At 51.5% G+C, this 140,338-nt stretch overlaps 3 protein-coding genes and 2 long non-coding RNA genes across 14 annotated transcripts; 3 read left to right on the top strand and 2 right to left on the bottom strand.

Annotated features, from left to right (window-relative positions):
- The first annotated feature begins 11,811 nt into the window (after positions 1-11,811).
- On the top strand, positions 11,812-65,298 carry MAP3K14 (mitogen-activated protein kinase kinase kinase 14). 2 transcript variants are annotated; one of them, XM_008012324.3, is made up of 16 exons: positions 11,812-11,930; positions 38,375-38,650; positions 39,832-39,901; positions 41,750-41,960; positions 42,069-42,683; positions 44,164-44,301; positions 53,912-54,041; positions 54,260-54,391; positions 54,909-55,013; positions 57,293-57,456; positions 57,951-58,101; positions 60,731-61,084; positions 61,286-61,392; positions 61,801-61,945; positions 63,206-63,306; positions 63,652-65,298. In XM_008012324.3, exons 2-16 carry the CDS (start codon positions 38,395-38,397, stop codon positions 63,814-63,816), a joined length of 2,844 nt encoding a protein of 947 aa, XP_008010515.1. In that variant the 5' UTR covers positions 11,812-11,930; positions 38,375-38,394; the 3' UTR covers positions 63,817-65,298. The 2 variants fall into 2 exon arrangements, with proteins under 2 accessions (XP_008010515.1, XP_072861310.1); XM_073005209.1 differs by having other exon boundaries at positions 60,731-61,392.
- LOC119622139 (uncharacterized) lies at positions 64,555-66,128 on the bottom strand. The gene is made up of 3 exons (XR_012088890.1): positions 66,006-66,128; positions 64,781-64,882; positions 64,555-64,660 (listed from the first exon to the last, which is right to left on the bottom strand). It is a non-coding gene; the product is annotated as an uncharacterized lncRNA (long non-coding RNA).
- Positions 66,129-70,522: 4,394 nt separating this feature from the next.
- SPATA32 (spermatogenesis associated 32) lies at positions 70,523-78,694 on the top strand. The gene is made up of 2 exons (XM_073005216.1): positions 70,523-74,035; positions 74,636-78,694. Exons 1-2 carry the CDS (start codon positions 73,101-73,103, stop codon positions 74,721-74,723), a joined length of 1,023 nt encoding a protein of 340 aa, XP_072861317.1. The 5' UTR covers positions 70,523-73,100; the 3' UTR covers positions 74,724-78,694.
- Positions 78,695-81,757: 3,063 nt separating this feature from the next.
- Positions 81,758-107,562, bottom strand: FMNL1 (formin like 1). 8 transcript variants are annotated; one of them, XM_008012325.3, is made up of 27 exons: positions 106,978-107,562; positions 98,504-98,587; positions 96,865-96,978; positions 96,077-96,150; positions 95,643-95,726; positions 95,175-95,303; positions 94,522-94,539; positions 92,894-93,002; positions 91,748-91,824; positions 91,467-91,560; positions 90,378-90,452; positions 89,951-90,061; positions 88,376-88,525; positions 87,786-87,887; positions 87,380-87,632; positions 86,884-87,168; positions 86,571-86,695; positions 85,708-85,910; positions 85,028-85,262; positions 84,809-84,877; positions 84,164-84,244; positions 83,955-84,084; positions 83,647-83,810; positions 83,330-83,431; positions 83,090-83,185; positions 82,733-82,853; positions 81,758-82,190 (listed from the first exon to the last, which is right to left on the bottom strand). In XM_008012325.3, exons 1-27 carry the CDS (start codon positions 107,104-107,106, stop codon positions 82,087-82,089), a joined length of 3,318 nt encoding a protein of 1,105 aa, XP_008010516.1. In that variant the 5' UTR covers positions 107,107-107,562; the 3' UTR covers positions 81,758-82,086. The 8 variants fall into 8 exon arrangements, 7 of the variants coding, with proteins under 7 accessions (XP_008010516.1, XP_072861316.1, XP_072861313.1 ...); XM_073005215.1 differs by lacking the exon at positions 94,522-94,539; XM_073005212.1 differs by having other exon boundaries at positions 82,078-82,853; positions 96,895-96,978.
- A 20-nt stretch (positions 107,563-107,582) lies between these two features.
- On the top strand, positions 107,583-111,066 carry LOC103243292 (uncharacterized). Of its 2 annotated transcripts, none has more exons than XR_012088891.1 (2): positions 107,583-110,632; positions 110,725-111,066. It is a non-coding gene; the product is annotated as an uncharacterized lncRNA (long non-coding RNA). The 2 variants fall into 2 exon arrangements; XR_012088892.1 differs by having other exon boundaries at positions 107,697-110,632; positions 110,690-111,066.
- Positions 111,067-140,338: the final 29,272 nt, after the last annotated feature.

The raw sequence follows: 140,338 nt of genomic DNA on the forward strand, positions 1-140,338 counted from the left end.
TGTTTCAAAAGAGCCTGGCGGCCAGGCACAGTGGCTCACACCTGTAATCCCAGCACTCTGGGAGGCCGAGATGGGCGGATCACCAGAAGTCAGGAGTTTGAGACCAGCCTGGCCAACATGGTGAAACCCCCGTCTCTACTAAAAATAAAAAAATTAGCTGGGCGTGGTGGTGGGTGCCTGTAATCTCAGCTACCTGGGAGGCTGAGGCAGGAGAATCACTTGAACCCGGGAGGCAGAGGTTGCAGTAAGCCGAGATTGTACCACTGCACTCCAGCCTGGGCAGCAGAGCAAGACTCCATCTCAAAAGAAAAAAGAAAAAAAGAGCCTGGGGCCAGAGGTGGGAGAAGCATGCTCTTCTGGAATTTGCACAAACCGCATGTATCAATTATTCAAGAAATAGACAAATCTAAAAAAGAATTAGAGAATAACTAGCTCAGCATGAGATCCAATGCTTCTTAGAGCTGTGGGTCACCACACATCATCTAGTGCACCCCTGGGGAACCACATGCCTCCCTTTGGGGAACTGTGATTTATAGTAAAGCCCTGTCCAGATGGCATGGATTGCGTGAAAGCATTCTTGTCTCTACAGACAGACATCTGCTCTAATCTCTGCATCTTAACACCTGGGTTTTCCCTCTACCTAAATTGAGCATCCTTTGTCTGAATCGGGTGAAATATATCTTGGTCCTGATCAAGACTTCTTGTGATTAGCACAAGGAGTCACGCAGTCCTTGACTGACATTTCCGGCATCCTGTCTAGCCCATGAAGTCACTCATCTCCTTCCACAGCTTTCCCAGGTGAGATTCCCTTTCTCAGAAAACAAGAGAAGCTCTCTCTACTCATGTAGGCTACAGACCTATCTTTACTGTTTCCATGTGTTACACAATCCCTAATGAGCATAAGCTTATTACATTTTTTTTTTTTTTTTTTTTTTTGAAATGGAGTCTCACTCTGTCACCCAGGCTGGAGTGCAGTAGCATGTGATCTCGGCTCACTGCAACCTCCGTCACCCGGGTTCAAGCGATTCTCCTGCCTCAGCCTCCCGAGTAGCTGGGATTACAGGCATGCGCCACCATGTCCAGCTAATTTTTGTATTTTTAGTAGAGACAGTGTTTCAACATGTTGACCAGGATGGTCTCCATCTCTTGACCTTGTGATCCGCCCGCCTCGGCCTCCCAAAATGCTGGGATTACAGGCATGAGCTGCCGCACCTGGCCAGCTTATTACACTTAAGGCTTTTGCTGCAGTGTAATTTTATCCTGGGACTACCTTTCATTGTTGGGAATTCTCAAGCTGGCTAAATTTTACAACTTTTACTGTCCCAGTCAGTATTGCATGTCACAGAAACCCAACTGCAGTGGCTTCATCACATGCCAGAAGCTGAAGGTCGGCAGTCCCCAGGAGGTGGGCAGTCCCCAGCTGCATGACGGTTCCATGAGGCTACTGGGGACCCAAAGCCTAGCTTTCTGCTCTGCCATCATAGAATGAGGCTTGTATTCTTCTGCTCAAATCCTGGCTGCTAAACCTCCAAGCACTGGGTGTGCATTCCAGACTAAAGAAAGGGGATAAGGCCAAGGACAACAGACAAAAGGGTTTGTGCTAGCTGGGTCAGCCCCCCAGCTTTCCCAGAAGCTCCATCTAGAGACTTCCATGTACATCTTACTGGCCAGAATTACAACAAATAACCACCCTAGCTGTAAGAGAGCCGGGGAAGCATTTCACACTGGGCAGGTCACCACTATGAATGAAATCTGGATTCCAATCATAAAAAAGGAGATTGGATATCCCCCTCTGAGCAAAAGATATAATTTTATTTTATCATTTTATTTTAGTTTTTGAGACAGAATCTTGCTCTGTCGCCCAGGCTGGAGTGCAATGGCACAATCTTGGCTCACTGCAACCTCCGCCTCCTGGGTTCAAGCGATTCTCCTGCCTCAGCCTCCCAAGCAGCTGGGATTACAGGTGCATGCCACCATGCCTGGCTAATTTTGTATTTTTAGTAGAGATGGGGTTTCACCATGTTGGCCAGGCTGGTCTCCAACTCCGGACCTCAAGTGATCCACCTGCCTTGACTGCCCAAAGTGCTGGGATTACAGGCATGAGCCACTGCACCCGGCTAAGATATGATTTTAAACCAATTCTATTAGTCGTTAGTATGCATGGCTTATCAACCCTAGGAGAAGGCATACTTCTGGAGGGCAGTAATGCCTTTTTTCATGTTTATGTCTTGCACACTTCTACTGTAGGGTTGAAACTGAACATGAGACATATTTGGAGGCAACAGTCGGGGAGTAAGATTAGATACTAAGATGGAACAGGTTTCTGAAGTGGTCAACAAGGAGCCACAGCAGGTTCTTTTTTTATTTTTTATTTTTTGAGACAGAGTCTCGCTCTGTCACCCAGGCTGGAGTGCAGTGGCATGATCTTGGCTCACTGCAACCTCCGCCTCCCAGGTTCAAGCAATTCTCCCGCCTCAGCCTCCCAGGTAGCTAGGACTACAGGCGCCCGCCACTACACTCGACTAATTTTTGTATTTTTAGTAGAGATGAGGTTTCACCATGTTGGTCAGACTGGTCTCTAACTCCTGACCTCAAGTGATCTGCCTGCCTTGGCCTCCCAAAGTGCTGGGATTGCAGGGGTGAACCACTGTGCCCAGCCCACAGGAGGTTCTTGATCTGAAGAACGATTTTGGAGCCACTTCAGGTCAACATACACTTACTAAATACCAACTCACCATTTGGTGATTACAAGCTGCCATCAAGGTGCATGCTGTCTGTTAAGAGAGATAAGGTAGGCCGGGCGCGGTGGCTCAAGCCTGTAATCCCAGCGCTTTGGGAGGCCGAGACGGGCGGATCACGAGGTCAGGAGATCAAGACCATCCTGGCTAACCCGGTGAAACCCCGTCTCTACTAAAAAATACAAAAAAAATAGCCAGGCGAGGTGGCGAGCATCTGTAGTCCCAGCTACTCGGGAGGCTGAGGCAGGAGAATGGCGTAAACCCGGGAGGCGGAGCTTGCAGTGAGCCGAGATCCGGCCACTGCACTCCAGCCTGGGCGACAGAGCGAGACTCCGTCTCAAAAAAAAAAAAAAAAAAAAAAAGAGAGATAAGGTAGGCAGATACATAGCTGGGCTATGTGGTGTTTGGAGAGGAGGCGTTTCATCAGGAACTTGATGGATGGGTATGATTTGACAGGCAGAGGCAGAGGGATGCATTTCAGTCCACAGGGCAGCCTTGGGTCAGGATGTACAGACAGGTGGTTTGGGTCAATGGTGAGTAGTACAGAGGGTGCCCACAAAGAAGTTGTGAAAAGTAAGACCAAAAGAGGTGGGTTGGGGCTAGACTGTGAGGCCCTTGTGAGCCAGATAACAAGCTTGTACTTCATCAGTAGGCAACGGGGAGCCATTGAAAATTTTGGGCAAGGGGGTGAAAGACAGTTTAGGAGGGATTGGAATATAAATGGCAGGAAGCAAGAGGAAAGGCTGACATACCACAAGGACATCACCATCAAACAGGGGAGACACAGGGAAGCCACAGATACAGAGGTACCATGGAGAGAGAATCAGTATGGCTTGGCATGAGACAGCAAGAAGAGGCAGGTAATGGACACTCCCGTGGTTGGCAGTGAGGTCATTAACAGAGAGGGATGGCCAAGGAACAAGTTTGGGGAACAGTGCAAAGCTGGAGATGCCAGGCGGCTAGAAGGTGGAAATACTCTATGGGCCCCTGGAAACTCTGGTTTGGAGCCCAGGATCTTGGTCAGAACTGACGGTGTTAATGTGGCAGTCAACAGCAAAGAGAGGACAATTGAGAGAGCCAGGGCAGTCCAGATATGCTATGTCCAAAGCCGGCGCTCCTCTTCTTCTTCCAGAATCCTCTCTCCTCCTGTGGCTCCCATCCTCTGCAGCCTCATCCCATGCTCGCCCCCCCCCCACCCATGTCCACATCCTGTCATCATACTTGTTTTCTCAATACTGATTCTGTCCATATTTTGCTCATCTCTCCTGCTTCCCATCCTCCTGCCCCTGAGAGTCCAGCTCCCATCATTTCTCACCTGGTTCACTGCAAAGCCCCCCAGCTGGCCTCTGGGTCTGCAGCCTGCACTCTTCACCATTGCAATCAGAGAAAGATTTCTAAATTCCATTCTAGCAATGTTATTTGTCTTTTCTCCAACCCAGTCTACTAAGAGTTGCCTACGAGGCCCTCCTCCACAATCCAGGCTGCAGACTGTAGGGCCAGCTGCATCTCCCTCCCAGTTCCTTGCATCCCAGACCCAGTTCTTCAAACATGTCTTGACTGTCCCCTGTCTCCATGCCCTTGTACATGTTATTCCTTCTGCCTGAATGCTCTTCCCACCTCATTTACCTGGCTTACTGCTGGTGTAGCTGGCAGCAACCAATTCAAGCATCACTTCCTCCAGGAAGCCTTGTTTGATCTATTCTGTGAGTTCTTACCTCACCCAGGGATTCCTTCTACCCTGCACATCTATCGTTACCATGTTCATCTTCCCTGTTGAGGCCAGGCCTCATGACTCATTCATCTCTCTCTGGCACCAGGGCCTAGTCAAGTGCCTGGCACCGAATAGGTGCTCAACTACTGTTTGTTGAATGATTCAATATAGCCAGGAGTGGATGAGGACTCCAAGGGAAAGAGTGTAGAGAAATGAGGGGCTTAGGCCTGAAACTTGGAGTGTCTCAATTTTTAAGAACAGGAGAGGGAGGCCGGGCACCGTGGCTCATGCCTGTAATCCCAACACTTTGGGAGGCCAAGGCGGGCAGATCACTTGAGGTCAGGAGTTCAGGATCAGCCTGGCCAACATGGAGAAACCCTGTCTCTACTAAAAATACAAAAATTAGCCGGGCACGGTGGCAGGCGCATGTAGTCCCAGCTACTTGGGATGCTGAGGCAAGAGAATCGCTTGACCTGGGAGGCAGAGGTTGCAGTGAGCTGAGACCATGCCACTGCACTCCAGCCTATGTGACACAGTGAGACCCTGTCTAAAAAAAAAAAAAGAATGGGAGAGGGAAACAGACAAAAAAACACAGTATCTCACAAGCCCCGGAAAGAGGATTGGCCAAAAAAAAAAAATGCTGGTGATTGCTGCAAATATTTTCTCCTTTTTAACTGCCTTCATCTTTTAGGTCGCAGCTGAGTCCCTTCAGGAAGCCTTCTCTGAGCCTCTTCCACTAAGTTAGTCCCCCTTTATCCTCTCCCATCCCATACCTGCGCTGGTCCTGGGCTGTGTGCTCCCCCATCCAGCCCTCACATGCTCTGCTCGGCATTGCAAGTGACTGACACCTCTAGGCTCCCAGGCCAGTGAGAGGCTCTGGCAGGAAACTCAAAGGTAGAAGGAAAGGAGAATCCAGGGACTTCTCCCCATCCCTCTCAGTCTTAGTGGTATCTGTGGAAATGGTTGTGTCTTCTCTATGGTTTCAACTTCTTCCAAGTGACCCCAGTCCCAGCCTTTGATTACACTGCCCCAGTTCAGTCCTTCCAACCCAGGGGTCACAGTTGGATTCCTGGTTACTTTCCCCACTGTCTGAAGAACTTCTCCATCCTTTCATCCCCTATGTAACCAATTTCCTGCATTCAATTCTATGTTTATTCTATGTTTAAAAACTCAGAGGCCAGGCGAGGTGGCTCACACCTGTAATCCCAGCACTTTGGGAGGCCGAGGCAGGTGGATCACCTGAGGTCAAGAGTTCGAGACCAGCCTGGCCAACATGGTGAAACCCCATCACTACTAAAAACAAAACAAAAAAAATAGCCGAGTGTGGTGGCAGGCACCTGTAATCCCAGCTACTCAGGAGGCTGAGAGAGGAGAATTGCTTGAACCTGGGAGGCAGAGGTTGCAGTGAGTTGAGATCGTGCCACTGCACTCCAGCCTGGGTGACAAAGTGAGACTTCATCTCAAAAGTAAATAAATAAATAAATAAAATAAAAATAAAAACTCAGAATGGGGCTGGGCATAGAGGCTCATGACTGTAATCCCAGTGCTTTGGGAGGCCAAGGCAGGAGAATCGTTTGAGGCCAGGAGATCGAGATCAGCCTGGGCAACATAGGAAGACCCCTACCTCTATCAAAATTAATTTAAAAAAAAATCTCAAAATGGGTTCTGTTTTCCTGGCTGGATCCTACCTGACACAATATACTCTCCCCTCTTCTTGCCATGCTTGCAGTGGCTTAAGTCCTCATCTGTTGCTACCTGTTCAAGGAAGCTCCCTAAGGGCAGGGACAGACTGGTCTGGAGGTTCCATGCTTCCTCCCCAAAGCCTGACGGGATCTCAGTGCATCACATTTGTGGCTGGCTGCAGATAAGAAACTGAGACAAGGTCATCCGCTAGGAGGCAGTCCATGGAGAAGACGGCTGGTGAGCAGAAACCAGGCTGCAAGGGGCACACTCGAGCGGCAGGTGAAGCAGACTTTCAAGAAGTTTGGGAGTGAAGGGGGAAAGAAGGCTGGGCTAACAGTGTAGGGGAAAGCCAGGACTAGCAAGGTTTTATTTGTTTGTTGTTTTTAGGCTGTCCTCGGCTTGATCTCATTTGTAGGTTGAAAGGAAGAAGCAAAAGGAGGGAGATATTGAAGGGCAGGAGATGCCGGCACATTGGGAGTGGAATGACAGGACCTGTGCGACCTATTAGCAGGATTCAATCCACCAGAATGCTTGAGGATAATGTGGAGAGGAGACTGGAGGTAAGCAGGTGAGTTTGGAGGGGAAAATCTCCAAATCAGGAAGTGAGAAGAATTTGTGTCAAGCCAGGGCACCCTAAGAAGTCTCCAAAGTTGGGAGAGGAGGCTAGCTCTCTGGAAGGTAAGCCCAGGACCTGTTCTTGTAAGGTCATCTTTGCCCAGTACCCTCCAGAGACCCCCACCAGCCCTCACCTCCATTCTTTGCTGAAACTGGCACTCCTCTCCCCCTCACCCACATCGCCACAGCCCCTCCTCTTCTCCAGCAGCTCTGTGGTTCGTGGTGCCCCTTGCCATCTCCCCATGTGGGGTGGGTTTGGTGGGCAGCAGGCAGAGGCCAGAACCAGCATGCAGTGGTGTGCCGGCAGGTGTTCAACAACCAACTCAAGGGATAGGTAGTTCTGATTTATACTGTTTGCCAACTTCCAAGGTGTAAATACTCCCAACATGTCCAATTTCAAGCTACCAATATGGGATCACTGATCACAAAATAGGAAGAGAGAATGGATCACACTTCTGCCTGCATCCATTTATCCATTTCCTCTCCTGCCTCCCTGGCCCCTCCATAGATCTCAGCTGACAGCAGCAGTGGGGCAGTTTCAAGCTGGGGAGGGCAGCAACAGCACTGTGGCTGCAACTTTAGGCGGTCCTGATAGGGAAATGAAAACCGTTCTCCTCCAGGAACATCCACCCCACAGTCCCCAGTCATCTCTCATCTCAGCCTCACATCTGAATTCTCAAGCGTGACTTCAGAATCTCACAGTAATTTGGGGCCTGAAATCCACAGACATTCAGATGACTCATCAGCCACTTTCTCATTGGACATGGCTCAACACCATAAACCGTGCTGACTAAGGCAATAAAAACCAGAATATAATTTCCTTTCTTCCAAGGCAAACAGAAAAGGAAAAATGATCCAAGGATAGCATTCCTTCACTGATTTACTCACTCTTCATCATTCTCCTACAGAACTGATGGGCAACTGGCTCCCTGAAGCCTGAAGTCTCTCTGCAGAGTCCGGCATGCAGGAGGGCAGGGGCTCTGGAGTCAGACATGGTTTGAATCCTGGGTCTCCTGTCACAGCAAAGTGACACTGGGCAAGTTACTTCTGTCTGAGCTTCAGTTTGCTCATCAGTGAAATGGGGACAGTAATACTACCTATTCTATGGGGTTAGACTGTAGGCGTTCTCAACTGGGGGCCATTTTGCTTCCTTGGTGACATCTAGCAATGTCCAGAGACATTTATTGTTGTCACATTGAGTGGATGAGTGAGTGCTATGGGTATGTAGTAGACAGAGGCCAGGAAAGCTTTTAAACATCCTCCAATGCACAAGACAGCCCTGATGTGGTTTGGCTGTGGCCCCACCCAAATCTCATATTGAAACCAGGCACAGTGGCTCATGCCTGTAATTCCAGCACTTTGGGAGGTTGAGGCAGGTGGATCACTGAGTTCAAGACCTGCCTGGCTGACATGGCGAAACCCCATCTCTACTAAAAATATAAAAATTAGCCGGGTATGGTGGTGCACATCTATGGTCCCAGCTACTCAGGAGGCTGAGGCACGAGAATCACTTGAACCTAGGAGGAGGAGGATGCAGTGACCTGAGGTCACGCCACTGCACTCCAGCCTGGGTGACACAGGGAGACTCCATCTCAAAAAAGAAAAAAAAATCTCATCTTGTAGCTCTCACAATTCCATGTTGTGCGAGGGACCCAGTGGGAGATACCTGAATCACTGGGGCAGTTTCTCCCATACTGTTGTCATTGTAGTGCGTAAGTCTCATGAAATCTGATGGTTTTGTAAGGGGTTTCCCCTTTCGCTTGGCTCTCATCATTCTCTCTTGTCTGCTGTCATGTAAGACATGCCTTTTGCCTTCTGTCATGATTGTGAGGCCTCCCCAGCCACGTGTAACTGTCACTCCATTACACCTCTTTCCTTTATAAATTACCCCGTCTCAGCTATGTCTTTATCAGCAGCGTGAAAACGGACTAATACAAGCCCCCTCCCCCAACAGTGAATTATCCAACCCCAAATGTCTATGGTGCCAGGCTGAGAAACCCTGGCCTAGAGGGAACATTCAGTGAGGTTATGCACATGAAGTACTCTAAGTCTGTCGGGCTTACTTTTTGTAAAGTATCAGAAAACAAGCTGCGATTCTTTTGGAATAGCACAGTCTTATGCTATTTCCAGAACTGAAATGGATGGGATGTGAAAACCGTTGAGTACTGAGAACCTAGTTCACTACTCCAGGTGTGAGTCATCCTGTAAATGTCAATTTCTTGTATTTAAAGCAGAGCTGAGGGTGCACAAGTGACTCAAGACCAGAAGCTTTCCCAGGTTGTCTCGACTTAGGCTGGGAGGAAGTAATCTTGTCCCAAAGCTCTCCTTCCAGAGGGTGCAAGCACTTCAAGACTCAGAGACACCACACTGCTCACTCTGGGTGGGTGTATTGTTTCTCACCTCACCCACACACAGTGGGGCTTGGAAAGACCTCAGAAAAGTAGCTGAAACTGAGACGCCTTGCCTATCCCGAATATCTTCCTTACCAGTGTTTAGTGGTTTGTTCCTCTCCTGCAACCTGATGTGAAATTTCCTCTCCAGAGTTACAGTTTTTTGTTTGTTTGTTTGTTTGTTTTTTCGAGACGGAGTCTTGCTCTGTCACCCAGGCTGGAGTGCAGTGGTGGAATCTCCGCTCACTGCAAGCTCCGCCTCCCGGCTTCACGCCATTCTCCTGCCTCAACCTCCCAAGTAGCTGGGACTACAGGCGCCCGCCACCACGCCCGGCTAATTTTTTTGTATTTTCAGTAGAGACAGGGTTTCACCGTGTTAGCCAGGATGGTCTCAATCTCCTGATCTCATGATCTGCCTGCCTCGGCCTCCCAAAGCGCTGGGATTACAGGAGTGAGCCACCACCCCTGGCCAAACAGTTTTGAATCAACACAGTTCACTCTCTCTGATTAATACACATTAGTGTTCAGGGATGAATTTAAAGACAGATCATCTTGATGGAGTAGGTGGGAGTGTACAGGGGACCCAGGACCAGAGGTGTCAAGAGAATCTGGGCAAAGTACAGAGGCACTGGGTGTTTTAAAGAAGGAATAGTGACAGAGAGAGAAGGCAAAGGCAAGCCAGGGAGCATCTCAGACTCTGGAGGTGTGCCCACATCTTTCCTGAGAAGTGCTGAGCCCAGAGGCAAACAGGTGGTGGGAAAGATAATAAGGGCATCCAAGTTTGCCGATACCAACCTGTACATCTGGCCAAGCTCTGCTTGAGTCACTGAAATGCAAAACCCTGGGGGTGGAGATTTGGGGGCCACCAGTTCAGCTTCTTTTTTGCCTGCCATCTCCCAGCCAGTCAGTGGCAGAGCCAGGGTGGGCACCAGAGACTGTCTGGCTCTAAAGCACAGACTCTGTGGGAGCCACAACCTCAAATGCTCCAGGGCCCAGACAGGTGACACAAGGTTAGATGGTTGAGTAAAAAACAGAGTGGCGGGAGCTGTAAGGAATCGTAGGCTCTGCTCTAAGGCATTCAAATTCAAATTTAAAAATATATTGGGCCAGCCAAACAAAGCATATTTCTGGCCTGGGTGAGTGGATGAGGCCCTCAGGTTGTGAGTTTTTGACCACTGCCTAAATAAATGGTCTTCCCTATACCCCAGCGGAGATGACTGTTTGGCACAGATATATCCAGAAAGAAGATTTCAGCTTTGGACTGTCTGCAAAGTAGTCTCAAGCAGATGGTGGTCTTTGCTCAAACACTTTCAGAGATGGGGTGTTCCCTACTTTTCAAGACAGCCTTGGGTGGGGCCTGCCTATCGCCGGACTAGAGCCACTCACCACACCTATCATGGACCCTTCGTGGAAGTGGGATGCCTAGGGTAGGAGTACGTCTTTTATTTTGCAAATAAAACAAATCAAGTTTGGATTTTTTTTTTTTTTTAAGACTGCCTCACTCTGTCACCCAGGCTGAAGTGCAGTGGCACGATCATGGCTCACTGTAACCTCAAACTTTCAGCCTCCCCTGTAGCTGGGACTGCAGGTGCGAACTACCAAGCCCGGTTATTCTTTTTTTTTTTGCAGAGACGAGGTCCCCGCTATATTGTCCAAGCCGTTCTCCAACTCCTGGCCTCAGGCGATCCTCCTGCCTTAGCCTCCCAAAGCGCTGGGAGTACAGGAGTGAGCCACCGTGCCTGGCCTGGAATTTATTACAAATAAAATACAAGTTCAGTGTGGAAACACTAGATAATACAGAGGAGCAAAAGTTAGAAAAAATGTCCATACCTTCCCTACTCCCCACCCCCGACCCCCATTCTGAAAGAAGCACTGTTGACACTTCAACGCATATTCTGAACTCCAGGTCCTTTCTTTGCATACATCAAGCTCTCATCCTCTTGCAGGCTCTGTGGTCTGCAAACTCGGCAAGCAGATGCTTTACTCAGCGCTCATACCACGCCACGCACCCACATGCTCTCTTTGTACCTGGGTTTCAACCCACAGGTCGGGCCCCTGTAAGCCCTTTGCTCCTGAAGCTTCTCGAGGGCAGGCACTGTAACCTTTATTCATTCCAGGGATTCTACAGCACCAGACACACGGTAAGAGCTCAATAAAAACGTCTCTACCCCCACCACCTCCCGCCTCAGCCGCCACCGCCTGGCAGCAGAGAGGAAGCTGGACGCCCGCGACCCACCAGGGAGAGCGCCTCGCTGTCGCCAAGGTAACCGAAGTCCGAGGCAGGGAGTGCCCACGCATGCGCACACTCGCCCTTCCTTCCAGTAACCTCGAGAAGAACGCAGCTGGTAAGACTGCCAGAAGCCGAGGGCGCATGTGTGGTTCCACCAACACCCTAGTCGCCTCCGCCTTCTGTCAGCCCGCCCAGCGATCTCCCCTCTACAAACATCGCCCGGAAATAGTGCCCATTTCTGGAAACCAGGCCTCGTTAACCAATCGTTGCTAGGGAGCGGGAAGACGGGCTTGCCGGGACGGCCGTCTCATTGGCTGGCTTGGGGAAATGGGCGGGGCCACAGGTCGCCGTGCGGCCAAAGAAAGGAGGTGCGAAGCGAAGCAAAGTTACAGCCGCCAGGGGAGGCGTGGCCCCGGGGGCGGCGGAGAAGGGGAGGGGCGGAGCCCGGGACCGGGGCGGGGCGACCGCGGGCCGGGAGCTCAGCGGTCGGGCGGCCGGCGGCGGGAGATCGCGGGCGAGCGGAGCGCAACACTCGCTTGGTTGGGGAGATCGGCGCTTGGCCGGTAGGTGACGGGGCGGGACCCTGGGGCCCGGAACGAGGCGCCCAGGGAGCGGCTGGGATGGATCGCCCCTCAGCCCCGGGCTGGCCTGCGGCCTGGCCCCTCGCCCCGGAACAGTGGGGTTGGCGGCCGGGCCAGCGCAGTCCGCCGTACCTCGTCCAACCCACTCGCGGCGGTCCGCGGGCGCGCCCTCGCACACGCTGCCGGCGCCGCGCTCGCCCCGGGCCTCCAGGCCGCGCACTCCTGCTGGCCACACGCTGGCTCCGAGCGCGCGCAGGGGCGCCCTGCTTCCCCTTCACCAGGGGCCCGCGCCGCCGCCAGGCCCGCCCGCCTGCTCTGCGCCCCAGTGCCCCCAGGATGAAGCTCGCCTGGCGTGGGGCGGACGTGTCTCCTGCAGGAGTGCGCCCTCGCATCTGCCCTGGCGTGAAACCCTCCTGGCCTTTCCTGGGGAGTTCTCAGGTCACACCTCAAGGCGGGGAGCACGAGCTAAGCCCGTCCTCAGCATGCAGCGGGGCAGTGCTGGCCGCCCGCAGCATCCTCCCTTCGCCCTCTGAACCCAGTCCTCCTCTGTAATTCTTCTAGGCTGTCCAACTCGGGACTTTATCTGTTGGTTCAGATGTAATATTCCCATCTTGGAAACCCATCGTGGCCCTGGCATCTTGCAACCACCGGGCACCAGGCAGACAGGGGCCACTTGTACAGTTTCCTACCTGCCCGGGAGCCTCCTTAGTGCTGGCTAACTTCAGAAAAAGTGTTTCCTTCCTAGTCGAGGTTAAAAAGTTGCTCTCGGCCCTAAAGGGTAGACTGGAGGTATGAATGAGGCAGAGGATAAGTGGTACATACATCAGCAAAGTAAATGGTAAAACTACTTTTGATCACTGGGGACAATGAACACCAATGACTTAACTAAGGACCCTAAAAGCACGTGAAATTAAATTATTAGGGTAAGGTCATGGTATAAAATAGCAGTCTGGAGTTTATTCCAGGAAAAATGTTGAAAACCCCTTGACTAGAAACATGGTCTTTCTGAAAGATTAGAAGGAGACAGTATCTTAACATTAGTGATGTGTTTTTTACTTAGTGTCTTCATACCTGTGAGCTCTGTTTTCCTTCAGATGGCTGTGTGGTAAGACAGATTGTAGTGTCCTGTTTTATAAGTGAGGCACCTGAGGCAGGTGTGTATGAGGGGAGTGGGAGTGGTATGTATCTTGCCTGATGCCTCATAGCCGGGACTAAGGATGGGTCTTCCCCAGAATCCTAGATCAGGACCACATTATAGAACTGAGATGCAGACAGGAGGGAGAAGTTTTTGGTGTGGTTTTTATGCTGTCAGTGTGAGAGGACAGTTAAAAAGTGCTTGCCTTACTTTGCTTGTGTTTGGATTTACTCTTGGTGTTTTTTAAGTGATCTCAATCAGTTCCTTTGGAGCGATGCCAGACCTCTGAATTTTTCAGGCACCTTTCGGACATCCTCATTTATTTTGAAGGGTGTAGAGAACTTCTCAGAAGATCTCAAAATAAAAGTAATCATCTCTGACTCTAATTTTAGAGATAAGTACCCAGGTGTATGTACCAGCTCTTTGTGAAATCAGACAGCAAGACGCTGCCAAGCTTCAGGCCATCTTCTGAGTGTTTTCTGATTATAAGGAGCAGTTCTGAAGGGGGTTTTTTGTCACTGGTATTGTCTGTTAAGGGTTTGTGGGAGCGGCACCACAGAGACCCTGCCAAATCAGTCTCCCTCTATTAAACAAAAATGTCTGGTTGGGCCTTTTCGCCTCAACAGATGAAGGTTTGGTTCCTCATTTTGCTTCTCCTGTTGAACACTGACTCCTTTGTGATCTGCCTGGAATATGTGTATATCATTTACTGCTGAGAAGATGACTTATGCTGGTTGGTTGTCCAGCCCTATGCCACTGTTGTGATTTTTGTTTTGTTTTGTTTTGTTTTGGTGATTGATAACAGCTCATCCCTGGCCAGGGTCTGGTGAGAGATCTGCGGAGATGTGAAAGAGATGAAAGCTTTATCCAAGGTTGTTTTCTTCATTGTTGGCACCCTCTGAACAGTGTTGTATCACTTTGGCCTGTGAAGGCACTTTTAACTTCCTATTTTTTTTCCTGTCTCAATGGACAGCACATGGGCTTTCCTAACAAGCCTGCCTGCCCCTATGAAGAGCTGACAGATTCATATTGGTTGGTTTGACAGATGTTCTTTCTGGGGGGAAAGTTCAGAAATCTTAAAAGCAAAGTCAGTCCTAAGTAAAAAGTCTAAGTCAGCCCAATACGCATACAGGCAGCATATTTCTACTGATGGCTTCCATCATCTCAAGGTTGTTTTTTTTTTTTTTTCCTGGCAAAAGGTTAAAATGCAACTAAAATTCTGCTTTCGTGATTAATAAGTCACTACCGCAGTTGTGTCTGATGCTTCCTGTTTGCCCCATTTTAGTATTTCAGTTAAACTGGAAACATCTGAGCATTATGGGCACTGTTGATGGCACCAGTGTGAAATTGGTGGGCCGGGGACAATTCCATGTCAGTGAATTTAGGGAGCTCTAAGGATGTCAGCCCCTCTAGTCTCCACACACCACAATTCCCTAGTAAGGGAACAAAATGGGGCTGAGCGTCTGTAAGAGCTAGGTGGGCATTCAAAGTGATGCATGTGTGAAGGTTTTGCATTTACTCTGTGGTGCTGGCTAAAATGCTGAAAGCAGTAGCCCAGAAAGGGAAGGCGAGACCCAGGGCAAATTGTAGGGGAACATTTCTGTTGAACTGAGCAGGACATCGAAGTATGAGATTTTTCGTTCTAGGCTTATGACTGCCTGAATGACAATGCAGAAAAAGTCATTTTTCTTCAGTGGCCAGTGTGCTCTTTGTGTTCTAAAGGAGCCTCTTCCCTTCTTGCTTTTCTACATCTCTTAATCCCTCAGCTCCCTGATAGAAATCCCTTGAAATTATGTGGCATCAAGAATAATTTTATAGCCAGTCTTTCTATTTTCACACAATGCTCATGTGAAGAAGGGCAGGGACAAAGATCAGAAAAGTGAAGCCTCATAAGGAGAAATAGACAGGATTGCTCAGAATCTAAACCCCGTTTTCCTGACATCTAGGTCACTGCTTTTTCTACTAACTTGCTCATGAAACGGTAAGGATTTTCCTCCCCCAAAACATGTCAGTTTTGAATATAATGAAACCAGGCTAGCAGCTTTATTTATTGTACCAGTCAATTGTTAATTGATATTGATTGTTAATTAATAAAAGGCTAAAAGAGGAATAGCCTGCTGTCTGGACAGGTGTGCTTGTGCCCATTTTCCAGATGTAGAAACAAAGGCAGAGAGCCCGTGATTTGTCCAGAGCAACAGAACAAGTCTTTGGTGTCTCCGTGTCACATGTGGTGGCTGAGGCTGTCAGGTCAGAGAGACCTGGGTCAGGTCGAGGTCTGCCACTGCCTGCCTGTGTGCCCACAGGCAAATCACTTCACTTCTCTAATCATCAGGTGCCTCATCTGTGAATGGAATCAGAAATACTTCACGGGAGTGTTTTGAGTAGAAAATGAGAGGACATATATAAAGTGCTGAGCCCAGTGCCCGGCACAGAACATAGCGACTGTAACTGTTGCTGTTGTTGTTATTGTTGTTGGTGGTGGTGGCAGTAGTAGTAGTAGTAATAGTAGCAGTGATAGTAGCAGTAGTAGTTGCCAATTAATGCATTGTGACTAAACCTGTTTTCTGTAAGATGATGTCAAGAAGAGTCAGACTGCCTGACAGGCCAGAGTCATTTTCTCAGTAGGACTTTTAGGGGGACAGTTCTTCAGTCTAAAAGCGTCAGCTGTCTTGTTCTCCCTGCCTTACACTATATACTGTCCTCACCATACTCCAAATAAGTCTACAAAGGTCCAGGCTCTGCCCGGTTGACAATCCTGACTCTAAGCTGGAGACACAGCTGGGCCTGTCTAGGGGCTTCCTGCGTCCGACATGTGATCAAGTAGGTTCCTGCATTAACCCTGGAGGTGAGGAAAGGGAAAATACTGTATGGCATGTAGGTCAGCAAGGACTTGCTCTTTGTCTGGGGGACTAGGAGGGAACATTTGGTTCGGAGGAGTGAGGTTCCCACTACCACATGGCATCCCCAGCTCACCGTCCTTTCCCTCTCATAAAGATGTCTTTGTCAGCTTCTCTCCAGGACTGTGTCTGGGAGCCCAGGATCTGCAGTCAGGGACTTGCAGATTTCCCTTTAAATCTCACGGGAAGCCTGGAATGGTGGTGTGTGTTTCTGTAGTCCCAGCTACTTGAGAGGCTGAGGCGGGAGGATCACTTGAGCCCAGGAGGTCAAGTAGCTATGGGCAACATAGCGAGACCCCATCTCTTAAAAGAAAAACATTTGTTTTAATCTCACAAGGGAAAAAAAAAAAACAGTTTCATATTATATTTTAAAGTCTTTTTTCCCCTTAATACAAAACAAAAATATAGGCTCTCACCAGGCTGCCATTCCCTTTAAATAACATTTTGTTTTCTCTTGGGGAAGCTGACTTGATGGCCGAAGAGTCATTTCTAAAGTGAAGCTAGTTTTTAGAAAAAATAGATCACCGGATGTCAAGCCTCATGTGGAGCTGGGTTCAGATGAAAATGAAACCAGCAGGCCTGGCGTGGCAGCTCTGCACTTGACTTCAAGCTGGAGGTGAGAGGCAGAGTGTGCCTGGACCTTGCTCCATAACTGGTTGACCCCACAGAGTGCATTTGATAGGTGCCTTAGTCATTTTCCAAGCAGCTTTGCTTAGGTGAGCAGAGCACTTTCTCTGGAAGGTGAGTCACCCGTGCAGGGGTGTAGGTGACAGGCGATTTATTCCCCAGCACAGTTGCAGAGAAAGTCCTGAGCAGACCTTCGTGGGGAGCCCTCTGCCACAAATCACCCTCATCCCAGCCCCAGGTTAGGAGGCCGGGGACAGGAGGCAAACAGGAGGCTTCTGGGGCCTGCGGGCTGACAGCGGAGGGGGGATCGTAGACAGGGCACAGAGCCCAGATCAGCAGTGTCACTGACTCCTGAGTCCAGCCACCTTGAGGGTGGAAAATGGCCTGCTTCCAGTGACAGTCAGCAAAGAAGCAGGAGGGGAGCTTTGGCCCCAGGGAACTGGGAAATCCCTTGGCAGAGAGCAGAGCGACAAACCCTATTTTGGTGTGAAAAACCTTTTAGGAACGGTTTTCCACCTGCCTCCTTTTCAACCACCTGAGTTGGAGGCTCTGCAGAGCTCCAGTGATTGGAAAGGTGAGATTAAACCCTGGATTTCAAGAAGCTTCGGGAATCCCAAGCCTGCCACCACCTCAGTTGTCTACACTTCTGGACCAGGGTTTGGACCCAGAAAGAAGCCGCAGGGGGAACTCCTGAGCCATCCCTCCCTCCCAGTTTCTGGCTACTACAGCTTCTCTTGACCCTCTTTCCGCTAAAACCACTATCAGGTGACCATTAAGGCAGAGATTTTCTTCAGACACTGTTCTGGACTAGTGCAGTTAGTGTTGAACTTGACCGCTTACGGCCAGGGACATCTATAAGCAATGTCCAGGACCACGTACAAGGAGCGCTTGACTTTAATGAAGCTACAGCCGAGGAACGGTTATTCTCTTGCAAGTAATATTGTTCCCTATCTCTGGCAGACCACCAACCCAGCCCCTGTACCCATACTCCATCAATCTGGACCAACCAGCAGTCACTTCCTGCTGGCATGGCTAAATAACCTTAACCTCACTGTCCACAAAGAGCTGTTAGGATTACAGCCTGGACATGATCATTCACATTTTTTGCAGTGAGAAAATGCAGGAGAGAAAATGGTGGCCCAAGAAAGCCAGGTGGGTTGCCCAAGGCCACACAGCTAGTTAATGGCAGAGCCTGAACTATAAAACCCAGACTCTTCACTGTGCTCTGCTGCCAGGGAATGAAGGAACTAATCCTGAAGCAGGATTTTTTTTTTTTTTTTAAACTAGCTCCTCCTTTTATTCTCCTACCCCAACCCTATCACTCTCAGCCTTTCTGCAAGCTCTGCCAGGCCTGGGAAGGGTGGAGTCACAGCAGCTGCTGCCCTGGGTCTAAGAAAAAGTAAACAGAAAGCTATTTGTTGGACGCTCTCTTATACCATGAGGTTCATGTAATCAAAAGGAGGTCAAGGTTGATAAGAAAATACAATTACCAGGAAGTCTCAAAGGTTGCCCACACCTTTAGAGCACTTTCCTACCTAGCCAAGCAGTATCTCACCTAGAGTGGGTATTTAGTAACTTTCAATGATTGATTACAGGGGTCCGAACTCACAGTGCATGAAGCTCTTCTGCATCTTTCTTCTGTGCAGGAGGTGCATGCATTCTCTGCGTGTTATCCTAGCTGATCTGTCTGGCTCCTCTCAGTGAGAGGCTCTTCCTTATGGGTGAAGCATGATTTCATGATGTCATATCTGGATGGTGGCCCCTGTAAATGCAAAGAATTATTGTAGCCAAAATCCACCTTCTACTGACATTAATGTTTCCTTTTACTGGGCCAGAATTAAAAGGTAGATATTTCTGGTCGATACTAGGGATAGCCAGGAGGGTTGGGAGGAAAGGAGGCTTAGCCAGCCTCCAATGAGGATGTGGTTGCCAATTCAGATAAATGGAGGCTGGGCGCGGTGGCTCACACCTGTCATCCCAGCGCTTTGGGAGGCTGAGGCGAGCGGATCATGAGGTCAAGAGGTTGAGACCATCCTGGCCAACATGGTGAAACCCCGTCTCTACTAAAAATAGAAAAAAATTAGCTGGATATGGTGGCACGTGCCTGTAATCCCAGCTACTCAGGAGGCTGAGGTAGGAGAATCACTTGGACCTGGGAAGTGGAGGTTGCAGTGAGCCAAGATCCACCATTGCACTCCAGCCTGGGCGACAAGAGTGAAACTCTGTCTCAAAAAAAAAAGGTTACAAATTGAGTCCTTTGACCAAGGGAGTTGATTGAACCCACCAGGCTCCTTGAGTCCTGCCCGACAGTCTCCACTGGCAGATGCTGTGCCTGAAGAGGCAGGAATAGCTTTGTACAGATCAATGTGAAGGACGGAGTCCTGCACCGCCTCCCTCTAGCATGTATTAGATACACACAAATATATGCAAATCCCAGCCCAGATGGGTGTTGTCCAGTTCAGAAGGGTTATCTTCTCAAGCAGTAGAAGTAATTGGGTCTCTAAGTCAGCATTTAGCACAGGGGATGGCAGGAGTGGCTCCACAGCCAGCTTTCAGGACACCTGCTTGCTGGGATGCAGTTAGAATACAGCCACCAAGCTGTGACCCCCTCCCTTCCAGCCTGCCAGGTGATTGGACAGTGTGGACACGTGTCCCTGTCTAGCCAGACTCCCAGAGCCTATGGCACTCATTTATTCCTCAGAAGTGTGTCTGTCCTTTCACTCAGGAACACTTGCCAAGTGTGTCAAATGGGCCACATCTACTAGGTGCTAGAAAACCAAACACAATTGAGGCACCGCCCTGGAGGACCTCACCATGACAGGGGGAAGCTGGGCACGAAGGCAGACACCTCACAGGTCAGCCCCGGTGTTGGTCGGAAGCCATGACAATAGGAGCTGGAGGGGGCGAGGAGGCCACCATGCGCAGCCCAGTGGCCCTCCTTTTCCAGCTTGAGCCAGCGCTGTCAGGCGTAGAGCGTCTTGGATTCTGCAGGTGCCTGGGTGGGAACCCCTTGGTATTTCTCTCATCCTGGGGTCTTGTACCACTCATCAGCTTGGAGTGGGAGCTTGGTAACAATTGGGAAACTTCGGCACTTTGGGGGAAAGAAGTGCCTTTTCAGAAGTGTAGGGACACTCAGGAGAAATGTGCTCAAATGTTGTTTGGACACAGTGGCTCATGCCTGTAATCCCAGTGACTTGGGAGGCTAAGGCAGGAGGATTACCTTTTAGGCCAAGAGTCGGAGACCAGCCTGGACAACATGGTGAGACCCACCTCCAAAATTTTTTTTTAAAAAACTAGCTGGGCATGGCCAGGGACCGTGGCTCACACCTGTAATCCCAGCACTTTGGGAGGCCAAGGCAGGCAGACCACTTGAGGCCAGGAGGTCAAGACCAGCCTGGCCAACATGGTGAAACCCTGTTTCTACTAAAAATACAAAAATTAGCCAGGCGTGTTGGCGGGCACTTGTAATCCCAGCTACTCAAGAGGCTGAGGCACAAGAATCACTTGAACCTGGGAGGCGGAGGTTGCAATGAGCCGTGATCGCACCACTGCACTCCAGCCTGGGCGACAGAGCAAGACTCTGTCAAAAAAAAAAAAAAAAAAAATTAGCTGGGCATGGTGGTGCATACCTGTAGTCCTAGCTACTTCAGAGGCTGAGGTGAGAGGATCACTGGAGCTCAGGAGTTTGAGGCTGTAGTGAGTGGTGGTTGCACCACTGCATTCGAGCCTGGGTGACAGAGCAAGACCTTTTCTCAAAAAAGAAAATATAGTTCAAAGTAGAATCAGACAGTGAGTAGCCAGCTAATAAAGACTGACCACCTCCCACCCTTCCAGGAGGGAATTGGGAGGGCAGTGACCACCCTGGCACATCCCATAGGCTTGTTGCCACTAGAGAGTTGCAGGCAGGTGGATCAAGGGAGTGCTTCTAGGTAACTAGGTTCAGCATTCCAAGAAGGCCTTTTGAGGGTTTCAGCAGAGAAGCCTCTTCATCATCCTCATATTCCCGCTGGCCAGCATGGTGCCTGAAACATAGTAGCCACTGGTTAAGTATTTGCTGTTGACTGAAAGTACAAGACTTGAATCCAAACTCCTGCTAGGCCCTGCTGGCCTCGGGGAGGACGAGAGAACCACGGGCTGTTTCATGATTTACCCTCTTTTACCAAAGAATCGTGTGAGATCCCCTGAGAATATTCCTCGTCATGCCCCATGTCCCGAGCCCTTTTTTCCCTTCCCAGTGGAGGACAAGACTATGACCCCTCATTATAAATGGACCCCTCAGCCAATCATGTCCTCAAGCTGGTTGCTTGGGCCAGCTTGTCAAAGAGTGTGTGGGGCAGCGTTTGAAACGAGGCCAGGGTCAAGGTTGCCCCGCCGCAGGGCGGAGCTGGACCTGTGCCTCCTTCCATGCGTTGGAAGCCTTCCGTGGAAAGCCGAGTTCTTTGGGTTTCTTGTTTATTCTGAAGTTCCTCAAACTAGTTCCTCAATTTCAGAACCAGTCACCAGTGACTGCAATGAACTTGAATTCTCCTATGCAGGGAACCTGAGCCTGCCTTTCTTCATCTTCTCCGAACACAGGTAGACGCTGCTTGAAGCCCACTCCCACCTCTGAAAACCAGATTTCCAAACCCAGAAAGGAGCGGCGGGTGGTTGTATTTCAGCGAGATTGACCGTAGCCTAGGGAACTTCTTGCTCAGAATCCACCCCGAAAGGTTAAATAAGGAGAGCTGTTTTTCACAACCAAAATGCTGCTTGTAACAATGATCTCAAAGCTTGGCAAAATCACAAAGTACGTTTTGAGTCATCAAAGAAACTGGCTGTGTTTCACATGATTTTAGTGTCAAGGGCAGTGATGGCCTTCTAATCTTTGGAAATCGGTCGTTGTTAAGTGGCATACAGGGCAGCCCCACTTCATCAGAATATTCAGTTACACAAAATACCCTGAGTTGCAGATTTCAATGACACTTGAAAATTTTTTAATTTTTAAATTATTTCTTATTTTTTTAAATTTTTTGAGACAGAATCTCACTCTGTTGCCCAGGTTGGAGTGCAGTGGCGCAATCTCAGCTCACTGCGACCTCCAACTCCCGGGTTCAAGCGATTGTCGTGCTTCAGACTCCCGAGTAGCTGGGATTACAGGCACCCACCACCACACCCAGGTGACTTTTGTATTTTTAGTGGGGGCAGCGTTTTGCCATGTTGGCCAGGCCGATCTTGATCTCACAACCTCAGGCAGTCTGCCCGCCTGGGCCTCCCAAAGTGCTAGAATTACAGGCATGAGCCACCACTCCCAGCCTGAAAAAATTTTTATACAACATACATTAAACATTCCTTGTGGCTTATTGTATAAAATTAAGTGCACGTGTGGCAGGTTTTTATCTCAATACTACTTTGCCCCACATGTTCTCCTGCATATTGGGTCTGTGTGGATCCGTGATGCCCCCTGCGGCATCTTTTCTATTTGCTGCTGGCTCTCCTTGTGCAAAGGATTTGAAGGTTGAATTGAAAATACCATTGTAATACCTCTCTTTTAAAGCTTATAAAATGCCCTATATCAGGGCCTGGGGGCAAAAGTACTGTTGAAATTTATGAAGATAGCAAATGCTGCTCAAGTCTTTGTTATAAAAAGAATGGTAAATATTAGCTCAAGAAGCCTGGAGCCAGGCTTTATAAAGTGAAGGGCACATTTGCATTTGTCATAGAATTTCTCGTTGGGATAGGCCCGGCTATGCCAGGCCTGGGTGGGCTGAGGAACACAGACCCACCACAAGTCCAGCTTGGAGTCTTTCTTCCCTGTTGTCATTTTAAAGTTGTTTTTTCCAGAACATAGGCTGGCTGTAGTTCATGCTTCATAATTAAGGTGCTTCCTCCCAGGCCAGTCCCTAGATTTCTCACTAACCTTTGACTTGTGACAGCTTTTGCATCTTGGTCCCAATTTTTAAAGCTTAGATCATTTGGAAGTAGATAGAGTGTCATGGTTAAGAGTATGGTCTTTAACATAAAAGTCCCTTGTGCAAATCCTGCCACTGCCACTTTGCTTCTGCATGGCCTTGGGCAGTTTACCTGGCCTACTGAGGCCCAGTTTCTTCCTCCTTGTAGAGGAATAACATTAGTGCCTTGCTCACAAAGTTGTGAAGCTTCAAGAAAAAAATGCATGCATTACCTAATACATGGCGAATAATAATAGCTGCCATTATTATTCATTTGTATGATTACCAACAGCCAGCATGTGGTTATATGTATACAAATAGCAGATTGTTGCAACACCCAAAGATGACCACAGAACAACTAATTTCAGCTTTAGCTGCCAAGGAATTGTGAGTCCCAGTTTATCACGCAGAGCTGAGGCACTGCCAGTGGACACAGAAGCCAGATGGAGTGTGCAGAATGCTCTTCAAAGAACATCTTCATGGGTTCTTGCCGACAACTCTGTCCCTCTGCTCTCAGGATTCTCCTCCTCCTGCTTTGACCACATCTGTTCCAGACTTTCCGTCTGATGCTAGGGCTGCTGGCTAGAAGCTGTGGGAGGTAGCCTTCAGTGCCTCATAGCAGCAAATTTCAAGCAACTTAACACTTATGGACCATCACATCTGTAATCCCAGGACTTTGGGAGGCTGAGGTGGACAGATCACTTGAGGCCAGGAGTTTGAGACCAGCCTGGCCAAGATGGCAAAACCCCATCTCTACAAAAAAATAAATAAATAAAATTAGCTGGGCATGGTGGTGCATGCCTATAATCCCAGCTGCTTGGGTGGCTGAGGCACAAGAATCACTTGAACCCGGGAGGTGGAGGTTGCAGTGAGCCAAGATCATGCCACTACACTCTAGCCTAGGTGACAGTGAAACTGTCTCACAAAAAAAAAAAAAAAAAAAAAACAACTTACAGTTCTGGTCATGCAAAGGTCTGACTGCTCATCTTGTAGCAGCTTCCATCTCACTGGAGGTCCACTGATGTTTCCAGAGTGCCCACTACATGCCAGGCACTGTACTATGTAATTTAAACTTTGTTCCTTGCGTTGAGTCACCCTGTAAAATTCTGTCATGTGGGTTTAAGGATCCGTGTATTACCGATAAGACTCCTGAGTCTCAGATTATGTGACCTGCCCATGGTCACACACCAAGAGTATTGAGAAACTAAGATTCAAACTCAAATCTTCTGACTCCAAGGCCATCCTGTCGTGTGGCTGAATGGCCATTCCTCAGGATTAGTAAGTAATATATTGGAATAAATTACCTCTGAAGGTCTTTCTGATGCTAAGATCATTTTGATTCCTTTATGATTTATTTATCCATCTACCCATTTTCTCCCCATCTAGACTGTAAGCATGTTGAAAGCAAGGATAGCATCTTCACAGGAAGTAAATAGTGTGTTTGGAAACCACCTATCCAATGCTGCCTACTTCTCTGACACATAGAAACAGGAGAAAAGAGATGATAACCCATTGAAAGAGTCACCCAGAAATTCCAATCCCAGGAGCTTACCACCTAGAATTCCTTCTACAAGTACACATAAACGTGAATAAGGATAGGGTTTTTTCCATTATTACTTATAAATGAAAAATTGGAGCCGGGTGCGGTGGCTCACGCCTGTAATCCCAGCACTTTGGGAGGTCAAGGCAGGCGGATCACGAGGTCAGGAGATCGAGACCATCCTGGCTAACATGGTGAAACCCCGTCTCTACTAAAAATATAAAAAACTAGCCGGGCGTGGTGGTGCGCGCCTATAGTCCCAGCTACTTGGAGGCTGAGGCAGGAGAATGGCGTGAACCCGGGAGGTGGAGCTTGCAGTGAGCCAAGATCACGCCACTGCACTCCAGCCTGGGCGACAAAGCGAGACTCCATCTCGGAAAAAAAAAAAAAAAAAAGAAAAGAAAAATTGGAAACAAAGTTTCCAGGTGGGCAAATGATGGTACATCTGTACCTTGCAATCTTATGCAATCTGATGAAGCCTTAAAAGGAATGAATTAGAGGTCAGTCGTGGTGGCTCACACCTGTAATCCCAGCACTTTAGGAGGCCGAGGTAGGTGGATTGCTTGAAGTCAGGAGTTCAAGACCAGCCTGACCAACATGGTGAAACCTCGTCTCTACTAAAAATACAAAAATTACCCAGACGTGGTGGCTGGTAACTGTAATCCCAGCTATTCGGAAGGCTGGGGCAGGAGGATCACTTGAACTCAGGAGACGGAGGTTGCAGTGAGCCGAGAATGGGCTGCTGCACTCCAGCCTGGGCAACAGAGCGAGACTCCGTCTCAAAACAAAACAAAAAAAAGAAATAAATCTACATGTGCTGAGATGGAATAGTATTCATAGTATCTTGTTAAGTGAAAGATGCAATTTGAATGATACTACATGTGTATAATCCCATGTTTCTTTTAAAAATAGTCCCAAACTATATGTTTGTATATGTATAATAATTAGAACTAGAAGGATTTACATGAAACTTAAGTGTTTTTTATGTTGCAGAGAGGAGGGGATGGTGCCGGGATTTTTTTTCTATATACAATTTTGTTTTGTTTACATTTTTATAATGAACAATTATTTTGGTATTTGAAAAAAATTTTTGAGATGGAGTCTCACTCCGTTGCCCAAGCTGGGGTGCAGTGGCGCAGTCTTGGCTCACTACAGCCTCTACCTCCTGGTCTCAAGTGATTCTCCTGCCTCAGCCTCTAAAGTAGCTGGGATTACAGGTGCCCACCACCACACCCAGCTAATTTTTGTATTTTTAGTAAAGATGAGATTTCCCCATGTTGGCCAGGCTGGTCTTGAACTCCTGACTTCAAGTGATCCACCCACCTTGGCCTCCCAAAGTGATGGGATTACAGGTGTGAGCCACTGCACCTGGCCTGAAAAAAAAATTTTTAAGCAAGGTGGAAGATCATATATAAGGAAGGTAGGAGAGGCTAGCTAGGAAAACTGGCCTCCCTTGGGTTTCCCATACTAGGACTAACCCTGCAATTCCCACCCCTTTGCACAAGCAGTGGAGGAAGGGCTGATTTTTCTCTCCCTGGTCCATTTCTGCTGTTTTTCACTCTATGGGGCCACTCGTGCCCGGGGCATCTGGTCCATCCAGCACTAGCACAGGCCTGTAACCACGCATGCATTTGCCACTGGATAAATCAAAGCAGGAAACAGTCCCCATCTTCTGAGCACCTTCCTACTTCTTGAGTCACAACTGATAAAAAAACTCTCAGTCCCCATCAGAGAACAGGGGAGGGAATGAAATGAAAACCAAAACCAGGAAGGACAAGCTTGCCGTCTCCAGCCTTCTGTGTTAGCGGCCCAGCTGCCAAAACTCAGTGAGCAGAACAGAAGAGCCACAGACATTCTGGTGAAGTTTCCTGTCTGCACATGGGTGTGTGTGTGCATGTGCATGCACAGGGTTGGAGAAACCTGCTCATCATGTATTTATAAAGCCCCAATCTCAAGTGTGGATCTAATGCCTCCTAAATTCTCATCCCATGCCAAGAGATTCTTTTTTATTGTTTTCATGATAAAAAGTAATATTTGGCCAGGCATGGTGGCTCATGCCTGTAATTGCAGTACTTTGGGAGGCCAAGGTAGGCAGATCACTTGAGGTCAGGAGTTCGAGACCAGCCTGGCCAACATGGTAAAACCCCGTCTCTACCACAAATACAAAAATTAGCCGGGTATGGTGGCGGGTGCCTGTAATCCCAGCTGCTCAGGAGGCTGAGGCAGGAGAATCTCTTGAACCTAAGAGGCAGAAGTTGCAGTAAGCCAGGATCGTACCATTGCACTCCAGCCTGGGCGACAGAGTGAGACTCCATCTCATAAAAATAATAACAATAATAAAAATAAAGAAAAGTAATACCTACAGAAAAAATCAGTAGAGGGAGATACAAGAAACTGTTATTGGGGATCCCCTTAGAGGAATGGAGGAAGGGATGGAAGGACTTATGCTTTTCATTGGCACCCCGTCTGTTTTATGTTTTTGTTTTTGTTTTTTTTTTACTGTTTAGAAACATTATCTGTTAAAAATGAGAACCAAGGTCGGGCACAGTGGCTCATGTCTGTAATCCCAGCACTTTGGGAGGCTGAAGCAGGTGAATCTCATGAACTCAAGAGTTCAAGACCAGCCTGGGCACCATGGCGAAACGCTGTCTCTACCAAAAATACAAAAAATTAGCCAAGCGTGGTGGCACGCACGCACCTGTCCCAGCTACGCGGGAGACTGAAATGGGAGGATCACTTAAGCCTGGGAGGCAGAGGTTACAGTGAGCTGAGATCTTGTCACTGCACTCCAACCAGGGTGACAGAGTGAGACTGCATCTCAAAAAAAAAAAAAAGAGAACTGAGAAAACTAATACATGCTCACTGAAAAAGTAGAAAAATTAGAAAAGTATAAAAAGAAATATTAAATCATCCATAAGCCCACTACCAAAAGAGAACCATTGCTATATGTTCTAGGTACCTACATTTTTATAAATATCATTATAATATACAAACACATGTATATAGGGTCATATTTTAGATATACTTCTTTATCCTCTTTTTACTAATATAATATCCCATTTTTCCATATTGTTAAATGATTTATAAACATTTTTAATGGATGTTCCATGATTTATTTAATAATTATCCTTCCCCTGTAATTAGACTTTTTTGTTCTAGTTTTTACTGTTACAGAAATACTGTGACCTTTTTTTTTTTTTTTTTGAGATGGAGTTTCGCTCTTGTTTCCCAGGCTGGAATGCAATGGCGCAATCTCAGCTCACCGCAACCTCTGCGTCCCGTGTTCAAGCGATTCTCCTGCCTCAGTCTCCTTAGTAGCCGGGATTACAGGCATGTGCCACCATGCCCGACTAATTTTGTATTTTTAGTAGAGACAGGGTTTCTCCATGTTGGTCAGGCTGGTCTCAAACTCCTGACCTCAGGTGATCCATCTGCCTCAGCCTCCCAAAGTGCTGGGATTACAGGCATAAGCCACAGCACCTGGCTTGTTTTTATTTTTATTTTTATTTTTATTTTTGAGACAGGCTCTCACTCTGTTGTCCAGATTGGAGTGCAGTGGAGTGATCCTGGCTCACTGCAACCTTGAACTCCTAGACTAAAGCAATCCTGCCACCTCAGCCTCCTGAGTAGCTAGGACTACAGGCACGTGCGACTATGCTCAGCTAAGTTTTGTATGTTTTTGTAAAGATGGGGTCTCACTATATTGCCCAGGCTGGTCTCAAACTCCTGGACTCACACAATCCTCCTGCCTTGGCCTCCCAAAGTGCTGGTATTATGGGCATGAGCCACCATAGTCAGCCCCAAACATCTTTGATTATGCTTTTTTCTGGGTTTTTTTTTTTTTTTTTTTTTTTTAATTTGTTCCCTACCTAGATTGCAATTCTGTGAGTTGTGCACACAAAGAGTGGGTATCTTCACTTGGTATGATGCTTGATTGTTCCCAGAGTTCCTTCATCTACATTATTTCATTGAATGAGTAAAAGGGAGTGGGGGTGTGAGGACCAGGAGGAGGGTGAGGAGAGAGGAGACAAGGTGCTGTGGGCAGGCAGAAAAGGAGGCTGTTGTGCAGTGGAGCTGATGGGAGGGGCTTCCTGGGTGGAGGCTGAGCCTTGCCTTTGAAGGACAAGCAGGATGTATGGGGTGGCCCACACAACAGCATGGCACACGTGGGACCTGGAGAGTTGAGTAGCCAAGGGGTTGTGGAGAGATCAGACTGGCCAAAGCCAAACCCTATGTTTGGGGAAACAGTGGCCAGAAAGATTATGCGCCACAGAGTTGAGACTGAGCCCATAAGCAGTGCAGAGCCAGCAGATGTCTTTGAGCTTGAGGTTGTCTTAAGTACATGATGTTTCAGGATTAGCTCAGCACCAGGGTGGGAGGTCAGAGAGAAGCTGGAAGTGGGTAAGACCAATGCCAATAGAATAGATGTGAGGGAATTGCCCTAAACATCTGAAGGGGCCTTATAGACAGTAGTTTCTACATGGCTAGGGCTGGCTAGCCATCATCAGGCATGTGGTGGGAATTGGAGGACAGTCAGAAACTTTACCCCATAAATTGTATTTACCCTGCAGTTTGACCTGTGGAATTGGCAGCAAGACTGAGTTTTTGTTTTTGTTTTTTTGAGACAGAGTCTCGCTCTGTTGCCCAGGCTGCAGTGCAGTGACGTGATCTTGCCTCACTGCAACCTCTTCCTCCAGGTTTAAGCAATTCTCTCATCTCAGCCTCCTGAGTAGCTGGGATTACAGGCATGTGCCACCACACCCGGCTAATTTTTGTATTTTTAATAGAGACGGGGTTTCACTATGTTGGCCAGGCTGGTCTTGAACTCCCAACCCCAAGTGATCCACCTGCCTCGGCCTCCGAAAGTGCTGGGATTACAGGCATGAGCCACCATGCCTGGCTGAGACTGAGTTTTTGAGGGCATGTCTGATTTGTTTCTTTTTAATAATTGATCTGTAAGATTTTAATGATTAATGTACCTTCACATTTCATATCCTTCTTAATGGGAAATGCTTATGCAGAAATTGCCCTCCTGGGAATAAGGCTTCAGGCTGGCCAATGAGTCCAGTTTTGAGGTTCCTCTGGCTGTGTTTCACTCACAGTGCCTGAGTGCAGGCCCCAGTAAGGCCCCTTCCTCCTTCTTCAGACATCTGTTTCTATGTCCCAGGGATCACATGGCCACTCTCCCTCTCCGCCTGAGGGAGAGAGTGAAGCAAGCCTTTCAGAAGCCTGTCACTTGTCAGATTGTTGGCCCAGGCCAGGGTGGGGGTTCTGTACCAATGGCAGGATATTTTCTTTTCTTTTCTTTTCTTTTTTTCATAAAGACACAGTCTTGTTATGTTGTACAAGCTGATCTCAAACTCCCATGCTCAAGTGATCCTCTTGCCTCAGCCTCCCAAAATGCTGGGATTACAGGAATGAGCCACTGTGCCTGGCCAGTGGCTCATTCATTTAATGCCCAGCATCCACCATCTGCCCCTACTCTGCGGCTTCTGCCATCTGGAACTTGACCCCCAAGAGTCTTGGAGGAATGTGGAATTATACCCACCTCACTCATCTGAGAATTTAAACCCTGGGGGTATGTGAGGATCAAGCGTGTGTCCATGGTCTGATGCCTGAACTTCATCTGCAGCCTCCTCTCCTGGGACTGCCTGACTTACACTTTACTCACCGACAACTTCAAGCTGCTGGTGATTGCTGCATTGACTTACCTCTGTGCCTTACCTTTTGCCATCCCCTCTACCCAGAATACCCTCTCCTTTTTCTTGGGCAGGTCTTGCTCACTGCTTTAGACTCAGCCCAGGCATCACCTCCTGGGCTGGACTAGGTATCCCCCTGTGTTCCCGTCGCATCTGCTGTGTGTCTGTCTCTGTCCTTGCATCCCTGTATTGTACTGAACTCTTCTGACTTCTTGTCTATTTCCCCCAGTAGGCTGTAAGACCCTCAAAGGACAGTGTCTTCTTCCTCACTGTACTGCCAGCACTCGGCACAGGGCCCCACACCCAGCAGACCCAGTACATGCCCAGGAACTGCCACGCATAAGATCCTTGCTCTGCAGCTAGACAGGACTCTCTGGGGCCAAGACCTTACTCAACATAAAGCCTCAGGCTGCCTCCAGTCATTGGATTTGGAGCCTCTTTGTTGGGTGCCTATAAGTGATTATATCTTTTTGTCTTAAGTATTTTGTCTGATACGAATATTGCTTCTTTTGGTTAATATTGGCCCGGCACATCTCTTTCTATGTCTTTACTTCCAACTTTTCTGGATAATTTTGTTGCGTTTCTTTTCATCAGCATCTAGCTGGATCTTTTAAAATCCTATCTGGTTTGCTGTTTTGTAATCTACTCACATGTACTGTGGTTTAATGACATGCTAATATTTTGCCTTAATTCTGCCATCTTGTGTTTTTTTATATTTATTGTCCTTTTTGCTTCTTTTTTCCTCCTTTCCTTGCCTTGTATCAAATTGACAGCATTTTCTATTTTTCCTTCTTTACTCTTCTGGTCTGAATTGTATTTCTATTATTTTAGTCATTACTCACATCAACATACATATTAACTGTAATTTTTTCTAGTAACATTTAAACGTTTTTGTACATAAAGTCCCCAAAAAGGCAAAGATCATATTACTTTTTACCCATCGAACAACCCATTTCACACATCTTCCTTATTATTAGTGTCTAGATTTTCATGTTTTATAATGATTTAAACTGGCCAGGCATGGTGGCTCATGCCCATAATCCCAGCACTTTGGGAGACTGAGGCAGGCAGATCACCTGAGGTCAGGAGTTCGAAAGCAGCCTGGCCAACATGGGGAAATCCCATCTCTACTAAAAATACAAAAATTAGCCAAGGGTGGTGACACACGCCTGTAATCCCAGCTACTCAGGAGGCTGAGGCAGGAGAATCACTTGAATCAGAAGGCTGAGGTTACAGTGAGCCAAGATTGTGCCACTGCACTCTAGCCTGGGCGACAGAGCGAGACTCTGTCTCAAAAAAAAAAAAAGGCTGGGTGCGGTGGCTCATGCCTGTAATCCCAGCACTTTGGGAGGCCGAGGCGGGTGGATCACGAGGTCAGGGGATCGAGACCATCCTGGCTAACGCAGGGAAACCCCATCTCTACTAAAAATACAAAAAATTAGCCAGGCATGGTGGTGGGCACCTGTAGTCCCAGCTACTTGGGAGGCTGAGGCAGGAGAATGGTGTGAACCCGGGAGGTGGAGCTTGCAGTGAGCCGAGATTCCGCCACTGCACTCCAGCCTGGGCGACAGAGCCAGACTCCGTCTCAAAAAAAAAAAAAGGATTTAAACCAATTTTTCATATTCAACTCTTAATTAAATTGACCAACATATTGTTTGAGTTCCTGTGCCTACCATTGTTCCTTTTTTCTGGTTTACTTTTTTTCTTTGCAAAGCTCATCCTTCAGTGGTTCTTTCAGTGAAGGCAACGCCACCTTACCTAGAACTCCTGTTTGTGTATGTGTGTATTAGATGTGGACTTATTTGATTGTTTCAAGAAAATGAAATGACCTGTTAAAACCACCAAGTTAAGTCATAACACCCCAGGAGGATTTAGTGGTGTAACTGAACTAAAAGTCTGACAAATTGATGGCTGATTCAGCCCTGACTGAAGAGACCCCTCATCAGTAAGGGATCTTCTTCTGCTTCCTGTCTAAATGGGCTAAGAAATTATTACCAACAGTAGATGGGCAGATGCTAGGGGTAGTAATATCCACATGGGTGGTAATACTGCTCAGTTCCTGGATATTCTACATGCCTCTGCCAACCAGATCTTATTCTAGGAAGGAACTGGAGATCCTTGGGTCCCAAGAGAATGGGCCAAGAGTGTCCTGGCTTGAGCGCTAATTCCATGTTGGATGCTCTAACCGTATAAATTGAGCCTCATTTATTCCTGTAGGTAATGTACTTCTCTAAGCCTTAATTTCTTCATCTGTAAAATTAGAGATAATATTGCCAACCTTGCAGGGTTAGTGTGGAATGCATCAACAAGGCGGATGGAGTTCCTGGCACCATGCCCCATACACAGAAAACATTTATGGACAGTGGTGGCTATTCCATTCCCTGGCACTTGGGAGACACTCATTGAATATTTATGGAGTGGATGCAGAAGCTTACCATAAAAGGCTTCATTGAGTAGATAGGCCTTAAAGGATAGGTGAGATCTGGGCAGACATTGATAAGGGAGGAAGACAAGCAGCCACTCCTTATGGGAGGAACAGGGTGGGCAGAAGAAGGGAATCAGCCTTGCTCAGTGCTGCCCTGCTCAGGCAAGTGAAGGGATCAGTCTGGAACAAACTGGGGGAAGGGCTGCAGGAAGGGCAGAAAGGGGAGTCAGGGTGAGCGTATATGGGGACTTCTGGGTCTGCCTCACCAGATGGCTGTTTTGCCAGGCCAGCTTGCTCTGCCTGATACTTGCCCTTGGTTCCCTCTTTTTTTGTTTTTTTTTTTTTCCTTTTCTCTCTTTTTTTTTTTTTTTTTTTCTTTTGAGACAGGGTCTTGCTCCGTTGCCCAGACTGGAGTGCAGTGGTGCAATCATAGCTCACTGCAGCCTCAACCTCCCGGGCTCAAGCAGTCCTCCTGCTTCAGGCTCCCAAGTAGCTAGGACTACAGGCGTGTGCTACCATGCCTGGCTAATTTTTAAATTTTCTGTAGAGATGAAGTCTCACTATGTTGCCCAGGCTAGTGTCAAACTCCTGGCCTCAAGTGATCCTCCTGCCTTGGCCTCCCAAAGTACTGAGATTACAGGCGTGAGCCACTGCACCCAGCCCAGCCCCTCACTTTGATAGGCAGAGGTTTGCCTATTGTGGCCTGGTGGCCAGGCAAGCTGGAGGCTTAAAAGAGGAAGTCGGGAGAAGATTGGTTTTCAACCAATATCTTATTAAGGAAGTTGAGTCATTCTACTTCTGCTATTTATCCCCTCTGGGCATTCAGAGAAGGACAAGTTTTACTTCCAGATGAAATAGTCATGAGAGGGATTTACCTTGGCCCCTTGTAGACATTTTCAAGATGGCTCTGTAAGACAGATTTTTATTTCCCTTTCGTGTGTGGAGAATCAAGGCTCCAAGTGTTGCATGAACTAGGTAAGGCTCAAGATACCTTGGCTATATGGTGCTGAAACAGAGAAGTCCCATCGTCTCAGTGATGGCTTTTAGTAGCCTGGTGACAGACAAGGGAATGAACATTCATTTAGCCCCTTCTGTTGGCCAGGCAACCCGATCGGCGTTTCATGTACTCTTCTTCATTCGGTCCTCAAAACAGCTCTGAAGAAGCTAAGAGAAGAAACTCAGAGAAGTTAAGTGGCTAGCTCAAGGTTTAGATGTCGGCTTAGGAGGCAGCAGTCTGGGTTCAACCCCACCTCTGCAACCTGCAACTGCGTAATTTTTGGTGTGCTACTAAACTTCCCCAAGCCATATCTTCATGTCTGAAAATGAGATGACGGTAGGTGATTTGTGAATAGCGACAGTTAGTGTTCTGAATTGGAGTTGTCTGGCCCTCAGAGAATCCTGACAGATTGGCTACATTCTCAGAACTAGAAGGAACCTCAAAAGATGTCCTAGGCCGCTGGTTTCCAAACTCTTTTCTTGGAGAACTAGGATTTTGTAGAGGTCCTCGGTGGATGAAGGGACACTGAGCATGCGGAGCTCCTTCAGCCAGGGCAGCAGTTGCAAATGTGAGTGACATGCCAGTTCCATCTGGTTCTTTTAGTTATTGGGAGTTGAGGTATGATTTCATTTGACAAAAATGGTCCCACTGCTCTTCTTAAAAAAAAAAAAAAAAAAATCGTTAAGGCTAGAACCCATAACTTCTGGTTCCCAGTCTGGCATTTTTACTATGCTGTACTTGCTAAAACAGGGAACTGAAATATGACATATTCTTTAAAAGGTTATCATCTTTGAAGATTAACATTTGAAACATTGCTTTTGTACCTTCCAGTGAATCAAAAATTTGTTTACTGTAAACCCCATTCCTGCCCTAGAATCCTAGGAACAGAAATTTTGCTGCCAGAGAAAACACCGCTGTCATCACTTCAGAACAGCACCGTCCAGTAGAACTTTCTGCAATGATGGACGTGTTCTCTGTCTGCACTGTTGAGTATGGTAGCTGGTGTAACAGAGGAACTGATTTTAAAATTTTACCTCATTTCAATTAAATGTAAATAGCCACATGGTGCTAGTGGCTACCACTTTGGACAGGGTCGCCTTGAGTACAGAGCAGGGGTCAGGTGGCAGTCCCTGGTCCTTTGGCATCAGAATCATCCAAAGAACTTGTCCAAAGTACAGATTCTGGGCCTAATGCCCAGTGACTCTGGTTCAGCAGGCCTAGGAGGAATGCATTTAAATAACTTATCTGGTTATTCTAATCTGTGGTCAGATTGGAAACTGCTGCATTGGAGAGCTGTTCCTTGGAGTGGAAGAATAGAGCCAGAATCAGGCGTTTAGCCTGGCCCTGATCTTCTAGGGAGACTAGAGCAACCTTCTGGGGAATGGCAGATCCTTGGAGAATCTGTTGAAAGCTGTGGACCAAGTCTTCCCTGGGAAAATGCAAATTATATTTTCCTCCCTGAATCCATCCTTGAACCCAGATTAAGAACTCCTCATACAGCTATGCCCAGGGGTTGATCTGGTACCATCCAGATCATTCCTATCCCCCAGGCTTCGCCGGGAGGTCACTGAGGCATCACAGAAGAAAGAACCAACAGTGTCTATGCATCAGGCCTCAAAGAATATGGAGTGAATTCTGCTCCTTTCCTTTCCTCTTCTGATTTCATGAGCTTATGGGTGAGCCATGTGGGATTGACTGTTGCCACTACTCGTGTCCTCAACTCTTATGCAGAGAGCAGAGGACCCAATACATTTGGGGCCTGAGTGAAGCTGGGGAGAGTGTCTAGGCTGAGGAATGGATCAGGAGTTGGACTTGCCTTCAAAGGCAGAGACATAACTGGCTCCCACTTCGTCCTCCCCACACACTGCAGGAGGGAGAAGGGGCATAGCAGCAGGGCCATGAGCTGGGGTGACAGCCAGAGGCCAAAGTCCAGGGCTGGGAAGGCCCCCTAGCCAGTAGTCCTGGGCTTAATACAGAACCGTGATTTTTGTAGACGAGAGCCCAGATAGAATTAGGGAAGCAGGGAGGGAGCAAGTGCATATGTATGTGTAGGTGTCTGTATGTGCATGTGTCTGTATGTGCATGTGTATGTGTGCATGTGTGTCTGTGTAGGTGTTTGGGGAGAGCCACTGTCAGGCCAGAGTGTCCCAAGAATAGCCTCTTGAACTTGGAGGCTGTCAGTGAGGGTCTGAGTCATGGTGATGTGGCACAGAAAAGCCAGCCACAGGAGGAGCTTTACAGCTCCCAGGCCGTGATTTGTGCCCCTGGGAGGTGAGGGTCAGCCTGTTTTCCCCATGCCCTTCACAAGTTCAGCTGCCATCTGCTGGGTCAGCTTCTCAACAGCCTCCTTGTTACTGTCTGCCTGCCAGGCTGTTGGATGAGTCATCGGGGAACTGCAGAGGAGGCTCTGAGCATGGCTGCTTCAGCCTCAGCTTCCACTTCTCTGGGAAGAGGGGAGCCTGGTGTGCCCACAGAGGGGCGACTGGGGCCCTGGACAGCTGCCTCCCCAACACCAATATGAAAGGACAACTCTGGGACTCGGGATGCCCTGCACCCTCTCTGGAGGAGTTCTAGCTCAGGATGACCTATCCAGAAGCCTCCATTGGGCCATGCCAGGCAGGCACGGGCTATCAGAGCCCCCACACAGCCAGATCTCTAATAGCCACGCACCCTCAGAGCAGCAGCTATACCACCTGGCCTCATTTTTCTCATTCATCAGGCAGGACTCTCTCTTCCTCCTCAACATTCAGGATCATCCTGTCTCCAAAGGTTATGGAAAAGCAATCTTTGTCCTTTGAGTCCCTCATTCAGCCAGCGTCAGTTGCCTGGTCTGTGGCCCCTGTGCTATACACTGGGGAGGCACTGTGTGCAGGGCCTCACCTCTGCCCTCAGGAGCCTCTTCACTCCAGCAAGAAGCCCCAGGGCTTCTTGACCAGGGAGGACCTTCGTGTCCCCTTCTGCATTCGCCTGTAACCCAGGAGCTTGGGGAGTGGGCATCATAGCCTAAAGAACCTAGGGTCTGGGTCCTGGCCATGCCCTGTCACACGTGGGTTGGGTGACCTTGGACAAGTCTCCACTGAATTAGGCCTCAGCTTCTTCAGATAGAAAGGAGGAGGTCAAGGTCACATCGAGCTCCCTGTGAGCACTCCCTACTGCTGTTAGGTTTGGAGACTTTTTGGTCTGTTCTTAAGATCTCGTTTCCCTTGGTAAAGAGGCTGAGAAAGGTGGGATCGGCTCTGGGCTTAGGTCAGTTTCTTTTCGGGGGGTCGAGTGGGGTGGGGAGATGTGAGGTGGGATGAAAGTACTGTTACAAGAGGTATAGCCAGCCTTGAAGGGCTTTTGCCTAATTGGATTCAGAACACCTTTTAGACTTTTTTTTTTTTTTCTTTTAGAGACAGGGTCTTGTTCTGTCACTCAGGCTGGAGAATGCAATGGTGCAATCTCAACTCACTGTAGCCTCAGCCTCCTGGGTTCAAGCATTCCTCCTACTGCAGCCTGTAGAGTTGCTGGGACTATGGCACATGCCACCACCCCAGCTGATTTTTTGTATTTTTTGTAGAGACGGGGTTCCACCATGTTGCCCAGGCTGATCTTGAACTCCTGGGCTCCAGTAATCCTCCTGCCTCATTCTCCCAAAGTGCTGGGATTTTAGGCATGGGCCACCGTGCCCAGCCCCCTCAGACTTCTTAAGATCCTCAGGTAATAGTGAGGCCACCCATTCGGCCTCCTCAGCATCTGGCGTTTGGAACCAAATCCAGGCATCCTTGCAGGAAGCTGGAACTACTCCGAGTTCAGAGCTAGGAGACCCTTGAAGACAGAAATGCAAGGGACTAATCAATGGCGAACAACAAACCCCACCACACACCCCAGCCAAGCTGGCAGAGCCTTTCAGAGCCATCAAGGTGGGAAGACCAGTGAGGCAGATTCAGAAGGAGAAAGGCTTCAACTTAGTACCTCAGTTTCCCACCATCTCATTCAGTCCTCAGGCCTCACAGGGCAAAAGGCCAGAGGCCTTAGAGTTCAGCTTCAGGTGGTGTGCCTGTCTGCCCCAGAAGCAGAGTCGTGATCCAGGGTTCACAGAGTTACCGCAAGGAAGATGATTTCTGTTAGTAGCAGCTTTAAGACAAACCTACCATCAGAGAGCAGTTATTAAAAATCTCTCTGCATTTGGGACCTTCTCAGGCTGTTTCTAAGGCAAGTCATGCCTGAGAGGGGCCCTGCCCTTTAAAAACTCCCAGTCTTTAAAAACGTTTCCAAATGGTAACAGTCTCAAATCAGTGCTCTTCTCTTTTTTGCCAATTCCAGTCTGCAGGCTGTTTGCACAGATTGTTGGCAACTCTGATTTGCTCTTCTTTGCAGCTTCCTAGGGCTGGGCAAGACAGAACCCAGAGAGAGGTGAATTCTTGTGCTTTATTCTTTATTTCTAGAGGTATAGGTTGGTGTTAGGGCCTTTAGTATAAATTCTACTCCTGATGTTGCCTGAACAAAAAATGATACCTAGAAGTTTTCAGCCAATGAGTCTGGACGTTAGAGGAGGAAGCATGTTAGTTCCTTCCGGAGAGCCACAAACAGACGCACTGGGCAAGGAACCACGTGCTGAGCACCATTTGCATGCTGAGTTTTAGACTTTGTAGGACACACACACACATATCTACCTCCTACTAGGGAACAGAATAGAACCTTGCTTCTCTCCCTTGGAGAAAAGTCGCTGTGGATGGTGTGTGTCAACAGGCCCTCTCCAAAGGCTTATGTGGGGTCGGTGAGGCCATGGTTTTGGAGTTTGGGATTCACCACCCTGTCCTGGGGAAGCAAAGTTTGCCATAAAACACACAACAGAAAAAGATTCAGCCACTATAAAGGCAAGAAAGAGCTGACCCAGACATTTGTGCCACAGCTGTCCTAGAGGGAGTTGACTGGCATCCTTGCTGGACACAGTGGAAGAAGCTGTTTATGTTGTGGTGCTGGGAGGACTGGGGGCCTGTGCCATGTGGAACATGTGTAGATGTTGAGAGGTTGACTCTTACCACTGAGAATGTTTGGAGGATGAGTATGGGTGGCAGAGGCATACATAAAGAGGCAGAGAGCCTTTGCCCCTGCCTTTCTCCCCCACCCAAGGCTGGCCTGTGTTCTCCCAGGTCTGGGATTCTAAGTGACCTGCTCTGTGTTTGGTCTCTCTCAGGGTGAGCACAAGCCTGGGAGATGGCAGTGATGGAAATGGCCTGCCCAGGCGCCCCTGGCTCAGCAGTGGGGCAGCAGAAGGAACTCCCCAAAGCCAAGGAGAAGACGCCGCCACTGGGGAAGAAACAGAGCTCCGTCTACAAGCTTGAGGCCGTGGAGAAGAGCCCTGTGTTCTGCGGAAAGTGGGAGATCCTGAACGACGTGATTACCAAGGGCACAGCCAAGGAAGGCTCCGAGGCAGGGCCAGCTGCCATCTCTATCATCGCCCAGGCTGAGTGTAGGGGCCTGGGGTTGTTGTGGGCACGGGGCAGGTGGGTAGGCCTGCAGGTGGGTAGCTGGGCCCGGGGTGAGGTCCGTGCCACTGCTAGATAAGATTCTCACAAGACACAACCAGAGGTCTATGCCGAGAATGATGGAATGTGGGGTTGTAAAAGTGCACAGATGGTGAATGTGGCAAGGGGAGGCTGTGTCCATCATGACTGGAGCAGGGGAAGAGAGGTAACAGACAGCGCTCGGGACTCTCTGCAGAATCATCAAGCAGGCCATCAACCTTCTGCTGTGACCTTGAGCAGCCCGAGTATCTGGAGAGGCTCCAGACAGGAAAGGCCAGGTCTCCTGGAAAGCCCCACTGGGGCCTGTAGGGCCTTCACCATCTTCCACCTAGAGATGGCCCCACCCCCAGGAATGAGCACCGTGCTCTTGAGCCTGCTGGGCCAGTCCTGGGGTGGCAGGCCATGGCAGGGTGAGGCCTGGTCTGGTCCTTTCTGCTTCTACTTATGATACCTTATGATGACTAGTAATGGTGGCTTCCCTTGGAGACAGAAACTCCCATGAGGCCTGGGTAGGGCCGGGAGTCCTCTCTCTCCAATACCTTCCCTCAACTCGGTAGGCTTCTTGGGGTGGAACCTGGAGAGCTAGACAGCCGTGCTGGCGTTTCTCCACACGCACATATCCTGCCCTCGTCTCCCACTTCCTCCTGGTTGGTTTTTGAGGAGACATGAGAGAATAAAAACTAAAATGCAGTGAGTGACGTAATTTTTTAAAAAAATACACACACATATATCCACACTTACATGTACATACGTATATAAATACCTAATAGCTGGTATTTACTGAACTGTTTTTCCTATGAGCCAGGCACTGTGTTGAGCGTTTTCTGTAGATCATCTCACTTCAGCTTCACAGGACGTGAGGCAGGCACCCTATGATCCCCATATTATAGGCATGGCTATTTCAGAGCAGGTGGCTGAGGCCATGGTCTCCTCTTGACCATAAGCTGAGAAGCTGGGGAGACAGTGCGGGAAGGAGGCACTGCTGGGGAGGTGACTGCCAGACAGGGGTGGTCTGGAACGGAGGGGAAGGAGAGGCGCCAGAGGGGATCTCTGTAAAATGTCTCTCCCCTAAGCGCTGAATTCCTATTTTTTCTCCTCTCTGCTAATCTAACTCCTTTTGCTTTAGGTGAAAATAGCCAGGAGTTCAGCCCCACCTTTTCAGAACGCATTTTCATCGCTGGGTCCAAACAGTACAGGTAAGCAGGGGAGACAAACCTGAGTGGGAAGGCGGGGACTGGACCCAGCGTCCTCGTCCCCAGCGCTTGCCTGGGCCGCTCCTGCTGACCCTGGGCTCCCTCCCTCAGCACCTGTGGTTCAGCTCCTGGAACTCGCCCAGGCTTTCCTGGCTGAGCTGCTCTCTCAGCCAAATAAGCTTTTCAAAGGCTTTTCACAGCTTGTGGCTGACTGCCTCTGGGCCACATCAACTTGACGTTTTATTTTTATTCTCCTCAGAGTCCTTAATGCACCTCCTCGTTTCCCATCAACAGGGAGGGTACTGGGAACAGAAGCTGCTTCCCACTCTTGCGTGACTGTGAGCGCAGTTCGGGTTGGTCGGGGGCTTCTACTGTCCTCTGTGTGAGAAACCTGCTGGTGCCTTTTCTCCTGGGAGATGCACCAAGTAGGGATGCAGGCGGTAGAAAAGGAGGGGACAGATAGACTTGGTGGCCCGGTAGAAAGGAAGCCAGGGTGGGGCTCAGTCTGTTCCCAGGTTCTGCATTCCCCCACAGATGATTTTTTGAAACAAGAGTTCAAGCGCCGGGCGTGATGGCTCTCGCCTGTAATCCCAGCACTTTGGGAGGCTGAGGCGGGTGGATCACGAGGTCAGGAGATCGAGACCATCCTGACCAACATGGTGAAACTCCATCTCTACTAAAAATACAAAAATTAGCTGGGCATGATAGTGCATGCCTGTAATCTGAGCTACTCGGGAGGCTGAGGGAGGAGAATTGCTTGAATCCGAGAATTGGAGGTTGCAGTGAGCCGAGATCACACCACTGCACTCCAGCCTGGTGACAGAGTGAGATTCTGTCTGGGGAAAAAAAAAAAAAAAGAAGAGTTCAAGCTCCCTCCCCTATCACCAGGCAGGTTTTTCTATCACTGGAGTTTGGAACCTGCTAGTGATAAGATTGTGGGGAGGGCAGCTGCCTTGGAACCAAGAAAGGCTTAGAATTTAATGGAATTCCTTCTGCTGTCCTGGGTGCCTTTTGGCCCAGAGTAGGTGCCTTTGATAGACATACTTCTTTCAGCTGTCCAAGAGAAGCCTGTAGGCTTCCAGTGGTCCCCAGGACTGCCATGAGTCTGCCTTTTCTGTGGGGACAGAAGATGAGGCCAAGGGAGGGTGGCTGAGGCCATGATCTCCTCCACAGCTGTTGCAGCAACCCATCTGTTGCCAGGTCCTTTCATACTTGGCAGGGACCCCAGTCCAGTTAGAGCCATGGCAGTGATGAGCCCTGAGGCCAGCAGAGAAGGGCAGGCTCCCCAGTACCAGGCAGCAGCCCAGGGTGTCACCTTCAGCAGCAGCCAGGGACCCCCAGGAACTGTGAGAGTGGAGGTGACCAGCCTTACCTGTTCCTCCATCCGGAGGCAACAGAAACAAGCTCTGCTCAATCAGAGCTGAGAGGCCTGCCATGAGCCTGGCCCCCTCCTGGGAACTCTCCAGGGGCAGCTGACCTTGGAGAGCAGTGAGCAAACCGTGTCTCCTCCCCCAACTCTCCCCAAGAAGTCCTGAGTCTGTACCCTATCACCATAGTAACAAGCATAGCTTCTTGGCAACTTGCCTTGGGGCCAGACACTGAGCTGGGCTTTCTAAATGAACTAAATTATTGAAACCTCATTTCCACCCTGCATGGCAGAAAATACCAAACCCATTTTATAAGTGAGAAAACTGAGGTTCCTTGGGATTTAGAAACTTGGCCGCATTCACACAAGTAATGGCAAGCTGGGATTTGACCTTGGATCTGCAGGAGTCCAGATACAAGTGTCTGGGCCATTGCCTCTTCCTGCCTCCTTGTGCTCAATATGCAAATCTGTCCCTTTTTTGACAGCCAGTCTGAGAGTCTTGATCAGATCCCCAACAATGTGGCCCATGCTACCGAGGGCAAAATGGCCCGTGTGTGTTGGAAGGGAAAGCGTCGTAGCAAAGCCCGGAAGAAACGGAAGAAGAAGAGCTCAAAGTCCCTGGCTCATGCAGGAGTGGCCTTGGCCAAACCCCTCCCCAGGACCCCTGAGCAGGAGAGCTGCACCATCCCAGTGCAGGTGAGACCCTCCACCCACTGCCCAGACCGCAGGTTCATGGGGCCTTGGAATTGGAGCCTGTGCCTTGGCCCTGGCCCTCTGTGCTGACAGCTGTGTTTCTCCCCACAGGAGGATGAGTCTCCACTCGGCGCCCCATATGTGAGAAACACCCCGCAGTTCACCAAGCCTCTGAAGGAACCAGGCCTTGGTCAACTCTGTTTTAAGCAGCTTGGCGAGGGCCTGCGACCAGCTCTGCCTCGATCGGAACTCCACAAACTGATCAGCCCCTTGCAATGTCTGAACCATGTGTGGAAACTGCACCACCCCCAGGACGGAGGCCCCCTGCCCCTGCCCACGCACCCCTTCCCCTATAGCAGACTGCCTCATCCCTTCCCATTCCACCCTCTCCAGCCCTGGAAACCTCACCCTCTAGAGTCCTTCCTGGGCAAACTGGCCTGTGTAGACAGCCAGCAACCCTTGCCTCACCCACACCTGAGCAAACTGGCCTGTGTAGACAGTCCAAAGCCCCTGCCTGGCCCACACCTGGAGCCCAGCTGCCCGTCTCGTGGTGCCCATGAGAAGTTTTCTGTGGAGGAATACCTGGTGCATGCTCTGCAAGGCAGCGTGAGCTCAGGCCAGGCCCACAGCCTGACCAGCCTGGCCAAGACCTGGGCAGCAGGGGGCTCCAGACCCCGGGAGCCCAGCCCCAAAACTGAGGACAATGAGGGCGTCCTGCTCACTGAGGTAACTAATCCCCCAGCACCTGTATACGTCCCTCCACCAGCAACCTGGGGGATGCTTTTCTCTCTTTATCAGAGTCACTCTTATCTGTGGTGACACATCAAACAGTAGGATAGTGCTCACTGTGGATGAAAAGTGTCATCTCTTACGCTGCCAACCTCACTTTTCACAGCCTTTTTAGCGTCTTCTGTTCTGAGTTCTTCTGGTTGGTCACCTCCTGCTTGCTGAATGCGGGCACTGCATGAATAATACACATGCTGAGGACAAGGGGAATCAGCCGGGAGCCACTGGAGATGTTATCATGGCCCCCAGAGATGGAAGATGAGGATGGGACCTGTTTTCACCACCCACCTCCTTCCCTTTTTCCTCTTGTTCACTTCCCAAATAAGTGTAGAACTTTAAATGATTTTATCACACTTTGATTTTTGGGTTTTATTCCATCCATCCACTTTTTTTTTTTTTTCTTTAATAAATGTGTTTTTTGAGACAGAGTCTCACTCTGTCACCTAGGCTAGAGTACAGTGGTACAATAATAGCTCACTACAGCCTCCATCTCCTGGGTTCAAGCAATCCTCCTGCCTCAGCCCCCCGAGTAGCTGGGACTACAAGCGTGTACCACCACGCCCAGCTATTTTCTTTTTTTAGTAGAGATGAGGTCTTGCTGTGTTGCCCAGGCTGGTCTCAAACTCCTGGGCCAAAGCAGTCCTCACACATTGGCCTCCAAAAGTGCTGGGATTATAGGTGTGAGCCACTGCACCGTCTTATTCCATCCACTTTTTAATTTTTTAATTTTTTGTTTTGTTTTGTTTTGAGACAGAGTCTTACTCTGTCGCCCAGGCTGGAGTGTAGTGGCACTATATCAGCTTACTGCATCCTCCCCCTTCCGGGTTCAAGTGATTCTCCCACCTCAGCCTCCCGAGTAGCTGGCACTACAGGTATGCACCACCATGCTGGGCTAATTTTGTATTTTTTGGTAGAGACAGGGTTTCACCATGTTGGCCAGGCTGGTCTCAAACTCCTGACCTTCAGTGATCCGCCCACCTTGGCCTCCCAAAGTGCTGGGATTACAGGTGTGAGCCACCATGCCCGGCCCCTCCATCCGCTTTTAACATCATCCTTGACCCCGGCCCCTCTTCACTGTTCCTCCCTTCCCTCCACCTAGCTCCTGAGTTTTGTTTTTTCATTGTCAAGGTGATTGGCAGTTCTGTTTCTGTTTCACCATCACAAGTCTGGGATGTTTTTCGTCACAAGGATCAGTGGCTGCAGCCCATGAACCCCTCCCTCGCCTTCACCTCTTTCCTCTACCCCCTCTCTGGTGCTGCCCAGCCCAGATCCCTGTCTTCGCCCCAGGGCTGCCTGGTTGTAAGGGCTCAGCTCAGCAGCCCTGGCAAGGTCACTAGCTGGAGGGCCTTCCTCATTGTAGCCCTGTAGCCCTCTGCTGCCCTGGCCACTAAAACTGGCCTCTCTCTCCTGCCAACCCCAGAAACTCAAGCCAGTGGATTATGAGTACCGAGAAGAAGTCCACTGGGCCACACACCAGCCCCGCCTGGGCAGAGGCTCCTTCGGAGAGGTGCACAGGATGGAGGACAAGCAGACTGGCTTCCAGTGCGCTGTCAAAAAGGTATGCCAGGGCTCAGGAGCTGAGTGAAGAGGGAAGCCAGGAAGGGGGCCTGCTGTGTTCCCTGTGCTTTCTGTCAAGGACAGTCGCAGGGTGACTGTGGGTCTGACTTGTGAACAGAACTTGGCTGTCACTGGCCACCTGAGGTCGGCTGGAACTGGAAGGGAGCAGCCTGTCACGTGTCCTGGCCTGGCCGCTGCCCTTGGCATGTGTGTATGTGAGAGGCAGTGTGAGAGGACGCACGCGGCCTTGGTGTCTCAATATAGCCAGGGCCCTGAGGGGCAAGTCCCAACATGGAAGATGGTTGGAGCGTCATGAAATTCACACTGAGGTAAAACCCCTGAACCACATAGGGGGCCGCCCCCGACCTGGGCCAGATGATGGGGAAAGCAGTAGTCTCCACCTGTCAGGCGCTTCCAGCAGGAGGCCAGTCTCAGTGGGAGTCGGAGCTCTGCCCTGTTAGCCAGGTGTGCCGCAGTCCTACAAGACAGACTTGGTGGGGAAATCAAGCTTGGCAAGACAGGAAGTGAATGGCCTGGTGGCAGAGCCCTGATTCAGACCAGGTCTGTCTGACCTGAGAGTTCGGCTTTCAGCCACTCTTCAGGAAGAAGAGGAAAGAAGATAGACTTGTTGTCCTAGAGTTTTGAGTAGAGACAGAAGACAGGAATCACCTCTCCCACCCCTTCATCTCACTGGTGTTAGAAGTGGAGAGCAGAGAGGACGGTGTGGCATGCTGGGCCTGGAGCTGAGGCCTCCTCCTGTCAGATTACACTCTCTGGGCCCAGAGGGAGCATCAGTGGCAGCTGCAGACCCACAGGCCTCACGGGTGTCGGTCCTTCTCCCCGTCACCAACCTTTCCCCCACCCCTGACTCTTGGATCACCTTGATTGGAAGCCACCTTGTCACCAGTCAAAGCTCTCAGCCTCAAAGCCAGCACCAGGACCTAAGGCGCGTTTCTGTGGACCATCCCCTTGGCCCTTTGGGCAGGGTGAAGTAAGCTCAGAGAGATACTTTGTTTCAAGTGGCTTATGTCAGAGACGCTCCAATCTCCAAAAGGAAAGCAACAAATACAGGTAGAGCATCCGCAATCTGAAAACCCAAAATCTGAAGTGCTCCAAAGTCCAAAAGCCCGGCACACACTGGCCCCATTCAGAGCAGACACCGCCACCACCGTCCAGGGTGCCTGTGGCCTTAAGGGGAGAGGAGACAACTGGGATGTGAATGAACCCAGCTTCCCTGGTGTGTCCTTGGGCTGGATGGTGAGACGGGTGAGGGGACTATCTGCAGGTACCACCCCAAACTTCAGACACACTGTGTCAAATACGAAAACTCTGCTCTCACCACCCACGACTGGCAGCACGTGCTGAGTGCGTGCTGAGTTCTTGCCGAGTTCTTGCCAATGTGGATCATCGTCTTCCACTTGGAGGCCAAGGCCACATGCCTGACCTGCTCAGCTGCAGTTCCCCTCTCCAGGCTACCGGAGAAGGCTCAGCTGTCCCTCCTGAGAGGTGGTGGGAGGAGAGTGTGAGAGTGTGAAGAGACGCGCACCCAGCGCTGGGAGCTTAGTCACTGGGCTTCTCAGCTGTTCCCCTGCTGAGGGCCTCAGAGTCTTCCCAGGCAACAAGGTAAACAGCCTTAATATAGTGGAAGAGGATAAATACTCCATGTTTCGCCCCTCCCATCCACTGCAAGGCAGTTGGAAAAGCTCCAAGCACAAGACGTGGCCTTCTCAGCACCAGAGCTGCAGCTCAAGCCCACGAGAGCTGGCCACTCACAGAACCACTTCCTTCCCACCCCGGAGAATACAGTGGGGATGACTCTTTGGCAGCCCGCACAGCTGCCATTGGTTGGGCAGACAGCCCCTCCTTTCCGTCAAGGCAGTGGTGTCCTTTAGGGTTTTCAGCTGGAAGAGCAGGAGAAACAGTTCCCTGATGAGGGGATGGGGACCGGGAGGTGGGCCCAGCATCAGAGGTCAGGCCGCACACCGGGTCAGAGTAAGTCTGTGCCCCCCCAATGCTTCTTGGGGAGAATCCAGTATGTGAGGTGTCACGTGGTGGTGCCAGCACTCCCTTCGTCCTCCTTCTAGAACATCCTGATCTAGATGCTGATTGGCCATGGGTCCAGAGTTTGATGCAGTTTTTTTTTTAAGGTTTTTGTTTGATCTTTTTTTTTTTTTTTTTTTTGAGACAAGATCTTGCTCTGTTGTCCAGGCTGGTTTGCAGTGGCATGATCACAGTTCACTGCAGCCTCAGCCCTGCAGACCCAAACAACCCTGCTGCCTCAGCTTCCCAAGTAGCTGGGACTTCAGGCACGCACCACCACACCCAGCTAATTTTTTATTTTTTGTAGAAACAGGATCTCACTGTGTTGCCCAGGCTGGACTCATACTCCTGGGCAGCCTCCCAAAGTGCTGGGATTATAGGTGTGAGCCACTTTGCCCCACCGGGATCCCATTTTAATAGAAGAAACAACTACTTGTTTATACACACATAAAAAGTCCATGCTGGGTACAGTGGCTCATGCTTGTAATCCCAGTACTTTAGGAGGCTGAGGTGGGAGGACTGCTTGAGGCCAGGAGTTGGAGACCAGCCTGGGCAACATAGCAAGATCACATGTCTACCACAAAGTTAAAAATAGAAATAAAAAAGAAATTTTAAAAGTCTGAAAAGATTTCTGTCAAAGGGCATTTACCTCTGAGAATAGGACTGGGAAATGAGGACTTTTGCTTTTTTTGGTATCATTTGAATTCTTTTATAATGAGCCTATATTTGTTTGCAATTAAAAGTAAGATCAGGGCCAAGCACGGTGGCTCACGCCTGTAATCCCAGCACTTTGGGAGGCTGAGGCAGGTGGATCACGAGGTCAGGAGTTCAAGACCAGCCTCTGGCCAAGATGGTGAAACCCCGTCTCTACTAAAAATACAAATACTAGCTGGGCATGGTGGCAGGCACCTGTAATCCCAGCTATTCGGGAGGCTGAGGCAGAGAATTGCTTGAACCAGGAAGGCGGAGGTTGCAGTGAGCCAAGATCATACCACAACACTCCAGCCTGGGTGACAGAGCGAGACTCCGTCTCAAAAAAAAGTAAGATCAGGCCGGGCCTATGGCTCATGCCTGTAATCCCAGCCAGCATTTTGGGAGGCCAAGGGGGGCAGATCACGAGGTCAGGAGATCGAGACCATCCTGGCCAACATAGTGAAACCCCCATCTCTACTACAAATACAAAAATTAGCCAGGCGTGGTGGCGGGTGCCTGTAGTCCCAGCTACTCCGGAGGCTGAGGCAGGAGAATGGCGTGAACTCAGGAGGCGGAGCTTGCAGTGAGCCGAGATTGTGCCACTGTACTCCAGCCTGGCGACAGAGTGAGACTCCACCTCAAAAAAAAAAAAAAAAAATAGATCAGCCAGTGTGGGGCTCATGCCTACAATTCTAGCATTTCTTTGTAGAGACCCTGTCTCTACAAAAAAAAAAAATTAGCCAGGCATGGTGGCATACACCTGTGGTCCCACCTACTCGGGCAACTGAGGTGAGAGGATCACTTGAGCCCAGGAAGTAGAGGCTGCAGTGAGCCAAGATCATGCTACTGCACTCCAGCCTGGACAACAGAGTGAGACCCTGTCCCCCGACCCCTCAAAAAATGGGATCCTACTCTAGTGATTATTCTGTACCATGTTTTTGTCATGCAATAATATATCACAACAGATTTCCTTGTTGGCACATATACAACCCTCTTATGCTTTTTAACGGCCATGTAGAAGTTCTTATCCTAGTCAGTGGTGGATTGATAGGATCCATGAACTCTAGGAACTTCATTCAAAAGAATGTTTGTCGGTCAGGTGCAGTAGCTCATGCCTGTCATCCCAGCACTTTGGAAGGCCAAGGTGGGCAGATCACTTGAGGTCAGGAGTTCAAGACCAGCCTGGCCAACATGGTGAAACCCCATCTCTACCAAAAATATAAAAAATTAGCTGCGTGTGGTGGTACATGCCTGTAATCCTAACTACTCGGGAGGCTGAGGCAGGAGAATTGCTTGAACCCGGGAGGCAGAGGTTGCAGTGATCCAAGATCATGCCACTGTACTCCAGTGTGGGCGACAGAGCAAGACTCTGTCTCAAAAAAAAAGTGTTTGTGTGTTGCATGTGTGGCAATCACACATTTTTGAAGAATAATTCATATCATTTACCAGATCCTCAAAGGGGTCTGTAGCCCAAAAAGGGTTAAGAATCACTCCTTTTAGGACATTTGGCTCAAGTGTGAAGTTCTGGGAGCTTCGCTTTGGCTCTGCCGCTGATCTGGGATAATGTGACCCTGGCCAAGTCAACCCAGCCATCACCAAGCACCTGCTCTGTGCCAGACACTGTGCAGGGGCTGGGGGCAGATGTGAAATCCACAGGCCTGACCTGAAGGAACCTGAGTTGTAATGGGGGATAGACATTTATATTAGGGTAAAGGTGAGCAGCCTTCAGTCCTGGACACGTGTTTAGAAGGAAAATAGCACAAGGATCAGAGGAGAATATCTTGATGGTGCTGAGAAAATAAGGCGGGACCCTCTAATATTCATTGGACATCTGTGCACAGTACTGTGGTAGTCCCTTTCACACAGTTTACGTTCCTGGAATCTGCAAAAGAATTTATAGAATTGCTCTTATGCCTTTTTTTAATTGATGTTATAAAACAGATAAGAATACCAAAGAAGAGCCTGGGCACGGTGGCTCATGTCTGTAATCCCAGCACTTTGGGAGACCGAGGCGGGCAGATCATGAGGTCAGGAGATCGAGACCATCCTGGCCAACACAGTGAAACCCTGTCTCGACTAAAAATACTAAAAAAGTAGCCGAGCGTGGTGGCGGGCATCTATAGTCCCAGCTACTCGGGAGGCCGAGGCAGGAGAATTGCTTGAACCTGGGAGGCAGAGGTTGCAGTGAGCTGAGATACTGCACTCCAGCCTGGGCGACAGAGCCAGACTCCATCTCAAAAAAAAAAAAAAAAAAAAAAAAGAATACCAAAGAGGGCCCGGTATGGTGGCTCACGCCTGTAATCCCAGCACTTGGAGAGGCCAAGGCAGGTGGATCACCTGAGGTCAGGAGTTTGAGGCCAGCCATCAACATGGAGAAACCCCATCTCTACTGAAAATAAAAAAATTAGCCAGGCGTGGTGGCAGGTGCCTGTAATCCCAGCTACTCAGGAGGCTGAGGCAGGAGGATCACTTGAACACAGGAGGCAGAGGTTGCGGTGAGCCGAGATCGCGCCATTGCACTCCAACCTGGGCCACAAGAGCGAAACTCCATCTTAAAAAAAAAAAAAAAAAAAAAAAGATTACCAAAGAAAACAAGAGGAAAGTTCAAGGAGGAAAAAGTGATTCCCAGCGTCCAGCGTGCAGGCAGTTGAGTGGAGGGAAGTGGCTTCTGGATTGGGCAGTGGGCTCATTGCTGACAGTGCTTCCCCCTGGGGATGCTCGCTCCTGAATGTATTTTAAAACATTAGCATGGATGCCAGGCACAGTGGCTCACGCCTGTAATCTCAACATGTTCGAGGCCAAGGTGGGAGAATCACTTGAGCCTAGGAGTTCAAGACTAGCCTGGGCAAGATGGCAAAACGCCATCTCTACAAAAAATACAAAAATTAGCTGGGCATGGCGCCTATAGTGTCAGCTGCTTGGGAGGCTGAGATGGGAGGATCACTTGAGCCCGAGAAGGTCGAGGCTGCAGTGAGCTGTGATTGTGCCACTGCACTCCAGCCTGGCCAACCGAGGGAGGAGACCTTGTCTCAAAAAAAAAAAAAAAAAAAAAAAGTTCAGCATGGAAAGGCCTTCAGGAGGCAGAGTAGCTGGCAGCTCTGGAGTCAGGCTTACCCGAGCAAAAGCCCGGCTGTGATCTCTTATACACAGTGACCTTGGGCAGATTATTTGCCCAGGCTTCAGCTTCTTCATCTATAAAATGGGGATAATGATCCCACCAGCTTACAGGCTATTGTAAGATCTGAATAACTAATGCTTAGAAAGGGCTTTACCAGTGCTTGGGAAATGGTAAGTGGGCATTAGATCGTAATTCTCATGAATACCCTCATCACAGTCCAGCCCCCTCATTTTACGGATGAGGAACACGGAAGTTCAGAGAGGAGGGGTGGCCACACGGGCAGCCAGCTTGGCCTGGAAGGCTGGGCTGCTTTCTCCGCTGGCACAGACTTCTAAAGCACCTTGTGTTTTGAAGTATCTCCTCCCACCCTCTTTGGTCTGGGTGACTGGAAATATTTTTAGCATGGATGGGACACTCTAGGAGGACTTACAGACTTCTGCAAAGTTAAAGCCAAGTTTCCCCAACTCTTTTGGATCACAGCCCTGTTAATATCTCAGTCATTGTTTCAGGGCAACCCAGGCCAAAACAAATACCCAACAGATCTGTGTATGAAGCAGTGAGGTCAAATAATAAGTCTTTATCGTAACAACTTAGTAGCCATTTGAAAAGCGACACATAAGTTGAAAGAAAAAGGGTCCTTCCATTTCCAAACAGCCAGATTATTAATGGGATGTATGCCTTGTTGCACATCTCAACCCTTGAAATCAGATAGGACACCACCACCTTCATTTCCCACATTTTCTCCTTGAAGTACTTTTAATCACAGTGACCTCCAAAAACCTAGCTTCATAGAGATACATTATCAAAGGGAATGTCGTGTGATTGAACTTTGAAGCTGGACTGTCTCGAGCAAGTCGTTCATGCAGTGTCCAGCAGATGTTGTGGTGGCTGTTTCCCTCAAATGTCAGATATCCATTTGGCACCCTTCTGAGTTCTCTGCAGTGCCCCAGGGTGCCTCAAGTTCAGTTTGGGGTTGGTTAGGCTGAAGACATTTGCTAACAAGTCCTATTGTTGAATTAGTTCCAACTCAGGTTCAGAGGCTTTTTAGAGCTGGAAACACTGGCAGAGTCAAAGTTCATGGGAGGTGATTAATCAAACCAGATATTAGGGAACCAGAAGGGTGATATTTTCCACTGATAGGCAAAAGTCCAAAAACCCCAGTGTCAGAGCTGTTTGCCAAGTCAGCAAGTCTGTGGAGATCGCTTCCAAGCTGGTTCTGTTACTGCCAGCGCCCCCTGGTGATGCCACTCAAGGCTTACTTGAGAACCATCAGCAGCTGGGAAGGAGGGCAAGTCTATTAAGAAGTCTAAGAGGCCGGGCGCAGTGGCTCACACCTGTAATCCCAGCACTTTTGGAGGCCGAGGCGGGTGAATCATGAGGCCAGGAGTTCAAGACCAGCCTGGCCAACATGGTGAAACCCCGTCTCTACTAAAAATACAAAAATTAGCTGGGTATGGTGACACGTGCCTGTAGTCCCAGCTACTCGGGAGGCTGAGGCATGAGAATCCCTTGAACCCAGGAGGCGGAGGTTGCAGTGAGCCGAGATATCACTCCACTACACTCCAGCCTGGTGACATAGTGAGACTTCATCTCAAAAAAAAAAAAAAAAAAAAAAAAAAAGGTCTAAGAGACCGGGCACAGTGGCTCACGCCTGTAATCCCAGCCCTTTGGGAGGCCGAGGCGGGCGGATCACCTGAAGTCAGGAGTTTAAGACCAGCCTGACCAACATGGTGAAACCCTGTCTCTACTAAAAATATGAAAAATTAGCTGGGCATAGTGGTAGGTGCCTGTACTCCCAGCAACTCGAGAGGCTGAGGCAGGAGAATTGCTTGAACCCGGGAGGCGGAGGTTGTAATTAGCTGAGGTTGCACCGCTGCACTCCAGCCTGGGCGACACAGCGAGACTCTGTCTCAAAAAAAAAGGTCTAAGTATCAGCTTCTCTGATGTGAGCTGGAGGAATTGGGGAGCTAGCACTTCCTGAGTGCCCACTGGTTGCCAGGCCTGGTGTCGGTTACCATCCTTCCAAATCCTTGCTCTACCCAGGAGCAGATACCACTGTCCCTGCTGTTTGCATATGGAAACACGTGGATGGGAAGTCTGCTGCCTTGTTTTAAAAGGCTGAGCCAGGATCCAAGCCCACGATGTTTATATCCAAGGCCTATTTCCTCCCACCAAGTTGCTGGTCCCTTTAGAAAGGAGTGGATGATCCCAGACCTGCCAGTCGGCAGTTGGCCAAACCCCTCCGCAGAAGCCTCCTTATGTTCCCAGATGCTGGGAGACAGCTGCAAACAGAATAAACACTGCTCTGTCTATGTGGATGTTTTAGTCCTCTGGGAAAGAAACAAGTAATTACAAGAGTTAAGAAAAGTGTTGAGGCCGGGCGCGGTGGCTCACGCCTGTAATCCTAACACTTTGGGAGGCCGACGCAGGTGAATCACAAGGTCAGGAGTTTGAGACCAGCCTGGCCAGCATGGTGAAACTCTGTCTCTACTAAAAATACAAAAAGTATCCGGGCATGGTGGCACACACCTGTAGTCCCAGCTACTCGGGAGGCTGAGGCAGGAGAATCGCTTGAACCCAGGAGGCGGAGGTTGCAGTGAACCAAGATCACGTCACTGTATGCCAGCCTGGGCGACACAGCGAGACTCTGTCTCAAAAAAAAAAGAAAAGAAAAACAAAATGCACCCGATGGAGTCCAAATATTGGTTCCTGACCATCAGGTAAGTCAGAAGCCTAGCTTCTGACAGTAGACATGGATGGTGATTAGCAAAAGGACCCACATCCTAGAAATCGCCCATTTAGCTGGAGGAAAAAATGTTCTGCGCTTGGCAGATTTGAGGGCGGACAGCGTGCCAGCAGCCTGGATGAGGAATGTAGGGTTTTGGTTTTTTTGGGGGGGGCGGGGGTGGTTTTTGTTTTTTTTTTTTTTTTTGAGATGGAGTCTCACTCTGTCGCCAGACTGGAGTGCAGTGGCGCGATCTCGGCTCATTGCAACCTCTGACTCCCGAGTTCAAGCGATTCTCCTGCCTCAGCCTCCCGAGTAGCTGGGATTACAGCCTCATGCCACCATGCCCAGCTAATTTTTATATTTTTAGTAGAGACAGGGTTTTGGCTAGGATGGTCTTGATCTCCTGACCTTGATCTCCTTGATCCACCCGCCTCAGCCTCCCAAAGTGCTGAGATTACAAGCATGAGCCACCGTGCCTGGCCGGAATGTAGTTTTTTTGTTTTTGTTTTTGTTTTTTTTGAGATGGAGTCTCGCTCTGTCGCCCAGGCTGCAGTGCAGTAGCGTGATCTCAGCTCACTGCAAGCTCCGCCTCCTGGGTTCACACCATTCTCCTGCCTCAGCCTCCCGAGTAGCTGGGACTACAGGCGCCCGCCACCACGCCTGGCTCATTTTTTTTTTTTTGTATTTTTTAGTAGAGACGCGGTTTCACCGTGTTAGCCAGGATGGTGTTGATCTCCTGACCTCATGATCTGCCCGCCTCGGCCTCCCAAAGTGCTGGGATTACAGGCGTGAGCCACCACACCCGGCCCGGAATGTAGTTTTTATGCGGCTGTTTTTGCACATGGGCAGCACTCCAGAACTTTAATTAAGTTCAGGAAGTTGCTCCTGATACCAAGGGCACAGGATATTTAGGCTCTGAGGCCTGCTGGCAGGCCCCCCGGGCCCCTGCATAGCCACTGGAAACAGCAGCCTCTGTGTGTGGAGCACCTGGTCCCCTTGTCCTGTCTCACAGCTGCCTCTGGGCCCTTGCAGGTGCGGCTGGAAGTATTTCGGGCGGAGGAACTGATGGCATGTGCAGGATTGACCTCACCCAGAATTGTCCCTTTGTATGGAGCTGTGAGGGAAGGGCCTTGGGTCAACATCTTCATGGAGCTGCTGGAAGGTAAGGAGCCAGGTCCCACTCTTTCTCCAAATTCCAAATCTCCAGTGCCAAGGGTTCCCTCCTGAGTCTTGCCCAAGTTGGCCTTGGTCACTGATCCATCCATTGTTAACCTCTTGACCCTATGACCCTGCTTTCCACCACCTGCCCTGTGCTCTTGCCCTTGGCTGGCATGGAGGCTCGAGCAAGTCCCAGGTATAGCCTGGCCTTTGTTCTCCTAGGTGGCTCCCTGGGCCAGCTGGTCAAGGAGCAGGGCTGTCTCCCAGAGGACCGGGCCCTCTACTACCTGGGCCAGGCCCTGGAGGGGCTGGAATACCTCCACTCACGAAGGATTCTGCATGGGGACGTCAAAGGTAAGGCCCAGGCCCCACGGCCCTGGTCCCCAGCAGGCTCTTCTCTCACACCATCCTGCCTGATCTCCTCTCAGTTCTGGGCTAGCCTGGTCATCTCCAGTAGCAGGCCCTGAGTCAGGCTGACAGGACTCTGCCTGTAGGAAGGGGAATGATGTTCTCCAACCCCTTAGCCAAGCACTATAGTTTCTGGTAGATGGTGGCCACAGAGAACTGAAGGTCAAGCTCCCATCCAGTGGTGACCCCTGGTACGGGGTTGGGGCAGGCGAGCAGAGTGGCAGCGTTCCCCAGAGTAAACCCTGCTCCTGTCCCCTTGCCCTCAGAGATCCTGTCTGCCTCTAGCCTGAACTGATACCCTCCTCCCTTCCTCCACAAATGATGAAACTAATCAGAAGCAGCAGCTGCCACGTAGGGTCAGCCAGAAAATTACGTCACTGGAGGGCAGGCCAAACCGAGCCAGGGTGGGCTGGGACCCGGCATGACTCACCTGTTCCTCTTCCTCCCCGGGGCGGCCTGGCAGCTGACAACGTGCTCCTGTCCAGTGATGGGAGCCATGCAGCCCTCTGCGACTTTGGCCATGCTGTGTGTCTTCAACCTGATGGCCTGGGGAAGTCCTTGCTCACAGGTAAGGCCCCCCACCAACTGCTGTGCCCCCCAGTGCATTCATTCGCCGAATGCCTTCCATGCTTTCCAGAATGGGAATTGAGATGTGAACACTTAGGTCCACCTGTGTGTTTAAGCCCCGCACCCAGTCTGGATGATTATCAGGGTTTCTTTGTTATGCGGAAATGCGATCATGGATGTCAGGTGCTCATCGCTGATGCTCCTGTACACAGGGAAGAGAGGGAAAGGCTGTTGACTCTCGCTAGGTCCCAGGCCTTCTGCCTTGGAGGCCCCATGGCTCCCCCCGCCTCTTGTCTGGCCTTTTTAGGGGAGTGCACTGCTAGCCTGTGACCCCAGCTCTCCTGCGCCTCTGAGCACAGTTGGCTGGAAGCACAGTGGGCAGGCTGCCCAAGGGCCCTGGTCTCTAAAGCCAGTGAAATATCTTTCTTTAACTCCTCTGATTATTGAAATAATCCATGCCCACTGTGAAGTATAGAGTTAAGCATATAAAAGAGGTGGAGAACAGAATTCTCACCATTCCTCTTACCCAGAGAGAGAATCACAAATTTTTTTGTTGTTTTCGTTAAGACGGAGTTTCACTCTGTCACCCAGGCTGGAGTGCAGTGGCACAATCTCGGCTCACTGCAACCTCCGCCTCCTGGGTTCAAGCAATTCTCCTTCCTCAGCCTCCTCAGTAGCTAGGATTATAGGCACCTGCCATCATGCCCAGCTAATTTTTGTGTTTTTAGTAGAGATGGGGTTTTGCCATGTTGGCCAGGCCAGTCTCAAACTCCAGACCTCAGGTGATCTGCCCCACTCAGCCTCCCAAAGTGCTGGGATTACAGGTGTGAGCCTCTGCGCCCGACTGAATCATGAATATTTTAGATAACTCCTTCCAGGCTGTTGTTTTCCCTGTGTCTAGTTAGCGCCATTATAACACAATTTTGTGCCCTGCTTTTTTCATTTATAGCATTAAGGATAAAATGATTTCATTCTGACCAACAGAAAAAGAATCTTTGGGAAGTATATGATTGTGTGTTGTTGAAGGACTGTGTTGACAATTCTGAAGATGTAAATTGAATGTGGACACTTGACCTCTACCCGTGTTGTTTTAAGCTCTTTTAAAATAACTTCAGTGGGCTTTTTCTTGTTACAAAAAAAAAAAAAAATGTATCTTTTCTAATTTTTTTTAACTTTTATTTTTTAGAGACAGAGTCTTGCTCTGTCACCCAGGCTGGAGTGCAGTAGCTCACTCATAGCTCACTGCAGCCTCAAGCTCCTTGGCTCAAGTGATCCTGCCGCCTCAGCTTCCTGAGTATGAGTAGCTGGGACCACAGGCATGCACCACCATGTCCGGCTCATTTTTTTTATTTTTTGTAGATATACATGGGGTCTCAGTATGTTGCCCGGGCTGGTCTCAAATTCCTGGATTTAAGTGGTCCTCCCACCTCAGTCTCCCAAAGTGCTGGGATTACAGGCATGAGCCACTGCCTGACCCTTTTTTCTAATATCTTTTGAAGAAAGTAGAGCTAAGCAAAAATTACAAATACAGATCACCAGGAAAAAAACCACTGTTCACATCTGCCATCTATTCTTTCAGTCTTTTATGCAAATAAGTTTTCTATTATGATTTTTAAATTTCACTTACTAGTATTTCAGGAACATCATACCAGTAATTAACCTTCTACAACCTAATTTGTAATGTCCAGCCCCTGCCCTATTTTCAAAAAACACTTTAAGGGTTTGGTCCAAAGGGCAGAGTCCATATCATGGATGCTCTGTTGCTTGGTACAAGTTCCCAGCAGAGTCCCCGCCTAGCTCCTCCCTACAAGTTTGACTTGGAGATGTTATTTCTGTATTTAAAGTACTTTAACATGGCCAGATACAGTGGCTCATGCCTGTAATCTCAGCACTTTGGAAGGCCGAAGTGGGTGGCTCACCTGAGATCAGGAGTTTGAAACCAGCCTAGCCAGCATGGTGAAACCCCATCTCTACTAAAAATATAAAAATTAGCTGGGCGTGGTGGCTCATGCCTGTAATTCCAGCTACTCAGGAGGCTGAGGCAGGAGAATCGCTTGAACCCAGGAAACGGAGGTGGCAGTGAGCCAAGATCGCACCACCGTACTCCAGCCTGGGTTGACAGAGCGAGACTCTGTCTCAAAGAACGAAAAAGATAATAAAATAAAAAGTACTTTAACAGTGACAAATTTAAGATACCCCGAGGATTAACTGGGGTGACCATTGCCTAGGCTCCTGCCCATCAGCATTCCAGGTGACTTTATGTCTTATCCGCCTTCTCAGGGGACTACATCCCTGGCACAGAGACCCACATGGCTCCGGAGGTGGTGTTGGGCAGGCGCTGCGACGCCAAGGTGGACGTCTGGAGCAGCTGCTGCATGATGCTGCACATGCTCAACGGCTGCCACCCCTGGACTCAGTTCTTCCGAGGGCCGCTCTGCCTCAAGGTCGGTGACGGCACCCGGCATGGCCAACATGGGGAGCTGCAGGGCCCTGGGGCCCGGGCCGCAGGCTTGAGGGGCTGCTCTGCGGTGGCATTTGGAGCAAGGGGAGGCCTGGTCATCCATGTGGGATCCTAATTCAAATACTTGCCACCCAAATCTGGGGGTACAAAGGGAGATCCAGCTGCGGAGGCTCACCAAGTTCATGGCAGGTGAGAACCCTCTTCTGTCCATACCCTGGGCCCCATCCACCTGCCTCCTAATGGGCCGGGCCTGGAAGCTATGGGCATCTTGCTGCCTGGCTCTGGCCTGTATTACGGGCTCCATGTGTCCCTGTCCTGGGAAAAGTGCCCTCACTGTAGCCCAGACCCCTCCATTCCTTGTGATAGACCCCAGCACAGTGGCAGCAGGGGCCGGCGGGAGTTGCACAGAGAGCAGTAACAGCCGGGTATCAGGAAATGAGGGAAGGCAGGCCTCACCTGTTGTCTTTTGTGCCCCAGATTGCCAGCGAGCCTCCGCCTGTGAGGGAGATCCCAGCCTCCTGCGCCCCTCTCACAGCCCAGGCCATCCAAGAGGGGCTGAAGAAAGAGCCCGTCCACCGCGCGTCTGCAGCGGAGCTGGCAGGGAAGGTGAACCGGGCACTACAGCAAGGTAAAAGGAGCCGCGCGCTGGCTGACCCGGGGGGCAGAGGACAGAGGTGGACAGAGGAGACAGGTGGCCGCAGGTCCAGAGCAAGGTACCCCTCAGAGCCTTAGTTTCCCCTCTGGAGTAGGGGGTGCAGCAGCCTCGGGGTTGTTGGGAGATTGTGGCAGTACCACGCCTTGACGCAGAGGCAGCGCTCAGGAGATGGGAAAGAGAAAATTCACACACAAACTCGAAGTGCTTTTTCCATTCTCCCACTCAACTACAATCAACCCGAAGACTCCTGTGACCACATGTGTGGGGATTTCCACCCCACCAAGCCAGCAATCAGTTCGCAGCAGACACGAGCTGGGTGTCCTCTAATTCAGTTCTGTTCTAACACTATCTACCTGGAGGCAGCGTCAGAGCCCGCAACAGGAGGGCTTGATCCCCAAGACTGTGCCCCCTACCCATGCCAGTCTCAGGCCCACGTGTTTACCTGTGCTTCTGACCAACTGGCTATAAATCAGGGACCCCACGACCCCCTCCTTGGGATCGATTAATTTGCTGGAGTGGCTCACAGAACTCAGAGAAACCTTACATTTACCAGTTTATTAGAAAGGATATTACAAAGGATACAAATGAGATGCATAGGGCAAGGCATGTGGGAGGGAGCGCGGAGCTTCCAGGGCTTGGCACCCTCCAGGAACCTCCACGTGCCCAGCTACCAGAAGCTCTCTGAACCCTGTCTTCTTGGGTTTTTGTGGAGGCTTCATTACAAAGTCATGACTGATGAAACCATTGGCCATTGGCGAACAGCTTAACCTTTAGCCCCCTTCCCTCCCAGCATGTGGGATGGTAGGATGAAAGTCCCAGCCCTCTAATCCTGCCTATGTCTCTCGGATGACCAGCCTCCATCCTGAAGCTATCTAGGGGCTGCCAGCCTTCAGTCAATCCATTAGTACACAGAAAGAGATCACTTTGGAGAGTAAGGCTTTTAGGAGTTATGTGCCAGAAATGGGGTTAAAGATGAAATATATGTTTACTAATATCACAAGGGTTATGATGTGTAAAGGGGGCTGAAACTCGCTAGGAATCCAAGAATACAAAATAAAGAGAGGCCGGGAGCAGTGGCACACACCTGTAATCCCAGCACTTTGGGAGGCTGGGGCAGGAGGATCACTTGAGGCCAGGAGTTCAAGATCAGCCTGAACAACATAGCAAGACCCTTTCTCTGCAAAAAAAATTTAAAAATTAACCAGACATGGTGGCATGTGCCTGTAGTCCCAGCTACTCAGGAGGTGGGAGGATTGTTTGAGCCTGGGAGGTCGAGGCTGCAGTGAGCCACGATTGTACCACTGTACTCCAGCCTGGGCAGCAGAGACCCTGACTCAAAAAATAAATAAATGAAGCCAGGTAACACTCGAGAGCCATTTGACTGGAAAAAAGCAGAAAGTTGGTGGGATGTGGGGCTGTTGGGACCCCTCGGGTGCTGCTGATGGGCAAGTGGACAAGGCTGCCCACTCTGGAATGCACCTGGCTGCACTCAGGCAGATGTCTGCAGACTGAGACCCAGGACCGCTACCCCTGGGTGCACTGACAAAGGAATGCCAACAGATCCCTATCGGAACACGCCTGAGGATGCGCACTACAGCTTCCTTTGTGGGAGGGGAGTGGGGTACGGTGGGGTCCCTCATTGGGAGGACAGAGACACAAAAGAGGATGCCGCATGGAGCACCAAGCAGTTAAAGCAACTCGGTGTTCACAGAGCAGCATGGACGGATCCTAAAGCCATGGTGCCGAGTGCAAAGAGAACCCGACACAGAATGGAACCCAGATGGTAATGTTTGGTAAACTAAAAACTGATCAATAGCCAGGTATGGTGGCGCACGTCTGTAGTCCCAGCCACTCAGGAAGCTGAGGTGGAAGGATCGCTTGAGCCCAGGAGTTGGAGTCCAGCCTGGGCAACATGGTGAGACCTCGTCTCTTTAAAAAACAAAAAATACAAAAATAAAAATCGATAAATAAAACAACACACATTTTGCAAGAACACAACCCAATCAAAAATGATACATCAAACACAATAGAACGTCACCTGAGGGATGGGCACAAAAAGGCCGTGATTATAGGAATGAAAATGAAATAAAACCAGAGAGATCTTGCACCTCACCAAAGACAGCTGCTAGTTAGAAGGATGAGGGTGGTCCCAGGGTTGAACTCGCCCCGCACCAGAACCAACGGTGCCTGGGGAAGTACTGACTGAGGACGGGGTAGGAGAGATGGTGGGTCCAGGATGCCACTTTGCCTAGGAGCTCTTGAGTTGGTGCAGCCCCAGGGCTTTTTTCAATCTTCTCTTTCTTGTTAACAAAGTCCTCTGGAACTGATTCTGTAGTTTTTCAATTTGCTACTGACACCTAGAAGGAAAACAGAACTAAAGACAGAAATCCAGTCCTATCCCTGTTATATTGGGACCATCTGACTGAGGAAGTCTCCTGTGGAGACCACCACGCTGCCCTCTGAAGTCACCTCCCATGGTGGCCTGGGGCAGGTCCTCCCCTCTGTTCGCCTCTAGCCCTTCTGCACTCAGGAGAGGCCTCTCCTGCCTGGATAGCCTGTGCACAGCACGCTTCCCCTCACCATTGTCCTCTCTGTTTTCTAGTGGGAGGTCTGAAGAGCCCTTGGAGGGGAGAATATAAAGAACCAAGACATCCACCACCAAATCAAGCCAATTATCACCAGACCGTCCATGCCCAGCCGAGGGAGTTTTCGCCAAGGGCCCCAGAGCCTCGGCCAGTTGAGGAGACAACAGGCAGAGCCCCTAAGCTCCAGCCTCCTCTCCCACCAGAGCCCCCAGAGCCAAACAAGTCTCCTCCCTTGACTTTGAGCAAGGAGGAGTCTGGGATGTGGGAACCCTTACCTCTGTCTTCCCTGGAGCCAGCCCCTGCCAGAAACCCCAGCTCACCAGAGCGGAAAGCAACCTTCCCGGAGCAGGAACTGCAGCAGCTGGAAATAGGTACGGGCAACCATGGCTGCAGCTGGGCCCCCGAGCACTGGCCACGGAGGGAGGCCGGCGCTTCTTATCTGCGGTGTGGGCTTGCTTCCAGCCCCTTCCCCAGCAGCTCAGCTTCTACAGACTGTGCAGGAAGAACCCCTGAAAACACAGCCAGCCTCCTCCCAGTCTTCCACAGCCATTTTCTTCCACTTTTCCCTGCAGAATTATTCCTGAACAGCCTGTCCCAGCCATTTTCTCTGGAGGAGCAAGAGCAAATTCTCTCGTGCCTCAGCATCGACAGCCTCTCCCTGTCGGATGACAGCGAGAAGGTGAGTCAGTTGTGGCCCTGCAGCCATGGCTCCAGGGGTGTGGTTCTCCCGGTCCTGGCACAGAGCAAATAGCTTTGCGTCCAGCTAGTGAATGGACTCTGCAAGTAGTGGGTAAAGGGAGGGTGATGGGGGTCACCCCTTCCTTCTGGTAGGGGTCCTTACTAGGTCGGGGGAGGTGGTCATGGTTCAGAGTGAGAGAAACAATGGGAATCTACCCTTCTGGGATTAGGGAATGTGTTTTGCCACCAGAGATAATGGGGAGGCAGGCCTTGGTCCCCCGTGGAGGCAACCCTTACCCTCCTCCAGCTGAGGGCATGAGCAGTGCCCCTTTGCCTCAAATGAGACCCAAGCCAGAGATGGATCCTGGAGCCCAGGGCCCTGAGTCCGTACCCAATCCTGTTGTTTCAGAACCCATCAAAGGCCTCTCAAAGCTCGCGGGACACCCTGAGCTCAGGCGTACACTCCTGGAGCAGCCAGGCCGAGGCTCGAAGCTCCAGCTGGAACATGGTGCTGGCCCGGGGACGGCCCACCGACACCCCAAGCTATTTCAATGGTACAGTCCAATTCCCACCTGCTCAGCAGCCCCCATGGCAGCTGATCTGCCTGGAGCTAGACAGCCATTGAGGGATTGTGTCTCCCCTCCCCTGGCACAGTGGGAGGGAGGAAGGCGCCTGGTCCCAGAACTTGAGGTTCCTGGCCAGTAAGTTGGGTTTCGAGCAAAGGTCCCCATCACCCACGAGCCTCTCCTGATTGGGCAGTGAGGGACCATTATCCCCTCATTGGCGGCTGATGGAGTCCCAGAAGGTTCCCCTAGCTTGTGGAGGAGAGCAGTCTCTCTTGACCTGGAGTCAGGAAACTGAGCAATTAATCTCTTCTAAAGGGAAAGGAACAGGACCCATGAGCATTTTAATCAGAAACAGCAAAAGGAGCCCCCTCTGAGATCTGAGGTCAAATGAGAAAGACAACATAAAATTCCTTCGTTTTCAAGCTTGATTGCATAGGTTATGATGTGGCTTTGCTAGTACAAGGGCATCATCAGATCAGAGTGCCCTGCTCTCCAGGGCAAGTGTGACTCATGGCAGCAGGCCAGAGGCCACTTCAACTCGGGGAACAATCTAAATTGCTCATAATCTAATTTAAGGATCTTTGTGTTCAGTTCCTTTCTGCTTTGCATCCAAGTTGAAATACTACTTCCCCATAGGAGCCAACCCCAGCTCTTAGCAACGCACAGGCCAGATCCCAGGTGCTGGCAGCCAGGAAGAACTAGCAGGTGTATATAACACGAGGGCTGTTCCAGCCTGAATTTTTTATTTTTCTTATAAAATGCAACTTTGTGACTGGGTGTGGTGGCTCACACCTGTAATCCCAGCACTTAGGGAGGCCAAGGCGGGTGGATTACATGAGGTCAGGAATTTGAGAGCAGCCTGACCAACATGGTGTAACCCCATCTTTACTAAAAATATAAAAATTAGCTAGGTGTAGTGGCACATGCCTGTAATCCCAGCTACTCGAGAGGCTGAGGCAGGAGAATCACTTGAACCCGGGAGATAGAGGTTGCAGTGAGCTGAGATTGCTCCATTGCACTACAGCCAGGGCGACACCGTGAGACTCTGTCTCAAAAACAAACAGAAATGCAGCTGCGCTTAGACCAGCCCAAATTTTATCTCTGCTGCTCCATCACACCAGGCCTGCTCCCCTCTACATTAAGGGCAGAGTGACTTTTAACAAAAACATTCCCTCAGCCCCTGCCAGGACCCTGGTCCTTGGAGAGCCAGCAGCCGCTCTCCTGACTGTCACCTTGCCCGCCTTCTAGGTGTGAAAGTCCAAATACAGTCTCTCAATGGTGAACACCTGCACATCCGGGAGTTCCACCGGGTCAAAGTGGGAGACATCGCCACTGGCATCAGCAGCCAGGTAAGGGGGGCAGGTACACTCTTGACCGGCAGAGTCCCAGAAGCCAGTGCACCTGGCCCCACCCTCCAGGAGGAAGGCTTTCAAAGTAGTAGAATGGCACTCTAGGGAACACGTGGAATTGGCCTTCGACGTCCCCCAGGGCCTCAAAGTAAGACTGGCAGTGGTGACGGAGAGGTCCTCCAGACCCACACTTGGGCTGGGTGGGATTCTCTGAGTCCTGTGGAATGACAAACAGACAGTGCCCTTAGGGCTGCCAGTCTGGCTGGAGGGAGATGTCTTTACCTTTCTACGTGGCTTCTGAGCCCCATGCCATGATCTCAGCCCACTGGTTTGCTCCACCCTTAGATCCCAGCCGCAGCCTTCAGCTTGGTGACCAAAGATGGGCAGCCTGTTCGCTATGACATGGAGGTGCCAGACTCGGGCATCGACCTGCAGTGCACGCTGGCCCCTGATGGCAGCTTCGCCTGGAGCTGGAGGGTCAAGCATGGCCAGCTGGAGAACAGGCCCTAACCCCACCCTCCACTGCCGGCTCCACGCTGCCGGAAGCAGCCTTCCTGCTCGGTGCACAGTGCTGCCCTGAAACACAGGCTCAGCCGCTCCCAGGGATCTGCCAGCCCCCGGCTCAGCAGTGGGACCAGGGCCTGGCAGCAGCAAGGTGGGGGCAAGCAGAACGCCTCCCAGGATTTCCCACCTGAGTCCTGCCCCACCCCGCTGAGAAAACACTCTGCCACGTGAGGAGACAGAGGAGGACGGCAGGAGTTCCCTCGGGAAACAAACAGGATCTTCTCTGCCCTGCTGCAGTCGAGTTGGCCTGGCCCGCTTGGATCAGTGACCATTTGCTGGCAGACAGGGGAGAGCAGCTTCCAGGCTGGGTCAGAAGGGATGGACGAGCCCCTCGGCCCCTCACCCTCCAGGCTGGTGTGAGGGTGTCGAGTGTGTAAGGGCCCACACTCAGGTTCAGTGCAGAACCAGGTCAGCAGGTATGCCCGCCCGTAGGTTAATGGGAGGCCTCTGACCCCCTTGCCCGGCCTCACCTGGCCAGCTCATCCCTTTCGGGTGTAGGGGAAAGGAATGCCTGATCCCAGAAGGCTCCCTGGTAGAATACACCACACTTTTCAGCTTGTTGTAACACAGGTCCTGAGTTGACTTCTGGTTCAGCCAACGACCAAAGAAGGTGTGTAAGTGAAGTGGTTCTCAGTCCCCAGACACGTGCCCCTTTGCTGCTGGCTATCACTCTTCCCCAGCGCAGCAGACCCTGAGCCCCTTCAGGCCCAGCACTGCCCCAGACTCACTGGCGCTCTTCCCTCATCTGTAAAGGTGAAGGGTGATGCAGGATGTGCCTGACAGGAACGGTCTGTAGATGGACATGATCAATACTAAGGAAAGCAGCAAACAGAGACGCTCCGGCACCCCAGCCCCACTGTCAGTGTCCAGCGTGCGGGCCCCCCAGAGCACAGCTCACACGAACACTCACCCTGCCCTGCCCCGGGCCGGAGGGTACTGCTGACGGCACTTTGCACTCTGATGACCTCAAAGCACTTTCATGGCTGCCCTCTGGCAGGGCAGGTCAGTGACTCTGTAGGAGCATAGCAGGCCAGGAGATGGGGTGAAGGGACAGTCTTGAGCTCTCTACATGCATGTGACTCAAACCTCTTCCAGATTTCTCTAATAGCACCCACTTCCCCATTGCCCCAGCTTAGCCTCTTCTCCCAGGGGAGCTACTCAGGACTCATGTAGCATTAAGTCAGCTGTGAATTGTCAGGGGGGTGTCAGCTAGCCTCAACCTCCTGGGGCGGGGGACGCCGAGACTCCTTGGGAGAAGCTCATCCCCGCGTCTTGCCAAGACAGCCTTTGTCCAGCTGTCCACAGCGAGCCAGACTGCTCCCGGGGAGACAGCCCCGGCCCCCAGCACATAAAGAACTGCAGCGTTGGTACTGCAGTGTGGGTTGTAGAGAACTCTTTGTAAGCAATAAAGTTTGGGGTGATGACAAATGTTTGCGGGCCCTTGGTGCCCTCTCTCTTGCCTGCCGGCTTGCTGAACCTCACGACACTAACAACTGCCTCTCTGCCTTCTTGGTGAGATCTTTTCAAGTCCCCTTTGTTTTGGACAAGGACTGTTTCAGCCCTTGAGTGGGGCTGCTTTCCCACCACTCCTCCCAGTGGCTGCTTCTAGTCCCACCTCTGGGCTATTCATTCAGACCAGTTAGGCAAGATGCCTTGCCCAGTGGCATCAGGGAAGTCCCTCGCCAAACACTGCCAGGCTGAAGGGTGGAGGAGGCGGACGACAAAGCCTGCATGCTTTGTGCCACTGCCCAAGTCAGGCAGCCCTCTACCACCAGAAGGGAAATAAGGATGGGTTCTGGGCCCTGACCAGCTAGGGATGCTGGATGCACACCACAGGCCCTCCACCTTCCCCTCCTGTCCTTGAGGCCTGGACTGAACCCTTTCTGCTGCCTCCTGAGCCCTGCATGGGGCCAGGGATGCCCTTGTGGCTGAGTTCCTTGGTCATGGAGCTGGGGCACACGTGATGCCTTATCGAATCTGGCTTCACACTCCCTGTGTGCACAAGTGTGTGTGCGCGCAGCTTGGGTTGGTTTAGCCGGTTCTTGGAAGGGCCCTGGGACCACGAAAGGGGCGGCAGCCCTGAGCCCCTGGCGTGCAGAGCGGGTGCAAGTCCGGTCCAGTAGAGTCAAACTTACCTGCCGCCTGCCTCTTGCTCTGGGCCCGCAGCGGAAGCGCGAGCCCTACTCCCGAGGTCTTTGGAGAGGGATTCTGGCTTCGGGCCCGCAGCCTTCGGAGGACACCTCACTCGGGCCGTCCCCCGCCCGCCCGCCCGCCCGGAACCTAAATGCGGCTCCCTGCCTGCGGGGTCGCGGCAGGGACGTCACAGAGGTGGCGACATCACAGGCACCAGCGCCTCCAATATTTCCAGCGCCCCCCAGTCTCCCAGCCAAAGAGCACACTGGAGGCTGAGAGGCAGCATCTACCAGCCCGCTCCCCGCCTCCAGGACAGAGCCTCGGTCTGCATGGGGGTGACAGGTGGGAGCGGGCGGGCGCCCGGGGGCGGGAGTTCGGGCGGGCGGGCGGGGGAAAGCGACAGTAAGTGGGGGCGGGGCGCGGAGGGGGCGGTCAGGATCGGCCCGGGGCCCGTTCCCCTGCTCCCAAACCCCCGGCACCTGAAAGGCAGGTCGATCCCCCGCCAAAGCCCACCCGGTGCCCCTGACTATGGCTCCCAGCCTCAGCCCCTCCGTGGTGCACATCCGCGTGCGCGCACGGACACGCATGCGCGCCTTGTGGTAGGACTGCAGCGTCAGTGGTTCTTGAAGGGGTTCTGAGACCACAGAAGGAGCAATGGCCTTGTGCACAGGAAACGACTCATGAATTATCCTGAACTGCAGATCCAAAAAATCACATCCAGTTGTCCCTGCTTGATGCTTGAGGCTTTGCAGGGAGGAGCGGCAGTCTTGAGCAGATTTTCACTGAGCGCCTCCTTGGTGTCTTGTACTCTTCTCTGAACCAATGAGCAAAGATGTTTGCCCCTAGTGCCCCGGGTCTCCCCTTCCCATAGGAGCGTCAGATCCCCCACTGAAATGGTGGCTTTCTTTTGGGGATCCTCTCTCCCAGAAGGGCATGGGCCAGCATTAAAAATGATCAAAAATTAGGTGGGCATGATGGCTCAACGCCTGCAATCCCAACACTTTGGGAGGCAGAGGTGAGAGGATCACATAAGGCCAGGAGTTCAAGACCAGCCTAGGCAACATAGCGAGACTTTGTCCTCTACAGGAAATGTTTAAAATTAGACAGGTGTGGTGGCATGAGCCTGTAGTCCCAGCTACTTGGGAGGCTCACTGGAGCCCAGGAGTTGCAGTGAGCTATGATGGCGCCACTCCAGCCTGGGCCACAGAGCAAGACCCTGTCAAAAAAAAAAATTAACCAGAGGTTGGGGCAGTGGCTCACGCCTGTAAGGAAAAACGTAGATTGGACAGCCAGGTCTGTCATGGAGAGGATTACACTGATTATTTGAATTGGGCTTTCAGGCATGAGTAGGACTTTACCAGAAGAAGGCTTTCCAGGTATGAGAAATAGCATTTGCAAAGGCATTGGGTGCAGAAGAGCCTGCCGTACTCTGGGGGTAGCTTTGGCTTAGGGTGAGGAACAGGAAGATGGATGCCAAGAGATGAAAAATGAAGGTAGAGATCAGATCAAGAGGCCACATGGAGTTTGGGGGTGACCAGAGGCAAGTGAAATGTAGCAGGCTCACTCTGGGGTCATTGAAAATCCAGGTTGGAGGGGGACATGGTTGCAGTGGTCCCACTGGAGGACTAAAGAGATTTAAGACAGTGCAGTGAGTAGCATCCCAGAGTCTGGAGTCAGCCAGACCTGCCTTTGGGTCGTGTGCTGCTCTTAATAGCTGCGTGACCTCATACACGTTTCCTCATCTGTGAGAGGAGAGCTGTGGCCAACTGGGCATAGGGTAGGTATGAAGATTGAATGTGCAAAGCACTTAGCACCAAGTGCCGAAGGGTAGGAAGACGTGGGTTTGTGTTGGCTCTGGTACTGGGAGATGAGGAGAGCATCAGGGGTAGGAGGGCAGGAGCTTCGGAGTGAGGAGGAGTCACAAATGACCCAGGTTTCTCATTTGGGTGAAAGGATGAAGGATGAATGGGGCGAGGAGTGTGGGATATGGAGAGATGACAGACTAGAAAGGGAGACAGGAGTCAGACAGGCAGAGCTGTGGTGGCCACACTTAAGAGTCTGGACATACAGGGTGTGAATTTGAGGTAAGAAATTAGGCCAGGCACGGTGGCTCATGCCTGTAATCCCAACACTTTGGGAGGCCAAGGTGGGAAGATTGCTTGAGCTCAGGAGTTTGAGACCAGCCTGGGCAACATAGTGAGTCCTCATCTCTTTTTTTTGGTTTGTTGTTGTGTTGTTGTTGTTGTTGTTGTTGTTGTTGAGACAGAGTCTTGCTCTGTCGCCCAGGCTGGACTGCAATGGCACCATCTCGGCTCACTGCAACCTCCGCCTCCCGGGCTCAAGCCATCCTCCCTATCAAAACCTAACAAAGACATTATAAAGAAAAGAAAATTATACACCAATATCCCTCATGGATATGCATGTGAAAATGCTGAAAAAAAGCCAATCAGATTCAACAACATATTAAAAGGGTAATACGTCATGACCAAATGAGGTTTATCCCAGTAATGCAAGGCTGATTTAACATTTTAAAAAATCAATTTATAGCTGGGCACGGTGCCTCACACCAATAATCTAGCACTTTGGGAAGCCAACGCAGGTGGATAGCTTGAGCCCAGGAGTTCAAGACCAGCCTGGGCAATATAATAAGACCTATCTCTACAAAAAATACAAAAATTAGCTGGATATGTTGGTGAACACCTGTAGTCCCAGCTACTCCAGAGGTGAGGTGGGAGGATCACTTGAGACAGGGAGGTTGAGATTGCCATAACTGTGCCACTGAACTCCAGCCTGGGTAACAGAGTGAGACCCTGTCTCAAAAAAAATCGATGTGGCCCGGTGCGGTGGCTCAAGCCTGTAATCCCAGCACTTTGGGAGGCCGAGACAGGTGGATCACGAGGTCAGAAGATCGAGACCATCCTGGCTAACCTGGTGAAACCCTGTGTCTACTAAAAAAATACAAAAACTAGCCGGGTGAGGTGGCAGGCGCCTGTAGTCCCAGCTACTCGGGAGGCTAAGGCAGGAGAATGGCATAAACCTGGGAGGCGGAGCTTGCAGTGAGCCGAGATCCAGCCACTGCACTCCAGCCTGGGGGACAGAGCGAGACTCCGTCTCAAAAAAAAAAAAATGTATTTTGCCATAAGCAGAATATAAAAATATAAAAGAATTATCACCCAAATAATATAACATTACTCATATTTAATGTATTATAATGTATGTTATGTATACATATATAATATTAAAGAAAAACCATATGATCATCTCAATAAATGCAGAAAAAGCATTAGGCAAAATTCTCAATAAATGCAGAAAAAGCATTAGGCAAAATCCAGCATCCATTCCTAATTAAAACTAAGCAAACTAGGAGAGAAAACTTCATGAAGATGCCCAAGCTAATAAAAGGCATCATGAATAAACCTACAGCTAGCATCATCCTTAATGGTGAAAGGCTAAACACTTTCCCCTAAGCTCAGAACGAAGGGAGGACGTACACACACACTCCTACTCAACATTGTATGGAGATTGTCCCCAGTGCAATTAGGCAAAAAAAGGAAATAAGAGGAACAAGATTGGAAAGGAAGAAGTAAAAGTGTCCTGACTCACACGCATTATTGTCTATGTAGAAAATCCGATAGAATCTAAAAGGAAAAAAAAAGCTATGAGAACACATGAGATTTTAGTATGGTTGCAGGATACAAAAGATGGATCTATTTCTGTGTGCTAGCAACAAACCACTGGAAATAGAAATTCTTTCGGCCAGGCACAGTGGCTCATGCCTGTAATCCCAGCACTTTAGGAGGCCGAGGCAGGCAGATCATTTGAGGCCAGGAGTTTGAGACCACCTGGCCAAAATGGTGAAACCCCATCTCTACTAAAAATACAAAGAGTGAGCCGGGGCCAGGCGCGGTGGCTCAAGCCTGTAATCCCAGCACTTTGGGAGGCCGAGACAGGCAGATCACGAGGTCAGGAGATCGAGACCATCTTGGCTAACACGGTGAAACCCCGTCTCCACTAAAAAATACAAGAAAACTAGCCGGGTGAGGTGGCGGGCGCCTGTAGTCCGAGCTACTCGGGAGGCTGAGGCAGGAGAATGGCGTAAACCCAGGAGGCGGAGCTTGCAGTGAGCTGAGATCCGGCCACTGCACTCCAGCCTGGGCAACAGAGCCAGACTCCATCTCAAAAAAAAAAAAAAAAGGGCCGGGCGCCGTGGCTCACACCTGTAATCCTAGCACTTTGGGAGGCTGAGGCAGGCGGATCACAAGGTCAGGAGATCGAGACCATCCTGGCTAACACGATGAAACCCCATCTCTACTAAAAATACAAAAAAAATTAGCCGGGCGTGGTGGCGGGTGCCTGCAGCCCCAGCTACTCTGGAGGCTGAGGCGGGAGAATGGCGTGAACCCAGGAGGCGGAGCTTGCAGTGAACCAAGATCGCGCCACTGCACTTCGGCCTGGGGGTCAGAGCGAGACTCCCGTCTCAAAAAAAAAAAAAAAAAAAAAAAAAAAAATTTCAATTATTTCATATACTGCAGAATATTATTTGAATCCCTAATAGAACATTCTCAAGTCAGGCACAGAGATCTCAAGCTGAGTCAACATCTGACTTTTTCTTCCAGCCCCAGTGCTATTAAGAGGCTCACACAACAGTAATTTCTTCTCCTGTCCATACCCAGCTGCCATTTATGGAGGGGTTGAGGCTGTGGGTGTTGATTAAACTGCCCAGGGAAATTTTGTAAAGGGAGCAAAGGCCCTGAGGTCAGAAGCCTGGGGAACAGCAGGACCTGGGGCAGGGGGAGTTGGAGAGGGAGAAGAGAGACACGTGAGGAAGCCAGGGAAGCGTAGTGATCAAGGAGGTGGAGGATTGGGGGATACCTCCCCCAAGACCAGGCTAAAGCAGATGGTCCCAATCCCAGGACCAGCCATGCAAGGACCCCTCCCTCCAGCCGCTACATCTCTAGGAAGAGACTGCAGTACATTCTCATCCTTCCAGTCGCTTCCTGGGAGCGATTCTTCCCAGTCAGAGCCAGGGCTGTCACTTCCTGCCACACCCCAGGCTGATGGGGACCCACCTTGCATGATGGCAGGGTCGTCATGATGGCCCCACCATCAACCCCTACGCATGGTCCTGGGTAGCAGAGAACAGGGCAGCCTAGTGCTTCCCACCCCCACAGGGTGAAGAAACAGATTCTGCAGTAAAAGATACAAGCTTCCAGGGAAGGGTGTGGGGTTGGGGACGTTCCCAAGGAGTCAGTCTCCCCTGCAGAGGGGGATCTGAGCTCCTAAATCGTCAGCTAGGTGCTAGCACCACCTCAGATCACACACCCCGGGTGGAGGACTTGGCCTGGAGTCAGTGATGGATGATCCAGAGAGAGTAAAGGAAGCCAGCAGAAGAGCAGGAATGGGGAGATGGGGAAGGTTCGCGTGGGGCGTGATGGGGACTCCATGCAGTTACAGGCTCCTGGGAGTAGCCGGGGGCCAGGGAGTTAAGAGTTTCCTGAGTCAAAACTGCATTCAAGTCACCACTTCAGCTATGATCAGCTGGGGGGCCTTGGGCAAATGGACCTGTCCTAATTTTTTGTGTTGAATCAATGAGATAAAGCAGGTAAAGTGCCCAGGCTATGGAAGCGCCCCGTCATGGTCGGGGTACTGTTAGCAGTCACGGTTTTGGGGGAAGGAGATGGAACAGGGAGCCTCCGAGGAGGCAAGGCAGACAGTAGAGGGAGCAGGACTGGAGGATAGGAATGGCTATCGGCTAGGGAACAAGGAGGGCGGGGCAGGTGGGTGAGGGAATGCAGCTGGGAACAGAGAAAAAGAAGGGCAGGAGGAGGTGGCTGGCTCTGGAATCCCTCCGGGACTGTCTTCTACCCTGCAGCTCCCTGCCCTCACCTCCTTTCCCCTGCCAGGTACCCATGGATTTCCATGCTGCAGCAAAGGGTCAGTGGAGGTTGCAGAGATGCGGTGAGAACCATCCCCGAACATCACAGGCCTCCCCCGAGCCCTCCGGGACCTCCAGCCTCGCCCCTGACACCACCAATCCCCCAACCTAGGATCTCCCTCCCTTCTGCCATTTTCAAAACCTCCTCGGCGCCAGTGTCCAGGCCAAAAGACTGGGGAGGGTGTGGGGTATCTACCCTCCCACTTCTGTTTATGCCCTCAGCCCCTGGCAGAGGAAGACTGAGGGGTAGTGAGGCACACCCAGGGACAGAATAGGACCTGACCCCTCAGAGCTGCCTGGCTTGCTGAGGACAGAGCTGCTCAAGGCGGGGGTGGGCAGGCACTTGAAGAAAGAGTGGGCAGGTGGGTGGGAGGACATTGCTCTGGGGCTCCCCTGCTGGGGACTAGTGTTCTGGGCACTAATTCGCGAAGTGAGTTGTCCCAGCTCACCTGCAATGCTTGATAAAAATGAGATTCCTGGGCCTCACCTCCAACTAACTGGATTCCTCTTTTGTGGGGTGGGGGGGGCATGAGTTGGCAAGGAGTTTCCTAAACTCACTAAAGTTTCAGAATACAACTCCAGACTTCCTGGTGGCAGTAGAGTGGGACAGCCAGGGGAGTGGGACAGCCAGGGGAGTGGGACAGCCAGGGGAGTGGATGAGCTGGTGGCAGGGTGGTCGGGGGGAGGTGCATCTTGCCAGCCTCTGTTACAAGGCAGAGGGCTTTGAGGGCCCCAGAAACCCCCTTCCCGCTGAAGCCACCACCCACCCCACAGATCCCCATCACCCACTCTGTCTCTTTCTGTCTTAGAGATGACTTAAGTCAACACCAGATACAAGAGGAACAGGAGGTAAAAAGGGGATGTCCTCTTATGGGGAGGTGGTAGGCAAGTGGCAGGGCTCTTCCCTAAGTCTCCATCAGCCCCTACCCTTGACAATCCTGGGACCTTAGTACCAGGCCAGTGTGGGTACACTCACACACACACCCCCTCACCAGGCAGGTCTCTGAGAGGAGGCAGGCATGGGGTTGGGGGGCGGGGGGAAGAGAGCAGGACCTGGGGCAGGGGTGGGGCAGGGACTCGGTGCCAGGGAGGGCCTCAGGGGCAGGACCTCCCGCTCCTGCCTCCTCAGCTTTGAGTTGAAACATTTCAGCTGGAGGCAGACATGCTAGAGCAGAAGCCCCAGCTCAAAGTGGACCTGGCCCCAGACCCAGACCCAGAACTGGAGATCGGACAGGTGCCGGCTTTACTGGAGTCAGAGCTGTACCCAGCCCTCAAGCTTGAAACTGAGCTGGACACAAAAGCCAGCTGGAACGAGGAGTCTGACCTCGAAGAGCCCCTGCAGCTGGTGTGCCAGATAGAGTCCGTCCACTCCAACATGGCGCCGCCCACACCGCAGACCTTCAGACCATGGAGTCTGAATTCAAACTACAGGAGTTTCACGGAGGAGAACCATGTGTCCACCTGCCGTCACTCCATCAGTGCACAGACCTCCAAGCACCTCTTCTGGGCAAACAAGCTCATCCAGGCCTCAGAGCACAGCCTGCAGCGAGCCATCAACATGCAGCTCAACAATGGCAGTGCAGGCCAGCCCATCAGTTCCCGGCTCCGGGAGGCCATCCCCACTGACGCCCTGTGCTCCAAGGAGCAGCTCCAGAGCCCCGATGCCCGCCCAGCTCCTCCGGCCACAAGCTTCCAGGAGCCAAGCCCCCTCCTGTCCTCAGATCTCCCGCCACCCATTGGCCTGGCAGAGCTAATCACCTTTGCATCTTCCCTGGCCATGGCCTCCTCCAGCAGGATGGACATGCCCAGTTTGGAACACATGATGAAAGCTCCACCTCAGGAGGCTCTGGAGCCTTCCACAGAGCCCCTCCTGATCACTGCGGAGGAGCAAAAGCCAGAAAAGCACGCAGAGGCCCTACCAGAGAAACCACATGAAGCCAGGGCACCACTGAAATCTTGGAGTCAGGAAGACAAGAACTTCACTCAATCTTACTTTGACTTCAGCAAGCCAGGGATCAAGAGGGCCACCATCGAAGGGCAAATGCAGCTTCTCCAGCCACCAGCCACGTCCCCTGTGCTGCAGGGAGGCAAGGAAGAGTGAGTGAGGCCAGCCCCACAGCTCCCATAGAGGGGCTGTGCTAGAACACAGGGGGGTCCTCACACAGCCGGCTAGGGGTGGGGAACACTGGAATGAGGACCTGGGAGCAGGATGCGGTGGGCTGTGACGCCTCCACCTCAGTGACCTCATAAAGGCTGTTGGAACAAAGTTCCAGTGGACTGAGGTGCAGAGCCAAGGCAAGGGCTGGAGGAAGCCTGGGGACCAAGGAGGGTGGGCACAGGGGCCTGGGTTCAAACTGGGAAGGACCACGCTGGCATTAGGTGGCTTCCCACCCTGGGGGTTGGGCCTCACCAAGGTCGGAAATGCTCAGGCTGGGATCTGCCCTGTTGAGAACAGGTTGGCCCCAACCCTGAAGTCCAGGACACTTTTCTTGAGGGGAGAATGAGGATGCAGAGCACTGCAGTACACCTTGCTTTCTGGTGGTGAATGGATACACAATGTAACCTTAGCTGCCCAGACACAGGCAGCAGCAGAAGACCCCTTACCCCCAGTGACCTCTTCAGAGGGGCCTCTGGGCTCAACCCTCTCCTTCGACCACCCTCTGGGGCCCAAGTGACACTCTCTCTTTTGTGTTGCAGCTCAGTGCCGCCAGGAAAAGAGAAACAGAATCCATTATTGGTGAAAATCCATTTTAAGCTGTCAGCCCCCACAACCCCAGAGAAATGACTAGACAGAACCAATAAAGCCTCCAGTGCTGGCCGTCGGCTCAGAATTTTGTGCAAATGCCCCTGGGCCAGGGAGCTCACCTGGCTGCTGTGTCCTGGTCTGCCACCCCATTTTTTAGCTGCCCCAGCTCCACCTGCCCCCAGAGGGCAACGCCACCCTTGTCCTGGCCACCCATCTCTTACCTGTCCACTCCCCAGGGTCAGTTCCCTTCACTCCCTCCTGGCCAGCCCTCTAGGCCAGCAGAAAGACTTGTGGCTGGTCTTGGGGAGGCCTCGGTGTCCTTTGAGGCTTCCATTTCTTAGACTGTGAAATGAGGCTTCCTCTTGGCCTGAGGCCAGGGAAGTGTTGGGATCATCTGAGGAGATGGCCTCCTGGGCATGGACTGGGCAGGTGAGAAAGTGGGTCTGAGGGGGATCTTCCTGCACTCTTCATGGGAAGGCCTGGCATGGGGAAGGGATGGTGTCCAGGAGTTTGAAGGGGAGGAAAATGAGGCCGAAGGACTGGTCCTTCACAGGTAACAGGCCGGAGCTAGAAGTACCTTCAAAGGCAGGAGAGAGCCATACATCACCCAGACATGTGCACACAGACATAACCAGCTGCCCAGCACATCACACATACAGCACCCACACACAGAGGAAGCAGCATACGACACCCATGCCCATGTACACATGTGCCTGACAGTCACATGTACCAAATATGCACACAAGGCCGGGCGTGGTGTCTCATGCCTGTAATTCCAGCACTTTGGGAGGCAGAAGCCAGCAGATCACTTGAGGTCAGGAGTGCGAGACCAGTCTGGCTAACACGGTGAAACTCCATCTCTGCTAAAAATACAAAAATTATTTTTTTGGGGCGTGGTGACATGTGCCTGTAGTCCCAGCTACTGGGGAGGCTGAGGCAGGAGGATCTCTTGAGTCCGGGAGGCAGAGGTTGCAGTGAGCTGAGATTGCACCAGTGCACTCCAGCCTGCGCAACAGAGCGAGACTCCATCTCAAAGAAGAAGAAAAAAAAAATGCACACAAATGCACACACCTCCCATCCAGGGTTTGGCCTTGGAGGCCGAGAGGGCAGGCAGTATAGACTGACTCCTGGCAGAGGAGAGATGGCAGCAAAGGAAGGAAGGGGATTCGGAGTGCATGGATGGGCAGGGATGTGGACAGGGAAACCTGGGGGAAGGAGAAGGGGAGGCTGCACCATGGCCCGGCCTCAGGTTCCCTGCTAAGTGAAAGCCCAGCCTTGTGGATCTTCAAGAGCCTGCCCAGCTTTCGGAGGGTCCAAGGAGAGAGATGCCTAGGGCCTGGAGGGTGTGATTAGGAAGGGGTGAGCAGTTCAGAATGGGTCAGGGCCAGGAGGAGAAGCGGGCGGGAGACTGGAAGGAGGGACAAGGAGTAGCTGCAGAGGTGGGTGTCTTGGGGGCGGTGGGGGACTGAGCCAGAATCACTGGGCTCTCAGGACTAATCTTTCCATAGGTTTTTTTAAATTAAAAGACTTTATTTTTTAGAGCAGTTTTAGGTTTGCAGCAAAACTGAGTGGAAAGTACAGAGAGTTCCCATGTACCCCTGTCCCCACCCACATACAACCTCCCTGGTTCTGGACATCCTGCAGTGGTACATTTGTTACAACTGATAAACCTACACTGACTCATCATCATCACCAAAAGTCCACAGTTCACATTGGGGTTCACTATTGGTGTTCTACATTCTATGGGGGTTTGTTGTTTTTGAGACAGAGTCGTGCCCTGTCACCCAGGCTGGAGTGCAACGGTGTGATCTCAGCTCACTGCAACCTCTGTTCACCTCCTGGGTTTAAGCGATTCTCCTGCCTCAGCCTCCCAAGTAGCTGGGACTACAGGCACCCGCCACCATGCCCATCTAATTTTTGTATTTTTGTAGAGACAGGGTTTCACCATGTTGGCCAGGCTGGTCTTGAACTCCTGACTCTAGGTGATCCACCCACCTCAGCCTCCCAAAGTGCTGGGATTACAGATGTGAGCCACCGCGCCTGGCCCTTTCTATGGGTTTTGATTGTAGTGTGATACAGGGTCATTTCATTGCCCTAAAAGTTCTGTGCTCTACCTGGCCCCTTCAACTCCTGTCAACAACTGGTCCTTTTACTATTGCCACAGTTTTGCCTTTTCCAGAATGATTTGGAATCAAACGGTATGCAGTTTGTTTGGGTTGGCTTCTTTCACCTGGTAATACACGTTTAAGGTTCCTCCATGTCTTTTCCTGGCTTGATAGCTCATTTATTTTTAGTGGTGAATACTATTCCATTGTCTGGGTGTATGACTGTTTATCCATTCACCTACTGAAGGACATCTGGGTTGTTGCCAGGTTTCGGCAATTATGAATACAGCTGCCATAAACATCTATGTGCAGGTTTTTGTGTGGATATGAGTTTTCAAAACATTTGGATAAATACCAAGGAGCACAATTGCTGGATCATGTGATAAGGGTGTGTTTCATTTTGTAAGAAACTGCCAAACTTGTCTTCCAGATTGGCTGCACCATTTTGCATTCCCACCAGCAATTAATCAGTTCCTATTGTTCCACATCCTCACCAGCATTTGGTGGTGGTAGTGTTTTGGATTTTGGTATCTGAATAGGTGCATAATAGTATCTCATTGTTTTAATTTGCAATTTGCTAATAACATATGATGTTGAACATTTTTTCATATGCTTACTTTCATTTGTATGTATTCTTTGGCAAGGTGCCTGTTTAGATTTTTTTTTTTTTTTTGGACAAGGCCTCATTCTGTCACCCAGGCAGAGTGCAGTGGCTCGATCATGGCTAATTGCAGCCTTGAACTCCTGGGCTCAAGTGATCCTCCCATCTCAGGTTCCCAAAAAGCTGGGATTAAAGGTGTGCACCACCATGCCTGGCTAAGCTTTTTATTTTTTGTAGAGATGGGATCTTGCTGTGTTGCCCAGGCTGATCTCAAACTCCTGGCCTCAAGTGATCCTCCCACCTCAGCTTCCCAAAGTGCTGGGATTCAAGATGTAAGCCACCACACTTGGCTTTTGCCCTTTTTTTTTTTTTTTTTTAATCAGGCTGTTCATTTTCTTACTGTTGAGGGGTTTTGTTTTTTTGGTTTTTGAGACAAGTTCTCTCTCCATCACCCAGGCTGGAGTACAATGGTGCCATCACAGCTCACTGCAGCCTTGAACTTCTAGGCTCAAGCAATCCTCCCTCCTCGGCCATTCAAAGTGCCGGGATTCCAGTCCTGAGCACCATGCCTGGCCTCACTGTTGAGTTTTAGGAGTAATTTGCAGAGGGCAGAAGACCAAGAGATCGAGTCATCACTGAGAACAAACAGGTGACCAGGTCTGGAGGAGGGTCCTTTTCCCTCACCCGGGGTGGGGGGAATCACTGCCCTAGCCCTTTCCCCAGAATCCCCTGCATAGAGGGCTGTGGTACAGTTTCATGTGGAGGATCCTGGGAGGAGGTGGAACCGTATACCCACAGGCCTGGTCCCAGGTCTGAGTACCTACTCAGGAGTCTGAGTACCTGAGTGGGCTGGACCCCTCTGCCTCTCTCCTTCCTGCCTCTAAGGCCTCCACAGCAGCCTCAAAGGCTGCTCATATGAGATCCAGCAGAGGAGCAGGCAGGCAGGATGCAGAAAGGGAGGCTGCAGCTGCACACTGCCCAGCTGACTCAGACGGAGCTAGCAGTAGCCATGGCCACAAAGGCTGAACACACCATGAGGAGGGCAACAGAAATCCAGGGCCTTGTGGCTGCCCATCCAGCAGAGTCAGGTCCAGATGCTGGGTCTGAGAGGTGAAGGCAGGGACCAGGGGCCAGGCCTTGGGGGCTGGGTTTGGGGTAAGGCCTGGCTGGCCCTGGCATTTCTATGCAACAGGTGCAAAGACCTTTCCAACCTCTTCCTTTCTCCTGGGGCAGCTTGACAGGCGAGACACCCCAGCAGTTGGCAGGTGAGGGCCCCAGGACTGGGAGTAAGGAAGAAAATTAGGGGGTGCTCAGGGAAGAACTACAAGGGATTGCCTGCCCTGAAGCTGGGGTCACTGCAAGAAGTCAGTGTTTGCAACCATTCCTCCATGCTTGTCTGATTTGTTCATTTCTACAACCCTAGAGCTCAGAGTGTGTGTGTCTGTGTGTGTGTGTGTGCATGTGTGTGTGAAGGAGGGAGGAAAGGAAAAGAAAACTCAATGGATTGGTATATAGGTGAATGCAGGTATTTAGATGGATGGATAGATAGATGATGAACAGGATGGAAAAGAAGGGAGAAGGTAAAGGAGGAGAAAAAATGAGGGGAAAAATCTGAGTTCCCCTGCCTCATGGGGTCTAAGACCATAAGGGTAAAGGCAAAAGAAACCACAGCCCCATGCTCCCCCAAACAACATGTCCTGATATTGGCAAGGGCCCCTCAAAGCAGAATCACTTTATTCATCATCAACAATGTTCAGTGCCCATGACATTCCAGGCACCAGCAGGGCTCCAAGGCACTGTAGCTTCAGAGCCAGACTGCCAGATGTGACCTTGGACATGAATTTTGAATGTTTTTCAAATACGAGTTTTGGACATAAGGACTGGATGGGCACATAACATGTACCAATACACAACAGCCACTGCTACTCTTTATATTAAAAGTTACAGGCCAGGTGTGGAGGTTGATGTCTGTAATCCCAACAGTTTGGGAGGCCAAGGCGGGAGGGTTACTTGAGCCCAGGACTTCGAGACCAGCCTGAGCAACACGGTGAAACCCCATCTCTACAACAAATTAAACAATTAGCCAGGTGTGGTGGCACGTACCTGTGATGCCACCTACTCAGGAGGCTGAGGTGAGAGGATCGTTTCAGCCTTGGGAGGTTGAGGTTGCAGTGAGCCAAGATCTCACCACTGCACTCCAGCCTGGGCAAAGAGTGAGACTCTGTCTCAAAAATAAATAAATAAATAAAAATTTAAAACACCCAGGAGGGAGTTAGAATGAGCCAAGTCGTCAGTTCCACCTGAGTTAGAGTGGGCAGCTCTCAGGGTTCCTGTGTGAGTGGTTCATCTTGCCACCCGTCCCCCTCTACCCTCAGCCTTCCAGGATATCTTCAAACTCTTCAGCTCCAGCCCAATGGGTACCGTGGACATGCACAGCATGAAAGGCGCCCTAGGCAATGTGGGTATCCAGCTGAGTCCACAGGAGACGTTCGAGGCTCTGCGGCAGGCGGACTTGGATGGTGGGTGCTCCATCCCTGTCCTCTTGTCCCCTCCCACCTCCAGGCATTCTTCTAAAGAATACCTCCCCTTCCCACAAAATCCTAGCCTGGTCCTATTTTAAAGTTCCCTCTTACAGGAAGCCTGCCCTGACCAACACACCTATCTCATGGCCTGTAAACGTTGCTACTGTGTTAATCCTAATCCTGATTTGGGAACCCCCAAGGCATGGGTCATTTCTCCCCCATTCAAACTAGGGTCTGCCCTTGGCTAGAGGCAGGACTAGATTCTCTAACACCTGGAACTGCCAGCAGGCATCTGTAAGGCAGGCCTTCTGCAGGGGCAGGCACCCACAGCGCCCCCTCTCCTCTCTCCCCAGGTGTTGGAACCGTAAGCTTCAGTGACTTCCTGGGTGTCTTCAATGACAACCACCGCTCGGCTCAGTGCATGGGTGAGGGGCAAGGCTGGTGAAGGAGGGGTGGGCCTGGCCTAGGGGGAGCCCCCTCCTCACGCTCCTTCACCTTTTTTGTCCCCAAGCCGGGGGACAAACAGCCAGGTCTGTGACCCCCAGGGACTGCAGACCCTGTTCTTGGAAATGCTGTTCAAGCTGCTGGGCCGGGGCTTTGTGCCCTCCAAGTTGGCACAGGAGGTGATGAGGTGGGCACAACCATACCAGCTCCACGGGACCCCTGATGTTCCTGCCCTAGAGACGGGAGCCTTGAATTCTGGGTCTGTTTCCTGGGCCCCAAGTCGCCCCAGGACAAAGCAGTGGCTCCCGGCCCTGCTTTGGCTTCCGCACCTGTGAGACAGAGAGGTCTGGGGCTGGGGGTGTCTGAGGCGGCCTCCCCGCCTCTCTTCTCCAAGCTACTACTTCAAGAAGCAGTGGGCTCTGGGGCTCAGCCCAGGCTGCGGGGGTTGGGGGGCGCTCCACGCGGGCCTCACCTTCTGCCACGCGGCGCGCATCAGCGGCCTCTCCAACTAGGAGCTGGCGCGCTCGCTGCACAGACTGCACGAAGTAGGTGAGTCCCCGACGGGGCGGGGTGCGCGGGTACCCGCACTCCCAGCCACTCACAACCCCCGCCCTCGCCTCCTACCCCCAGGACCCGCTCTGAGAATCGTCTCCTCCTCTACCTCCTCCCGGGCACCCACCCTAGGTGCGCGCAACCCCTAGTCTCAGATTCCTAACCTGGAGGGGTCGGCGCTCCCAGAACGCAGGACACGAAGCCCAGCCGCGGGCCCCGGCTTCCGCCTGAGCCAGCCCTACTAGCCCGGCGGCCCCAAGTTCCCGCCCAACCCGGGGCGTGGCTCGGCCTAGGTGAGAGCCGGCGGGCGGGGGAGGGATACGCAGTGAGGGGCGGGACAGGTGCGCGGAGGCGGGACAGACAGATGGGGCAATACCGGCTGGCGGAGGGGAGAGGCAGGCGAGGAGCGTGGGCAGGCCCGGAAGAAATGGGGCCCCAGCAGGGGGAGACGGAGGCGGCACACGCGGAGATGTAAGGCGAGGTCACTCATGGCGTCACTACGCACTGGGGAAGGCGAAAGGAAAAGGGACCAGATGCCCAGGTAGGCGGCAGGACTGGCGCAAATGGGGCGGGGCAGCCGGAAGGAGAACTGCTGCGGGGCTGGCCGGGCGGGTCTGACCCCAGCTGCCCGCTCGCCCTTGCGCTGGCCCCCTCCGGCCTTCCGCAGGGATCCCGGGCCAGCAACGAGAGCCTCCGTCCCCTCAAACCGGGCTCCTTCGCCGCCAACTCTAGTAAAGAAGCAGCCTTTCTCCCAGGCGCCCTTTAGTTTGCAGAGGCCTGCTATGAAAAGCTTGTACAAGTAAGCATTTGCTGAGCGAAACAGGCTGCGGCGAGCACTGAGCCAACGCGTATCTTTTGCAAACATCTTTATTAATCTCGTATAAAAATAAGGTCCATGGACGGTCCTCGGGGCTGGGGCTTGCGGGGGCGAGGTGCACTTTATAAGTTACAGGCCAGGCTCCTGCTGAGGCTAAGTATGGCTATTTGGAGGGGGCTTTGGGGTGGGTGCTGCAAGCAGCATTTGCCCTCTGTGGCAAGAAGAGGATGCACCAGCCCGTTTGAGGCGGGCCACAGCGGAGGAGGGGCTGCCCGGCCAGCCGAGCTGAGGACCACCTTCCTTGAGCCTCAGCCTGTCCACGGCCCCACACCCTTGCAGAATCCACCTGCAGAAATAGCGGCTACAGCGAGAGGTCGGACGTGACCTGCAGTGGGGGGCCTGGGGGACGCCGGCGGGCACTGCGGCGGCCTGTGTCTGCGCGGATGTAGGGCTGGTTCCGCAGATCTGGCAGCCGAAAGAGACACATTTACCCTTCAGGAGTCTGCCCACAGCTGGGAGCATGGCTCCAGGGCACAACCATAGCCTCCTAAGGACTCAGATTGTGTGCACACGGCAGGGGTACTGTTTATGTATGCCAGACCCGCCCCCGCCCCCAACGCCAAATCACATCCCAGCCATCCACTGGCCCAGGAGAAGGCAGCATGCCTCAGTTCCCCCAAGGGTCCCGGGGGTTGTGGGCAGTGTGGGATCGGAGGCCAGGTCATCTGGGTACCTGAGGGGCTAGAGGGGCATCTCTTCTCCCAGGCTGGCCTCACAGAGGAGCCGGGATGTCCGCTTGCCGGTACGGGCCGTGAAGGGCACCGTCTTGATCACTGAGTGGGGGTGGGGCGGGTGAAGGAGAGTAGAGAAAGGAAAAAGGAAAGAAAAACAGAAAAGGTAGCAAGAAGCAGTGCGGCAGCCAGTCCCCCAGAGGGTAGGGGACTGGGTCAGAAGACAGCGTAGAAGGATAGACTGAGAATAAGACCAAGGCCTGGCCAAGCCCTTACCTGTGATGATGTCTTCAATGGCCCCGTCACGGTCGCTCTCATAAATGAGTGGCTCCTTCTGCTGCTTCCGTTTCAGCTCAGAGATTAGGTCCATCTGTGCCCGCCGGGCCTTTGGCGGTGACTAGGGGGAATTTATAGCTCCAGCTCCAGGAGGCCTCCCCACCACCAAAACCCTGGAATATCTGCCTGGTCCCCCACAGCAAGGACAGCTGGCTTGAGCAGAAAGAACACTTTCGCATCCCAGGCTCCTGGGGCAGGGTCCGTCCGTAACAGTGAGGGTGTGGGGGTGACACCAGAGGGTGATGAGATGCCATGCATCCCTGCAGCCCAGTACCAAGCCCAGGAGCAGCGGCCTACCTTGTGTGCTGGGGGCTCCCCTTTGCCCAGGGTATCAACGCCTGCCTCCTGGGCAGCGGCTTCTTTTTTCCACTGTTCCACCTCCTGCTCAGCTTTCTGCGGGCCAAGGCAGTCTCCATGAGGGTGGCCCTCCCTACTGCCCTACCCACCCCCTAAACAGAAGCAGTCCCACCCTTCCGCTGCCCAGTGGAAAGGCTTCAGTGCCCTACAGGGTTCCCAGCCTGCCCCAGTCCCGAATACCTTGTAGGCCTTAACGAAGCGGCTAAAGAGGGAGAAGAACAGGCCTGGGGATGTAGTCTTGGGGTTCTCTCCGAAGTATTCCACCACGGACTCAAAGGCCTCCTGCGGGCACAGCCTGTCAGCCCCCCAGCTTAGACCTCTCACAGCCTGTGCCCCCCAGGACACTGGCCACCTGATCTCAGCTTCTCCCAGGCAGGGTGGCCCCTCGTTCCTGCTGCATCCCCCCAAGGGGTCCCAGCTACAGCCACACCCCTCCAGGCTGGGCTACCTAGTGCTCCTACATCCCCCACCTCCAGGTGAGGCCAGCCCTGGCACACCTGAGCCGTCTTGCTGTCTGCCAGCAGCTTGTCCATGGTGGGCGAGTTGGCCCTCAGGAACTCCTTGAGCACCACGCAGTCATCCTGCCGCACAAACTCCCTCTGTGTCAACTCTAGGCCTCGCTGCAGGGAGCGCACGTCTGCCAGGACACTGTCCAGGGACACTGGGCCAGGGATGGGGCAGTATCAGGTCAGTGAATCGGAGAGGCAGTCCTCCCACCAATTATATCCTGTGGCCACCTAGCTTTCTCCCAACCTACCCCAGCCCACGGCCCCTCCCCGCACCCAAGGACTTATATACCCCCTACCTGAGCCTGCCTTGTCCAGGAAGTGCAGGTCGCTGTGGAAGCCTGTGAGTTGCGGGTACTTCTCTGCAATGACCTTCACCAGATAGTGCAGCAGCGTCTGCTTACGGTCAGTCGACTTCATCTCCAACAGCTGCACAAGGACCTGTTGTAAGCCACAGGCCACCAGCCAGTCCCCAGCCCCAGCCCCCAAGCCAGGGTCCCCTCCTCACCGCATCCAGGCTCTGGAGCCTGAAGCCATAAGCTGCCCCACGCTTGCTACTGTTCATGTAGTTGCCGAAGGCCAGGACAATCTGGGAGAGGCAGGGGAAAGGCTCAGCAGAATGCCAGGGCTGAGGACACTGCTTAAATATATTGCACAAGGAGGAGAAGAGGTGGCAAGGAGCAGGCCCCACGCACTCAGCCCCTACTGTACAGGGCCCTCAGATTCACAGCACATGTACGTGTGTACACACAGGTCTCACACATGTGCAGAGTTAACACCATGGGCACACCCAATTTTGTCCTCTGCTAGTCCAACCCAAAACTTGTTGCCAGCATCCCCTCCTAGGCTGTGTGGTCACTGCCTTTCCACCAGCCATTTCTACTGGTTCCTGGGCCCTCCACTGAGCAGGTGACATTGCTCACAGAGCAACGCTAAAGGGGACTGAGCCCTCCGGCAGGGTCCCAGGTGAGCTGCTACAGACACGGCTGCTGTACCCCTTCCCATTCACCACCCCCCTTAGATCTGTCCTTCTCAGCATGTACATGAGAAGTGGGAATGTTATCTTTGTTGCATTGCAGGTGGGCAGGGCCTGGGTCTCCCTCTCACACTATCCAGAACAGGCAAGGGTGGGCCCCACCTCCTGGCCCCTCACCTCCAGGATCTGGCGGAGTTTGTCAGAGGACTTGATGGACATTGAGGCTGCAATGATGGCATTCAGTTGCTAGGGGTAGGATAGGGGAGGTAAGGTAAGTTGGGGCCTCCTCCATCTGGAGGCTCAAGTACTCCCAGATTCCCTGCTGCAGCCCAGGCTGGGAGGTGCCTTCTGCCCATCCCCACCCAAGCCACACCGCCCTGCCCGCTCCGCCCACACCGGCATGAGCAGCTGGGCTGTGTCTGGGAAGTTGCCCAGGAAGGTGAGTGTGGTCATGCGCTCCGGCAGGCGCGGGATGCGGCTGAAGTGTAGCATGAAGCGGTCCTCTTCTGACAGCTCCTCCATCGGCCGCTGCTCCCGCTCAAAGCGGGCGATGAGGCTGCGCTCATACTCTGTAGGCAGGAAGCGCATCAGCAGCTCCAGGAAGTCCAGGCCCAGAGCCTGCAGGTCGTACCTGTGGGAGGGAGGAGAGGGGAGAGTGGGCATCATCCATACCCACCAGTCCCTGGGAGCAGGGCTACCCCTGCCTTGATTGAATAAATGAATTTCAGTATTTTCTATTTGCCAACAGCTTCAGAGAGCAAGAAGTAGGAATCCAGAGAAACTGGGAACCTCAGAGCCGGGGTCCCCATCATACATCAGTGGAAGATGCCCAGCTGTAAATCCCATAGCCTGGGTGCTCACAGCTAGGCAAAGAGGCAGGGAGGAAGTGGGACATCCTAATTTAGGCATGGACTCAGTTTTCTCCACCTTAAAATGGGGACAAGGTTCCTGGACCAGGTTGGTATGAAGCTTGATGAAAGAGTTCACCATTGAGGCTCTTTTACTAGGATCTGCCTGACAACCCCAGCCTAGCAGAGGGGCCAGACTGCCCACAAGTCCGGGGCAGGGACACTCACGCCTCAATGGCTTGGCAGATGCGCTCAGCCCCCAGGTTGCCCTTCCGCAGGGTGATGGCCAAGTTCTTGGCCCGGTTGGCCTCAATGAGTGTTGCCTTGCTGGGGGCCTTCTGGGCTGCCTTACTCTTGAGAGTGCTGAGGTCCAGGCTGGGGCCTTGGGACTTGGTCTTGAACTGTTCCTCAAAGTCACTCATGTCCAGCTCCTGAGGGTACAGGGTGAGGAGGTGGGGCTGGGTGGGGCGGGGTCTGGCACTCTCCTGGCTGAGCACAGTGCTAGAGCTACCCATCTGGCCCTGACCAGGCCACCAGCAAAGAACCAGTAACCCAGCCTGACCACAGGCCCTGATGGGAGGCACAGGGGAAGCACAGGGAGCCTGGAGGAGGAGGGCCGCCTAACGGGGGGCACCCAGACTTGGGGCCAGGACAGCTAAAGGAAGAGCTGAACTGGCCAGTGGTAAAAAGGAGAAAGGAAAGGACATTCCAGCAGAGGGAACAGAATGGAACAATGGCAACAATGGCCTACAGGCAAGAGAACACATCCTTTTGGAAAACTGGAAGTGGAATCAGGAGGGCTGAAGCCTTGGCTGCCTGTGGGAAAGTGGGAGGAAAGAGGCCTGGAGGCAGAAGGAGTGGGATGGGGGGGATGCACCCCTCTGCAGGGATGGAGGGGAAGGCATTTGGGAAGGCAGGATTCTGCCTGTTAGAGGTATGGGTCCAGTCTGGCTTAATGCCCATCCCTGGGCCTCCCCCAGCTCATCTGTGAAATGACTTGGAGAAAACGACTACCCCCAGTGCCCAGCCTGATCCAGGCAACTCCCCTCTTACTCCAGTGCCCCTATTCGGAGCCAGGCAGGGCCACTCACCTGCAGCACCTTCTCATCATTGAGCTCTGTGAAGACGGTGCCGGTGATCTGGCTGGGTTTCAGTGCCACCCAGTTCAAGAGGGGCATTCGGAACTTGGTCTGGATGGGCTTCTTGGCCTTCACTCCTGGGACGGGGGTTTGGGAGGAGTGGTGAGCACTGGGGATACTGGAGGGAACCTGGGCCCAGGGAGGGCTGATGGGCCAGCCAGGAGGCAGCAGGAGCCCCTAGGCAGAAGACTGGAGGACACTGAGGCCCAGGTCCCTCCCTCCATCTTCCCCAAGCCCCGGGCCCAAGGTGGTCCACTCCACTTACCTGGGCCCAATTCTGAGTCGCGTCTTCCTAAGGCATCAGGAGGACCTCCCGGAGGCGGCGGCGGAGGCACCGGCCCGTCAGTGCCCGGAGGTGGTGGCGGTGGCGGGGGTGGGGGCGGAAGGTCTCCGGGCAGCGGCGGTGCCGGCGGGGGCTCCGGGCTGCCAGGGAGAGGCGGGGCCTGTGGGGGCGCCGAAGGCGGGGCTTCCTGCGGGGAGGGGAGGCCAGGCAGTGGGGGCGGCGGCGGCGGCGCTGCTCCGGGAGCCGGCTCCGCTGCAGGTGCGAGATCTGAGCCAGCGAGGGCGGGGCGGGGGGAGGTGCGAGTCAGCTCCTTGGCTTGGGTGGGCTCCTCTCCGCCTCCCGGCTCTACGCATGCGCTCCTACCTGAGCCGAGCCTACAATCCAAACCTCCCTCGCCCAACTCTGCCCGCCACAGATGCCCCTGGGCTCCCCTCCAGACCATGCCCCGCATCCCCGCCAGCCTGAAGCTCCTGCGCACCTGGGCTGGGGGAGCCGGTCGGCACCCCCGGAGTCGGAGCATCACCGCCGCTTGGAGTTGCCACAGCGACGGGGAGGATCTCGATGGAGACAGCATCCCCCGGCCCCCGCAGGATACGGATTAACCCCTTCTCCTCCAGCTCCTCCACCTTCAGCTCCAGGGCCGAGGGCCGCGTCGGGGCAGCGGGAGGTGCTTTCTCAGGCTCGGGGGGACGCCTGGAGGCGCCCATGGCGGTCGATTCGCTGAAGCGCTCCTGCGAACCCCACGGGAGGGGTCAGTGCCCACCAGCAGGCTCCTTGGCACCAAATCCCCATCCTCTTCCCGGGGTGGAGGGAGATGTCAAGCCTAGAAGCCGCAGCTGGCCTGTTCTTGGGTGCCCGGCCCACCACCCGCCCCAGGCTCTCACCCGCAGGGTCTCCAACTCCTTGCGCGCCTGGCTTAGCTGTTTTTCCAGTTCTGCAATCTTGGCCATGGATTCGTTCTCCGCGTCCCGAAGCCGCTCTGTCAGCTGTAGCACCGGCACATGGTGAGCCCCGACCCGCAGCCCGGCACTGGCACCGCCGGTGAGGGGGCGGCATCAGGCATGCCTGCCTAGAAGACTGGGGGAGGCTCCCAGATCCGCTCAGCCCAGGTGCCAAGGGTGGGCCGAGCCTGGCACTCGAACCCAAGCAAATAAGGAGAGGAAACCAAGGTACCAGTGATGCGGGAGGTGGAGGGAGAGGAGGAGACTGAGCTGGGAGGGGCCCCAGGCACCCAGTTCAGTTCATCTGGGGACTGAGCCTGGGTAGAGGAGGGGCCTGTCAGTGAGGGCACTCACCCACACTCATTGAGAAAGACACCCAACAGATTCAGGCTTTGGATTCAGGCCAGGCTTTGGGGCCAGGCAGGAAGCACGTCCAATGCACAACTAGAACACTGTCTGCTGCCCAGTGCCCATGCCTGCGTGTGCCCTGTGGGCCTGTGATGTGCCAGGCTGGGGTCAGGACCCACTCTCACCAGCGCCACCTGCTCCTGCAGTTCCTCCATGTGCTCCAGCACAGCGTTCTTGGTCTCTGTGTCCTCCAGTAGTGCCCCCACATCAAAAACATTGTCCAGGTATGCCTGGATCTGCACCTGCAGCTTGTCACTCTCGGTAAGCCGAAGCCTCTGTCCCCCAGATGGAAGGAGCAGGGTGAGGCCTGGTGTGCGTGTGGAGGGAGTCTTTCCAAATCCCCCACCACCACTGCCACCCAGAGGAAGGGGCCTGAGCCCTAGCCTACTTTTTCTTTATTTTTTAAGATATAATTCACATATCATAAAATCCATTTTAAAGTATACAATTCAGTCATTCTTAGTATAGCCACAAGGTTGTGCAACCATCACCATTATCTAATTCCAGAACATTGTCATCAGCCCAAAAAGAAACCCCATAGGCGTCAGCAGTAACTTGCCATTCTCTCCTCCCCCAGTCCCTGGCAACCACTAATCTACTTCCCATCTTTATGGATTTACCCATTCTGGACATTTCATATGAAGCAATCATAGAAAGCCGGGTGAGGTGGCTCACACCTGTAATCCCAGCACTGTGGGAGGCTGAGGCAGGCGGATCACCTAAGGTCAGGAGTTCAAGACCAACCTGGCCAACATGGTGAAACCCCTGTCTCTACCAAAAATACAAAAATTAACCAGGTATGGTGGCAGGTGCCTGTAATCCCAGCTACTCGGGAGACTGGAAAATCACTTGAACCTGGGAGGTGGAGATTGCAGTGAGCCAAGATCGTGTCACTGCACTCTAGCCTGGGCGACAGAGCAAGACTCCGTCTCAAAAAAAAAAAAAAAAAAAAAAAAGAAGCAGCAATCATAGAGTGTGTGACCTTTTGTGTCTGGCTTCTTACACCTAGCATGTTTGCAAGGCTCACCCATGTTGTAGCATGTGTCAATACTTCATTCCTTCTTGTAGCTGAATAATATTCCATTGTATGGATAGACCCCCTGCCAGTCTGCTCTCTACTTTTTCTTAATCCTGGCTTTCAAAAATCCAACCCCGAAAGCCCCGCTCCTCCAGGAAACCTCCTAAAAGAAGCAGAGAAGGAGCTGCAGCTTCTCTGCTCAGGCTGGGCCAGGAAGCACCAAGCTGCTCTGCCCACCTTCCCCAGGGCAAGGAACTCCTCCATGTCCTGGGCCCATCCAGCATGAGCCAACTCCTGCTTCCACCCTGTATCTCTGGATTCCCCGTTACGTCCTGGAGTCAGAGCACCTGACTGAGGCTGGTGTTCCCACAGCCAGACCCTGGGCCACCTTGACCTATTCTGGTGCCTGCAAAAATAATTCCACAGACTGGGGGCCTGGTATGTGCCAGGCACTGGTCTATGCATTTAGAGTCAAGATTATCTTCTATGATTCTCCGATTTGACAGATGGCAAAACTGATACTCAGAGAGATGAAGAGACCTATCCAAGGTCACATGGCAGGAAATGGCAGGGCCAGGATTTAAACCCAGGTCTGCCTGACCCCAGCACCCGTGCCGCTAACCACTCAGCCATACTCTGCAGTGGGCAGGCAGTTAAGTCTGGGGGGCAGTACAGGGCTTACCTCCAAGTACAGGTCCAGGCCCAAGTGGGTGAACTCATATTGCAGGAAGACACGGAAGTTCATGTTCTCCACCGAGTGTACCACAATGTTGATGAACTGCATGCAGGCCACCTGGGAGCCAGGGACATGGGCAGATCTATGATCCTCTAGGTGGCGTTGCTCAGTGCCTTCCACCTCCACTTACCCCAAGCCTCCCTCCTTCTCCACAGTTCTCACTCCACTAACTCCCAGCCTTGGCCTGCCCAACATTTCACCTCCATGTTCCCTCAATCCAGCCCCCTGCCAACATCCACCCTTCCCCTACTGACCGCTCAGTCTTTATGCTTTGCTGGGGCAGAGCCCATTGCCCAGCACCCAGGACCCTAGCTACTGCGTGCACCCAAGAGGGCCTGGCCCAGGCCTCAGGCTGCTGGGCTCCTCAGCTCACCATGAAGTCGATGTTGCTGTCCTCATTCCGGAAATATTCCATCAGCTTTTCAAAGCGGTGCTGCTCCCCACACACCTGGGTAAAGGGAATGGCTCTCACTGAGGCCCAGTGACACACGTCCTAAGCTACCTTCTGGCTGCCACACCTGTGCTTCAACAGGCTCCTTTCCAGTTAATTCGAAGTTGAGCCACGTCACTCTTCTGCTCAAAACCTCCACTCTCTCTCAATCTCCCACTCCTCCTCACTTTTTTCCACTCCAGCCACACTGGCATCCTGGCACATTTCCACCCCAGGGCCTTTGCACTTACTGTTCCAACTCCCTGGAGAGCCCTCACTTCCACACCAAGTACCTTGCTTCCTTCACAGCTTTGCTCAAATCTCACTTCTCAGTGAGGCCTTCCCTGACCACCCTGCAACCAGGGTGCTGGGATTACAGACATGAGCCACCACACCTGGCCTCTCTTTATTTATTTTTTATTTTTTTATTTTCATAGAGATGGGGTTTCGGTATGTTGTCCCCCTCCCTCTGCAACATTGCTGGCTTTTTTCTCACAGCATTTATCATTTCCTAACATACTATGTAATTTGCTCATTTATTACATCGCTTCTGTCCTTTCCTGTCTGGTTTCCTTTGTTCACTGATGTGCCCCAGGTGCCCTGTTCCTGACACATACTAGGCACTCAATAAATATTCATTAAACGAATGAATGAATGAAGATATCTTCTGCATCTTATGCATCCCCACACATCTACTTCTTGCAAGCCTGTTAGCCAGAGTCCACAACTCCTGAAGGTATGAACCAAGGCTAGTTTGAATCTGGCAAGGCTGAGTCAGAGGTTCAGCAGGTCCCTGTAGTCGTCCCTGCCCCCACCCAGGTGGTGCCTTTACCTGACCCTGCACCTTCCATTCAGAACTTCCCCATCCCAGATTGTCAAGCCAGTGATGTGGCTCAACTTCAACTTTTGGGTGTTCCCCAAATGCCCACCCAGTGTCCCCAGCTGCCTCCACCAAAGGCCAGAGCTGCCAACAACAAGACTCCAAGCAACACCATAGGGGGAAGTGTATGTTTGGGTGAGGGACTCTGGTACCTCCTTGAAGTTGTCAAAGGCTGCAAGGATGATGTCATGTCCTCCCCGCACCAAGCACACGGCCGCCAGCAGCTCCAGCACCAGAGCCTTGGTTCTAGAGAGAGAAGGGGCAGGTTGTCCCTTAAGAACAGGCAGGACCCGCAGCAAGGGTGGGCACAGGCCTGGCTAGGAGGAGCATAGCGGGTGTGGAATGAGCCTCTGAGACCTGGAGGACAGAGTAAGCAAGGGGCTAAGTAGGAGAAGATTCTAGATATGGGAAAGGTTTGGGGCCTGGACCTCACCTGGGGTTCTTGTTGTTGAGGCTCAGAGCAATCTCATTGACACAGGCTGGGTGGTTCATGACAAGGCTGAAGCCAGACTGGGGAGAGAGGAGAAGTCAGTGTCTCCAGGAAGGGACCCCAGGACTTCAGGCACCCCAGCAGAGTCAGTGCCACGCCACACTGATCTTTAACTGCCCTCGAGTTTAGGAAGTTCTTCATATCCAACTGCAACTTCTTCTGTGGCCACCAAAACCTGGCCTTGTTTCTCTCTCTCTCTCTTTTTTTTTTTTTTTTTTTCAAGATGGAGTTTCCCTCTGTCACCCAGGCTGGAGTGCAGTGGTGCCATCTCAGCTCACCACAACCTCTGCCTCCCAGGTTCAAGTGATTCTCCTGCCTCAGCTTCCCATGTAGGTGGGATTACAGGCACCTGCCACACCCCCAGCTAATTTTTTTTGTATTTTTTTCAGTAGAGACAGGGTTTCGCCATATTGGCCAGGCTGTTCTCAAACTCCTGACCTCAGGTGATCTGCCCGCCTCGACCTCCCGAAGTGCTGGGATTGCAGACATGAGCCACCACATCTGGCCTCTTTTTATTTATTTTTTATTTTTTTATTTTCATAGAGATGGGGTTTCGGTATGTTGCCCAGGCTAATCTCGAATTCCTGGGTTCAAGCAATCCTCCCGCTTTGGCCTCCCAAAGTGCTGGGATTACAGACATGAGCCACTGCTCCTGGCCTCTTTTTAAAATACCTTTGTGTTTCCAAAAGCCAGCATCACGCACCTTGGACACCGTGAAGCTGTCTTAAAGGCTGGCTGGAGGGCCCGGCTTCACCCATCAGACCTCCAAATGAATTGACCTGAGACTGTTCTCCCCTGGCCCTCTGTCCAGCCCTTCTTGATAGGTGTGCCCTGTCCCTATGTGAGGCTCCTTCATGTCCCAGCCATGGGCAGGGGTACTCAGAGAACCTGACAGAGGCAGCAAAAACATGGGCTTCCCCTCAAGATGCATCAGCCTTAAAAGTCCGAGCCAACAGCCCAGATGCACAAGTTCCCCAGCACAGCACCGGGTAAAGGGACAGTGGATCCCAGAGCCTTGGCAGCTTGTGTAGCCCCCTGTGAGGACAGGCTGGGCTCTCTAGTCCCCCAGTCCCACACCCCCCGGCTGACCTGGTAGTTCATGATGGCACGCAGGCACATAATGCAGACGTGGACGTCGTCCTTCTGGCTAACGATGCGGGAATTCCGCAGGGCCTTCCTGCTGTGGGCGGGGGTCAGCCTGGGTGGGGTGTGGAGGAGGCAGCAGGGGTCAGAGTGAGCCCCAGCTTCCTGTTCCCCCACCACTCAGATGGCCTCTGGGGTAAGAGGAGGTACATATGGAACCTGACGGCACTACATCCCGTCTACCCAACCAAAGAGGCTGGCTGAGGGGAGGCAGGCTTCCTCAGTCCTTAGACCTGGGGTCTGGCATGCTTGGAGGAGCAGGGACACGGAAGCTAGACCTGGAGTCTGGCATGCTTGGAGGATGGGGGACACGGAAGCTAGACCTGGGGTCTGGCATGCTTGGAGGATGGGGGACACGGAAGCTAGACCTGGGGTCTGGCATGCTTGGAGGATGGGGGTCACGGAAGCTACACCTGGGGTCTGGCATGCTTGGAGGAGCAGGGACACGGAAGCTAGACCTGGGGTCTGGCATGCTTGGAGGATGGGGGTCACGGGAAGCAAAGACACTTCCCAGGGGCTTGGTAGGGCGAGAGCCTACAGAAGGAAGAAACATGGGAAGGATCACCACAAGGTGGCGCTCATGGTCACTTGGGCTCATCTTCCAATGTGAGAGGCGGATCTGAATTCACGCCGCCAGGGTTCAGGAGCATCCCAGCTCATCATTTACTAGACGAGTCACTTAATCTCCCTGTCCCTCACTTTCCTCGCTTCTAGAATAGGAATGCTAATAATAGTAGCTTCCTGTCAGAGTTGTTGGGACTATGAAATGGGCTTAGAACAGTGCCTGGCACATAGTAAGTGCTATATGACTGTACTCCCTTATTCTTCGCCAACAAATGTGTGATGTTTTCATTGTTGCAGAACTGCCGACCCGGACTTCCACATGTCAGTCTCCCTGACGATTCTATCACATTCCCAGTAACAGCGGGAGGCCCCACCTTCACCCCCTCCTGCCACATCACCCTTTCCCGTCATTGTGCTAATATGTCAGAGTTTTTGTTCATGCTGTTCCTTCTGCCTGGAATGCCCTTCCCTGTTCCCATGGCTGCCTATAAAGCCTGTATCTGTCTGTGAGACATAGTGCCAGTGTCACCTTTTCTGGGAAGCCTTCCTGATGCCCCAAGTGGTGGCCACCTCCCTTCTCAGAGCTCCCAGGCACATTTCCATGACAGCCTGTCACACTAAATTGTCCCCCACTTAGACTGTGGGTCCCTGAGGGCAGAGTGACCTGTCTCCTGGGTACCTGCCACACATCTCATACATACTAAGTACTAAAAAATAAATGTTTGTTGAATGCATAATTGCATGAATGGACAAATAACATATTGTGAAAGTTTGAGGCTTAATATGCAATCAATCCCCTAGACCCAAAGTAGGAAGCTGGGGATCCACAAGATGCTCTAGGGTCAATCTACTGCCTGCTTCCTGCCTCCCAGCAAGATGCCTGTGTTAGGATGGAGGCACCCAGCCACAGTACTGAACCCAGGGACATCAGTTGAATACCTCACCCTACCCCGCCACCACCCTGGGAAGGAGTCAGCCAGGCATGCACCTGCCCCTAGGTGGCTACGTACCGGGGAGAAGGGGGACACCTGGAGGCCGCATGGGAGAAAACAGGGGATTAGATGCATACAAGAGGGGTCCCACCAACCCAGAAGCTCCCTTCTTATCCCAGACCCATCCAGACTCCAACTTCTAGGTGCCCAACCCTGATGGCTTCTTTTTTCTTTTTCTTTACTTTTTTTTTTTTTTTTTTTTTTTTTTTTTAGACAGGGTCTCACTCCATCACCCAGGCTGGAGTGCAGTGATGCAATCTCGGCTCACTGCATCCTTCATCCCCTGGGCTTCAGCGATTCTCCCACCTCAGCCTCCTGGGTAGCTGGGATTACAGGTGTGCGCCACCACACCCAGATAATTTTTGTATTTTAGTAGAGATGGGGTTTCATCATGTTAGCCAGGCTGGTCTCAAACTCCTGTCCTCAAATGATCTGCCCACCTCAGCCTCCCAAAGTGCTGGGATTATAGGCATGAGCCACGGCACCCAGCCCCACCCCTGATGGCTTCTTAACATACTGGTGTCCCAAACTCTGTATGAGTCCCTTACTCTGACCCCTAATGCTTGGCTACCCCTCTCACCAACCCCAAGGGCCCTGGGTAGGCTGGCTAGATGCAGCAGTGTGGGGGCTGAATTCTGTTCTCCCACGACCCCACCTTGTGGCCCACATACTTGATGGTCAGGTGGCGGCTTTTGGGCACAGAGGAGGGCGGACCCTTGCTGAGGTCTTCCACCGACTGCTCCAGGGGCTTGTTTTTCTCTGAGTTGGAAGCCCCGTTGTCTGTGCTCTCCATGTCATACCTGGGGACAGGATGCAATGGGGCTGGAGGCCAACACTGCAAGGACCACTTAAGAGGGGGCAGAAGAAACGCAAGGAGAGACAGACCTGCAGGTGAGACTAAGGAGCAGGAGGAGGAGGCTGTGTTCTTGGCACTGTGCTGAACATTGTGGTGGAAGAGAGGCCACCCCTCCCTGTCAGGGAAAGGCTTCTGGAAGGGGCATCGCTCAAGGCCAAATGCAGGGTTCCAGGGTAGACTCGGGCTGCCCGGCTTGGAACTGGCCAGGGGAGTGGGTGAGACGCAGGGAGACGGGGGTCAAAGCTCTGAGGAGTGGCATGAGGCCTAGGGGCAGGAGGCTTACGTGACAGAGCACTGGGCAAAGGCCAGGTACTCGAGGAGCACATCCAGGCCGCGGTTCTCTTCGTTGAGGAACTCCTGCACCCACCTGTGGGCACAGGGCTGCCTGAGCTCCAGCGAGGAAGGAGGTCCTGCCCCAGATGGGCACAGAACAGGGACAGCAAGGGCCCCTGGCGTGCCCTTTCAACCCCCAAAGACCCAATGATACCAGGGGATTCTGGGAGACTTCGGTGGGTCCCATAGCCCAGCCATGCCTCAAGGTGCCAGTCAGAGCATGGGCAGGAGAGGGAGGGGAAGCTGTCCTGGACACCCCCAGGAGGTGGTCCACAAGCACAGCCCTGTGTGGGGGGCCGGGGGAGTAGGAAGGGGAAGCTCCAGGGGTTGCCTGGAAGCAGAGCCTTCCTAGTCCCAGAGAGGAAGATCTGAGCCCTCACTCACCCAATGTGGTTTGTCCTCAGGGAGGTCTCCAGCTCCCGTAGCACCTGCGTGGACTCCTGAACTCGCCTCTTAAACTGGGGACCGAGAACAGGGAAGGCTGGTGGGTGGAGCCCAGCCTCCCACAGGCCCACCAAGTCCTGAGGCAGCAGGCAGCAGCGCCCACCCTCCTCCGACTGGCACAAGTGGCCTTTCATGCTCAGCCTCCCCCACCACCTCCACACACCTGCCTAGCAGAATAAGAACTCACAGGCTGCGTGTGCTCCCCCATACACAGACACACAGGGTGCACACACCCCTGATACATGCACACACTCAAAGAGGCAGGGTGTGCGTGCACACACACAGCACATGAACATCCATATACATGCACTCTAAATATAAACATAGGATATCCACACATCCCTACATGGACACACACACATTCTCTCTCCTGTATACGGACTCAAGGGTGCACACACACACACATCCATAAGTGGACAAAATACACACATAGTATACATACACACCTACGTATGGACATATGGGCTGCACATATGTATACACACAGTATAAGTACACAAAATGTGTCCATGTAAGCACACACAGGATGCACAGGGGAATGTCTAAAGGGCACGCCCAGGGCACTCTTAGTCCCCTATAAATACACAGACACACACGAACACACACACACATACTCATACATGCACTCACACATGCACATAGAAAAGTCTGTACACACAGTTACTCCAGCTGTCCAGAGCTTGGAAAAGGTCGGGGAAAGGGACAGAGTAAAGAGGGGAGACATGTACCCCCAGGTTGGACATCCAATCAGCTGCTACCTTTCGGCTGACCCCACCAGTATCCACATAACTCTTCAGCTTCTGGATGTAGGCTGCAGGGGGGTTCTTGACTTGAAACCGCTCCTGGGGAGATGGAATGGGGTGTACAGAAAACCAACCAGAGCTACCCCAGGGCAAATGACCAGTTCTCGTCCCAATGTTCCATTCTCAGCTCTGATCTGAGGTCCCAGGCTTTCTTAAGACGCCTCTGAAATACCAAAGGTATAAACCCAAACAGTCCACCAAGCCACTTTCTTTGCTTTTATGTTATCTTTCTCTTTTCTTGCCCTGTGATCCAGGCTGGAGTGCTGTGGCACCATCATAGTTCACTGCAGCCTCCTACTCCCCAGCTCAAGCAATCCTCCTACCTCAGCCTCCCAGGTAGCTGAGACTACAGGTGTGCACCACCACGCCCAGCTAGCATCGGGCCACTTTAAAGACCCCCAGCCTAGGCCTAGTCTGCCCTTCCCAGATGGCCTCCCAGGCCACAGCCCTGACACAACTTTGGGGTGGACTATGCAGGGTTAGTCCTGCGTTGGCAGGATCCTGTGTGCTCCTCTCCTGTGCTCAGCGATGCAATTCCTAACTCCCCCACCCCACTGCAGGCTCCAGCGGCCACTGACACAAAGAGGCAGGGACCACGGCAAAGACCCCCTCCCCAGAGGGGCCCCCACCCTTCCAACCCAAACCCCTCAGATTCACCAAGCCACCCCTCAGACTTTCACTTCTTCCAGCCCTTTGAGCCCCCAACCTCTGAGATGCCAGGCTGAGCTGCTCCGAGGGGTCCCCTACCACAGCCCCAGAGCCTCCAGGGGCAGCTCCCCACCCTCTTCCCACTGCCCAGCCCTTACCCCTGGACTGCTGCCCAGCCAGCCCAGGCCATCTGCTTCATTAGCAGGAGGCGAAGGCCCAGCCTTGGCTCCCAGGGGAGGCTCTCAGCTCCCTCCCCACCCCCAGCCTCTGCAGCTCCCTCCTTCACAGAGTCCCTGCAGTAGCCGAGCCCCACCCAGCCTGGCGCTGGGAGAGGGTCTGCCCATGGCTGACCACAGCCCTTGAAGCTGGAGAGGCGGGGGCAGCTGAGTGACCCGTGAGCCCAGGCGCCTGGATGGAGCACCAAAGCAGGGGTCCAAAGTGGCTGGCCTTGGGGAGTTGCTGGTGGACTGCAGCTCCTCTGGACCCAAGGTAAAAGGGCAGGAATTCCCGCCCCTTCCCCCCTCCCTCCCATGGGGTCAGATGAAGATGTCCAACCCCAGGGTTGCCCTCTCCCTTCCCCAGTCCAGAGAGGTTTCTCAGGAAGCTCAGAAGGAGGACAGTGACAGTGACAAGGCCCCATCTGCCCCAGCCAGTGCCCCTGAACCAGCCCTGCCAGCTCCTCTGAAGCTGACCCGGCCCTGCTCATGACTCACAAGTTCTTTTGGGGAGTTCAAGAGAAGGGGATTCGGGAGTCCTGCAGACCCCAGTACCCTCCCCAGGTGCTACATTGGCCACTGAGCAGAGTCTTGGTCCTATGGGCAGTATGGCTGTGCCCCTCTCCCCATAGCCCCAGCCTGGTCAGGGCTGGGTGCTGACAGTGGGAGGGAAGGGGTACCTGGGCAGTGCTGGCACCTACCTGATCACAGATGAGCTCCCACTTCTTCTCGTTGTCATACTGGCTCAGCAGCTGGACTTTGTCCGGGGGCAAGTTCATGCAGTTCTGGGTAGAGGGAGGACAAAGTAAGACCCCTGAGCCTGGGGCCCCAACAAGTGGGGAGAGGAGAATGGGCATTTGGGGGAACCCACTTGGCTCCCAGGAGGTACATCACCCCCCGAATCCTCTGACCCTAGGAGACAAGTAGTGTTATCCAAAGAGAAAGCCAAGAGAGACAGAGCACCTTTCCCGGGGCACACCAGCTAGAAGGGACAGCAGGATTTGAATTTGAGTCTGCCTGCGCTGTGTCACCCCCCACACCGCCTCCCTGGCCTGCCTGGTGTGGAGACAGGTGCGTGGGTTGTCAGCCTACCTCTCTGGGGACCTGAGACACTTCTGGGCTCCAGTTTCCCTGTTGGGGCATCATCTTTTCCCCTATTCTGGTGGGAAACTAACAGGGGAGCCATCACCAGTCAGGCCGAAGTGTGGCCTATTGCCAGTGTCCCACTTCCACGTGCCACCAGATCCCACGTGTGTACAGACCAGGCCTAGGGCACCAGTGCCTCACGAATGCCAGAAAACCTCCTGCAAGGAGGGTGGACAGTAGCCTTCTCCTCATCCCTCTCCAGCCCCCTCCCATCTCGGGGAGAAAGCTGAGAAAGGAGGGAGAGGTCTGGGGGAGCTGACGGCAGCCATGTCAGCAGGCAGGGAGTTCCAGATCACAGCTTCAGGGGTGGGGAGATTTGGGGGGAAGGTCACTCCACCACAGCACTGGGGAGAAGAGTCAATGCCCTGGGTCTGTGGTGTGGGCCGCCCAGCTGGGACTCCCCCAGGAGCTGAGAAAGGTCAACAGAGCTCCGCGTAGGTCCTCCTCCTCCCCTGGCCACAGACAACAAGGGTGTGGTGCCTCTGCCACCACAGAGCAGGTTACAGCCAGCCCAGGGCTGCAGAATCAACCAGGTGTCAATAGCACCAGGGGCTTTCTGGACCCCCGGACTTGGCTTGTCTCCCTCACAGACCCAAAAGATGAGGCCACTTCCCTGCAATTTCGTAAACCCCAGGTTATTGAGAGCCTTCTATATGTCTAGCCCAAACAGACAATTCCTGCCCTCAAGGAGCTCTGAGTTGAATAAGGGTCTCCATCTGGGATGTGGGAGCCCCTGAGGGCTCCTGTTGCCAGCCATGGTGGTTCACGCTCCACACCCTCAGTCATGTGGCGCTGAGGAGAGGCCACAGCTGGAGCACTCAGGGAGCCACACCCACCTGAGGCTCCCCAGCCAGCTTCCTCTCCAGGGTGCCGGGCCTCGTTCTGGGGATCCAGCCAGACCTTACCCCCAAAATCACTGTCTCGGGTCAGGCCCAGACAACAGGAAGCTGGGTGCGCTCAGCCTCCATTGCTTAAGCTTTCCGGCCAGGCCCCACTGGAGAGGTGAAACTGCCCCTCCACCAGGCCCCCCGCCCCCAGCAGCTGGGGGGGGTGGGAGTACGTCATCCTCTCCCCCATTGCGAAAGTGAGCCTGGATTGAGGAAACCACTGCTGTCTCATCGGCCGCCCTCCCCCCTGCCCTCCAAGGGCCAGGACAGCTCCAGCTACCACAGGGGCAGGGCGGTGGGGGGGGGGGGGGTGGGCAGGGGGAGATCGCCCAGGAGTACCAAGGAGGCAGGGTCATTCTCTGTCTCTCTGTCTCTGTCCATCTGTCTGTCTCTCTCTCTGATCCATCTTGCTGATGATCTCTCTCTGTCACCCCCACCCCACAGGGATAAAGGGTGGGGCAGGGCCAAGGTGGGAGCAAGGTGGAAGAAAGGGACAAAGAGGGGAGACAGGGCCAGCAGTGCCAGGGAAACTGGAGCCATGGCGGGCACAAAAGACGGAGATGGCGGCCAGGGAGTGAGGGGACGGCTGAGCCCAGCATGGAGTCACAGAGGGGACAGCCGCTTCCCCACATGAATCCTCCCAGGCCCTCACCCACCCAGGGACTTTTTTGGTTCTGGAATGGCCCCAGCAGCACTTCTAGAGGCAGTAACTAGTCATAATGACATCCCCAACAGTCAGGTAGCCAGCTCCGCCAGAATGCCTACTGTGCAAGGCACTGCTCCGAGCCCTGCGTGCCGATGACCGCCTTCCACCCTCACTGCCATCACTGGCACCGTTAACATTCCCATCTCACAGGTGCAGGCACAGATTAGTTTAGTGACCTGCCCAAGGTTATGAAGCCAGTAAGAGTAGAGCTGGGCTGGCTTTGAGCCTGGAGCTGACTCTGAGCCACCACCCGGGTCCACTCCCCCAGGAGAGCCCCCTGGTTGTTACTGTGGAGGGGAAGCCTCTGCTGGGGCCTGCAGCACCTGTCTGAACAGTGGTGGAGGGCAGGGCGCCCATGCCCCTTCCCCACCTGGGCCTTCTCAGGCCCCCAGGCCCACATGCCAGCCTGCCAGACGGGCTAAATTTAGCCTCAGAAATCAAAAATAGCTCTGACAGCGCCGAACACTAATTAGCAGCTGCTCCTCAGCTGTGGCTGTGCCCACCGAGGAGCTGGGCACTCCAGGGAGTAGGAGAGGGGCCATCAGATGCCACTCACTCGGGGTGGGGTGAGGCCATCCTGAAAACAGGAACAGACCCCCAGACCAGGGCCTTCAGCAAGCAGCTGGGATGGGGGCTGGGGGACACACGGAGAGTTGGCTAACAGTGCTCAAGTAGGAGGGGAGGGGCTGGCAGTCCAGGTGGGCAGGATACCTGCCTCCTGAGGGGCGTGGGGAGGGACAGCTATGAGCTGCCACATGGAGGACCCAGAGCTGGCTTCCAAAGACCCAGCCTCTGGGCCCAGCTAGCCCTACAGCTTCTTTGCCCCTTTGGACCTCAGCTTCCTCCTCCATAAAATGGGCGCACTCCCTCCCCGGAGCCTCACACTCACGGAGCTCCTGGAACACTCAGTGAGAAGCTGAGTTTGGATTTAACAAAGCTCTTCAGTGGTCTAACAATATGAAGAAGCAAGCACTTCACAGAGGCAGGAGTGGTGGAGGGGCAGGGGTCCATGGAAGACTCCAGGGTGGGGGATGGTAGAGTGAGCAGAAGTTTGTGAAAACATCCAGAAACACGGGCTTGTCTCCAAGGCTTTGGCCAAACCTTAACTAGCCTTCAGCCTACTTTCCCTGCTGCCTTTAGTGCTTTGGGTCAGATGAGGAAAGAGACAGGATTCATCTTTTAGGGTTGGCCGAGAAAAGGAACTGATTCCCCATATCTTTCTATTAGAATGTGTGGGGACCATTCTCCTCCCTCCCTGCCCTGGGTGTGAGAGGGGACCCCCAGCATCTGCTCACCTAAGGCCAGCCCCCAAAAGACCCTGCTAAGAGCCCTTCCCCCACCTCCCCCACACCAGTGCTGACTTCTGAGACAGTGTCCCAGGAGGCTGAAGGGGCCGCGTCCACATCTGGATGCAGCCACACCCTAGGGTTTCACTTTCAGTTTGAGTGGAGCCTATGTCCCAATCCACCTGCCCATCTCTCCCTATGGCCTAGCCCTTCAAGCCCTAGGGTACCCCTGAACTTGGACATCAATCCCATCTCAGGCCAGCCCCACAGGCGTTCCTCAGCCCGATGGGCCCAGAAGCTGAGCCTGTCCCCCAGCCCCCACTCCCCCGTCCATCTCCCTGCCACCTGCCCACCTCTATATGGTCTCAGCCTTAGTTGTAGTGCTCTCAGCGCATCTCCAAACACAACTGATTTTACCCACTTGTTTGAACTTTGGCATATAGATTTTCTGGAGCTCTTATAAGCAATTCCAGGCTTACAGGAGAGCTATGAGGAGACCCAGCCCTAGGATCAGGTGATGAGGACCCAAAGAGCTAACAGTTTCTCCCATCAGAGTTCAAGGGTCCCCACAGCTGGGAAAAGGGCAAGCAGGGTGGAAGCCACTACCTATGTCATCCGGGCTGGTAGGAGAAAAACAACACTGACAATAGTAACAGTAACAAATGTTCCCCAGACACTTTTCTTCAACTCAGAATTAATCTCTCAATCCCCAAACATTCCGTGCTAAGTGCCGTTCTAAGCGCTTTACATCAAAACTCATTTAAACCTCAACAAGCCTACAAAATAGATACTGTTATAATCCCTATCTCACAAATGGGAAACTGAGGCTCGAGGAGGTTAAGGTGCTTGCCCAGGGTGGCCTTGGTGGCAAGCTAGCAAGGAAGACCCAGCTTCCTCCAAAGAAGGAGCACCCGGGGAATGGGAAATGTTGGTCCTGGCCCCCAGGGGTCTTCTGCAGACAGCCTGGCCCACGTACCCCATCTGAGGAACCAGGAACAGCCAGCCCCACTTCCTGCCACCCAGCGCCCCACGCTTCCTGTTGTTGCCCACACCGAGCTCTTACTCACTGGGGAACCCCCCCCAGCACACCCTCTCTCAGGGGGAAGTGGAGGCCTCCCCTCCCCCTCCCATGTACACACTGCTACCGTTAGCACCACCGCTGCCCCACCCTCCAGGAGAGGTGGGCCCTCCCTCTGGCGGTTTCCGGCCACCAGGCAGTTTTCAGTCTGGGCCCCACTGCTGGTGACCTGCATAACGGTGGGGAGGTTGCCTGGCCCTCACTAGCTAAGGATCTGGGGCTCCTGGGGAGTGCACAGCAACCTTGGGTGCTCTTGGTAGTGGAGGTGGAGGGAGGGGAGAGGCAGGGTCTGGGCTCCCTCTGCTGAATGGGCCCTGAGATGAAGAAGACCAGATCAGCTCCAGCTTTATCCCCTTCCTCACAGTGGAGGGCAGCTACTGAGCATCTGCTCCGTGCCAGACACTGTTCGAAGTCCTCTATTTCACCCTCTCGACAATCCTAGGAGGCCAGCAGATGCCATTGTTATTCTCTTTTTACAGATGAGGAAAACTACAGCTCAGAGAGGTTAAGTAACTTGTTCATGGTCATGCAGGTAATGAAAAAAATGAATCTCAGCCCCCAAACATCATGACCCCAAAGCTCAGGAAACGCCCCTGCCTTTCCCATAAGTAACCCTTGCCCCCTCAAAGGCCACCCAAGCCACCTTCCAGGGCTCCGTGTTCCCAGGAAAAAGGCAGAGATGGCCCCGAGAGCACCTGCTCCTGCCCATCTCACCCAGCTCTCTGCCTGTCAGCCCCAGATGTCACTGTGAGTCATGCCCACCACATCCGTGGCTTTCCAAGGTTAATGTGCGCCAGCCCTGCCTGCTGGGATTGTCACCCCTCTCCTCTGCCTAGCCCAACATCAGACCACATGGCCGCAGCCCCCGACATCCTCTGCCCTGCAAATGGGAAGCATAAGGCCTGAGCGACCCCATGGCTCTGTGTCCCCACACTTCATCTGCCCCGTCCCGGAGGTGGGAGTGGCCAGGGGGCCAGTGCCTCAGTTGCAGTCCCTCCTGCCCTTTACTGCCAGCCCCAGAAGGGAAGAGCCCCAGCTGCAAGCAGGATTCCAGGCCCAAACCCAACATGGGGCCATCCTGACCTGCCCACACAGCCTGGCCAGGCACCCCGGCCCCTGGGCACAAGCTAAACACCCATCAGGCAAATGCCTCTCCACTGCTACTGTGCCAGCATGGCTCTTGGCCTCACGCACACCACCCCTGACACCTTCCCTTGATCCCTCTGCCCCAAGGTTATGGGATTCTCCCTGCCCGGCAGATCAGGGATATCCCAGGCCCAGGTGTAAGCGTGGCTCTTCTGGCACGCCTGGAAAGGTCGCCTTGTCATCCCCGTCCCTGACCCTGCATGCCTCCCAGGGGAAGGCATGAAAGGGCTGGAAGACACCCAGCCTTGGGCATGGGCGTGGGAGAGGCGAGAGCTTGGCGCCCCGCCGGCTGGTGTTCCCACCATCGCAGCAGGCCGGTGGGGCTGGGCAGCCATCGCTCCTCTGCTGTTGCTAAGGCAGCAGCCGGAAACCCTGGCTCAACCTGCTCTTTCTCTCCACCCCCATTTTAAGCAAGGGGCACCCCTTTCTTTCACAGCTTTCTTGGAAAGGTAGCCCCCCACCACCCACCCTTGCATGGGAGAAGGGCTCCCTGCACCTCCTGTCTGGCTGTAAGTGGGGACATCCCTCACCCACAAGAGAGGTCCCACAGCCAGGAGAGGAAGGAGAGTTTAGGGTCTCAGGATCCTACGCCCCACTAGGGACAAAATGGGAAGGAAGAGGTTCCCTGGGGCTGCTGGACCAAATCCCTGAGGGCAGGACTGTGCTTCTCCCATGGAGAGTGGGGATCACTGATGGCAGTGGGCCCACCCCTCAGGAATCTAAGGTTCTTCTCCTCTTAGACACTGACCGCGGACAGGACTCAGCTCTGGCCATGGTGGTTAGGGTGGGGGTTCAGATTGTGACCCACTCTGAGATACCCACTGCCAGACCTGAGGGTTGAACCAACTCTTTAGCCCTGGGCAGCCTCAGGCAGAGGTCAAGGCTGTTACCCTGGGGCAAGCCTCATGCCCCTGCTGGTGGGGAATGAGAGGAACCAGGGTCTTAGCCAAGTGTCCTTAGATTGGGTTTAACCTGCCCACACAGGATAAAAGACAGGCTGAGCCACCTCAGGAAGAAGGTATAAACACACTGGGGTTCCTGGGCACCCAGTAGGGGGTAAGCCCTGGTGGGTGCTGCTACTCTAAATTTCTGCTAGTCACCTCCACTTTCTCCACCAGCACACCCTCTCTGGCCCACCTGTGGGTGTCCCCACTCCACATCCCGGTACTCAGGGACTCCCAGTGGCATTTAGTGTCAGACTCTGCCAATCAGTTACAGCCACAAATCCAAGCAGGGCAAACAAGTCTTACATACACATCAGAACCTCACCATTTGACTTGTGGATTTTCCCCTGGTCAGAATTATTCACAGGGCTCCTCCCCATCAGCGTGCTAAACAGAAGATTGGGGTGAGGACCTCACCCCAAGAGGCCCATAGACACACACTTGGGGGAAAGACAGACCCATGTCCCTCCAACCAGGTTGGCAGGGGTCCAAGGACCCACCACCAACACAGGCTCCCCAGATGGCCCCCAGAGACTGTGTCTCCTCATTCTCCCCCCTCCCCCATCTGCTCAGCTCAGCTTTGTGAAGTCCTGTGCTTGGGGAGCAGGGAGCAGGGCAGGTGGAGAGATGGAGAAGTCAGGCACCCACCTGGTGTGAAGCATCCCTCAGTGTCCCTGCCCTCCTCTAATTAAGCAAGGTGTCTTCACAAGGATGGATCCCTCGCCACCCCATAGCTCCTCCAAACTCCCCCCAGCCTTCTCTTGGGAGGAGAGAGAAGCCAACATTTTCAGGAACTGTTAGGAGGCGACCCTCTGGGGCCAAGCTGAGGATCTAGACAGCCCAATGACTGGCCAGGAGAGGGGAAATGATGTCAAGGAGATGGAGGGCTACCAACTGAGCCAGCACCCTCTGTGGCCTGTGCCTCCGTTGAACCCCCACCCTCAGACCTGCAGGGCTGTCTGCACAGACTGGGAAATGCATCTGGGAGAAGGCACAGCCTCATTTGCCTGTCACCCAGCGTCCAGCAAGGGAAGGCTGACAGCAGGCAGGCCACCAGGCAATTAGTTAGAGGAGGGAGCCAGGGCCAGGGCATGGGGGCGGGGGGTGGGGGGAGGGAGAGTGAGCAGCTCTTCCCCTCCCTACTTCTGCCTCATGCAGGGTCTTGGGGACCCCTGAGTCTTCTCTGGAACCCCCACCCCACTGAACATGTTGACTGTTTCAAGGCTCGGCCTGAGCTGACGGTTCCCTCCCCAGAGGCCTATTCCCCAGCGCCCCCCCGCCCCCCCCCCCGTCAGTTCCCCAGGTAGGCGACAGTGGGGAGTGGTTCCAGATTTTGCTCCACCCCTCCCCCGGGCGACCCACCCGTCCTGACCCTACCCTCACTCATCTTACTCCCTTCAGTGGCTTGGAAGGGATGCCCCAAGATAAGAGCCACAGGCACCCTGGCTCTGACATATGGCGGGGGAGAAACACAGATAGCTCCGGGCCATGAGTCCATAACCCGATTCCCCGCAGCCCAGGCGCCCAACAAATCAGGACCCAACACCTCCAGCAGGTCTCCCGATCCCGGGAGGTTGTAACCCTTTCATCTTTGACCCCAGACACAGAAAAGCAGATGCCCCAGACCGGCGCCTCGGCGCTGGGCCTGCGTGCAGTGGGGAAGGGGGCGACCCGGGACCCCTGTGCGTGCCCCGCTCCCAACTTCCTCACAGGACATACTTGTTTAGACCTTTAAACCCAGCTGGGGTGGAGGTGTCTTAAGGAGGGAGATCGGGCGATTACTGAAGAAACTTTTGGGGGGACAGTGCTAAGTCACTCTGAAAAAAAGGCCACTGTCGCTCCCACCCCCTGGAGCGGGCAGCTGCCGGACCGGGGATCTCCAAGCGGCACCTGAGTCCCCGGGGGCGGGGACGCGCGCCCAGCCCCTGCCGCGCCCCTGCCGCCCCCCGGCCGCGCCCGACGCGCCTCCGGGTCGCACTCACCAGGGCGCGGTTGAACCTCTCCTCCAGCTCTCCGGCCGCGGGCATCGGCTGCTTAGGAGGCGCGGGCTGCTTCGGGGGCGGCGCGGCGGGGCCGGCGGGCTGCTCGGTGCTGCCGGCCGCGTTGCCCATGGTGGTCCCCACCCAGCCGGCCAGGCGCCTCCAGCCTCGGAAATCCAGCTTTCCGGGGGACGGGGACAAGGCTCCCGGCCCAGGCGGGGGCGAGGGGGCAGCGGCTGGCGGCGGCGGCGGGGGTCTCGGCGGCGGGGGGCGCTCGGCTCAGCGGCGCGCAGGGGCCGGGGCGCGGCGTCCCATCGGGGCGGCCCCGTCCGAGGGACCGGGCGGCGAGCTGCAGGGTTGGGGGAGGAAGTCAGGCTGCAGGCCGCCAGGGCCAGAGGGCTGGGCCGGGGGCAGGAAGCTGCGGCGCTGGCTCCCCCCTCGGCGATTTTCGAACTTCTGCTGTAGCTCCCCGTGCGCGCAAACCGCAGTTCGCCGCCGCCGCTGCGCACCCAGCCCCAGGGGGGCGGGCTGGAGGGAGGGGGCGAGCGCCGGGCGCCGGCCCGGGGACCCCCGCAGCCATGGCGGGCGGGGAGGGGTCTGCCGAGCCGCTTCACCTGCTGCAGAGGGGGCGGCCGGCGCCGCTTCACCTGCCGGAGCGGGAGGCCACCGAGGCGAGGCCGAGGCGGCGGCGCGCTCGGCTGCGCCTCCGGGTCCTAGAACCGCATTCTCCCGCTCGCCGGGGGCGAGAGATTGGCCGGGTCTGGGTGAAAGGGGTCACGGCCTGGGGATCGGAAGGGCACATCTTCTCCGCACCGAGGATCTCAGCGACTGCGAGCACGGCTCGGAGACCCATGGTGGTGCAGCGTTGGCGCGCCAGGGCTGCGTCCCCCTCTCAGGTCCCCGACTGAGAAGGTGGGAACCCCCTTCCAGGCCCCCCACCTTTTATTTCTCTCCTCCCCTGCTTAGCCCAGAGACTAGCTGAGGACCAGGGGGAGCCATCTCCAAACAGGAACTCCTAAACAGGGTAGGGGGCGCGGACGCAGGCCAGTGGAGACCCCCGCCACCTGTCCCACCTCTACCAACCGTGCGCCTGTGCAGGGCACCCCTACAGGTTTTAGAATGCGGGCACCTATGGAATAGGGCAGGTTGCGAGAAGCTGGGCCAGCCAAGGTGGTCCCAAGGAGGATTGGGGGGTTGCGGAAAGGAGGATGAGAGCCAGCCGCAAGACTGGAAAAGGAGCGGGCACCGCAGAGGAGGGAAAAAGAATCTTGACACTGTCCCCGCCAGGGATCTAGTCTGGCCTCTCACCTTGGAGAATAACAATCTCTGATGTCAGCTAATTACAGAAATACTTCCAGAGCTCTTTCATTCATCCTGACAATGGCCAGAGAAGGTAGGTATTGATAGCCTTATTTTAGAGATGGGGAAACTGAGTCTGAGAATAGGTAAGTGAGCTGTCCAAGGGCACTCAACTAACAAAGGACAGAAGCAAGCCTCCTCACTGTCTACCTCCAAAACCTAAACTGGCTTGGAGTTGCTGTCCTGGCCCTCCACTGCCCATCTCATGTAGGATGGGAGAGTATGGGGGAGCAACCTAAGGGCTGGGGTCCCATCTATAGCCTGAATTTGAGACTTTCAGTTGCTCCTCTCATTCCCCATTTAATTTGTGGGGATCCCCAACTGGCTCCTCCCTACACTTCCAGGGCACTGAGGAGGGAGGGCTGGCTGAAGGAGCCCTGGATTATCTCTAGGCCAGGTCAGGAGCCATTAGTGTCCCCTCCCCTGGCAGCATCCTCCTCCTTCTGCCCTCACATTCAGAGCCACTGAGACTTTGAGCAAGAGATGGAAAGTTAACATCTAATCTGGAGGAAGACCCTGGAAGGAGCCAGTCCCTTCCCCCAGGCTGACCTGGTTTAAGCCTTTCTTCTGCCAAGGTCACCAGCACCCCAGATGGGTGAGAGATGTGATCACTGGTTTCGTGGCCTGACCAAGGACCTCCAAGGTGAGTCAAAGCAGGATTCTCCTTGGGCATGCAGGGAAAATGACCCATTCCCTGAACACTGCCGTATTCTCCCTCCCAGACAGACCAGAACCTTGCCCTTGGGTCCTTGCCCTTGAGATTAGCTAGGACCTCTTCCTCTTCTTCTCTCCTTGTTTCTTCTCTCTTCTTTTTTTTCTTCTTGTCTCTATAAGATAACTGTTGTGGAAGATTTTTTGTTCTTTTAAGATGGAGTCTTGCTGTCTCCCAGGCTGGAGTGCAGTGGCTCAGTCTTAGCTCACTGCAACCTCCACCTCACAGGTCCAAGCAATTATCCTGCCTCAGCCTCCTCAGTAGCTGGGACCACAGGCGCGTGCTACCACACCCAGCTCATTTTTGTACTTTTAGTAGAGATGGGGTTTTGCTATGTTGACCAAGCTGGTCTCAAACTCCTGACCTCAAGTGATCCGCCTGCCTCAGCCTCCCAAAGTGCTGGGATTACAGGCACGAGGCACCCCGCCCAGTCTGGAAGACTTTTTTTAATGAAAAACAAACAAACAAACAAACATTTTTTTAAAGAATGGATTCCCTGATTCCTCAATGGCTGTCTCTTTCAATTGAACAATAAACCTTTACTTAGCACCAGCTATGTGCCCATCACTGTGCTCGGTCCTGCAGATTCTGTGGCAAATGAGAAATGCCCCAGTCCTTGGGCTGCTTGCAGCCTAGTGAGGGACAGAATTTTTTTTTTTTGAGACGGAGTCTCACTTTGTCGCCCAGGCTGGAGTGCAGTGGCCGGATCTCAGCTCACTGCAAGCTCTGCTTCCCAATAGGCCATTCTCCTGCCTCAGCCTCCCAAGTAGCTGGGACTACAGGCGCCCGCCACCTCGCCCGGCTAGTTTTTTGTATTTTTTAATAGAGACGGGGTTTCACTGTGTTAGCCAGGATGGTCTTGATCTCTTGACCTCGTGATCCGCCCGTCTCAGCCTCCCAAAGTGCTGGGATTACAGGCTTGAGCCACCGCGCCTGGTGAGGGACAGACGTTTAACCCCTCTAGGAGAGTGGCTGCTTCAAGTCATCCTATGGGACCAGCTGTTCATGCTTCGTCTTGCCCAGAACTACTTCTGTGAGAGGAAAAGAGAAGGGTAGGAGCGTGCCCTGCAGCTGGAAACCCAAGCCAGGCGGGGAGCCACTAATGCAGTAGTTACCAGACTGTATCCTCAATCCTTGGGGTTTCTCAAGCCATTGCCAGCCACTCTTCACCCAAGGCCTGGTGGAAATAAAGCTGGGCTAAGTAACACCTCTTCTGTGGAAAATTATTGTTTCTGCAAGCCTACATATTCTCTCTCTCTCTCTCTCTCTCTCTCTCTCTCTCTCTCTCTCTGTCTGTCTCTCTCATGCCGATCAGAACTGTAAGTTACAAAAAAATGAGAAGATGGAATCAATTATTACGTAGTAAATTTCATTGGCTTGGCAGAAGGTATCTTTCCCATCTTGGCCCACTGAGGAGGAAATCCTAGAAGGGATGACTGAAGCTTGGGACTAACACATTGGTGGATCTGTGCTACCCTCTGCTGGCCACAGACGGTATGACAGCCAAGACAGGGCAAGGCTTCCAGCAGCGATGGATGGATTCACCGCAGAAGCGACATTTCTGGACTGTTGTCACCTTCAGTGGAGGTATTGTGCAGTCACTGGGGATATTCAGAACCCAGGTAATTGAGAAGGTTTCCCCAGGGATCTCTTCTCTCCCCTTCACCATTACTCCGTAGGAGCCTCCTTAAAAACGGAAAACGAGGAGCCGAGGAGCCGGGCGAGGTGGCTCATACCTGTAATCCCAGCACTTTGGGAGGCCAAGGCGGGCAGATCACGAGGTCAGGAGATCGAGACCATCCTGTCTAACACGGTGAAACCTCGTCTCTACTAAAAATACCAAAAAAATTATCCAGGCATGGTGGCACGCGCCTGTAGTCCCAGCTACTCAGGAAGCTGAGGCAGGAGAATCGCTTGAACCCAGGAGGCGGAGGAGGTTGCAGTGAGCTGAGATGGCGCCACTGAGCTCCAGCCTGGGCGACAGAGCCAGACTCCGTCTCAAAAAAAAAAAAAGGGAAAAAGGGGCCGGGCGCGGTGGCTCACGCCTATAATCCTAGCACTTTGGGAGGCGGAGGCGGGCAGATCATGAGGTCAGGGGTTTGAGACCAGCGTGGCCAATATGGTGAAACCCCATCTGTACTAAAAATACAAAAAATTAGCCGGGTGTGGTGACGCGTGCCTGTAATCCTAGCTACTCAGGAGGCTGAGGCAGGAGAATCGCTTGAACCCAGGAGGCGGAGGTTGCAGTGAGCCGAGATGGCGCCATTGCACTCGCACCTGGGCGACAGAGCAAGACTCCCTCTCCAGGGGGAAAAAAAAAAAAAAGGAAAAAGGGGCCAGGCACAGTGGCTCACACCTGTAATCCCAGCACTTTGGGAGGCTGAGGAGGAAAGATTGCTAAAACCCGGGAGTTCAAGACCAGCCTGAGCAACTTGGTGAGACCCCATCTCCACAAAAAATACAAAAAATAAAAAAAACAGCTGAGCATGATAGTGAGCACCTGTAGTCCCAGCTACTCAGGAGGCTAAGGTGGGGGGATTGTTTGAGCCTGGGAGGTCAAGGCTGCAGTGAGCCAAGATCGCATCACTGCACTCCACTCCAGCCTGGGCAACAGAGCGAGACCCTGCCTCAAAAAAAAAAAAAAAAAAAAAAGGAAAAAGGTTATTACACAGTTCAAAAGAGAAACAAAGTACAAAAGCATGTGCAAAGAAAGTAAAGTCTCTCCTGGCCAAGTGTGATGGCTCACCCCTGTAATCTCAACACTCTGGGAGGTTAAGGTGGGTGGATCATTTGAGGTCAGGAGTTTGAGACCAGCCTGGCCAACATGGTGAAACCCCATCTCTAATAAAAATACAAAAATTAGCTGGGCGTAGTGGCAGGTGCCTGTAATCCCGGGTACTTGGGAGGTTGAGGCAGGAGAATCACTTGAACCTGGGAGGCAGAGGTTGCCGTGAGCCAAGATCGCGCCACTGCGCTCTAGCCTGGGCAACAGAGCAAGACTCTATAAGAAAGAAAAGACAGAAAGGATGAGAGAAAGGAAGAGAAAGAAAGGAAAAGAAAGGAAAAGAAAAGTCTCTTGCCAGTCAGCCTCCCTGTTGCCCATTTCCTCCCCAGGGGCAACCACTCTTAACAGTTTGTCTGTTTTTTTTTTTGGTTTTTTTTTTTGGAAATGGATTCTCACTCTGTTGCCTAGGCTGAAGTGCAGTGGCATGATCTCAGTTCACTGCGACCTCTGCCTCCGGGGTTCAAGCAATTCTTCTGCCTCAGCCTCCTGAGTAGCTGGGACTACAGGTGCGCGCGCCACCACGTCCAGCTAATTTTTGTATTTTTAGTACAGACGGGGTTTCATCATGTTGGCCAGGCTGGTATTGAACTCCTGACCTCAAGTGATCCACCTGCCTCAGCCTCCCAAAGTGCTGGGATTACAGGTGTGAGCCACTGCACCCAGCCTCTTAACAGTTCTAATGTGTCTTTGCAGAGATATTTGGAGCATATGCTGTGTGTGTGTGCGTGTGTGTGTGACACAAATGATAGCACACACTCTACACTGTTCAGCACCTGCTATTTTCATGTAATAATATACCTGCCTGTAGATAGTCAACATAGTTTTCCATCATATGGTGTGTCACAATTTACTCACCATTCCCCTCCTAGTGGATATTTATGTGTGTCCGCCTTTTATTACTACAAACAATGCTAATTGCAGGAAATATCTTAGTACATATATTCGTAGACATATGTGTGTGTAAAATAAATTTATAAGTATGACAATTCTGGGTCAAAGATTATGTGCTCTTAAATGTTTTATAGGTTTTCACAGAATTGCCCTCCAAAAATTTTGTACCAATTTACAACCCCCAACAACAAATGAGATCACCTGTTTCCCCAAATCCTCACAAACAGGTTATTATCAGGTCTTTTTTTTTTTTTTTTGAGACAGAGTCTCACTGTGTCGCCCAGGCTGGATTGCAGTGGTGCGAGCTCAGCTCACTGCAAGCTCCGCCTCCCGGGTTCATGCCATTCTCCTGCCTCAGCCTCCTGAGTAGCTGGGACTACAGGCACCCGCCACCACGCCTGGCTAATTTTTTTTTTTTTTTTTTTTGTATTTTTAGTAGACACGGGGTTTCACTGTGTTAGCCAGGATGGTCTCGATCTCCTGACCTCATGATCTGCCCGCCTCAGCCTCCCAAAGTGCTGGGCTTACAGGCGTGAGCCACCATACCTGGCCTCTCAGGCCTTTTGATCTTAGGTGATGACTCTTTAAAATTCCTGGTCACAGAGCAGGTGATTATATGTCTTTTTCTTTGGGCCGCGGGTTTCTCCAAGTCAGGGACTGTGTCTTTCTCATACCTACATCCCCAGTGAAGGACTTGACAACATCCTTGGGAGTTACTCAAGGAGTATCTGCTAAATATTGAGTGAAAGAGACAGAGCTGCATTTTGGCAGGCCCGGAGGGAGGGGTTAGGTTTGAGGTTTGAGCAGGAGGCCTGCTCTTTTTTTCTTTTCTTTTCTTTTCTTTTCTTTTTTTTTTTTTTTTTGAGACAGAGTCTCGCTCTGTCACCCAGGCTGGAGTGCAGTGGCGTGATCTCGGGTCACTGCAACCTCTGAGGAGGCCTGCTCTTTAGGGCCACTCTCTCTTCCAGACCCTGGTCAAGTCTCTGCCCCAAATCCAAAAGCCTTCCTCTTTCAGGAGCCTCCCAGGTTGCAAGGTCTGAGGTTGAAGGCCCAGAACGCCCAGTGCAGCTTTCACCCAGCTCTGCTGTATTCCAGGAATGGGCCCATCATCCCCAAGTTGCATGAGAACTGGAGACAAACTAGGTGTCCAGCTTTAGGGGATCAGTTAAACCACTGTCCAACAGAACTTTCTGCAATAATGAAAATGGTCTCTATCTGCCATGTCCAATATGGCAGCCACTGGCCACTCATAGCTACTGAGTATTCAAGCTGTAGCTAGTTCAACTGAGGAAATAAATAAATTTTACTTAATTTTAATTAATTTCAATTTAAGTAGCCATGTGTGGCTACTATATTGGACAGTGAAGGGTTCAATAAATTTTGATATAGCCCCACAATGGAAAACTATGCAGCTGTAAAAAATAAAATAAAATAAAATAAAATAAGGATGCCAAGAAGAATGGAAAGATCTTCAGGATATATTTTGAAACAAAAATGTGGTATAGGCTGAGTGCAGTGGCTCACTCCAATAATCCCAGCACTTTGGGATCTAAGATGAGAGGCCGAGGCAGGAGGATCACTTGAGTCCAGGGGTTCAAGACCAGCCTGGTCAACATAGTAAGACTTCTGTCTCTACAGCAAGTAAAAAAAAAAAAAAAAAAAGGCCGCATGGTGGTATATGAACGTAGTCCCAGCTATTCAGGAAGCTGAGGTGGGAGGATTGCTTGAGCCAGGGAAGCTGAGGCTACAGTAAGCTGTGATTGTACCACCACACTCAGCCTGTGTGACAGAGCAAGACCCCATCTTAAAAAAAAAAAAAAAAAAAAAAAACGTCCAGGCACGGTGGCTCACACCCTAATCCCAGCACTTTGGGAGGCCAAGGATGGTGGATCACCTGAGGTTGGGAGTTCAGGACCAGCCTGACCAACATAGAAAAACCCTGTCTCTACTAAAAATACAAAATTAGCCAGGTGTGGTGGTACATGCCCATAATCCCAGCTACTCAGGAGGCTGAGGCAGAAGAATCACTTGAACCCGGGAGGCGGAGGTTGCAGTGAGCCAATATTGCGTCATTGCACTTCAGCCTGGGCAACAAGAGCGAAACTCCATCTAAAAAAATAAAAATAAAAAAAATAGCACAAAATGTGGTTCAGAACAGTATACATAGTATGTCATCTTTTTTGAAAGAAAGGCAGGTAGAGGAGGCTGGGCGTGGTGGCTCATGCCTGTAATACCAGCACTTTGGGAGGCCGAGGCGGGTGGATTAACTGAGGTCAGGAGTTTGAGATGAGCCTGGCCAACATGGGAAACCTTGTCTCTACTAAAACTACTTCGGGAGGTCAAGGGGGACAGATCACTTGCAGAAATTTGAGACCAGCCTGAACAACTTGGTGAAACCACACCTCTACACAAAATACAAAAATTAGTTGGATGTGGTAGTGCACGCCTGTGGTCCCAGCTACTCAGGAGGCTAAGGTTGGAGGGCTCTTGAGCTGGGGAAGTCGAGGCTGCAGTGAGCCATGATCACACCACTGCACTCCAGCAGGGGTGACAGTGAGACAGTAGGAGTGACAGAGTGAGACCCTGTCTCAAAAAAATAAAGGAAAGAAAAGAAAAGAGCTTTGCACAGTGGTAGTATCATAGCCAATGAATGAAAGGGAGGTGGAAATAAAAACAGATGTTTATATTTGCTTGAATTTGTATAGGGAAAGTAATATCAGTGGTGACCTATAGGGAGCTGGGGGAAACCTGTGGCTGGGGGGCGGAGGTAGGCAAGGACAGGGGTGGGAATAGAACTTTCCAGTGAATTTCTTTATATTTCATTTTGATTGTTGAAACATGTACATATATTACCTATTCAAAAAGTTAGTCAGGTGCAGTGGCTCATGCCCATAATCCCAGTACTTTGGGAGGTTGAGGTAGGAGGATCACTTTACCCCAGGAGTTAGAGGGGTTACCCCAGTTACAGTTACCCCAGCCTGGGCAATATAGTGACCTCGTTTCTATAAAAAGTTTACAAATTAGCCATAAGCTGGGTGCGGTGGCTCACACCTGTAATCCCAGCACTTTGGGAAGCTGAGGCAGGCAGATCACCTGAGGTCAGGAGTCCAAGACCAGCCTATCCAACATGGTGAAACCCCATCTCTACTGAAAATACAAAAATTAACTGGGCATGGTGGTGGGTGCCTGTAATCCCATCTACTTCGGAGGCTGAGACAGGAGAATCGCTTGAGCCCAGGAGGTGGAGGCTACAGTGAGCCAAGATCACGCCACTACACTCCAGCCTAGGCGACAGAGCGAGACTCCGTCTCAAATAAATAAATAAATAAACAAATAAATAAATGGCCATATATGGTGACACGCTCCTGTAGTCCCAGCTACTTGGGAGGCTGACATGGGAAAGTCGCTTGAGCCAGGGAAGTCAAGGCTGCAGAGAGCCAAGATCACGCCACTGCACTCCTGCCTGTGCAACACAGTGAGACTCTGTCTCAAAAATGAAAAGGTGGCTGGGCACAAGGCTCACACCTATAATCCCAACACTTTGGGAGCCTGAGGAGGGCAGGTCACTTGAGGCCATGAGTTCGAGACAAGCCTGGCCAACATGGTGAAACCCCATCTCTACCAAAAATACAAAAATTATCTGGGTGTGGCGGTGTGTGCCTGTAGTCCCAGCGACTAGAAAGGCTGAGGCAGAGGAATCACTTGAACCCGGGAGGCAAAGGTTGCATGAGCCGAAATTGCACCACTGCACTCCAGCCTGGGTGGAAGAGCGAGACTCCCTCTCAAAAAAAAAAAAAAATTAATTAAAATGAAAGCAAATTGCTTGCTATCTAACCATGAGGGCTGCTCCCTCCCTCTTCTTGGCAACTCATGATAGTCACTACGTTATCGTTTCTTTTTTTTTTTTTTTTGAGACGGAGTCTCGCTCTGTCACCCAGGCTGGCATGCAGTGGCCGGATATCAGCTCACTGCAAGCTCCGCCTCCCGGGTTTACGCCATTCTCCTGCCTCAGCCTCCCGAGTAGCTGGGACTACAGGCGCTCGCCACCCCGCCCGGCTAGTTTTTTTGTATTTTTTTTTAGTAGAGACGGGGTTTCACCATGTTAGCCAGGATGGGCTCGATCTCCTGACCTCGTGATCCGCCCGTCTCGGCCTCCCAAAGTGCTGGGATTACAGGCTTGAGCCACCGCGCGCGGCCTACGTTATCATTTCTTTTTTGTTTTTTTGGAGATGAAGCCTTGCTCTGTCCCCAGGTTGGAGTGCAGTGGCACATTCTCGGTTCACTGCAACCTCTGCCTCCCGGGTTAAGGCAATTCTCCTGCCTCAGCCTCCCGAGTAGCTGGGATTACAGGCGCCGAGTAGCTGGGATTATAGTCACCATGACCGGCTAATTTTTGTATTTTTTTAGTAGAGACGGGCTTTCACCATATTGGCCAAGATTATCTCCAACTCCTGACCTGTGATCTGCCCACCTCGGCCTCCCAAAGTGCTGGGATTATAGGTGTGAGCCACTGCACCCTGCCCAAAGCTATCCTGTCTATGTAACTCTCTAGAGGACAGCCCCAGAGAGTGGACCACTGAAGACCACATGAGCCTCACCCCAGTGACACAGGCTCCCAAAGCCGGCCATGCATCACAATCAGAATTTGGGGGGAGTACGGCCAGGGATCTGTGTCTTTTACAGTCCTCCAGGTAATTCAGTCAGTTACTGACCCGTCCTTGTCAGTGCTTCCCAGTGAAGAGAGTACAGGCTACATGTCCCAGATACATACACCTTCCCTTTAGACAGCAGTCATCACTGACGTCTTCTGAGTACCAATGATGTGCCAGACACTGAGGCGTTCTATGCGTTACTTTAAGGCAAACAGCATCCCGGCAGGGCAGGGCTTGCCACTGTGCTCACTGAGCTCAGCGTCCTCTGGAGTGACTGACTTATTCAAGGTCATATCGCTGGTAAGTGTCAGAACTAGGATCTGAATCCAGTCATAAACTCCCTGAGCCTGCGTTTTCTTCTTTGAAAAAAAAAAAAAAAAATGGCGACAGGATTTTATTGAATTGTTTTGAATATTAAATAAAATTTTATGTAAAGCACTTAGCAGAGACTTTTATTTCCAGCAATAAGGTGGGCTATATATGTTCAGAAAAACTCTTGTGGTACAAAACAGCTAGAAATGCTAGATAAAAAATAAAATGTATGTGGGTCTCCTTCCTTCCTTTCCTTCTTTCCTTCCTTTCTTTCCTTCTTTCTTTCCTTTCTTTCCTTCTTTCCTTCCTTCCTTCCCTCCCTCTCCTTCCTTCCCTCCCTCTCCTTCCTTCCTTCCTTCCCTCCCTCCCTCCTCTCTCTCTCTTTCTTTCTTTCTCTCTCTCTCTCTCTTTCTTTTTCTTTCTGTCATTCGTTCTTTTGCTGTGTTGCCCAGGCTGGAGTGCAGTGTTGTGATCTTGGCTCACTGTAACCTCCACCTCCCAGGTTCAAGCAATTCTCTGGCTTCAGCCTCCTGAGACTTGAGTAGCTGGGACTACAGGCACCCACCACCATGCCTGGCTCATTTTTATATTTTTATATTATTTTTATTTTTTATTTTTTTAAATTTTTATATTTTTAGTACAGACGGGGTTTCACCATGTTGGCCAGGCTGGTCTCGAACTCCTGACCTCAACTGATCCACCCACCTCAGCCTCCCAAAGTGCTGGGATTACAGGCATGAGCCACTGCACCCAGACGTGTGTGTTGTTTTCAATGCAAGGCTGAGCTGGCAAGAAAACAAGACTCCTCTGAGGCACAAATCCAGAAAGGAACAAGACAAAGCCTGGGGCCTCATAAAGAGGAGGAGATTAAATCAGAGATAATGTGCCCTTCAAAAAAGTCAAGAGTGGACCAGGCATGGTAGATTAAGCCTGTAATTCCAGCACTTTGAGAGGCTGAGGCAGAAGGATCGCTTGAGTCCAAGAGTTCAAGAACAGCCTGGGCAACATGGTGAGACACCATCTCTATAAAAAATACTTAAAATTAGCCAGGCATGATGGTACACACCTGTAGTCCCAGCTACTCAGGAGACTGAGGTGGGAAGATCACATAAGCCCAGAAGGCAGAGGCTGCAGTGAGCCAAGATCATGCCGCCACACTCCAGCCTGGGTGACAGAGCAAGACACTGTCTCAAAAACAAAAAAAATTTTAAAGAAAGAAAGAAAAAGTCAAGGGTGCCCAAAAGGTGATATTCTGCTACAGTAATGGAAAAAACATCCACCCAGCAGAGAGAGATGGTAAGGATACTTGCTTACCTCAATCTGTCAATAAGCTATATGTATATACCTAATAACATAGCTTCAAAAATCATAAAACAGAAATACTGGGAAAAATAGACAAATCCACCAATGGAAGAGTTAAATCACCTCCCTCTGGAATTGGTACATCAAGCAGACAAAAAATTCAGTGAGGATTTAAAAGATTTGAGCAACGCAATCAGCAAGCATAATCTAATAGAGTATTTTAAATACTCCAGTTCAAACAATTGTTGAACACACTTTTACTTTCAGACACAGATGGACCATTTACAAAAATGACCACATATCAGATCATAAAGCAGTCTCCGTCAGCTCAAAATATCATATAGACCGCATTCTCTAACAGCAATAGAATTAAATTAGAAATCAATAATTTTTAAAAATAAACAAACCCATGCATTTTTAAATGTCAAAATGCACCAGGCTCAGTGGCTCGCACCTATAATCCTAGCACTTTGAGAGGCCGAGGAGGGTGGATCACGAGGTCAGGAGTTCGAGACCAGCCTGGCCAACATAGTGAAACCTCATCGCTGCTAAAAAATACAAAAATTAGCCGGGCGTGACGGCAGGTGCCTGTAATCCTAGCTACTAGTGAGGCTGAGGCAGGAGAGTCGCTTGAACCCGAGAGACGGAGGTTGCAGAGAGCCAAGATTGCGCCACTACACACCAGCCCGGGTGACAGTGTGAGACTCTGTCTCAAAAAAAAAGTCAAAATGCAATTCTAAATAATTCATGGGGCTGCACCCAGTGGCTAATGCCTGTAATCCCAGCACTTTCAGAGGCTGAGGCAGGAGACTCACTTGAGCGCAGGAGTTTGAGATCAGCCTGGGCAACATAGTGAGACCCTGTCTCTATAAAAAAATTAAAAATAAAAATAGCCTGGCATGGTGGCGAATACCTGTAGTCTCAGCTACTCAGGAAACAGAGGTGGGAGGATTGCTTGAGCCCAGGAGTTAAAGGCTGCAGTGATTCATGATCAAACCACTACACTCCAGCCTGGACCACAGAGACCCTGTCTCAAAATTAATTAATTAATTAATTAATTAATTAAAATTTGTAGCTTAAAGAACTCCTAACAGAAATTAGAAAGTATCTACAACAGAACATCAAAAATACCTTATATAGCCCAAGTGCTATGGCTCATGCCTGTAATCCCAGCACTTGGGGAGCCTGAGATGGGCAGATCACCGGAAGTCAGTAGTTTGAAACCAGCCTGGTCAACATGGTGAAACCCTGTCTCTACTAAAAATACAAAAATTAGCCAGACGTGTTGGCGGGCACCTGTGGTCCCAGCTACTCAGGAGGCTGAGGAAGGAGAATCGCTTGAACCCAGGCGGTGGAGGTTGCAGTGAACTGAGATCGCGCCACTACACTCCAGTCTGGGCTACAGAACAAGACTCCATCTCAAAAACAAACAAAAAAAGCCGTGTATAAAGTCCTTAGCACATAGTGCCCTAAAAATGGAAGTGAAGATGAGGATGATGAAGATGCAGCAATAGCTTGGAGGGAAGGTATCTGTAGGACAAACTTGGCAATAGTCAGTTCTGAGGTCAAAGGAGAAGGGCTAAAGACTAAAGGACTGGCCAGTTGTGGTGGCTCACACCTGTAATCCCAGCACTTTGGGAGGCTGAGGTGGGAGGATGGCTTGAGTCCAGGAGTTAGAGACCAGCCTGAACAACATAGCAAGACCTTGTCTCTACTAAAAATTAAAAAAAAAAAAAAAAAAAAAAAAAAAATTAGCTGGGCATGGTAGCACAAATCCAAAGTCCCAGCTACTCAGAATTACTTGAGCCTACGAGTATGAGGACAGCCTGAGCAACACAGTGAGACCCTGTCTCTATAAAAAATTAAAATAAAAATAGCCTGGCATGGTGGTAAACACATAGTGAAACCCTGTCTCTACAAAAAAATGTTTAAAAAGGTTGGGCACGGTGGCTCACACCTGTAATCCCAACAGTTTGGGAAGCCGAGGCAGGCAGATCATGAGGTCAGGAGTTCAAGACCAGCCTAACCAATATGGTGAAACCCCATCTCTACTAAAAATACAAAAATTAGCCAGGTGTGGTGCCGTTTGCCTGTAGTGCCAGCTACTCAGGAGGCTGAGGCAGGAGAATTGCTTGAATCGGGGAGGCAGAGGTTGCAGTGAGCCAAGATCGCACAAATGCACTCCAGCCTGGGCGACAGAGTGACATTCCATCTCAAAAAAAAAAAAAAAAAAGTTTAAAAATTAGCCAGGTATAGTGGTGCACACCTGTAGTCCCAGCTACTGAGGAGGCTGGGACAGGAGAATTGCTTGAGCCAGGCAGGTAGAGGCTGAAGTGAGCCATGATTGTGCCACTGCACTGCCTGGCCAACAGAGCCAGACCCTGTCTCAAAAAAACAAAAAATTCAAGGGCTAAGTTTGAGGGTGATCACTGAGTCTGGGAAGAGAGAATCCAAAGGATGAGATACAAACAGCAACCCTGTGAACTAGAGATTATTCTAGTTTCATTTTACATTAGCGGCCACTAAGGCTGCTAATGATGAAGTAACTCAAGTCACCCACTTAGAAAGTGGCAGAGCCAGGATTCAAACCCAGGCTGGCCCTCTTGCTTTTCATGGTGTCTCTGAGGGGACAGCTGAGGGAGGCCAGGAGGAGCTTCTTGGTTAACAACAAATCTTTATATTTTTACTTATTTATTTATTCATTTATTTTTGAGACGGAGTCTCACTTTATCACCCGGGCTGGAGTGCAGTGGTGCGATCTCAGCTCACTGCAAGCTCCGCCTCCTGGGTTCACGTCATTCTCCTGCCTCAGCCTCCCAAGTAGCTGGGACTACAGGTGCCCACCACCAAGCCCAGCTAAATTTTTTGTATTTTTAGTAGAGATGGGTTTTCACCGTGTTAGCCAGGATGGTCTCGATCTCCTGACCTCGTGATCCACCCGCCTCGGCCTCCCAAAGTGCCGGGATTACAGTTGTGAGCCACTGTGCCTGGCCTATTTATTTATTTATTTTGAGGCAGAGTCTTGCTCCATTGCCCAGGTTGGAGTGCAGTGACAAAATCATGCCTCACTACAGGCTCTACCTCCTGGGCTTAGGTAATCCTCCTGCCACAGCCTCCTGAGGTGCTGGAACTACAGGCATGCACCACCATGCCCAGCTAATTTTTTTTTTTTAATTGTTTGTAGAAACAGATTCTCCCTATGTTGCCCAGGCTGGTCTCCAACTCCTGGGCTCAAGTGATCCTCCCGCCTCAGCCTCCAAAGTGCTAGGATTACAGGCATGAGCCACCACACCTAGCCTCCAAATCTTAATCTTAGATTAAGTGTCTTAATCTTTGAAATAGTCTGCCAAGGAGACATTTGGTCACTTCTCACACTCTGACTGTGTCTGGCTGAGCTGAGAGGCTACAAACGACAACTGTCACTTTTACTGCTCTGTCAGTCTGTCCAAACCAGCTCTGATAACCCAGCCAGAAGAAGAAAATGTAGTCATTTCTTTCAAGGCCCTAAGTCTCACAAAAAGTGCAGATGGGGACTGGCTGCAGTGGCTCCTGCCTGTAATCTTAGTGCTTTGGCAGCCCAAGGCGGAAGAATCACTTGAGCCCAGGAGTTCAAGATGAGCCTGGGCAACACAGTGAGATCCTGTCTCTATAGAAACTAAAAAATTAGCAAGCCATGGTGGTGTATGCCTGTGCCTGTTGTCCCAGCTACTCAAGAGGCTGAGGTAGGAAGATCCCTTGAGCCTAGGAGCTCAAGGCTGCAGTGAGCTATGATCGTGATCACACCACTGCACTCCAGCCTGAGTGACAGAGTGAGATATTGTCTCAAAAAATAAACAGGCCGAGTGCAGTGACTCATTCCTGTAATCCCAGCACTTTGGGAGGCCGAGGCAGGTGGATCATTTGAGGTCAGTAGTTCAAGACCAGCCTGGCCAAAATGGTAAAACCCCGTCTGTACTAAAAATAAAAAATTAGCCAGAAGTGGTAGCAGGCGCCTGTAATCCCAGCTACTTGAGAGGCTGAGGCAGGTGAATCACTGGAACCCAGGAGGCAGAGGTTGCAGTGAGCCAAGATCATGCCGCTGCGCTTCAGTCTGAGCGACAGAGCGAGACTCCATCTCAAAAAAAACAAATAAACAAACAAACTAGGGCAGGTGAGGACTTATCCAATCTGCAGCCAAACAGACTGGGACTCACAGCTGCCTAGAGCTGCTGAGCTGAGAGGAGAGAGTGGACTAAGGGGGCCCCCTAGAAAACCTAGGTACATTCTTGGGGCTAGGGGAGCACAGCCTGGCATCTGGTACACAGTAGGTGTTTAATGAACGTTAACAGAAGGAACAACTATCGAAGACCTGCTGAACACCAGGCGCTGGGCCTGTGAAAGGTCTCGTTAGTTTCATCCTCATGGCAATACATCTAGGTTGGTGTTACTAGTTCCATTATTTCATTAAGATGCAGAGACTAGGGTGCTGAGAGGCTTAGTGACATATCCAAGGTCAAGAAAATGGCAGTCCCACCCAGAGCAATCAGACAAGAGAAAGAAAGAAAGGGCATCCAAATTGGTAAAGAGGAAGTCAAACTGTCACTGTTCACCAATCATATGATCATATACCTAGAAAACTCTAAAGATTCATCCAAAAAACTCCTAGATTTGATAAACAAATTCAGTAAACTTTCAGGATACAAAATTAATCCGCACAAATCAGTAGCACTGCTATATACCAACAATGACCAAACTGAGAATCAAATCAAGAATCTAACCTTTTTTACAATAGATGCAAAAAATAATAACAAAATACTTAGGAATATACCTAACCAAAGAGGTGAAAGACCTCCATAAGGAAAACTACAAAACACTGCTGAAAGAAATCACAGACAACACAAACAAATGGAAACACATCCCATGCTCATGGATGGGTAGAATCAATATTGTGAAAATGACCATACTGCCAAAAGGAATCCAAAATTCCAAGGCAATTCCCATCAAAATACCGTCATCATTATTCACAGAACTAGAAAAGACAATCCTAAAATTCATGTGGGTTCTGGTGCAGTGGCTCACACCTGTAATCCTAGCACTTTGGGAGGCGGAGGCAGGCAGATCACAAGGTCAATAGATTGAGACAATCCTGGCCAACATGGTGAAACCCCGTCTCTACTAAAAATGCAAAAATTAGCCGGGCATGGTGGCACATGCCTGTAGTCACAGCTACTCAGGAGGCTGAGGTAGGAGAATCACTTGAACCCGGGAGACAGAGGTTGCAGTGAGCCGAGATCATGCCACTGCACTCCAGCCTGGTGACAGAATGAGACTCCATCTCAAAAAACAAAACAAACAAAAAAAAAAATCACGTGGAACCAAAAAAGAGCCTGCATAGCCAAAGCAATGCTAAGCAAAAAGAACCAATCTGGAGGCATCACATTACCTAACTTCAAACTATATTATAAAGCCATAGTCACCAAAACAGCATGGTACTGGTATAAAAACAGGCACATAGACCAATGGAACAGAATAGAAAACCCAGAAATAAATCCAAATACTTACAGCCAACTGATTTTTAACAACTCAAACAAAAACATAAAGTGGGAAAAGGCCACCCTATTCAACAAATGGTGGTTGGGATAATTGGCAAGGCATATGTAGAAGAATGAAACTGGATTCTTATCTCTCACCTTATACAAAAATCAACTCAAGATGGATCAAATGCTTAAATCTAAGACCTGAAGCCACAAAAATTCTAGAATATAACATTTGAAAAACCCTTCTAAACATTGGCTTCAGCAAAGATATCATCACCAAGAACCCAAAGGAAAATGCAACAAAAACAAAGATAAATAGATGGGACTTAATTAAATTAAAAAGCTTCTGCACAGCAAAAGAAATAATCAGCAGAGTAAATAGACAACCCACAGAGTGGGAGAAATTCTTCTCAAAGTATGCATCTGACAAAGGACTAATATCCAAAATCTGCAAGGAACTCAAACAAAACGGCAAGAAAAAAAAACAAACAGTCCCATCAAAAAGTGGGCTAAGGACATGAATAGATAGACAATTCTCAAAAGAAGATATACAAATAGCCGACAAACATATGAAAAAATGTTCAGCATCACTAGTTATCAGACAAATGCAAATCAAAACCACAATGAGATACCACCTTACTCCTGCAAGAATGGCCATAATTTAAAAATCAAAAAATAATAGATGTAGACATGGATGTAGTAAAAAGGGAACACTTTTATACTGCTGGTGGGAATGTAAACTAGTATAACCACTATGGAAAGCAGTATGGAGATTCCTTTTTTTTTTTTTTTTTTTTTTTTTGAGATGGAGTCTTGCGCTGTCGCCCAGGCTGGAGTGCAGTGGCACGATCTTGGCTCACTGCAAGCTCCACCTCCCGGGTTCACACCATTCTCCTGCCTCAGCCTCCCGAGTAGCTGGGACTACAGGTGCCTGCCACCACACCCAGCTAATTTTTTGTATTTTTAGCAGAGACGGGGTTTCACCATGTTAGCCAGGATGGTCTCAATCTCCTGACCTCGTGATCCGCCCACCTCGGGCTCCCAAAGTGCTGAGATTACAGGCATGAGCCACTGCGCCTGGCCAGGAGATTCCTTAAAAAACTAAAAGCAGATATACCATTTGATCCAGCAATCCCCCTACTGGGTATCTACCCAGAGGAAAATAAGTCATTATATGAAAAAGAGACTTGCACACACATGTTTATAGCAGCACAATTCGCAACTACAAAAATAATGGAACTAGCCCAAATGCCTATCAATGAGTGGCTAAAGAAAATGTTGTACACACACACACACACACACACACACACCCTGGAATACTACTTAGCCATAAAAGGAACATAATTCTGCCAGGCGCGGTGGCTCAAGCCTGTAATCCCAGAACTTTCGGAGGTTGAGGAGGGTGGATCACCTGAGGTCAGGAGTTCGAGATCAGCCTGACAAACATGGAGAAACCCCATCTCTACTAAAAACACAAAATTATCTGGGCATGGTGGCACATGCTTGTAATCCCAGCTACTCGGGAGGCTGAGGCAGAAGAATCGCTTGAACCCGGGAGGCAGAGGTTGCTGTGAGCCGAGATCGCACCATTGCCCTCCAGCCTGGGCAACAAGAGTGAAACTCTGTCTCAAAAAAAAAAAAAAAAAAAAAAAAAAAGAGAGAGAGAGAAACAAAATCATGGCCTTTGCAACAACCTGGATAGAATTGGAGACCATTATTCTAAGTGAAGTAACTCAGGAATGGAAAATCAAACATATGTTCTCACTTATAAGAGAACACAAAGGCATAAGAATGAACAATGGACCTTGGGGACTCTAGGGGAAGACTGGAAGGGGGCGAGGGATGAAATACGACACAATGGGTACAGTGTACAACCTTGGGTGGTGGGTGCACCAAAATCTCAGAAATCACCACTAAAGAATGTATCCATGTAACCAAACACCACCTGCTCCCCAAAAATCTATTGAAATGATTTTTAAAAGGAACAGAGGCTGGGCGCAGTGGCTCATGCCTATAATCCCAGCACTTTGGGAGGCCGAGGCAGGTGGATCAACTGAGGTCAGGAGTTTGAGATGAGCCTGGCCAACATGGTGAAACCTCGTCTCTACTAAAACTACAAAAATTAGCTGGGTGCGGTGGCGGGTGTCTGTAATCCCAGCTACTCACGAGGCTTCGGCAGGGGAATCACTTGAACCCAGGAGGCAGAGGTTGCAGTGAGTGGGGATTGTGCCACTGCACTCCAGCCTGGGTAACAGAGTGAGACTCTGTCTAAAAAAACAAAAAACAGGCTGGGTGCCATGGCTTACGCCTGTAATCCCAACACTTTGGGAGGCCGAGGTGGGAGGATCACGAGGTCAGGACATCGAGACCATCCTAGCTAATATGGTGAAACCCCGTCTATACTAAAAATACAAAAACAAAATTAGCCGGGCATGGTGGCAGGCGCCTGTAGTCCCAGCTACTCAGGAGGCTGAGGCAGAAGAATGGTGTGAACCCAGGAGGCAGAGCTTGCAGTGAGCCGAGATTGCGCCACTGCACTCCAGCCTGGGCGACAGAGCGAGACTCCATCTCAAAAACAAAACAAAACAAACAAACAAAACAGGAAACAATAACTGGGGGAAAAAAGAAAAAGAAAATGGCAGAGCCAAGACAATAACCCAGAAATTGAGACCCAACTTTCTCCACTGTTTCCCCTGTACTAGGGACAGCCAGTTTCCAAAAGTCTCCCTCCCGACAGCCAGCAAACCCATAGGTCCCTGTGACGAAAGCCAAGAGCAAGGCCAGGCCTTAGGCAAGCATTGAACCTCTTTGCTCATTATTCCGTAACTTTTTTTTTTTTTTTTTTTTTTGAGACGGAGTCTCGCTCTGTCGCCCGGGCTGGAGTGCAGTGGCCGGATCTCAGCTCACTGCAAGCTCTGCCTCCTGGGTTTACACCATTCTCCTGCCTCAGCCTCCCGAGTAGCTGGAACTACAGGCGCCCACCACCTCGCCCGGCTATTTTTTTGTATTTTTTAGTAGAGACGGGGTTTCACCGTGTTAGCCAGGATGGACTCGATCTCCTGACCTCGTGATCCGCCTGTCTCGGCCTCCCAAAGTGCTGGGATTACAGGCTTGAGCCACCGCGCCCGGCCCCATAACTTTTTTTTTTTTTTTTTTTTTTTTTTGAGACAGAGTCTCACTCTGTCGCAGGCTGGAACCCGTAACCTTTTTTTTTTTTTTTTTTTTTTTTTGAGATAGAGTCTCACTCTGTCGCAGGCTGGAATGCAATGGCCCAATCTCGGCTCACTGCAACTTCCGCCTCCCAGGTTCAAGGGATTCTCCTGCCTCAGCCTCCCACGTAGCTGGAATTACAGGCATGCGCCACCACGCCCAGCTAATTTTTGTATTTTTAGTAGAGACTGGGTTTTGCCATGTTGACCAGGCTGGTCTTGAACTCCTGACCTCAAGTAATCCTCCCGCCTCAGCCTCCCAAAGTGCTGGGATTACAGGCGTGAGCCACTGCACCTGGCCATTATTCCACAAATATTGATGGAGGGCCAACTGCATGCCCAGCACCAAGGGATAGAGAAGAATTAGGCCCCAGCCTGCCTAAAAAGAGCTCACAGCCTGGGAAAGGAGTATGAGGGGAGGTCTGTTTGCCCTAGGGGCCACTGAGGAAGAAACACTAAGCCCAGACCCACTCCTGACATAATTCTGCCTGGACATCCACTGGGTCAGGGTCGGAGACTCAGGGCTGCCCTCCTGGGTTGTTGAAGGAGAGGCAAAGTTGAAACCACTGGAAGGTGAGGCTATCCAGGGGAAAGAACAATTCCAGGCACTCCATCTGAGGACAGGAGCTGGAAGAACATCTTAGCTGGGGTGTGAGGAGTATACAAGAAAGACCAGGACCAGGCCCGGTGCGGTGGCTCACACCTGTAATCCCAGCACTTTGGGAGGCCGAGGCGGCTAGATCAGCTGAGGTCAGGAGTTCTGGAGACCAGCCTGGCCAACATGGTGAAACTCCATCTCTACTAAAAATACAACAATAAGCCAGGCATGGTGGTGGGCACCTGTAATCCCAGCTACCTAGGAGGCTCAGGCAAGAGAATCACTTGAACCCAGGAGGCGAAGGTTGCAGTGAGCTGAGATCATGCCACTGCACTTCAGCCTAGGCAATAGAGTGAGACTCGGTCTCAAAATGGAAAGAAAAGAAAAAAAGACCAGAACCTGCAGAATTTGCCAGACAAGCCACCACCTGCAAAGCTGGCTCCACAGTGGATCCACCTCTGTACCTCCCAGAGCAACTAGCATTCTGTCATTTTTGATGAAGGAGATGGGCGGAGACTGGGGCAGCCAAGCGCAGCCTTCTGTGGTTTTAGGGAGAAGGGCGGGTTAGTCCGTTGCCCTGAGAAGAGGTCAAGAGGATGAAGACTATGAAAGCGACTGAGTTGGGCAATTAGGGTGTCCCTAGTGGCCTTCAAAAAGAATGCTTTCAACAGCAGCTGCTGAAATTTCAAGGGCAAGTTTGGTCGTCAGAGGGGAAGAGGGAGAGAGAGAAGGCAGAGCCTAGCCAGCCATCAGCAGAGATAACACATGCATAATTAATGATGTCCTTCTTAACTTGTTTCGAAAATCCGATTTTTTTTGACAGACAACTCAGGGGTTAATCAACTTCAGAGGTTCAGAAGTTCCATGAATCCCTTAAAGTGGAGAACTCCACTCAAACAATGTAATATTGCTTATATTTGCACCAGGGAGACATAGCCTGAATCTATCCATAAGGAAGTACCAGACAAACCGCAAATAAGGTACATTCGATTAAAAGGGAAAATGTGTGGGGGAGTCCTATTCTGAAAAAAATGTCATGAAAGATGAAAAAGATGAGGAACTGCCCCAGATTAAAGAAGCCTAGGCCGGCGAGGTGGCTCACTCCTGTAATCCCAACACTTTGGGAAGCTGAGACAGCCAGATGGCCTGAAGCCAGAAGTTCAAGACAAGCCTGGTCAATATGGCGAAACCCTGTCTCTACTAAAAGTACAAAAATTAGCTGGGTGTGGTGGCATGAGCCTGTAATCCCAGCTACTTGGGTGGCTGAGGCAGGAGAATCACTTGAACCCAGCTGAACCGAGATCGCACCACTGCACTCCAGCCTGAGCAACAAGAGCAAAACTTGGTCTCAAAAAATAAAAAAATAAAAATAAAGAAGCCTAAATATCTGGGTGTGGTGGCTCATGCCTGAAATCCCAGCACTTTGGGGGCTGAGGCAAGAGGATTGCTTGAGCCCAGGAGTTCAAGACCAGCATAGGGAGACCCCCGTCTCTACAAAAAATAGAAAAATGGTCGGGCATGGTGGCTCATGCCTGTAATTTCAGCACTTTGGGAGGCCGAGGAGGGCAGATCATGAGGTCAGGAGATTGAGACCATCCTGGCCAACACGATGAAACCCCATCTCTACTAAAAATACAAAAATTAGCTGGGCGTGGTGGCAAGTGCCTGTAATCCCAGCTACTCAGGAGGCTGAGGCAGGAGAATTGCTTGAACCCAAGAGGCGGAGGTTGCAGTGAGCCAAGATCACGCCACTGCACTCTTGCCTGGTGACAGAGCGAGATTGTGTCTTAAGAAAAAAAAAAAAAAGAAAGAAAAATGGCTGGACACAGTGGTTCACGCCTGTAATCCCAGCACTTTGGGAGGCAGAGGTGGGTGGATCAGCCTGGGCAACATAGTGAGACCTCATTTCTTTTTTTTTTCTTTTTTTTTTTTTTGAGATGGACTCACCCTCTGTCACCCAGGCTGGAGTTCAGTGGCATGATCTCAGCTTACTGCAAGCTCCGTCTTCCAGGTTCACGCCATTCTCTTGCCACGGCCTCCCGAGTAGCTGGGACTACAGGCGCCTACCACCACACCCAGCTAATTTTTTGTATTTTTAGTGGAGGCAGGGTTTCACCATGTTAGCCAGGATGGTCTTGATCATCTGACCTCGTGATCTGCCTGCCTTGGCCTCCCAAAGTGCTGGGATTACAGGCGTGAGCCATTGCGCTTGGCCGAGACCTCATTTCTTTTTTTTTTTTTTTTTTTTTTTTGAGACGGAGTCTTTGCTCTGTCGCCCAGGCTGGAGTGCAGTGGCACGAACTCGGCTCACTGCAAGCTCCGCCTCCCGGGTTTACGCCATTCTCCTGCCTCAGCCTCCCGAGTAGCTGGGACTACAGGCGCCCGCCACCTCGCCCGGCTAGTTTCTTGTATTTTTTAGTAGAGACGGGGTTTCACCGGGTTAGCCAGGATGGTCTCGATCTCCTGACCTCGTGATCCGCCCGTCTCGGCCTCCCAAAGTGCTGGGATTACAGGCTTGAGCCACCGCGCCCGGCCGAGACCTCATTTCTAAAAGAAGAAAAGAAAAATTAGCCAGGTGTGGTGGCACGTGGCTGTAGTCCCAGCTACTCAGGAGGCTGAGGTGAGAGGATCTCTTGAGCCCAGGAAGTAGAGGCTGCAGTGAGCCAATATAATGAAACTGCACTCCAGCCTGGGTGACACAGTGAGACATTGTCTCAAAAAAAAAAAAAAGGAGAAGAGGAAGCCAATTAAATGCAATGTGTGATCCTGATCTGGATCTTATACTAGAGGGAAAAAATATTCTAAAGGATCCTTATTGATAAAAATTGGAATATAGACAGTAAATTATTGTATTGATGTTAAATTTCACTGAACTGTGGTGATGCAAGAAAATATCCTTGTTTTTAGGTAATACCCACTGAAGTATTTGGGGACAAAGGGGCACGATGGCTGCCACTTTCAGTTCAGTTAATATACAAAAAAAAAAAAAAACACCTACGTTTTTATGGTTTTATTGTTTTTTGAGACAAGGCCACACTTTGTCACCGAGGCTGCAGTGCAGTGGCGCAATCACGGCTCACTGTAGCCTCAATCTCCCTGGCTCAAGCGACCCTCCCACCTCAGCTTCTTGAGTAGTTTGGACTACAGGTACACATCACCACAGTTGGCTAATATTGTTTATTTTTTTGTAGAGACGGGGTCTCACTATGTTGCTCAGGCTGGTCTCAAACTTCTGGGTTTAAGTGATTCTCCTGCCTTGGCTTCCCAAAGTGCCGGCATTACAGGCGTGGGCCACTGCTGCTGGCCTAAAACTATGCTGTTTTGTTAATTTTTTATTTTTCATTTTCTTGTGCCCCCTGTTCAACTAACTAAAACTACGTTTTTATCTACTGCATATACAAAGAGAGAAAGAAAGCAAATGGGGCAAAATTTTATCAGCTGATAAATCTAGGTAAGGGATGAAGAATCTTTGTATCATTCTTGAAGCTCTTTTGTAAGCTTTAAAGTATTTTCAAATTAAAAAAAAAAAAAAATTACCTACCCAAACCAGGACCTCCCTAAAGTGAGTGGCCTTCATCCTACTCTTTTTCCCCAGTCCTGGCCCTCGGTCAGTGTCCCGGGTGAACAGGGTAGTGTTAGGGGCACACATGGCGGCCAGAAGGGCAGAGGCCCTCCGCTTCGGAACATTCCTCGGCTCACAACAATTTCTGATCTGACAGCTGGGGAGGCCACCGAGCCAGGCCAGGAGTGACTCACCCGCGGGGCTCCCAGGGCGGTGGAGGAGCCCTGCCCCGCAGAGAGGGCCCCAGCCGGCAGGTGCCGCTGTTGAGCCAGCTCTGGCAGAACCTGGCTGAGGCTCAGTCGGGCCCTGGAGCTGGTGAGCCCATGGTTTTCTTCCAGAACACAGCCCACCAGGGTCTGTGAGCAGCCTCACTTCTCTTTGCCCCCATCTCGCCTCGGGCTCCCAGGCCCACAGCTTCCCCGCATTCCCGCCGCCATCACGGAAGCCCCAAGGCAACTCCTTGGGATAACGCCAAGTGGAGGAGGGGAGGACGGCAGGAAGAGGCTTCAATCCTTGGCCCTAAAATCTAAGCTGCAAACGAATCCTCCCCCTCTCCTCCACCCTATTTCCCTAACAACAACTCCTCCTCCTCCTCCTCCTCCTCCTCCACCCAAAACAGGCTTTCAAAACAAATACACACCTCCCCAGCCCATCCCCCTGCCTGGGCCTTTTTCTGGGAGTTGTGGGTCGTAGACTCCAGTTCCTTCTGCTGGATCCAGAGCTCAGGGTAGAGCTGGAGAAGAGGTGACAGGGTGCTGGGGAGCGGCGCAGACAATGCCCTGTGACATGATTTGTTCCCTGTCTAGAAAGGAGTTGCTCTCGCAGCCCCTCTGCAGTCGTAGGGGCTGGGGCGGGGGAGTCATTCCCTGCCTGGGCTAGTGGAGCTGACCCTTTACCCTAGGATCTCCCCTGACCTACTCAAACTCAGGATGAAAGAGGCCTAGAGACATCATTTTGTCCATCCCCTGGCTCCAGGAAGGACCATAACGGTGCGTAGGTCTCCCGATCCTACATGCATTCACTAACTCCTTCAACAGCCCCTCACTGGGCACCCGCTACGTGCGAGTACCAGGAGCTTTACCTAACGCTTAAAGCAGCTTAAATCCTCACTAGGACCATCAGAGGTGGGTACTATCGCTCTACATTTGTCCGAAGATCCAGTTCAATCCAGGCCGCCTCTGTGACTCCTTCCAGCCCCTGCAGTGGAATTCATCTCATTCGGCTTTGGGGTCCCCAGTGCACCTCGAATAATATCCCAGTTACTGTATTTGTGTCATCAGCTTCCAATGATTTGTCTTCAGGGACCCCCCCCCGCCCAGTCACTACCAGACGGCGCCAGACCACAGCAATGAGGGACAGTAAAGCCTGGAGGTCCTGCACTAGCTCTCACTATGTGGCCTTGAAGTTCCCTAACTTTAAGTTCAGTTTCCCATCTGTAAAACAGGGTTAACAGCAATACCTTCCCATGGTGTTGATATGCAGGTAAAGGAAGAAGATGATATAAAGACCTGGCATGGTGGCTCATGCCTGTAATCCCAGCCCTTTGGGAGGTCAAGGCTGGCAGATTGCTTGAGGTCAGGAGTTCGAGACCAGCCTGGTCAACATGGTGAAACCCTATCTACTAGAAATGCAAAAATTAACCAGGCGTCACCAGTGACATGTACCTGTAATCCCAACTCTCAGGAGGCTGAGGCATGACAATAACTTGAACCCAGGAGGCAGAGGTTGCAGTGAACCAAAATCATGCCACTGCACTCCAGCCTGGGCAACAGAGCAAGACTCAGTCTCAAAAAAAAAAAAAAAAAAAAAAGTGCATGTAAAATGCTTAGCACAATAAATTTAACTTAAAACAGGGAAGTTGGGCCAGGAGTGGTGGCTCACCCCTGTAATCCCAGCACTTTGGGAGGCCAAGGAGGGCAGATCACTTGAGGTCAGGAGTTCCAGACCAGCCTGACCAACATGGAGAAACCCCGTCTCTACTAAAAATACAAAATTAGCCAGGCGTGGTGGCGCATGCCTGTAATCCCAGCTACTGGGAAGGCTGAGGCAGGAGAATCGCTTGAACCTGGAAGGCAGAGATTGCAGTGAGCCGAGATTGTGCTATTGCACTCTAGCCTGGGCAACAAGAGCGAAACTCCATCTCAAAATAAAGCAAAACAAGGAAGTCCATCCCCACTAGAATGGCTAAAATGAAAAAAGCAGTCAACACCAAGTGTGGGCCAAGTACATGGAACAAAGGAATTCTCATACTCAACTGGTGAGGGTGGAAAACCATTTAGCATTTTCTGTTAAAAATGAGTATACTTATATAGTATGACCCAGCAACTCCAATCCTAGATATAAAACTCAAGAGGAATGCATGTACATGTGTACCAAAAGACATGTAAAATAATTTTCATAGAAGCACTAATCATACATAATAACCCCAAACTGGAAGCAACCCAAATGTCCAGCAGCAGCAGAATGAATGAAGGCATTTCAGTATATTAATTCAATGGAATACTATACAGCAATGAAAAAGAATGAATAGCTACTACTTGTAACCACATGGATAAATCTCACAGATATAATGTTGAAGGAAAGAAACCGAGCACCAAAGAGGTACATGTATCATGTTTATTTTCATAAAAATTCCAAAACAGCCAACTAATCTACTTTAGGGGTCAGGATGGAGGTTACCTTGGGGAACAGTTATTAAAAACAGGGCTTGGGGTTGGGCATAGTGACTTATGCCTGTAATCCCAGCACTTTGGGAGGCCAAAGCAGGCAGACCACCTGACGTTAGGAGTTCGAGGCCAGCCTGGTCAACATGGCAAAACCCTGTCTCTACTAAAAACACAAAAATGAGCTGGGCGTGGTGGTGCACACCTGTAGTCCCAGCTACTCAGGAGGCTGAGGCAGGAGAATCTCTTAAACCCAGGAGGCAGAGGTTATAGTGAGCCGAGAGCTGATATCGTGTGATTGCACTCCAGCCTGGGTGACAGAGCTAGACTCTGTCTCAAAAAACAAAACAAACAAAAAAACAACAATAAGAAAACAGGGCTAAAACCATAAAAACCCTAGATGAAAACCTAGGTAATACCATTCAGGACATAGGCATGGGCAAGGACTTCATGTCTAAAACACCAAAAGCAATGGCAACAAAAGCCAAAATTGACAAATGGGAACTAAAGAGCTTCTGCACAGCAAAAGAAACTACGATCAGAGTGAACAGGCAACCTACAGAATGGGAGAACATTTTTGCAATCTACTCATCTGACAAAGGGCTCATATCCAGCACCTACAAAGAACTCAAACAAATTTACAAGAAAAAAACAACCCCATCAAAAAGTGGGCAAAGGATATGAACAGACACTTCTCAAAAGAAGACATTTATACAGCCAACAGACACATGAAAAAATGCTCATCATCACTCACCATCAGAGAAATGCAAATCAATACCACAATGAGATACCATCTCACACCAGTTAGAATGGCAATCATTAAAAAATCAGGAAAACAGCAGGCGCTGGAGAGGATGTGGAGAAATAGGAACACTTTTACACTGTTGGTGGGACTGTAAACTAGTTCAACCATTGTGGATAACAGTGTGGCGATTCCTCAAGGAGCTAGAACTAGAAATGCCATTTGACCCAGCCATCCCATTACTGGGTATGTACCCAAAGGATTATAAATCATGCTGCTATAAAGACACATGCACACGTATGTTTATTGTGGCACTATTCACAATAGTAAAGACTTGGAATCAACCCAAATGTCCATCAGTGACAGACTGGATTAAGAAAATGTGGCACATATACACCATGGAATACTATGCAGCCATAAAAAAGGATGAGTTCGTGTCCTTTGTAGGGACATGGATGCAGCTGGAAACCATCATTCTCAGCAAACTATCGCAAGAACAGAAAACCAAACACTGCATGTTCTCACTCATGGGTGGGAATTGAACAATGAGATCACTTGGACACAGGAAGGGGAACATCACACACGGGGCCCTATTGCGGGGAGGGGGGAGGGGGGAGAGATAGCATTAGGAGATATACCTAATGTAAATGACGAGTTAATGGGTGCAGCACACCAACATGGCACAAGTATACATATGTAACAAACCTGCATGTTGTGCACATGTACCCTAGAACATAAAGTATAATAAAAAACAAATAAATAAATAAATAAATAAATGTTATCGTGCTACTTAAAAAAAAAGAAAGAAGGAAAAAACAGGGCTTGGATGGTTCTGGGTACCGATAGAATTGTTTCTCTTCTTTTGTTGTTTCTTTTGTGAGACAACGTCTCACTCTGTTGCCCAGGCTGGAGTGCTATGGTGAGACCTCAGCTCACTGCAGCCTCTGCCACCCAAACTCAAGCAATCCTCCCACTTCAGCCTCCCAAGCAGCTGGGACCACAGGCACGTGCCACTGTGCCCGGCTAATTTTTTGTATTTTCAGTAGAGACAGGGTTTCTCCATGTTGCCCAGGCTGGTCTCAAACTCCTGGGCTCAAGTGATCTGCCTGCCTTGGTCCCCAAAAATTGATGGGACTACAGGCATGAGCCACCATTCCTGGACAGTTGTTTCTTCACTGGGTGTGGTTACACAGGTGTGTTGACTATGAAAATTCATTAAGCTGTACACTTACTATTTATCTACTCTTTTGTATAAATGTTACGTACTTCCATTAAAAAGTTACCCTTAATATAAAAACAGACAAAGAACAAAGACAAATGAATTGAGCTACATGTATCACATAAATAAATCTTTTTTTTTTTTTTTTTTTTTTGAGACGGAGTTTCCCTTTGTCACCCAGGCTGAAGTGCTGTGGTGCGATCTTGGCTCACTACAACCTCTGCCTCCCGGGTTCTAGCGATCCTCCTGTTTCAGCCTCCCAAGTAGCTGGGACTACAGGCATGTGCCACCACACCCGGATAATTATTTTTAGTAGAGATGGGGTCTCGCAATGTTGGCCAGGCTGGTCTCTAATTCCCGACCTCAGGTGATCCACTCTCCTCGGCCTCCCAAAGTGCTGGGATTACAGGCGTGAGCCACTATGCCCAGCCCACATAAATAAATCTTAAAACGTTTTAAGTAAGCAACAAGTTATAAGATTTTGGGCCGGGCGCGGTGGCTCAAGCCTGTAATCCTAGCACTTTGGGAGGCCGAGACGGGCGGATCACGAGGTCAGGAGATCGAGACCATCCTGGCTAACATGGTGAAACCCCGTCTCTACTAAAAAATAGAAAAAAATTAGCCGGGCGCAGTGGCGGGCGCCTGTAGTCCCAGCTACTCGGGAGGCTGAGGTAGGAGAATGGCGTGAACCCGGGAGGCGGAGCTTGCAGTGAGCCGAGATTGCGCCACTGCACTCCAGCCTGGGCGACAGAGCGAGACTCCGTCTCAAAAAAAAAAAAAAAAAGATTTTGGCAGTATGATTCACAGAAATTTTTAAAGTGCTTAAGACTACATATTATTTAAACATACATACCTAGGTAGTACAAATAAAAGATATGCAGTGGACCAAGTGCTCATGCCTGTAATCCTACGAAGCGGGTGGTTCACCTGAGGCCAGGAGTGTGAGACCAACCTGGCCAACATGGTGAAACCCCGTCCCTACTACAGATACAAAAATTAGCTAGGTATGGTGGCGGGTACCTGTAATCCCAGCTACTTGGGAGGCTGAGGCAGGAGAATAATTTGAATCTGGGAGGCACAGGTTCACGTGAGCAGAGATTGCACCACTGCACTCCAGCCTGAATGACAGAGTGAGACTTCGTCTCAAAAAAAAAAAAAAAAAAAAAAAAAAGCAGAGGAGGGATAACACTGAATTCATAACAAGATTTTCTTTCAGTGGGAGAGAAGGGACTGAGATATGCACAAAGGAAAAAGTTTCAGAAGTTTTTCTAGGCTGGGAGTGGTGACTCTTGTCTATAATCCCAGCATTTTGGGAGGCTGAGGTAGGAGGATCACTTGAGGTCAGGAATTTGACTCCAGCCTGGACAACATAGTGACACCCCATCTCTATAAAAAATTTAAAAATTGTCCCAGCGCGGTGGCTCACACCTGTAATCTCAGCACTTTGGGAGGCTGAGGCAGGCGGATCAGGAGGTCAGGAGATCAAGACCATAATGGCTAACACGATGAAACCCCATCTCTACTAAAAATACAAAAAATTAGCCGGGTGTGGTGGCGGGTGCCTGTAATCCCAGCTACTCAGGAGGCTGAGGCAGGAGAATGGCGTGAACCCGGGAGGCGGAGGTTGCAGTGAGCTGAGATCGCGCCACTGTACTCCAGCCTGGGCAACAGAGCGAGACTCCGTCTCAAATAATAATAATAATGATAATAATAATAATAATAAGTATTTCTAGCTTTATTTATTTATTTATTTATTTATTTATTTATTCGAGACAGTCTCACTCTGTCGCCCAAGCTGGAGTGCAGTGGCGCGATCTCAGCTCACTGCAGCCTCTGCCTCCCTGGTTCAAGTGATTCTCCTTCCTCAGCTTCCTGAGTAGCTGGGACAACAGGCGTATGCCATCACACCCATCTAATTTTTGTACTTTTAGTGGAGACAGGGTTTCACCATGTTGGCCAGGATGGCCTCAATCTCCTGACCTCATGATCTGCCCACCTCAGCCTCCCAAAATCCTGGGATTACAGGCGTGAGTCACTGCACTCAGCTGCTTTATTTCATAAGCGGAATGGTTCTTTATTTCATAAGCGGAATGGGTGTTCATTTTATTATTCTGAATACTTTATATTTTTCTGATTGACATAGTTAAAAGAACTCCTCAGTAAAAGAGAGAGAGAGAGAGAAAAAAAAAGAGAAAAGAAAAGAAAAGGAGGAAGGGAGGAAATTGTGGCTTATTTATCTTTGTCTTTCCAGCGCTAACCCAGTGCTGGCACTCAACAAGTGCTTGGTGAATGCAAGATCACTTGATCACTTGGCCAGTAAAGCATCAGAACCAGGGTTTGATGCCAGACCCTCCTATGCCAAATCCCAAGTCCAGGGCATTCCCTACTCTTCTGCAAACAGGGGGTGACTGGAGAGGGGCAGCAATAGTAGAAACCCCAACCTGACTCAGCACTATCTGTATCTGAACTGAATTATAGAATTACTGAATTACAGGACACAGTGAAAGAACAAAACTTCATTAATCAGAACTCTGCAAATTCAGGGCCGGGCGCAGTGGCTCATGCTTATAATCCCAGCACTTTGGGAGGCCGAGGCAGGTGGATCACTTGAGGTCAGGAGTTCAAGACCAGCCTGGCCAACATGGCAAAACCCCTACTAAAAATACAAAAATTAGCTGGGTGTGGTGATGGATATCTGTAATCCCAGCTACTCAGGAGACTGGAGCAGGAGAATCACTTGCACCCGGGAGGCAGAGGTTGAAGTGAACCGTGATTGTGCCACTGTACTCCAGCCTGGGCAACAGAGTGAGATCCTGTCTGGGGAAAAAGAAAAAAAACCTGCAAATTCAGAATCGGGTGGCCCCAAATTTCTATGGATAAATACTGCTCAAATCTCTTTATTTTTATTTATTTATTTTTTTCGAGACACAGTCTCGCTCTGTCACCAGGCTGGAGTGCAGTGGCACTATCTCTGCTCACTGCAACCTACGACTCCCAGGTTCAAGCGATTCTCCGGCCTCAGCCTCCCGAGTAGCTGGGATTACAGGCACGCACCACCACACTCAGCTAATTTTTGTATTTTTCTAGAGACAGGGTTTCTCCATGTTGGCCAGGATGGTCTCGATCTCCTGACCTCATGATCTGCCTGCCTTGGCCTCCCAAAGTGCTGGGATTACAGGTGTGAGCCAACACGCACAGCCAAATCTTTTAATAATTTGATCTTTATTGGAAATCTTTTCAGATTTGCCTATGTGATAGATGTAGCTCAACCCATTGGGCTCTTTTATATCACTGCTTTGTCTTTTTCATGGGACAAAATGGAAGAAGGGGCTCTCTAAGCCAAAGCCTGGCCCAAACAGCTTGTGGCATCGCTTCGAACAGTGCAAGAAAATCAACAAACAGCCTTCAGCACATTAAGTCTGCGTGCAGAGATGCCACTAATTGCAGACGCGTGTTATCTGTTTATTAGGCCTCATGTGGAATGCAGCCTCTGAGAAAAGCACTTCTCACCACTCAAAACCCACTGAAGCATGCCCAGCCCTGAGAGGGGCTTCTAGGAATGCAAAACGAGCTGCCTCTGCAGCCATGAGCAGAGCTAACCACATAATAAGCACACTGGAGGGGATTCACAGGCTTTGAGGATTATTTTGAAGGAAGAGAAATAGGTCCTACTTCTGTGGGAGACTGATTATTCCTTTAACTCCAATCAAAGCTGATAGTTTGAAGAGTAGTGAATGACGCTGGTGGTGGTTGAAACTGCAAGAAGCCCATCTGGTTACTGCATCATCGCACACCTGCCCGCACAGCAGATTTCTCACCCTGACTGATACACATTCAAGCAA

The sequence above is a fragment of the Chlorocebus sabaeus genome, chromosome 16 (genome assembly GCF_047675955.1).
Source record: "Chlorocebus sabaeus isolate Y175 chromosome 16, mChlSab1.0.hap1, whole genome shotgun sequence".
Classification (NCBI taxonomy): Eukaryota; Metazoa; Chordata; class Mammalia; order Primates; family Cercopithecidae; genus Chlorocebus; species Chlorocebus sabaeus.

Excerpts from the sequence above, each read along its gene's own strand:
- MAP3K14 (XM_073005209.1), top strand. The coding sequence starts at position 38,395 with ATGGCAGTGATGGAAATGGCCTGCCCAGGCGCCCCTGGCTCAGCAGTG. Across the intron at positions 54,392-54,908 it reads TCTGCATGGGGACGTCAAAG|CTGACAACGTGCTCCTGTCC; the intron begins GTAAGGCCCAGG and ends GCGGCCTGGCAG. Across the intron at positions 57,457-57,950 it reads GAGGGCCGCTCTGCCTCAAG|ATTGCCAGCGAGCCTCCGCC; the intron begins GTCGGTGACGGC and ends TTTGTGCCCCAG.
- FMNL1 (XM_073005210.1), bottom strand. The coding sequence starts at position 107,106 with ATGGGCAACGCGGCCGGCAGCACCGAGCAGCCCGCCGGCCCCGCCGCG. Across the intron at positions 98,588-106,977 it reads AGAGGTTCAACCGCGCCCTG|AACTGCATGAACTTGCCCCC; the intron begins GTGAGTGCGACC and ends CCCTCTACCCAG. Across the intron at positions 87,888-88,375 it reads TGCAGGAGCAGGTGGCGCTG|CTGACAGAGCGGCTTCGGGA; the intron begins GTGAGAGTGGGT and ends CCGGTGCTACAG.
- SPATA32 (XM_073005216.1), top strand. The coding sequence starts at position 73,101 with ATGCTAGAGCAGAAGCCCCAGCTCAAAGTGGACCTGGCCCCAGACCCA. Across the intron at positions 74,036-74,635 it reads CTGCAGGGAGGCAAGGAAGA|CTCAGTGCCGCCAGGAAAAG; the intron begins GTGAGTGAGGCC and ends TTTGTGTTGCAG.